A 144,179-nucleotide genomic window follows, 5' to 3' on the forward strand; every position below is an offset into this window, starting at 1 on the left:
AGATACACATGAATTACCAAAGTTGAACCAAGAAGATATTAAAAATTCTAAACAACCCAAAATCAATCAATGAAATTGAAAACGTAGTTAAAAACTTACCAACGAAGAAATGTCCAGGTCGTGATAGCTTCATTGCTAAATTCTAAAAGATATTTAGAGAAAAGTAATGCCACTAATGCTGAAACTCTTTAATGATATTGAAAGGAAACCAATACTCCCAAATTCATTCTTGGATACAATCATTACCTTGATTCCAAAAGCTGAGAAAGACCCAAATGAAAAAGAGAACTACAGGTCAATCTCCCTAATGAACATAGATGCAAAAATCCTCAATAAAATACTTGCAAACAGAATGCAGAAGATCATCAAGAAGAATATACAGCCTGATAGATAAATCAATAAATGTAATACACTATATTATCAGAGTCAAGGACAAAACCATATGATTATCTGAATAGATGCAGAAAAAGCATTCAACAAAATCCAACACCCATTCATGATGAAAACCCTACAGAAAATTGGAATAGTCTTTATTTTAACCTGATAAAAACCATCTACAAAAAACTAACAGCCAACATTTTACTAAATAGTCAAAAACTGAAATCTTTTGCACTAAAATTGCAATGAAGGATGGTTCTTAATGATCCTCATTTCTGACAGTTCTTCCATTTGTATTACACTCCTCCTCGAGATGGCTGGAAACTTGAGACTTTCTCTAAATGAATAGAATATGACATATGTGACTGGATATCACTTTCATGTTTATGTTACAAAAGACTGTAACTTCTTTCTGGCCTCTTTCTAGTTTTCCCTGGACGTCATTCTTTAATAAAGCCATGCTGAAAGCTGTATGTGGCAAGGAGCTGGTCGAAGCTCCTGGGCAGCAGCAGGAACAGAACAGAGACCTTCAATCCTGCAGTCCACAAGTGACTGCATCCTGCCAGTGACTCTGTGAGAAAGTTCAGAAGAGATCTTTCTCTGCTTGAGCTTTCAGATGCCAACATGGTCACAGCCAACACCTTGACTGCAATGATGAGGAGAATCTAAATCCAAGATCCATATAAATCTCACCCAGATTTCTGACTCCCAGAAGCTGTGAGACGATAAATGTGTATTATTTTAATCCTAATTTTAGGGACAACATGCTGTGTAAACCAATGGATAACTAATGTATTATATATTTTATTCATACCCTGAATTCTAAAAAGGTTGCTCTTTTTCTATCACTTCATTTTCAAATACAATACAAATTTGTAAGGTTTTTTTTTTGGACTCCAAATCCTTTAATATATTACATTTTCCTTCATGCTTCTTCTGGAAACGTCCCTATTCATTTTCTTTAAATTTTTAACCTCCCTTTTCTTTAGGTATAATATAGTTATTCCTTTTTATCTTTTTCTAAATTCAGGAAGCAACCTCAGGTTGGCCTTAGATAATTTTTTCCTGAAATAAAAGATTTTACATTGAAGTATAATTTTACATTTGATTATAGGTGTGCAAATGAATCATATCAATAGTGTAGACCTCACAAAAAATACTTAAGCACCCAGAAAGCAAATTGATCCCATATATTGTTGTGTCATGTGTGTGAATGCATATGTGTAGTTTACATTTATTTTTGATTGATTTGTTTACTTATTTATTTATTTATTTTCTCCTGAAAAAAGGGAAGGTTAGAAAGGTGAGTTTGCAGTGAAAGAAGGGAGTCTGCATCATTTATAATGAGGAAGAGATAAATAGATTTTCATATTTTAAAAAATGAAAAGAAAAAAATATTTTAAAAATTCTTGCATTGCCCCTTATTTTCTAAAGAGTTGTATTGTACCTGTATATAATAACTGTTTTTAAAATTATGTAGAAAATAGTCATCCTTTTCTAAAATATCTCTATAGTGCAGTGATGGCGAAACTTACCAAATGTCAAACTGCAACCCTAAACCCACTTATTTATTGCAAAGTGTCAACATGCAATTAAACCTGAATATTTAGGTTTTAGTTTAGAAAAAGTAACTCACACATTAACATCTTTTGTCTTAGAAGAAAAATACATAACATGAGTTCCATAGGTTTCCCACCACTGCTATAATGTAATGCAACTCTGTGCTTTTTTCTTTGCTAAATAAAGCAATCTGCACTACTACTGGGCACTTTCAGTTTCAAACATGTAGTCTTTTTATGAGGTTGAAATTTCTTCAGACAATGTGAAGAATGTTCTATACTAGAAATGTTGTCTCTCTTTGGGAAGTATCATTTCTGATTGTGTTCTTTAAAGTTGGGACAAGTTTGATTGTACATCTTCACAACACTTATAATCTTCACTATACTTACAACTTAGTGTCTAAAAAAGCACAGAGTGCATGTTTAGGGGCTAAGTTTTGTTTCCTCCCGTGCTCAAAAATTTCAATGTTTCTTTCAAGAGGAGTTTTGGCTATAAATTCTACAAAATCCCATGTGCTTGATACATACATTTAATATTCCTTACCTGTACTTCCCAATATTAGAATGAGGGATTTTAATGTGTAATTTGCAACATTGTAAATAGTATAGTACGTTTATTTTTCTGAAAGCCATTGCTTTTGAAATTTCCAGTACAAAATGTAAAAGAACCTCAAATCTAAATCTATGCATATGTGCATACAAAATCAGAATAAGAATTGAGGAATGTAGTTATCTCTTTTTTTTCCCTCTAGTACATGGAGCCTATCATTGGCTTCGTAATCAACCAGAATCTGGTTATTAATTTGAAAATATAAATAATATCATTTAGAATAATAAGATGCACATGAAAATCTGATTTCGAGAGGAAAATATCCATGTTTAATCGATGACACTTAATTGTGGAGGGCACAGTGCTTGACAAACAAGTATATGTGGTAATAGACTTACATCATTGTTGTCCAACCTCAATAAATAACTTTAGCACTCAATTGATACCTAATTAACAAATAATTAGAGCCTCAAAGAATATAAATTTACATTTTGCTGCATTAGTTAACTCAGTGCTTTTAGTTTAATGCTTTGCTCTTAGCCGCGTTCTACATGGGAATTTTACTACAATTATTCCTGTTGCCAAGTGAAATGTCAGGAAGTTAAGAGTTATTGGAGCATTCTAATTGAAATTTGAAAACTAATTAGAATGTGTGTTCCTATTTAGGAGCTACTGGACTAAAACATCTGAAGCAAAAATAAATCATTATATTTGTACTGTATCTGTCATATATTCTTGAAATTAAATCCAAATGTGAGACTTTTGATTTACAGCATAACCAAAAATATATACTAAAGCACTTTAACTTCTTCAAAAAGTTGTGAAGATATTTTTGAAACTAAATAGAAATAAAATCTGCTTTTCCTGGGATAAACTAACAAGTGAAATAGCAAGTAGTAGAATTTTAACAACATTATATGGAAAACATGGCAACACTGGCCAATATCAGCAGTTTCATTCACAGGAATTGCATGGGATTAAACTTTTGCAAAGAAAAACTTGGCAGGCTAAGTTGTCAAACTCTTTCCAGAATTCAACTGACAAAGAAAACACACACACACACACACGCACACACACACAAAGTCAAAAGAATTCTGATATCCCCAATCCTCAAATATCAAATATACATAGTCAAAAAGTACTATTTGAGGATCTGTAACTATTTCAATACATGTTAAAAACATACTTCAAAATGACAGCAATGCTTATATTTTACACCATAGTTATCCCCCTGAGTTGGTCAGGTTATAGAGGCTCAACATTAGAGTAACACAGAAAAAGAATTCCTATAGACATGACAGATTATCGTGCCCCTTCTATACAGAATGCTCAAGACACTTGGGAAAGAATTGAGCCTCTGCCCTTAAGCCCTAGCCACTCTCATCTACTGGAAAATCCGTAGGTTGTCTGATCATTTTCTCTGCCCAAGTTGTACAAAAAATTCATTCAACTTGGTAAGGAAATATGTATTGCCTGTCTTCTCTAATATGGAGATTATTCAGTGTTTCACACCCACAGAAATCCTTGACCTTCTGGAGGCTACATTCTAGTGAGGGTTAGAAAGGAGGTATTGAAAAAGTAAAATTTAGGGCCGGGGATTTAGCTCAGTGGTTTAGCTCCTGCTTCGCAAGCGCAAGGACCTGAGTTTGATCCCTGGTACCAAAAAAATAAAAAATAAATAAAATTCAGTTCACATCAATCCTCAGCTTTCCAACCTGGTATGGCAAGAATTTAGTCACATATCTACTAAGTAAATGCTGGACATAACAGCTATACTGGGGCTATCTAGGTAGGAAGATGGATAATAAAATAAAAGTGAACATAATCTGATAAAAGAAGTCCCTTCCTTTCTCTGGAAATGGTATCATCCCGGAGATCTTGCCTGACACATGTGAAGGGAAAAATTGAGACCTGGGGACCCAGCCATATGGAGTAGTTTGCACTTCTAGGACAACATGTTTGCTTCCTGTGAGCAAAAGAGTGCTTGGATGATGACTAGACCTCAGTACAGAAGCTAGAAGGGTAACAGGATGCCCTGAAAGTGAGGAAGATACAGGGGCTTAGGAAAGTATGATGCCTGGAAAGTGCATAATCTCCACCCAGAAAATGGAAAGCCCAAGGTCTCAGGAGTGGGAGGACATTGAGGAACCCACACTCCACCCTGTCCAGTACAACTTGTAGAGAGGAGAAAGAAGGGAAGGCAGATAGAAAAAGATAGAAATTAACTATATATCCATCCTTGAGCACTGGCCACTGGGCTCAAAACTCTGTGTGAGTGTGTGTGTGTGTGTGTGTGTGTGTGTGTGTGTATGCACGTGTGTGTGTGCAGATTTCAAAATTAAACTCAAAGTATTGACCTGTTGGAGGCACTGGATATTTTAATTACTGACCAAAAGGCCTTGATTTTTAAAAATTGAAATGTGTTTTGTCCCTTATCCTGGCTATATTCCTACTCCCAGCACATGAAGGATTTTCTGACTTTATTCCCAATACAAAGTAGCAGTCAGATTATTTTAGTACACAAATTTCTCTAGGAGAGTAACACAACATAAAGCCAAATGATGTCCCATTGGCCTAAAATGGATACTATGCCTTCCCAAAAACCCATTATCTACACCAGTAGCATCTGGTTACTGACAGCTGTGTGTGACGTGGTTAGGAACTAAACTGCTGACACATTAACTTAGTGTATTTTCATGACTGATACTGAACGCTTGAACAAAATTGATCATGTATTAGACTATAGTGATCTTAAAGATGATCACTGAACCATGCTACAAAATTAAGTTTCTATCACTGAGTTTGTGTATAGGTGCAGCCAAAGGCTTGTTTGTAAAGCTCAAAATAGGCCCCGGTGCATTGTCAAATGATAGGTCTGGTCTGCAAACATTTTAATAAGTATCTTGACTTTAGATTAATAAGGTAAGTACACAAATTAAAGGGACAGTGTGAAACCAAAACAAATAATATGAACTTTTAAAAGCTGTCTTCTTGCCCGTGAGACATGTGTGTGAGCAACCTGTTAGCTCTTACATAGAACCCCGTAAGGAGAATGAGGGAATATCACTTGGTGAGAACTGCCAAGAAAGTTCTCTCACAGATTCCTGCATCCTCTGGCACAGCACTGCATGACTTTGAGCTGACCTTGAAATTTATGGTCTGGCACAAATAGTTGTTAAACTGGGAACAGCTTGTGCAATGTCTTGATAGCAAACGGTACCCAGCAATGTGTTAGCAGTGGGAGGGAATAAAAATATCCAGTTTCTGGACGGGAGAATGGATTGTGATTTTTAAGAAGTCATCACAGAGTTGAATGCCAGTTCTCAGGAAAAAGGACAATGTTTGCCATATTTTAAGTCTACTTAATTTGGAGACTAGAATAGGCTGTTGGACTAAGTAGTGAACAGCTGGTAGGCACGAGAGTAGTACACTAACCTTCACCAGGTATCTTCTATAGATTTATGAGTTGATCGCTTTTTACTTAGCTCTGTGGAACAAAGGGAAGTAAACTTATGCTTATCTTTTATCTGAATGAGACACCACACCCTCTTAATGGCAGCATATCTGAGCTTCAGAGCAGTTTACACCCTCATTACACAAAGATTCATAAAATTTAAATTGGACCCAAGGTAACACAAGTTAATATTTATCTCCTGAGTCCCTTAAAAATGTCTAGGTTATTTTATAGTTTAGTGTTTGGTTAATATAGATTTTTCCATAGTATCTTATAATGTATATGAAAATTTCGGTGTATTACTTGTCTTTGCATTAATGTAATAAATATTTGAGGGCATTTACTTATAAGGAGAAAAGCTTTATTTATCGTGCAGCTCTAGAGGTTTCAGTCCAAGACTGAGCAGTCCAGTTACTTTGAGCCTCTGGTGAGGGCTCTGGGTAGGAATTATGAAGAGCACCTATCAAAGCAATCTGCTCATATTACAAGCCAGGAAGAAGAGAGAGAGGGCCAGTAGGGCTGCACATCTGTTTTGAGGGTAAATCTCCAAGGACCTTAGGACCTTTCACTAGGCCCCAACTTTCTCAAGTTAAACCACCTTTCCTATCACCACTCTAGGGGCAAAGTCTTTAACATATGGACCTTTGGGGGGACACTCACCCAAACTATAGCATTTGGTAAGTAAACGATCAATGTTCCAAACAGTAAAGGAGCTCTAATGTTGTGTGCACGACATGAGCAGTACTGGCCTAGTAAAAAGAAAATGTGAGTGGATTATTAACCACACATGGGAAGGATCTACCAGCAGAAATTGTCTCACCCACAATCCTTGAATAGGGATTGCACTGGGTCATTGTTGACAGGAGTATAAGGGACTTATTGCCTGCAGTCTATATTCAACTCAAGGGCAAGTCACCCATGTTTAATGGCGCAGTCTGGAACAAATATTAAGTGGGATCAATTGGGTTCCCTCTTGTTGACATTCTAGCTGGAACTGAAGAATGAACTGCATAAGTGAAAGTTGAGAGAACTATAGACTAACAGACAGTCATGTTGGTACAGAAAGTAGTAAAGCCCATTTAATGGCAGAAGTATAGGGTAGAGATCCATTAATTCAGGCTATACAAGTTTGTAGAGCCACTTTAGATCTGGAAATCAATTACTTTGACCTTCAACTTCCTTTTTTGTCAGCCCTTTTCCCTGCAGATATTTCTGAAAGATCTTGGAGGAATTTCTGGCAGAGAACATCAAAAAAAAAAAAGAGGCTAGAAGGGTGAGGGGAAATATTTTGAGTTTTGCCATTTTCATTTTTTATGGAACTTTAGTTCTCCATAAAGGAAGCTTGAACTTTAAGCATTTTCAGAACCTCTGTGGATTTATTCAGTTTTCCTAGAATCAAACTACCTATCACAAGACAGATTAGGTAACTCATCTCCCTAGATTCAGCACCTCCTGGATGTTTCCCATGACTATTTATTTTTAAGAAAGCTCTCATTTCTAATGTGAAGCACCAGTCATGTCTAGCTATAGTCTAGCTATAGCTATAGCTGGCCATTATATTTGTTTCACATATATACTGAACTAATTTTTTTCTTCAAATCTTTTGGTTTGTTTTGCTATGTTTTCTTCTGTCAGCTAGATTTAAACAATTCTGTTGCTATAACCTGGTCTCTACTTTCCAGATAATTTTGGTGCAAACATATTGAAGCATAGAAAACAATGGAAGTTTAAATATAATTATAAAATTTTACTATGGGCACAGGATGAAGCAAGTGTACTCATGTGTTTGTTCAGTCTTTGTTGCTTTGCTCATCAAAGAAGTTTTGCATATTTGTTAGAAAGGGTTGTAAATAAAGTCAGTGGAATCTGGTATTAGTATGATGAAGTAAAAGCAGATCAAGTATAATCACTAACTTTTTCTTGGAAAGGAAAATTAGTAGTCCCAGTCCATGTTTTCCAAAGAAAGTGCACTCCTTCACACTTTCCCACAAAGATGAGATATGGAAGAGAATGTTCCGATATCCTTTCCATCCCACTTGCTTCTTATTTTTGGACACCAAGGGAGTCTGGTTGGTTAGCACTTGGCAGTTTTCTAGACAATTTTGTAGTGGGCAGGCCATTACTTTGAAAGGAAATGAATATGTGTGACTCCTTAGTTGAACACAACCATTCTTAGTGGAATAAATTTGGTGTGAGACAAAATGAAGTAATTAATGCTTTCTAAAGTGAAGTTTAGGGAGGACTGAACTCCTACCTGCTAAAGGTCAAACCACAGAATGTTTCCATAGAGTTGGATAAACAACTGAAGTCAGTATCTGCTGGTCTCCAACTCCTCTCTCCAGCAAGTATGCTAATTAACCAACCAAAATGGGTTTGCACTTTAGAATTTTTAGTTAGCCAGTGAATAGCCTTTAAAAACAACTTTTTGTGGCAATCCACCCATGAAAAGGCTCTCCTTCTCTTGCCTTACAGAGCTGCTCTGTCTCAGGTTACCCAAATAGCCATTCTTTGTTGCTCAAATAAATGCTATTTCCTTTGACCTCCATGTCCATTTGTTGTTGTTGTTGATGATGTAACAAGCTTTGGTTTGGGTGCACATATGGTATGACAAGTGTCTGAAACTGGCTCAGGAGCAGAGTAGTAGCCAGTTTCAAAGCAGCACAGACTAGGTAATATTCTCAATGTATTCTAAATGTGTTATAAAAATGAAGTCAGTCTTCACAACCAATCAGTGAGATAGATACTATTGTTATCTGTACATTGTAAATAAAGAAACTGAGTCAGGGCAACTGTTCCAAGGCTTCAGAGTTAAAGGACTGCAAATTGGATTTAAACCCCAGCAGTTTGGAGTGATGCAAAGAGTGTGAGGACCTTGGTGAACTCTTTCCCCAAGAGAGATAGAAATTAAAATTTTCAAGATGGATTACGTAAAGGTGCAAATTTCCAATGATAACATTATATTGTACACCTTAAATATACCAATAAAATTAATTTAAAAATAATTAGTAAATACGATGATTCAGAGTCTGTAGAAATTGATCCTTGGATCTTAAGACAATTCAGGAGAAACTTATTCATCAAAACTAATGAACTTCTGTGAAACCAGAGAGAAATGAACCACTGATTTCAGGTGTATTTGTACCTCACCTCCAGTGTCATGGAATGCTCTAAAGATGTTCGAAGCAATGTGTAAATGTCCCCCAAATTCCAGCTCCTGTTTTGCTTGGAAGGTCCAAGCAGGACAACTGGGAAAGGATGCAATTCCTACTTCTCCCATAGATGTGTGTGGATTTTCATCTGTGAACATTCACAGATCCTACTTCCCCAAGCTCTGTGCTGTGCAGTCTGTTCTAGGCTGTGTCATTCTTTTCCATTCCTGCATAACAGTATAGAGGTTCTGCCCATACATAAGATGACTGAGCAAGCCTGAAAAAACAGCAGCACCTAGCCCTGCTAAGTTTGACTATTAAAGTAGATCTGCTGGTAATTCTGGCATTCAGATAAAGTCTACTTCAATCCTGCTTGGATTGAACTGGCTTCTTTATAGCAGGCCCAGTGCCATTCAGTCTACAAGTATTCCATTGAAATTACTTTTTGTGGGCTAACTTGTGTGGTAAAATCATGAAGGAAAATCACATTTATTGACTTCTTATCCTCAATTTATACATTTTAATGTCAAATCACCATTAAAGCTTTCAAACTGAGACAAATGAAATAAATGTACATAACTTACACAAGTAGGCAAGAGCTTCATGAAATGAAACAAGGACAGGAAATACTTATTAGGCATATGGTTTCCACTTTTCTTCAAAATGAAGGCAGTATTTGAACTAGAAATGTGATTTTGCCGAATGGTAGAGAACAAACAGATCTCTATGGTTTTATTAAAGTTTTATTTAGTCAATAACATAATCATTTTGGTATTGAGAAAGAATTACATTCTTGTTATTTGATGCATATTTTATCTAATGGCTATAAGGTATGGTAGCCAGGTCCAGAAATTTTCTTCAGCTACTTCTAAATGTAGATAAACTGGCAGTCATAAAGTTTTTCATTATGTCACAATTAATAAAGTCTTTTACACAATAATGAAAACTTCATATCACTAAAATATTTATCAAATGTTCTTTGAAATTCTTATTGTAGATGTTAAGAAACCAAACTCATTTAGAACTTAGAGCTTAGTTTACTGAAGGATAAAGTATTAAATTCTGAAGTCACTTTTTGCTTAAAGGGCCTTTATAATTACATGTGACCATAAGTATAATGCAGCATAGATGAGTTAGGATTGTCCTGAATATCATAAGAGAGGACATATGGCCTTCAGGTTATTTGGGCATTATAGAAACAATTTTCATACATGTTGATTAGCAAAATCTGATAAAGAGATATATAAGCAGAGAGTAAAGGTCTGTAGAGAAGTCAGAGAGATGTGGAGTGGGCAATTGAAACTAGGAGACATCCAAATAATTTTCAACTTAAAACATTTACAAAAGTAATTCAGATAGTGGAAAATAGTTTGGCAGCTTTTAAGAAAGTTAGACACAGCTACTTTATATGACTCAGCAATTTTTTTCTGAGGTGTATACTCAGGAGAATTGAGCTAAACAGTTTAATTAAAATACTAGTACAAAGGAGAGGGGTTTCTGGGCAGAGGCCTGAGTACAAAACATCAGGAGTCTATCTTCTTCCTGGACAGCAATGGCTCTGGCAGAATGTGTCTGATGTGACTATTTTTGGAACTCCAGCATCTGTTAAAGGCTTGCAAAGACCAGGGAAAACACTGGATGATATCTTACATTTAATCTCAGTCATTTCCAGCACTTAGCACAATTGAAATCACCATGGTATACAGCTTTGCACATGATTCTGTGTAACCTGCACCCATTTTTTTTGTAGCCAAAGGGCAAGAATTACCCTGTTCTTCAAATATGAGATATTGATAATTGGATTGTTGCTGATTCTGATTAAAGACATACAGAAAAAGAGGCAAAGAGTCATTTTTGTTACTTCTTTCACCATTGGTGCAAGAACATCCTATCCCGGCTGAATAGACAGACTTCCAGGTGATTTAGAGGGCCAGTACCCAGCCACCTTTTATTTTTCTCTTTTCCTCTTTTTTTTAGTACCAGGGATCGAAATCGGGCCCTTGGGCTTGCACAGCAGGAGGCAAAACCACTGAGCTAAATTCCTGGCCCCACAAATGCAATATTTTTAAAAAGTGATTATTAATCAGAATTTGTATTACTGTAACTTTAACACCACAATTTATTTTCCACAAATTTCAAGAAATTATTGCATTTTAGAGGGTTAGTTTATGAGCTGGGGATTTAGCTCAGTGGTTTGGCCTCCTGCTGTGCAAGCACAAGGACCAGAGTTGGATCCCCCATACCTAAAAAAAAGGGGGATAGTTTAAGTTTTTGAGCATGAAATCTATAAAGATGTATTTTGTGATATAATCAATCAAAAGAAGTAGGGGTGGAACTGTTAAAGACAGTGAAGTTTTTATGTTATTGAAGTTAAGCTGGCATGAATTAAAGTTCGAGTAGTACAAATACAGAATTTTAAATGCAATCTCATGATAATAACCAAGAAAAGAGCTATAGAATGCATACAAAATGAAATAGAGAAGAATTTAAACATTTTACTAAAAAAATCAACTCAACACAAAAGAAGACAGAAATATAGGAAGAAAAGAGACAGAAGCAATAAAGCATGTGGAAAATAAATAGCAAAATAACAAAAGTCCCTCTTAGCAGTGCATATTTTATATATCCAAAATATAGGTTGTCTTCTCGAGACTCACTTTAGATTAATTAATCCAAATGATTTAAAGTGAAAGGATGGAAGAATATACTCCATGACAATAGTAAGCAAAAGAGAGGTGAGTACAGTAATATCTGACAAAAATAGACTTCAAATCACCAAAATTAATAGGAATGAAAGAATGACTGTAATAAACAGTTCAAAATGGAAGAAACACAAACCACCAAAATGAATGAATCAAAGGCTGATTGAATTGAAGTTGTACAGTAAGAGTTAGAAAATTCTATGTCTCACTGTCAATAATAGATAATATTCAGATAAAAGATGAATAAGTAAGTAGAAAATTCAGAACAATAAACCAATTAGACCTAGCAGACATGTACAGTACACCTTACCCAAACAGCACACATACTCGTCTCTAGTGCTCATGGGACATACACTAGGCTAAAAATTGAGTTTCAATACACACGTAACATACAAAGTACATTCTCTAGCCACAATGGGATGTAAAGGTTAAATAGAAAATGAATAAATATAATACCTTGAATTAGAAAACATATTAGAAAAAAACTAGGAGAATGATTTTATAATCTCAGGCAAAAGAAATCTCTTTAATAACAAAACACAAATGTAAGATCATAAATAAAATGCTGATATGTTTGACCATACATTACAAGTTTGTACAGCAATATCTGCCATAAAAACCCTTAAAAACAAAGTGAGAGTTGAAAAATATTTTCTACTTATAAAATATACAAAGAATATATAAGAATCATTTAGGAAAACATACACTATTAGGGCAATATTATTAAAGGGCAAAATATCAATAAGAGTAAATTTTCTAATGAAAATTAGAAGCATAAATTGTTCAGTATGGAGGAATATTCTCTTCTACACTATTGAGGAAAACAACAAAAATTACAAATTATTATGCTCCATTTTAGCAAGAAATGAAGTTTCAGCAAAAACCTCTAATTTGCTATCCATTATATAATTCCCATTAATGAAATAAATAATGTACGTTCTGTCTCAGCTGATATGTAACTTCCATAGAGGTGTCCAATACTCAGTAATGCACTCCACCTTCACTTCATATTATTTCTCATAATAAATTACAGGTTTAGTGCAAGGACCTGAGTTCAATCCCCAGTACCAAAAAAAAAAAAAAATTACAGGTTTATTCATGTAATTACTTGTTCAGGATCTCTCGCTTGCCTAAATAATAAAATCCAAGAAGTCAGAATCTCTGCTTTGTTCTCCAGTGACTAACACCAAACGCAGTACTTGGCTAGCACATAGCAAAAATAAACACCAACTGAATGAATAAGTAATGGGTAAATGATTGCATGAATATGGACAGACACATGTGAATAACAACACGTGACGCTTACATCTCACCAGACTCATGTGTTTTTTTCTCAGATTCTCCATTATGTCATTCAAATTTGTTGTCTTCATAGATTTTCTTAACTAAGTAGGTGAATAAAAGACCAATAATTTATTTTGTTTAGAATATTTTTCCTAACTTCATTATGATCCAATCATTTAAAATAATACTAACATACAATGTCATTTATTAAACAAGGACTATTTTTGGTGTTATTTTGAAATTTCTAAAACCAGTTACTGGTTAGAAGGTATTTTCTCAATTTCACAGATAAGGTTACCTCTCCACAATCATATCAATACAAATGTGGTTTGTGTCCAGATTGCCCAATATCTCTTCCATCTGTTACAAGGCTTTCCAATATACACATAAATTTGGATCCTATCATGAGACAGAAGAACCAACCCTGAATGCCTAATTTTATTTTTATTTATATAACACATGTTGTTAGTATTTGTAATTTGCCCATCACTGCTGACCGAGCAGGTGGTGATGCTACATTTTCTTAGAGGCTATAAAGGAGTCTACATACTTAATGTACATTGATTCTGGCCATGTCTCAAACTTTACAGTTGCATGTCTATAGCCATAACAACAGGTGGTGGTGAATCAATATGCATGACTGTAGCATGTATATCAGGCCTACTCATCCCCATCTCTTGTTTAAGTGCCTGCTGAGGCAGCCAATTTCTGTACAGCTACTGATCTGCTTTTCACAGACATTATTGTTTAGATCCCCCAGTTTTCCCTCTCTGCGGTTTCTCTCACACTCTCTTATGACAAATTTATGGGATTCTTTTGCATACTTAAGCTTAATCAGAAAAATGGGTTTAGTGTTGACTATTTATTTTTCCTTTGGCTTTGATCTTTTATTTGGAAATAGATATAATTTTCTTATTTGCACAGTTCTTGGATTTCACTTTTTACTTAATTTTTACTGTATTTTATTTTATTATTGGTACAGGGAATTCAACCCAGAGATTCTTGCATGCTAGGTAAGCACTAGATTATTAGTTCTATATATAGGGTCCCTAAAGATATTTCTATGGAGAATAATCAAGTTCAAGATCCTAACCACTAGAATAAACTAAGCCACCTGAATGCCAGCACAAGGGAGTCCCTAGGTGATGAGAAAGCATCAAATGTCTTTCAGAAATAGAGTAACTTGTTAGCAGCCACATGTAATTTTATCAACCTGCAGGTGATATTGAAGGTGTATTAATTTCATGATATTGCCTGGTTCTAGTATCACCTAATTTGAAGTTAGGACTGGGTCTCCTATTTTTCTTTCATTTTCTGATGTTATTGTACATAATATAAAATCTAATGTCAATATCCAGTTTAGCTAAGTGTCCCATTTTGCTTATATGTGTGTATACTTCTTCTCTTTTGTCAGCTATATTCACATTTTTAAAAATTAAATTTACCATGCAGAGATTCTCTTCATATAATATTTAATTGGTTACCTTGTAAAGAGTGCCCAGCAATCAACACTAGAAAATAAAATTACACTTTCATGATCATAATTATTTATCAATGTATAATGGTTACTTTCCACATTTAGTTTGCTACCTAAAATTCAGAGGGCAAATCATATTAGGTACTTCAATAAGCAAACACTATTCCACCATAATTTTAAAACAGATTCTTTCATTTTCTGAGACTTAGGAGCTAGGATGTTAAGCCTGGTATGCTAAATATTGTATTCTGCACTCCATTTAGACTTTGATTTGGATTTAAAATTCAAAATCACTTCCATCGTTTCTATCTTTGTGAGTGTGTGCCTGTGGGGATATTAGAATAGAGAAAGAGCTACTTGGAAAGATGGAATGATTGAATTTGATGCCTAAGGCCAGAAACCTCATTTTGCTTATGTTAATATGTAGAACTTTCTGTACTCAAACCCATGGCTAGTAAATGCTTTTTTCTTGATTTTGTAAAATTCAGCATTGTCCATTCTGGTTGAAAACCTTATTTCTTTTGTTGCAAATCCTGCTAGCAGCCAATCCCAATCTAGATTCTATTAACATAGCTCAATTATAAAACAATCACACATGATTATAGAAAATCAAAACCTATACATGGTTTTTTTCATTCCTTTTTTTTCCAGTGTGAGGAATTGAAACCAGAGCCTTGCACACATGTGTTGCTTTTGTAAAAAAATATTACTTCATTTATGATTGAAGATTTACGCTTTTGTAATAGTAGGTAAATGAATAATTAGCACAGAGATAGAATGTGGATGAAATCATAGGACCTAAAAGGTATTTTCAAAGAAGAATTTTAACAAATACCTGGGAGAATATAATTGGTTGCAAAGAAGTACAAATATCCTCAGTGTTCCACCAGGCAGAGTTTTATTGTCTTTAAATTAGTTACTTTATCCATTTTCAAGAAATATTTATTCTACACCAACTTCTTGGCATTCTAAAATGAGAAGTAAAGTGTCTCAGATCTAGAAGAGCTTACAGCATAATGCAAGATAGGAAAAGAATGAAGTATACAAATCTGCATTCATAATTTGAAGTAGTGAACGCATTACTGAATACACTTACAAAATACTATGAACATATAAAGGACAGAAAGAATTCCTGGATCAATTATAATTGTTTTCCAAAGGTCGAGTACATTATTTGAGTTACTTCTTAGACTAACAGAGGAGTCTACTGGCATAGAATTAGGATCAGGGCATCACAGACAGGAGAACAGTATCTGTTAGGCTAACGTGCCTAACAGAATATTTCATGCTTTAGTGATAGAAAACAGGGGAAGACAGAGACCCAAGCAGAGGGTTGGAATGGTGAAAGGGAAGGAGTGACTAGAGACACATGAAACACATGTATATTATGTTGAATTTTGTATATTGTGGAAAGTATTGGGGCTTACAAACATAAACGATGGAACAATGTGGAAAAACAACTTTTGTTTGAGTGTAACATTGGGGGAATTACTTAGCTAAGATGAATCTGTACTAAAATTCTGAGAGTGGAAATGCAGTGATGTAGGCAGCATGTGGGTGTCCTGACTGAAGAGAATGGAGGTGCCAGATGTGTGCCTGGAGTCCTGCTGATGGTGATGTAATGATGCCATCAGTTAGGACATGGAATGAGAGAGAAGACAAACTTGGGGACAAATGAGTTTAGTTTGAAAATATTGTATTTGTTCCTTGTAAAATCCATTAATAGACATGAAATTATGTAAACAGATAAGTTTAATAATATATTCTTGGGTCTGTAACAAGATATGACATAATATGTACAATAATATTCCCATTAAAATGGGGAAAAGGATAGTGTTATAGAGGGGTAAATCTCCAGATCTCACTCCAATCAAGTTAACATAAATTTGATATAGACTCTGACAGGTTAAGACATAGAACAACCAACAATGAAATAACTTAACAAGATTAAAAGAATTACAATGTTTCACTAGACAATATTCACTGAAAGCAAAATCTATAGTGAATGAGGAGAAGAAAATAGAAATGTGATATATAGAATAAAAAGTAAAATAAAAGATGTAAATTCAACAATATTTTGATAACATTAACTATGAATAGATTAAACAATCCAATCCAAAGGCAGAGATAGATCAGATAAAAAACAAGACCTAACTATATGTTCTGTATTGAACTACTTTAGACTTAAAAATACAATAATATTGAAAGCAAAATTATAGCAAAAGATATACCATGTGAATTATAATCATAAGATAGCTGGAATAGCTACACTAATGTCAGATGGGATAGCCCTTACAGTAAAAATGGTACTAGAAATAAAGAGAGGCATTTTATACTGATAGTCATTCTACTAATTGGAAAAGACAACAGTTTGAACCATGAATTGTCTTAATAAATTTAATAGGATTGAAATAGTAAAAATAACAGTTTTTAGCCCCAAAAGAATTAACCTAGAAATAAAAAACATAAACATATCTGTGAAATATCCACTACTTTGTCATTAAGCAACAGGCTAATAAATAACCCAAGTTTTGAAAGCAACATATTTTGAAACTTGACGCACACAGGCATAAACACGCACATGGCTGGAGGTATAACTACAGCACATGTTTAGCATGCATGCATGAGGCCCTGGGTTTGAGATCCTCAGTTCTAGAGAAGACAAAACACACACACACACACACACACACACACACACACACACACACATACAGAGTCAGAGAGAGAGAGATATCAAAGGGGCACAGCAGAGCCCTTGATGGCCAAAGTTAAAATAATTTGAGTAATAAAATTTAAAAAGTATTATCAGAGCATATCTCAAAATGTGAAATAAATAACATGATTTCATACTGATATAAAATATGATTGAATTAATTAATAAATGAGGGAGAAGAGACTAATCTCTGATAACTAAGAATTATAAATAAATTGTACAGGTTCTCCACCCTAAATATGGGGAGTGCAACAAATTCATTCCAAAGAGTACAGTCCAGAAAGCATGTCAAGAAGTAACCTTAGAGATTACCACACCCACTGTTGGGCAATGAGTCATCAGCAGTCCTGTCACATTGGCAGTGTGTCCATTTGATATGACATGAAGGAAATGGCATTCTACTTTGTTATCTTCCTCCCCAAAACCTGTAGCCCTAATTGGAAAAATAAAAGCAGACAAATTTGAGCAGCAGGTCTTCCTATAATATGCCTGACCAGTGCTCTTCGAATTGTGAATATTAAAAAACAAGGTGGTTCTGAGACATTATCACAGCTTAAAGCACCCTATGAAACCATGACAACTAAATACAAACACAGTATCCCTACAGGGATCCTGAAATGAAAAGGTAAACTAGATAAAAATTAAGGAAATTTTATGAAAATAGGGTCTTTAGTTAACAATGTATAAGTATTGGTATATTAATTATGTTGAAAATACCATACAAATGTAAAATGGTAAAATAATGGGGAAAATAGTGGAGTTGGGTAATGAAGAGGTGTACAAGCACTCTCTGCACTGTCTGTTCCCTTTTTTATAGATCTAAAACTTCTAGAATGTAAGTCTAGAATTAAAGATTATAAATCAATCTGCCTCATAAATGTGGAAAAAAGAATCTCTAATAAATTCTATACACCAAACTCAGTAATATCTAAAAAATGATAGCACATCAAAGCCCAGCAGAATTTACCCAAAGAATTCCTGGTTGGTTTTATACTGACACATGTAATTCATTACATGAAAAACAAGAAACATCATATGGTCAACTTACTATATATCGAAAAATAATTTTTCCAAATTCTACGCCCATTCATAATAAAAATTCTTAATCTGGTTATAGAAAGAAAAATTTTGAAATTTTCAATGATGAGGGACATTTATGAAAAAGCTTCAGCTTACACAATACTTCTTTACTTTCAAGATCAGAAATAAGACAAGGATGTCCACTTTCACTGCAACATTTTAGTAAATGTCTTAGCCTTTATCCTAGTGCTGGAGAAAAATAAAAAGGCATGGAGATTTCAAAGGAAATAAAGTTTAACTTTATTTGCAAACAACATCATCTGTAGATATTTTTCAATAATCTTGTACAGAAAAACTAGAACTAGTAAATCTATATGATAAGAAATCAGGACAAGAGATTAATGTATTAATGTAACTTATATTTTTATATGATAATAAACATTTGGAAATTAAAATTAAAAGTGACTCTTCAAAATAACATCAACATGTGAAATATTTACAAGAAAATGAATATATTTGAAAGAAATTATACATGACTATATACATATTAAAATTGAATAAAACCTTAGATTATGAGTAACTTTTTCATGACTGTTCCACAAGATGAGTAAACATTTCTAGTAAATTTTAACTTAATAAATGAGCGATGTCTTGTAGTATGAAGTAGTAAGTGACGCTGAACATCAACTGCTCACAACTGAGCCAGTGGTTCCTCTCCCCACCCTCTCTCTCTTACTGCAGGACTGTGGGAGAAGGTCTCCCAACATCTAGAGGTTATGGAGGAGATCTCATCTGCAAAGGAGGAGGAGAAAAAGGTGGAGGAATCCTTCACTTCAAATGAAGTGGATAAAATGTGGGAAATTCCGGTTTTGTAGAAAAACTCCACCAAGTAAGGCTGTAACACTACTAGCGATGAATCTGTTTACAACAGATTGACATTTCTGTTTAACAAAGCAATGTCACATTTCTGCAAAATCCTCAAAAGGAAGCAAAAGCAAGTGTCATAGGATAGTTTCCTTGTTAAAGTTGCATAAAAAGTAAAAAAGCTTCCTTTGAGCCAGTAGTTAGGACTGACTGATTCCTTAGGGATAATGAAAGTCATCCTACACAGTAGCCCTCCTTCCTCATCTCTCTCATGCCAGCCACAAAAGTTTTCAAAACTCAGTGCAGGTTAATTTATTTTTGTTTATATTTTGCATTTTCCTTATTAATTTGTATTATGTTACAGTATTGTAATCATGTTTATATGAATATTTTGGGATTGTGGAATGAATCATTTGACTTTCTGTTATTTCCTATGGGGAAATTTCCTTTGGTATACAAGTGCTTTGGATGACAAGCATGTTCCGGAACAAATTATGCTCACAAACTAAGGTTTTATTGTATGTTAAAAAAATTCCTACAATGAAAATTACAAACTACTGCTAAGAGTTAGTAAAGCTGACATGAATAAATGGAAATATATGCCAGGAAGTGATAGACTAAATATTGTTAAGTTGTCAAAATACAGTGATATATTGTATATTGGTTTTATCTATCTATTCAAGGCAATATCAGTGAAAACTCCAATGGTTTTTATAAAAAGTTGACAAGGTGATTCCAAAATTAATGAGAATAAAATTTCACATATAATAGCTAACATAACTTAAAAAAAATTCATAATCTTCAAACTACTTGATTTCTTTTTCTTTTTCTTTTGGTACTGGGGATCGAACTCAGGACCTTGCACTTGCAAGACAGGTGGCAGAATCACTGAGTGAAATCCCCAGCCCAAAACCACTTGATTTTGATACTTATGATAAAACTACAGTAATTAACCACATTGCCATGTTAGACAAGTAGACTAATGGAATAGAATAAAAAGTTAATAAATTTGTATGTGGAAATATGTGCAAAACTGATTTTTGACAATGGTGCCATGGTAACTATATATGGGGGAATAAACTCAACAAATGTGTAAAATAATTAAACATCCACCTGCAAAGGAGGAAAGTAAGCTCAGCTGTTTCTTCACATACAAAAGGGAACTCATAATGTAGCATAGATCTAAATGTCACAGCTGAAACTGAAAGTGTAAATAAGGAACAAAGTATAATAGATACTGTGAAATAGGAAGAAAGTTTTCAAAATTATACTGAGTGTGAGATACTTTGTTAATAATTAAAATGTCTTATGCCAGAAAATGGGTATATTATTACTAGGAAATGAGTTGAGATGTAGATTAGCAAATAAAAATATATTCTTTTAAGATCATGAAACACACTATTTACCATTGCTTTTCTCTAATTATTTTTGTTATAAAAATTATTTTTCATGGAATAGATTTTACATATTCTTTATTAATATCTACTTGTACTACATTAAAATAAAAATTTAAAAATTTCAAAAGTAAACATAGAAGATTTATTTTATTATTTCTTTGGTTAAGCAAAGATTACTTAAATAGGGTGCAGTAAGAAAAAGTATTAAATCATGCAATAAATGAAAATCATAAAATAAAACAAATAATTTTATCAAATTTTATCATAATGGAAGACTTTTTAACTTGAAAAGATACCATTAAAAGATCCCATTATGAAAACGAAGATAAACCATGCTCAGGAAGAAAATCATTTCAAACATATTTCTGATAAAAGATTCATTTTTATAAATATATGTAAAATACTAAAAACTCAATAAAAAGAAGACAATTTGCATAACAGCAATATAAATAGGAAAAATAGTTTGAACTTCTACTTTTGTGGAAAGATATACAAATGCCAAAGAAGCCCATGAAAAGATGTCCAAAATTATTAACCATTGTGGGAATCCAATTAAAAATCATGAGATAATCTCTGTGTGCCTAGTAGAATGGCAAAAAAATGTTTTCTTAAACCAAAACAGTAGTCAACATATAAATAAACAACAACCTTCCCCAGCATGACAATAAATGTTGGCCATTGTTATTAAATATGAGACTTTCATTACATCATTGGTGAAAATGCAAAATTGGCATAGCCACTATGACAAGCATTTTTACCGTTTCTCACAAGGTTAAGTATGTTTCTATTGTAGCAATTCTGCTCAAAGATATTTACTCAGAAAAAATGAAAATATGTATCTAAAGACTTGTAAACACAGTAGCTTTATTCAGAATAGCCAAAAAATAAGAAAAAACTTAGTTGTCCACAAAATGACTATAAAAAAGAACCACAACCATAGATGGGAATATTATGCTTATATAAAAAGGAAAAACTTACATGCTCAAAAACATGAATGGATATCTAAAACATTATGCTATATTAAAAAACCATAAATATGAGTGTACCTAATATTTGGTTTTATTCTGGAGCATTATGGAAAGGAAGACTATAAAGATAATAAGGTCAATAGTTGCTAAGGGTTGGCAAAGTGACCAACTGCAAAGGGGATAAGGAGAGTTCTTATAGTGATTACAACCTGCTATATCTTGATTATGGTGGTAAGCAAACAATGGTATACATTTGTGAAAATACATTGAAGACTACAGTAAAAGTAAACCTTATTGTATGTAGATTTTATCTCAATAAATGATTGAAAATTAATTTAGACTAAATTTTTATGAAATTCTTTTATGCCCAAATCATAGCAATACTTATACACAACCATTTCCGAGAGTTTTTGACTCTGTACACATTTGCTGTGGTCCTCCTCAGTAAAAGATTATGGAAAATTTTTAATTAAAGGTCACTACTGACATGAGCCATTTATTGTTTTTAAATTAGAACATCAAATAGGTATTTTTTACTTCACTTTCTACGTATTTATCCAAATAATTGAATGAGCAGATTACTTCATATTTTCAAACAATTGAAACTTGTTAGCAGATATGTAAGTAGAGCACTGGGATTTACGGTAAAGAATCTAAGCTTCACAGGATTTTGAACTAAGAGGAAACTTCATCATCCTCATCTGGAGTTTTCACTTTGTAAGTATTTTAGTCATTATCTTGTCACTAAAATACGATATCTGACACTCAAAATGAAAAGGTAGAAAAGTTTACTTGGGCTCACGGTGTTTAGAGATTTCAGTTCATAGTTGTTTGGCTTCACGGCAGAAAAGGAAGAGTGGAAAGGTCTGGAGGAGGAAGCTTCTCACATCACGATGCTCAGGAAGCAGAGACCAGAGAGAGGAGCCAGGTAAGAGATACACCCTTCTATGTCTGGCACCTGTAGACCCACATCCTCTGGCCAGGCCCTGCCTATGGACAGCACGTTTATCCATGAACTCATTAATGGATTAGTCCACTGATGCATGAGGTGCTTCTATGATCCAATTAATTCCACAGTCCCACCTCTGCCCACATGAGCCTTTTGGGGGACATTGTACAGTTAAACCATACAGTAGGAACATAAAACCTGGATGTTAAGAATTGTGCTCATTCATATTACTAATTAAATGTTTCAAGGACCCAGTTCTGAGTATTTCTTTTTGACAACTTTTCATTGTATTTTTTCATCAAACAGGACAACTTTTGTCAAAAACTACATTATACAGTCTCCTGCCCCTACCTATTCATTCGTTCATTCGTTCATTCATTCATTCATTTATAATTGATATAAAATCATATAGCGTAAAATTAACCATTCTGAAGGAAGTTAACTTTTAAATATTTTTGTTTTGAAATAACCTCTACCAAAAGTGAATTTGTTGTGGGTCTGCAATCATTCATTGTGATATGTCAACTGGTATACAACGTGACTTATGAAGAGATTCACTGCTCTTTTAAAGATCTTGAGTTTTCTAATTTTTAATAGTCAATGTGTGGGGAACAAGTGTGGGAAGGGATTTTAAGGCTAGGGGATAATGGTACGAGAAATAGAAATCTGGGTCATGCTTCTTGGTATAAGCCTATTTAGTAGAGATTTGGATTTAATGTAATGGCTAATGGGGTGGAGTTAAAAAAGGGTTTAATAGTTTATTTGGTTGGTTGGCTAAAATATAGATCAAAAGATGGCTTACTTGTAATGAGCTAAAGATACCTGATATTTCTTGGTTTACTATTGATGAGGGCATTCAAAAGCTTATATGAATGGGAATGCTGGAATGATTTGTTATAGAACCTAACCCTCCATACTGTGAAGGTCCAGAAAATACACCCTTCCCCCAGACCTTAAGAAACAGATTTGTGAGAGGAGCACTAGTATTCTTGATGAGACCTGTATTGTTCTCTCTATGCCAGACCTTTTGACGGGGACCTCAGAAGCTGAAATGTGATAGGTATAAGAGGAGCCTGTAGTGGCAGGTTCCAAGTGGCAGCACTCAACCACCATAGGCAAGGTGGGCGTAGTTACCATAATGGACAGCAGAAGTAGAGCAATAATTGGAATGGTCTGCCACATGTAGACCTGTGGCATTGGCTAATTAGTCATAGTGTTCTCAGAGGTGAAATAGATAGGAAGCTTCCTAAATTTTTACTGGATTTATATAAGCAGAACATTTTAGGGCCAATGCACAAAAATCTACCTCAAATCATAGAAACAGAGATTCAGGATTCCTCAACCAATTTTCAAACTTAAGCCAGTTTACAGACTCAGAACATCTTAAATGAAGTGATTGATTTCCCTTGAAGAAGCTCACTACCCAAAATATCACACTGTCAGTCTTTCTCTCATCATTTTGCAAAGGGACTTATAGTCTTTTGACAGCATAATTTAATGTTGGGAGAAAGGAAATGATCAGAAATTTTGAGGACTTCTGGACATTGATTCTGAACTAAGACTGATTCTAGGAGATTCAAGACATAACAGAGGCCCTCTGGTAAAAATAGGTGCATTTGAAAATCGGGTGAGCAATGGAATTTTAGCCAAAGTTCAACTCACAGTGGGTCCAGTGGATTACTGAATCCATTTTGTGGTCATTTCTTCAGTTATAGAGATCGCAGATATTAGTGTCACCATGAAGGTCTTGAAAGATGCCGAGTTGGTTTTTCCCAAGACATCCCAACTTAACCTTCTCATTTGGCCTATGCAGAAGATGGATGGAACTTATAGAATACCAGTGGATTGCCTTAAGCCTAATTAAGCATAATCCAATTGCAGCTGCTGTATCAGATGTGATTTCCCTGCATGAGTAGATTAGCATATGTCCTGGTACCTAATATTCAGCTATTGATTTGGCAAATGTTTTTCTTCATACCTATCCATAAGGCTCACCAAAAGCAATTCACGTTCAGTTGGCAAGATCAGCAATACACTTTACTTCTCGATCTCACATGTATATCAGTGTTCCAGACCTGTGTTACACTTTGGTTCACGGGGATCTTGATCAGTCCTTTTCTCCCAGAAGGTATTACACTGGTCCATTACATTGATTATATTATGCAGATTGGACCAAGTGTGCAAGAGGTAAAAACCACTCTAGACTTTTTGATAAAGCATTTGGATGTCAGAGGATTAGGGCTCCTTTTGCCAAAATGAAATTTCTAGGAGTGGAATGGTGCAGGGCCTGCCATTGCTTTTGGACATTGGTCTACAATACCTTCAGCCTTTAACACAGTCACACCAATGACTCTACAGTGAGCTTCTAGGCCTTTAACCTTTGACTGCTACTGGATCCACTTTCTCTATAGCATGCAAATGGTCATTTTAGAATCTGCCGATTTGCAGATGGCCCTTGTGATTCTTCTGCCTCTAAAAGTAATCTCCTTGTTCATTATATGTGTATTTTATATTGATTCCATTCCTCTAGAGAACCTTACCTAATACAGGGTCTTTTCTTGGTACAGTTGTGAAGTGGATGAAGGTTGCTCTGACCTTCCAGAGATACTTATATATTCGCTTCTGTGGTTGTCCTCTTCTTTTGAGACTTAAGGGACACAGAGTTTTGTTGCCCAAAGTAAGGCTGTCTTCCAATTGTTCCTTTTGGATAATCCTTCACCACCAATACTTCATCCTTACCATTTGGGATGCTCTAACTTCCTTTCTGAAAACATTTCTCTAATACCTTAACTTAATCATGTGAATTAACTTCTAGAATAACCCATATATACTAATGTAAAGTTACAAAACAAACTAAAGCAAATAGTTTCTGATTCCTTTTTTCCTTAGTTCCCCACTTCTCTATAAATCTATAAGTACATTTTAGTATTAGTGAGAGATTAAAATTCTGTAGGTCTTGGCCTACTCCAAAATGATGTTTGTTTTTTTTTTGGTACTGTGGATCGAACTTTGGTCCTTGAGCTTGCACAGCAGGCAGCGAAACCACTGAGCTAAATCCCCAGCCCTGAAAATGATGTTTTATAATATGTGTTCAGGAAGAAGTGGTTATATGTAGGCTAAACACTTTTCATCCCATCATTCCCTGGATTTGGAAATAAGAGTTAAAGTTCACTGTGGGGACCTTTCTTTACATTCTTCTAAATGAGATGTTCTTGTTTTCTTTCCCAGAAATTGAAGTAATGAAGTTTTAGTGTGAAGATATGGGCAAATGCCTAACACTTGACTATGCCTGCCAACTGAACTGGATCTGGGGAGATGAGTGTGTGACCTGTTCAAATGTTGGAAGCAGAGAACTAAAGTAATCTGGACCTCACTTTAGGAAAGTTGGAAAATTCACCATAAGGGGGAAAATGTGTACATCTTTCTAATCTTTACTTCCACGTCATTCTCATTTGTTCTAACTCACATTGAGCTATCAAATTTTGTGGCAAGCTATAAACTTGTTGAGTCATTAGCCTGCCTGGTTAATGGAGGAAAACTAAATTCCTGTTCCTGCATAATGACACTTATTCACTGTAGACATTTGCATCACTGGGAAACGATAAAACCTCATCCTTCATAATGAAGTTCTGGGCTGACAAAGAGGAAAATATAGTGTTGTGGGACAACTATGAATATAAAACAAGCTTAATAAAGAAATAGTGACAAATTATATTATGCAAAATGTAATGCAATAAAAAACGTTGCTAACTCATTGGAAATGTCATAAATAATCTAAATAGTTTTTGACTGTCAAGGCCTTGAAAAATATACTCCTTTAAAAATGAAGTGCAGAAGAAATGTTAATTTAATTGCTGTCATATTTTGACAAGCTTGGAAATTCCTGTATTTGGCTTATTCGCTAAATTTAGATATTTGTTCATGATGAAATAAAGAGAGGAGCACAATTAACCAGTTCTGCCATGTGACTGTTGATCTAGCAGGGAAACTGTCAGCATTCTAAGCTATAGGTTTGTGGTTTTGGTTTTAATTCAATATTTGCATGACGTTATAATCTATTAGATAAATACATCTTTACTAAGTAGGCAAAGTTTCATATTTTGTATGTGAACATTGAGGAAAAATGATTATAAAATTTATAATGTTACTAATTTTAAAGAGTTTCTTTAGTCAGGTCTTCCCACTCAATTTGACTCTAGCCTAGAATTGAAAGATTTAATGTTAGAAGGTAATTATGCACTGTGATCGTGAAATGCAGTGAATGTTTCCTTTTTACAAAATATTTTCTTACAGTAAAAGATATATTGTCATTATTCTCCCTCAAAATAGTCCCTTTTCCTCCAGTCACATTTATCCCGTCATTGTTGACACTTCCTGAAGTGATTCTCAAAGTCTTCATCATGAGTATCTTTAATAGTCTTGATGTCATGAGTGGATTAAAAATTTTACCTTTGATGGTCTTTTTGACTTTGGGAAGAGTCAGAGGTTTCATGGCACCAGATCTGATGAATAAGATGGATTAGGGAATATCATAATATTTTTATTTGACAGAAATGACTGTAAACATTTTGAGTTGATTTGGGATATCATGGTAGCCACAAAAAGATGCTCATGAAAGAGAACTTCCAGTACTGCTTCAGAAAGTGGCACAAAAGATGGGATAAGCATGTTCCAAGTAAGGGGGAGTATTGTAATGGAGATTAATGGAAGTGTATCCTTTAATGGAGTAAGTAGTGTTTATTCTTAATTTAAGCATTCACTGTATTTTTGATAACATTTCGTATTTCACTTCTCATTGAGTATTTCAACAGCATTGTCTCCTTTTTTCACTATTTGATATCTTAGAAGTTTATTTATTATGATTTTACCTAGAATATCTTAGGCATGCAACTATTCTCCATAGGTATCTATTTTTTCCTATTTTTATTTCTTCTGTGTTCTGGAGATTCTTATCCAGTGCCTAAATGAATAGCTCAGGAGAACAGAGATGATGTGAAAATCTATGATACTTTGAAAAGCATTTCATTTTGCTACTAGATTATCAAGAAGGAAAATAGGTAACCCGGATTCCTGCTCAGATCTGTTGATGAAGGGATCCCCTACTTTTACCAAAGCAAGAATGGCCATCAAATCTGTCATTTCAAGCTAACCATGATACAAACTGTGGAGCAAAGAAGAAAGGACTCATCGTCTTGCATGTCATACTATGTCTTTCTCACCTACAGAATTTCAATTTTAGTATGTTTTGTAATTAAACACTTAACTTACCTAGGACCTGTCCCTTTCCAGGGAATGGTTGAGAGTTCAGATCAAATGCTGTGGGTATTTATGGCCAAGGTTCCAGTGCTCATCCTTGAGAGATTTTTTTCCTTCTGAGTTTCCTCAACGTTACTTTACTTGCACATGCCACCAAGCTATTGGAGTTGACACGTAAGATGCAACAAGTTATCATTTGGCTCTAGAGGGGAGATTGTAACCATAAGTGATATATAAATGTTTATTTTCCTGTGAAATCCTGGGTTAACATTGATATGTATACAGTCAATAGCATCAGGCAACCCATAATGATGTTTTTGTTAAATGGTGAACTATGTATACAGTGGTGATTCAGTGAGATTGTATTACCTAGTGACATCATATCCATCTTAGTTCTGATGTCTGCACAAATCGCTTCTCGGCATTTTGGCTAAGATCGAATGTGATCTCTGCACAAAAATCACCTAATAACACATTTTTCAACACTCTCTCCATTATTAAGTGACACAGGAATATTTGTATAAATACATATGACTAAATCTATATGATCTAATTAAAATATATTATGTATGATCTAATGTGTATGCACATATATCTTATTTTGATTTTTTTTGAAAGTTGATATATATTCCACAAAGAATAATTAAATTTTCTTATTGTACTTCCTACATTTATTTTAGTTTTTCTAAAACATTTCTAGAATTATTTTTCACATTTCCATGCAATATTTCTGGACCATTGTGGAGGACAGCTCCTTCTTTATGCCATTATACTCATAAGATTCAAAAAGGGTACTGGTTCAACTTATTATCAAATATAATTGATACATTGTTTTTTTGACCCTATGGTTATTATTCAGCTATGTATCCAATGTGAAGAATTAATTTTAAAACTTCTGTTTTGTAAGAGATACTATTAAAAGAATGAATAGACAAGCCACGGACTGGGAGAAAATATTTACAAAACACATTTCAGAAAAGCGTTTGTATATCCAAAGTATGCAAAGTATTTTTCAAGCTCAACAATAAGAAAACATATCCTATTTTAAAGGGGCAACAGAGCTGAATAAACAACTCATCAAAGAGGAATATTTGGACATAACAAATAAACATATGAAAAATGCTAAATATAATTTTTTATTAGGGAACTGCAAATTAAAAGAATGAGGTATCAAGGCACATATATTATAAAAGACAAAATCAAAAAAACCAACAAACCAAATTCTGGCAAGAATGTGGAACAACAGGAACTCTTATTCTCTGGGTATATGAATGCAAATGGTACAGCCACTTTGGAAGGGAGTTTGGCAGTATCTTGTGAAGCTAAACATAGTCTAAGGATACTATTCAGCAATTGCATCCCTAGGTATTTACCCAAATGTGTTGAAAATTTATGTCTACACAAAGACCCACGCACGAATATTTATAGGAGCTTTATTCATAGTTGCCAAAATGTGGACGCTATCATGATGTCCTTCAATAGGAGATCACAGACACAAATGATGGTACAACTATAAAAGGGATATTTCTCAGTCCTAAAAAGAAATGAGTTATCAAATCACCAAAGACATGGACAAACCTTTAAAAACATATTACTAAGAGCAAAAAAAAATCTGAAAATGCTACCTGCCATCTGATTTTAACAAAGTAATATAATAGAAAAGGCAAAATGATAAGAGATAGTGAAAGGATGAATGGTTGTCAGGGTTTGGGGAAAAGAAAGGGTGAAATAACAGGTGCAGTTTAGGGAATATTTTTAGGGCAGTTAAATTGTTCTATAAAACACTGTAATGGTGACTACATGACATGACACATTTGTTAAAACCAACAGAATTGTGAAAACAAAGACCATACCTGAATGTAAACCATGGACTTCAGTTAATAAAAGTGTACAATGTTGGCTTATCAGTTGTAGCAATGTACTATATTAAAGCAAGATGTTAATATTCTTAGAAATTGTTTGCAGGTATATGGAAAGTCTGTATTTCTGCTCAGTTTTCCTGTAAACATAAAATTGCTCTAAAATAAACCTATTAACAACAACAAAAATAATCCAAAATAATTCTTACATTAATTTTTTGGTTGATTTTGCTATACTGGGAATTGAACCCAGTGCCTTTACACTGATCTAGCAGGATCCTCAATCCTTGATTCTTTTATTTTTATTTACAACTTGCATTTGACTTTTTTTTAAGTTAAAAATTTGTATGTACAAACCATGTATTTTTTTGTGTTCCTAAATACTGTTTTTCTATCAGATATTCTAGGCTCTAACAACTGTAATTACTTGTAGTTTCACATATGTAGTACACAACTGTGACAGTCTAACTTAGATATAAGTAATATTTGTAAAGAATACACAGTCAGAACATACCCACCAACTGTAATTGACTTCACCCTTTAGCTTCTTAGCAGACTGAGAGCTGTCCTCACTGATTAATGTGAAGGAATGTGCAATCACGAGTGATCATGAGAAATCACCCAGTATGGCCAAATGCCCTGGGTAGCTGCCATCCCAATGAAAGTTAAGATGATGGTAGTTCTTACTGCTGCTTCTGGTATATTAAGATTGACTCGGTAGGAGAGTGTGAAAGTCATAATTCCATGCATTATGGAATCAGTAGTATAACCATTGCTTGATGGATAACAATAGTTAATATTGGGGTACTTACTACAAATTAGGTACTGATGGGCTTGGAATATATAAGCCACTTAATCTTCACAACAATATTTTGTGGAAGTTGCTTTTATTATGTCCATTTCAGCCATGGCAAAACTAAGTTAAATAAGTTTGCCCAATATTTCAGTACAGGGAAGAATATCAGTTTTGAGCTTGGTCACATGGACTCTACCATATGTGCTCTTCTCCATTTCTCTTCTAAATAATAACGAGTTTGGAACCAAATGGTAAAACTGACCTTAGATATACACAGTCTGAGTTTGTCCTTTCACTTTGTATATTGAATGTTCAGATACTTGGTTTAGTGTCTCTGTGCACAAGCCCAGTGTGAGTAATACTTTACTGTATTCCTGAAAGAAAGATCACAGAATATTGCTGAGAAAAGCCAGCAAGATTGCCAGGTAACTAGACAAATATGGCAGAAATTATAATTATAAAAACAAAAAAAGAACTACATATTTATTGGTTGGAGCTATCATTTTTGGTTAATATTTTAAAAAATGTTTCACAATGAATTTTAGCTTTTGAAGTTCATTCTTTGTAAACTGCTATATATTCTACAGTTTTTCTAGATTGCTGGTTATATATCAAACAAACATATCTGGCAGATACCTTTTCATAAGACTGAAGAGATTGCTATTCTTTTTCATGATAAATTGAAAGAAACTGAAAAACAATTGGGAACAAGTGCTGCAACTTGTTTATTGTCTGAAGTTCCCAGAATTCTAAATGTAATTTTTTCACCACTCTTCCAGCACAGAAAACGTGCATTGAAAATTGAGGGAGGTGGCCATTATAAAAAAAAGATTAAAGACCTTATGAAATCAAGGAACAGCACAGTCTATGCAATTAGATTCACTTCCTTGTCTTAAAATGTGTAATGGGCTAAAGTAATACATATCAACTCCTCAAAATTTACTTGAATTAAGGTATACAAATTTTGAACGGCAAGAAAAAATGCAGAGCTATAAAGATATGTTATTTTATAGAAGTGACCATTATCATAAATTTTAAAATATATAATGTACTATTAAAAATAAATTTGGAACAAAGGAATATAGGAATTTCTCTCTTATTTTGAGGATGAAAGGATGAGAATATTTTAAATGTTAACGTGTGTAGGATGCTGAGTCAGACATGAAATTCAAAGCAAGTTTATAGGTGAGAATAGACAACCTAATACATAGTTTCATTCATCTATCTACAGAGATACATATATAGCAATTGGATATATTTAATTCCATGTAATAAGGGCTATTTCTCCATCTACAAAACATCCATTCTCTCCTTGACTGCATTTTATTAAATTAATCGTCCTTAGTGTTATTAGTATAAGATACAATCTTAATATAGTTAATATAATGTACACACATAATGAGTAATATAGAAAGTTACCTAGGGCAAGACAGAAAAGTTGCTCTGAGCATTATCACAACATATAAAAAAGAAAGCGCTTATTATTTAACCACTATATTGAAGTTTGGAATAAGCAGGAAATATTTTTTCACTCTATATTCAGAAACAACTAACATTCTAAAAATATATGGAATTTGACCAACATGACTTATTAGTGGTAAAACTGAATCCACTGTGAGTAGTAAGTTTAGATAGACTTTGAATGGTATAATCCCAAGAACAAATTGGAAAAGGAAAACAAGAAGATAGAAGCCGCGTAAAATAAGTTAAATGATTCCAAAAGCGTAATAGTGCTTGCATTGACAGAACTATACACATACACTGAACCACACTTTTTAGAAGCTTGCCATCACTTATAAAATTATATGGAATTATATATATCCATTTGTTTACATATATATTCTCTGTTGATACATGAGTGAAACTAAAGAAGTAGGTGTAAACGTGAAAGTATGAATCATAATTGGAAAAAGGTTAAACATAATTAGCAGTCTAGCTATGCTAAATTTATACTATATTGATTCACTATCCAGATTCTGATTTCTTCAAAATGTTTTCCCACTGAGTAGTGTGATCCGTTTTACTCCTGCATAACTAGAAACTGGAAAACCTGAGACTTGGCCCAATTTACATGGGCACTGATTGAAATTTTCTTGGTCTATTGAATTATAGTCAAAATTCAGGGCCGGCAGCTGCCCCTTTTCTCTCTCCCTGGGGGCATATGACTTGTGTGAAAGGTTTTTTAGCCATTACTGAGCCTAACCCAATTTATCAGGTCTAAGTCAAGGTTTTAGTTCAAGAGATGTCAGGACCTCCTGACTTTCTCAACCTGAATTTTTGGCATTTTCCCACCACATAATAAATTATTAGAATCTGGCGCCAATGCCATTTGAATGCTGACAGCACCTTTGCACAAAGTACATGGACAGCAAAGCTTCTGCAAGTGGAATGAGAATTCTAGGATGCCAGGAGAAAGTGGAGCTGACCCTGGTGCAGTGGATCAGCTTCCAGTTTCATTACCTGCAGCTTTAAACTACTTCTCAAATCCTCCTTCAGGGAGGACTAAATAGAGTCAGATTTGTGCCCTACCAAGCAATGGGGTTCATTTAACTATTAATTTAAATACATTGGCTCGAATCTCAGGCAGTACAAGTATCATCCGAATGGGCTGAAGTGGTAAAAAGAAGCAAATTGTTTTGTGAGACAAACACTGACAAACTATCTCTCTTTTGCTTCCTTTGTTTGTTTTTACTAAACAAAGTTATTAAATCACATGATGCTCTGGACTGTGTATTGTTTAAAACACTAAGGGACTGACTACATATTTTTACCCATTTTGACATGAATGCCAGGTTTTCTGCACAGTTCTCAGGGAGCCTATAAAGGATGAAAATCCCTCCTGTAAGACATGGTGTCTATAAAATGATTCTTGAAACAACTCTCCGACTGCTGACAATATTCACAGTCTATCCCATGTTTAAAAAAAACAGAAAAGAGAAATATTAGAGATTTTTGCTGTGGCTTTAGAGCCTCTGGTGTTTTGGAATACCTAAGTTGACTGTCACCTCTACTTTTTTTTCTCTTCCAAAATGTATTCTCACTGGGTTCTGTTGTGACATGTGCAATATCACCTTAATCTCTACATCACCACTTCTAGCATGAAAACTTTGCTCTTCAAAGAGAAATAACTACATTGTTATTGGAAACAAAATTACATTAGTTCAGAAAACTGAGCCTCATGAGCCTGCTCTGGTTTATCAACTTTAGAGAAAAATCAGATATTGGTCATTCTGATTTGTAATAAGATTGTTTTTTTAGAGAAAGGAGATTTCAATACATGCCAGTGGAAAATGTGCTTATTGTTAATATTCTGTTGTAGTACAGAATAAATTCTACTAGGAAAAAGATAAAACATCATAGCTTCATGTATTTTAATGAAATATTATAAATAATCTAAATATTCTAATGTGTTTAAATGCAGCTATCTTCATATAAAAAGCAAATTGGAAGGCATATATTAAGTAAACGAGCATCAAAATAGCACCAGGAGGATGGTGTTGAATTTCTCTTTGTGTTCTCATGCTTCTATACCATATACAATATGTAACAGATTCTTATTGAGTCTTTATTTATTTACAGTACTAGGAATTGAACCTAGGGCTTCATGCATGGTAGGCTAGTGATCTACTACTGAGCTACACCTTCAAATGCCTGATTAAATCTTTATTTAGTGATTGGAAACATTGTACTCTTCACCATCACATCTTTGCACATGTTTATTCATCTCTAGGGAACTCTTACCTGGCCTTTCAGAGTTTCCATCTGACAGACTTCTGTATAACCCTTAGAGGAGTTCATCCCCAAATTCTTCCCTAAGTCCATTTCATATTGCAATTCTCTCCAAATTGTAATGTATTAGCATTCTATGAGGTTCTAGAGAACACGGAATGCTACAATGCTTTTTGAGTGCCTGGTCCTGTGGCATATGAAACAATGAGAGAACTTAGTATCACTTGTGTCATTCTAGGATCACTAGGAATCAGTAAATATTCTATATTTGACCACTAACCACAGATTACGCTGACAAATCATTTGATAATGTAGCTATTTGTGTTGACATATAACACAATAGGAACTGGTAAATTTTTTCTAGGATTCATAAAAACAGGAACTGTCTAACTCCTATGACTTGTTTTTCTCAGATTAAAAAAAAGAAAACTGCTCATGGCTTCACATATGGTAACTAATGGTTTTCTGAGTAAGTGGATAGACTAAATTCCAAAGCTAGTTGTCAAGAAAGGTAAGTTTTCTACAGAAGTCTGGGATGGGTTGTGTTTCTGTCAGTACTGGTGCTTCAACCCTGGGCATTATGCTTAGCTACATCTTCACCCCTTTTAATTTTTTTTTTTAACAGGGTCTCAGTAAGTCAATTAGTTGCTGAGGCTGGATTGCCATATGTGATCCTCCTGCCTCAGCCACACAGAAAACTGGGATTATAGGCATAGTTGGCTCTTATTCCCATATAAAACAATTTTCTCTGAAACTTCTAATCCTTTTGAATTTGTCACAATAAATTATTTTGATGTGATAAAAAGAAACTGAAATAGTCTCCATATTCCAATAGTGCCACATGAAATAACTTATTAATGTATCGCATTCACACTTCATAATATATTCATGTTTGTAAGTAGGATGTTTAATCATATTAATGCTTTTCTAAACAATTTGGGTTTGTAGTGAAACTGTAATGAGAACTACAATCACAAACAATGATATCATGCAGCACTATTAATATAATGATTTTGATTATTATGTTATCTATTATTCATTAAGCCCTGGATGTTTTGATGAAGGTTAATGTATGATATTACAAAGAAATAGAAGAAATTGAAGGAAGAAAAATAGTAAGTCTTTGTCAAACTCAGCAGTGATGATAGAGAAAAAACCCCAGAATCATCCTCTTTGATACTCCACACTGTACTGTCTAGTCCAGTTAATTTCCCTCTCAAGGCCAGATTCCGGTTTTGTAGAATCTTAACTTTTTTAAATTTGGGGATCATCTGTAGTACTTCTGATCTAAAATGTCCTTGAAAAGCCCATGAATTAAAGAGTTGGTCCCCATGGGCCCCATGTAGTACTACAGAGAGGCTGTGAAATAAGAAAGAGATAAGGTGTAGTGGGAAGAAGTTAGGTCACTGGGGCACATGCTCGAAGGGTTACAGGTACACCAGCAGTTTTCTCTCTCGCCCTCTCTTTGCTTCCAGGCCACCATATAGTGTGGTTTCTTCTGCCATATTCCTGCCATTACATACTGCTTCACCACAACCCTAAAGCAAGGATCAACCTACCAGGGACTGAAACCTCCAAAAACTATGAACCAAAATAAACCTTTCAACTTTTAAACTTGACCATCTTATGTCTTTTGTTACAGTCATAGAAATCTGACTAACACAGGAACCTTATTAAAGAATGAGAACACTAACAGTTAGGGCTTCCATAACAAAGTACCACAGAATTGGTGGCTTATTATTTCTTCACAATCCTGGAGGCTGCAAGTCCAAGACATAAATGGCACCAGTGTTACTTTCTGGTGAGTCATCTCTTTCCAGCTTGAATGCACCAGTTTTTCTCCATGTCCTCACTTGTTCTTTCAGAAACAAAGAGAGAACTCTCGTGTCTCATCCTCTTATGAGGACATGAGTCCTAGCAGATCAGAACATTGTGTTTATGACTTCATTTCACCATAATCCTTTCTCTAAAAGGATTCTTCTATCTCAAAAAACTACATTGGTGGTTACAACTGGAACATATGAGATGTGTTATGCCCCTCCAATTGAATCCACAGTAACTACAAATTCATGAACACAAAAGTAGGTACAAAAGTGACTATTTCAAATTAGACAATAAATCACAATGAATTTCTGGTGACTGAATAGCTTTCTTCCGAGATCTCTTGAGGCAGATTTGTTTTGTAGAAATTCTGCCTGAGTGCAACCTGTCTTCTCATCTGGAAACTCCATCCACACAGAAGTCAGAAGGGCTTGGGCACATGGGAGCAGCCCATCTCCAACCATGAGTATCCTGTTAAATCCCTTTCCTTTGTTAGAGACAAACTCAAGAGAAAAGAAATAAAACTTAAGGAAAGAGTTTCAGAGAAAGCAGGATTTGAGGATTTATCTGTCACTTGGTATGATCATGCTCCACAGAACATTGGGATCAATGATAGACCACTCAGTGGAGGTGCCATAAAATTGTAACAGAGCTGAACCAGGTCTATTGCCTAAGGTTGCAGCTATCATAACTTGTAGCACAGCGTATTGGTGATGCAAGTGTCAAAAAACCTACTGGGATATACTATGTAAAAGTGCAGCACATACAATTATGTACAATACATAATATTTGATAATGATAATAAACAACTGTGATACTGGCTTATTTATTATGCTATACTTTTTGTCATAATTTTAGAGTGTATTCTTTGTACTTATAAAAGTTTACTGTCAGAGAGTAAATTGTGTTATGGTGGCAGCAAACTGTGTCTTTTGTTTGTATCACTGCTCTTGCACTTGACTTAATCCCATGTTGTTGTCTTCATCACTGTTTTATAGAGAATAGTTTTGTGGTAGGCTCTGTGATGTAGATTTGTGGGAGTATATTCTATGGTATTTGCACAATGATGGAAACTCTGAACAACCAGTTTCTCAGACTGAGTCCCTGTCTTTAAGTTCGCTGGGACTGTAATAATTTCTTTCTAATTTATCGTTTACATTATGATTCTGACTCCCAGTACAGTCTAAAAAAGGGCCAACAACTGTTACTTTCATGTTCTCACTAATAAAGAGATTTGTGGTTAAGTAAGTTGGTAAAGGATTAGGGTTTTATTTTTATTCAGTTTTATATGTGACCAAATATTCACAATCAGTGCCAGAACTCTCCAAAGCTGCTGGAATCTTTTTTCCATGATGCCAGACCCTTCTTATTAGAAGTATGTAAAACTGGGACACTCTTGAAGGAATTGGCCTGCAGGCAGATTGTTATTAGAGCCACAAAAGTGAATGACTTCACCATGATGGATAGTTCACATACCTCTATTGTTCCTACAATTATTCTATGTCCTTTGTATATTTATTACCAAATCATGTCTGAAGGAACTAGTAAACTATTTCACTTACAATTTGTGATAAATTTATTTTATGTTTTAAGTAAGTTGACCAGTTATTTGACTGAAATGATCATTGGTTTTGCTGTTCAGACTTAGCATTTGTTTTTATTCAGTACAAGTTCTTTTTAGTGTAAGATATAGAAATCCAATTCCAGTCGGTTTAGGCAAAATGAAGAGTACGTTGGCTTCTGGAATTAGAGGCTGAATTGAAGCACACCCAGGCATTTCTCCTACCATCTAGGAAAAAGGAGCAGGCAGACATTCATGCATAAATTTTACAAAGACCTAAGAGAATTTCTGTGCCTCTTATTTCTAATGGTATCTGAACATACCTTTAAAAAATTATTGAAAAATCATTCAGATAACAGATCTTATGACCTCACCTGAGAGACAGAGGAAAGATAGACATGATTTGTTCTACATTTAAAAAAACAAACCAATTTCTAAGAAATGTAACCTAATTTAAGTTATGCACCTACTTGTGCATAAATTTATTATGATATTAATAGCTAGGATACCAAGTTGTCCCATCCTTCATAGTATGTCAAGTCTTCATGAAACAAATGTATTTGGGTTTGTTGCTGGTGTGTGTGTGTGTGGCAGTATTGTGGAGAGAGGATAATAAATCATGAAAATAATAGTGAGGATGTTATTCACTATAGACTATCGCTCAATTGTGTGCCATAGTTTTTATTGATATTATCATATTTCACCTTTCCTTTTCAGTGGAACTTATTTTTTCCAGTATATTTTTCCCTCTGTAACTGTGGGTTCTGCCAGAGTGGACCCAATGCAACCAAAAATCCAAGGAAAAAAAGCTGCATCTATATGTGAATATTTTTCCCTGTATTGTTCCTAAAACAATACAATGGAGCTAGTTTTACACAAAATTTGTATCGTATTGGCTACTGTAAGTCATCTAGGAGTATGTAGGTTATATACAGTACTATGTCACTCTATATGAGGAACTTGAGCATACACAGGTTTGGGTCCTGGAAGCCATCCGACTTAGATACTGAGAAACAACCATATTTTTAAAATATTACTTCAGATAAATATATTTTAGATTCAAAATATATTTTCAAACAAGCTTAATTAAGATCCCAGTAAAATATATTTTTAAAGATATAAAAGTTTTATCTGGATGGTACAGAGTAATTAATATTACATTCAACATTCATTAAAATGATATTGCAACTTCCAAGCAATCTTAACCCTGTCTATAAACTCTTCACCCTTAGCTGTATTGTTTTCATGTTATTCTTTGTATCAGTTTTCTGATTCACTCGATAAATAAAAGGAAACGTAATTGGATGTTGGAGTTTGAATGTTGAATGTCCCTCAAAGCCCACGTGTTAAAGACTTGGCCCCCAGGTTGTTGCTACTGGGACCTTTAAGAGGTGGAGCCTGGTGGGAGTTTTTAGGTCATTGGAAGTATGACTCTAAAGGATTGTGGGACCCCACCCCATTTTGCTCTTTCTCTTTTGATTCTTGGCCTTAAGGGGAGTGGTTTTGCCTCACTGGATCCTCTCACCAGGGCGGATTGTTTCACCACAGGCTCAAAGCAATCAAATAAATTAATCATGGACTGGAACTTCCAAACTGTAAACCAAACTTTTCTCTTTGTGACTTAAGTATCTCAACTATTTAGTGATAGCAATGGAAAGCTGAGTATCACAGGTATATAAATGTCCTTTCTTCCCCTACTAAAAAGAAAAGTTTCTATATGATTTTATTATTATTACATATTTTGAGTCTTGGAGGGTCTCCGAAGGTAATTTATTAAAAGATATTATGCAATTTGAAATACATTCAATTTTAGTGTAATATTAGACACAACATTTACTAAGGGTACAGATATCTAATTAAATTAAGACAAATCAGCAACACCTTTATCTGGTAGATTACACACATTTCTCATGAAATTTACTGAGACTTTTATTCTTAACGTATGTTTGATTCAACTATGTATAATTAATTATGCCAGTTTGAAATTATTTTTAATTTATAGTATATATTCCAGAACCTCATACAAAGACTATAGGTCACTTGACAACTGGAAGAGCCTATCTTCCTGAAGAAAATTCATATGGCCTTTCATGGATGAAAATTCATCCAAAACTGACCTGCTTACTGTTTTCTTTCCCTCCCTCCCTCCTTTCCTTCCTTCCTCCCTTCCTTCCTTCTTTCCTTCCTTTCTTCTTCCTTCGTTTACTTCCTTTTTTCTTTGTTTCATTTTGAAAAAATTTGTGTATATTAATATTAAATAATTATGAGAGTTACTTTGGAAATTTGGCATATGCATTTAACATATCAGTTTCAATCACATTATCCTCCTCTCCCTTCCATTGTACTTTCCCTGCTTGTCCTCCTGCTGATCCTTTCCCTATTTCCAAAAGTCTACCTCCTGATTTTCCATTTAATTCCTTTATTATTTATTAATGCATATATGTTTTTGGGTTTCTTATGTAAGAGAAATAGTATAATTTAACTTTCTGAGTCTGGCTAATTTCACTTAACATGATGATTTCTAGTTTCATCCATTTTCCTACGAAAGACATTAGTTCATTCCTCTTTATGGCTGGATAATATTTCATTGTGTATATATATCACATATTCCTTATCTATTCATCTTTTGATGGGAATCTAGGCTGTTTTTATAGATTAGCTATTGTGAATTGCATTGCTCTGAGCATAAGTATGCATGTATTACTATAATAGTCAGTATTTAATTATTTCTTTTTCTTGATTTTTTTTAAAATTTTATTTTATTGATACATTTTAGGTATACAATATAATGACATTCATCATTGGAAATTTGCACGTTTACATAAGCTCTCTTGGTTCTTATGTTTCCCCCTCCCTCTGGCCCCCCTTCAACCACTTCATCCCTCCCTATTTACAAAGACTCCATTTTCTCATATTAATTACAGTCCCTTCTTTCCTTTCCCCTACCCCTCCCACTTGCCCTTCCCCAAGTATTTAATTATTTCTGCAATATGCCCAAGAGTAGAATATACCAAAAGTCAAGTTCGTTCATTTGTTCTTTCTCTTTCTTTATTTTTCTTTCTTTCTTTCTTTCTTTCTTTCTTTCTTTCTTTCTTTCTTTCTTTCTTTCTTTCTTTCTTTCTCTCTCTCTCTCTTTCTTTTCTTTCTTTCTTTTCTTTCTTTTCCATACCAGGAAAACAAACTCGGGACCTTGTGCTTTCCAGTCAGCCAAGGTGCCACTGAGATACATCCCTGGCATCATTTCTTTTTTCCTCTTCTTTCTTCTTTCCCATTCTCTTTCTAGAATACTTTAAAAAATCATTGTGGCTGAATTGAGGCACAGATTATGGGAAAGTGGAATTTGACATTAGTTATACCAAGAGAATTGAAGCTGTTTTTTTGAGACAGTGTCTTACTATGTAGTTGAGACTGGCCTTGAACTCACAATGTAGCCCAGGCTGGCCTCAAACACACAGAGAATGCTGAGATTACAGATGTGCACTGCCATACACACCTCTAATTGAATCTCTTAACAATAAAATTTTAAGCCTGTATCAATTTGTTAGAGTTTTTCTGACTTATATAGCAAAGTAAAAATCCTTGGTCTAGCAATTTAGAAAGTAAGAGCATATGTGTGTGTGTGTGTGTGTGTGTGTGTGTGTGTGAGCTAATTATTTGAAAGATAGAGAAAACGCCTTGAGGTTTATTCTTGACTTTTTGTTAATTTTATGTTAATTTAATATTATTGACCTATATTTCAATTTGTTTAATAGTGAAATTCATTCAAATCTATGAATTTTCCTCTCAATAGAGTTCCCTAATTTTGACCCATCATCCTTATTATAAATACTTTTTGTGGTAATGATAATTTTGATTATTCACTAAAAAATTAAGACTCTTACATGTTCATATTCTGCTTTTCTTTCTGGAAATTGGATTTATTTTCCATATGGTTAGATATGTCTTTTGCTTAAACTTAGATATTAATTTTAATTTTAGTATGTTGTTCTCAGAAAAGTTGAGTAACATTAATTTTACATTTATCAAGATGGCATCTGTAGCATAATACTGTGGTTTCAAAATATGGTTTCAATTTTCTTTCAAATCTAGGAGTGTAGGAGTGAAGCTTGAAACCACCTGGAGAGGCTTTAAAATATTATTGAATTGGCTTATAATTCACCTACTAATTAAAATTATAAGTCAATGAAAGGCCTAAATGGCTTGCTAGAAGAACCTTCATCTGGTATATGGAACCAAAATTCTCTATGCCAACGGTCAGAAGCAAGATCTCAGTGTGTGTTGAGATTGTGATGGCTCTGATAGCAAGGTGACACTACAGCTGAGAGTTTATGACTCTGTGCAGCTATTTCCAAATCAAATGTTAGCTAAAGATAACACAGATGACTTGTTAACTATGACCTCTCTTTCACAAGAAGCATCCTTCCTCCCGTTTTCCAAATCTGGCTCATTAGTGCCTTAGTCCTACTGTTCCTTAAATCTGCCTTTATGGCCTCTTGCCATGTTGTGTAATCAATAAATACTGACAAGGCCAGAGTTAGTGGTCTTACCCAGGAAGAGCTAAGATCAGGTGGTTTTAGTGTAGAAGAGCTAAGATCAAATCCAGACTCCCCAGTAATAAACTCCCCTTTATTCTTTACTATTTATTCTTTGTTTTGTTATGGAGATCAGGCATCCCTGATTAGGAAAACTAAAATTTACCCTTCACAACATAGATTCAGTTTTCTGAAGTATCACTTATGTTCATGTCTTCTAGGGTGAATACCAGTTTTCTTAGTTTCCATTCAATCCTTCATGTCTTACACCTCCCTTCTCAGTCTGACACTAGTATTTCAAAAGTCTATATTTTTGTATCTAGGAAGGATTAGGGATCAAATTTTTTTTTTTTTTGGTACCAGGGATCGAACTCGGGTCTTTGTGCTTGCGCAGCAGGCGGCGAAACCACTAAGCTAAATCCCCAGCCCCAGGGATCAATATTTTAACATTTCTTTCTGGATTATGTAGCCAATCATTTTCAAAAATATGACTTTTATAAGTATTTATAGGTATTCTATAAGTATTCTGCTTCCTGTCTTTTGTTTGCAGAATTTATTTATAAATATCACATTGTCTTTCCTTAAACAAGGAAAACATAGGAAAGCATTAAAATTTGTAATTGTATTGATGCACTATATGTTCACTTATTTGGTACCAGGTCTACAACTAGATGTCAGATTGACATACACAATTCCTGGCTCAATTCCTACTTTGGGGTAGGATTTTACCTGGAGCTCCTTAGCTCTAATGCATTAACATTTATTTCTAATCTCAGTTCATTTGGAAGAGCTAACATTATTATACTCCATGTAATAGTACTAAGACTCTTATTTTCTAGTGATACAACTGTGGGGATTATTTCTCATAGAGCATATTGATCATGATCTGGTCATCTCCTTCCTTTCTGTTCAATTATTTTTATACAATTGGCAATGTCTTCATAGATACAGAAATATGAGGGGTTAAGATGCAGAAGAGACAAAAAGTGAGAGAAGTATTTGTTTTCCATTCTATACTTGAAAACAAAAAGGACTTGCTACTCATTTTTTCTAAGTGATAAAATCATAAACTCCATAATTAGGGAAATAAAGGTATGTAAATGAGAAAAAGGTATGGCAATATATAAATAATTATCTCTTTCCCCTCTGGTATCTGATATATGATATAAATGATAACCAAAGGTTTTTCTTTATCAATTTACTTCCATGTATATTGCAATTAATGTCAGCTCTTCCTAGCTTCTGGAATTATGTTGGAACATTCTAATATTCTGGTTTAAAGTCTTATTTATTCTTGGGAATTTTAATAAGGAGTTATGAAAAGTTCTAATAGGACTGAAGAAGGTGCATTCTACTCATCAGATGCTGTTTCAAGCTTTAAATCCATTTGACTGGAAGAAAAAATAATAAACAAAGAAAAATAAAATTAAATGTTCAAATTCAGGTTCCTTCTATTAACTACTCTAATAACTATGACAGCAACCGACCAGTTGATACCTTGGTTTCCTTACTGAGAAATAGCAAAGATAAGTTCATAATCCCTAAATTATGCTATGTCTAAAAGAAAGGATTTTAATTAAGAGAAATAGATTCTGTATTATAGAGTCACATTTCCTACACAAGAGCAAAACTAATAATAAAGCAAAGATGTAGATCCTATTGCCTAATGAGACCAGCCTACCAGCCAGGTAGGAGAGTTCACAGCTTCTTAGCCCAATGAATCAGCAGAGAAATGGGCATGCTATCAATCATTTGAAGTAATTTTTAGATCTCTAGAGCACTTTGTTTATGGAGATCAATTAGTCTATCTATCTATCATCTACCTATCATCTATCTGTCTATTCAGCTCATATTTTTAAAATTTTGTACTTTTAAAAGAAGAAACTTTAAAAAAAAAGAAGACACTTTTAATTTACTTACTTGTCTGTCTTTATGACATATATACTGGGCACAGTATGTTTCTATCAAAATCCTAGAATCTTTTATGTAAGTAGTCATCCATGCTGATGGTATCCAATATGCAACAGTCTCGGCAGTGTCTTTGTTTATCTTGGGAAGTTAAAGAACTAGGCATTAATGTAATGTAGATAAAATAGTTTTCTTGTCACCTTGATGGAAAAACACTAACAATGTGGTTTTCATAATTATTACATTTGAAGTTTCATACAATTTATATTTATAGGAGGCCATATTAAGGATATGCATTTTTGCAAATAAATCTCTACTTATCAAATATAATTTGAATGTTTAAACACATTTAGTTTTATATCTATTTTCCATCTTATATACAATTACTATATTTTGCTCTGGCTCAGATCTAGGCTGAGAGTAAGCTTTTATCAAATAGCGTTTGAAGTCTTGTGAAAGTCCACACCATTAGCTTCTTCTGTTATGACATTTAGACAGCAAGTATCATTTCAAATCTGAAGTGTTTTTCTTGTAAATGGCAACCTTCTAACAAATTGAGGTGTTTTTCATTAAGTATATTTTCCCTCAGGAAAGTTAGTTGCTCTCTACGTTCTTCCGATTTCAATCAAGTGCAAACTCTCTGTGTCCTAAAAATCATAGAATATATCCATTTTGAGACAACTAAAGTGATGTAGATGAACGTATTTTCTAGACTTATTTTTGGTAATAATTATGGAAATTTTGAAAGGAAAAAGGATCCAAGTCACTAAATTACTGACCTTGTGTTTAGCTAGAAATTACAGACAAAGTTTATAAGGTAGAAAGTCTGTATCAGCCTGGTTTAGGAGGTTTCAGATCAAAATTTAAATTTTTAGAGACAACTGTATCTGTTTACTCCAGTGTTCCAACAGTCTTCATGGGAAGAAGCAATCTCACAACATCGGCCTAGCCCAACGTGCACAGTTTATTACAAAGTTCTTTGTATTAACAGGGTCTCCAACATACTTGGCCAGCAGCAGTTTCCTCTACCTAAATAGAGCCTAAGAAGAAAAAATTCTTGGGTTTTTCTGAAAATGAGACTTATATACAGTTAACAAACCATACTATCTCTAAAATGTACCGATTTCCCACCCCATGTCTAAAAGTCATTAGCAGTCAGGTCTATAAGAAATTGAGAACATAAACAAGTAACAAGTTTCAAAATTATTGTGTAAAATAGATCTGAGTTACTGAAACTATTGAATTCACAGAGCTGGAAGCACTCTTTCAAATATTCAGACTGAATTTTCTTTAAAATTCAAAGTTCTTGTTTGAACACTGGAGGAAAAGTACCTGGCTCTTTGGAACTGTAAATGGTAGGTGTAATCTCTAGTGACCATGATTTCATTAGTTATTTTTTCTAATCACTTTATCCAATTCTATGACCCAATACTTCTTTTTATCATATTCTTTGGTTCTTTGGTGTAGTACTTTATGATAATGCGAAGCTCACCGAAAAGGCTCATTATTGAGCACTGATTGTACCAAATATTGAGCCCTTCTGACCATATGCAATCCTCATGATACTGAAGCAAGAGCATTAATATTTTCCTATTGTCAAATGAGACAATAGAGTTTCTATGCTACATCATTGTGTAAATATTTTGTTAATAAAAATAACTAATTGATACAATAAAAAGTAACTACCATTTTATAAATAATGAAGTCAAACTTCTTAAAGAGAAAAGTTTGACCTCATTATGTAAGGCCAACATGTCTGATCTATAAAATACTAGACTTTAAGAACAAAGTGCAATTCATGTTTTTAGGCACAACTTAAAATCAGCCTCTCATGTAATCAAAGCCTGTTTAGTCTCTCTTTCTGTAATACTTTTTAACTGGTGAACATACTTAGCAAAATATTTTTGTACCTAGGTTTCATCTGTTATTGTGTATCTTTAAGGTAAACCTTGGCTTAGTCATTTCCCTAAAGCTCTGAGTATAATGGCTAGGTTGTTGAAATGACTTAATAGTTATCTTTGAATTCCAAATGAGTTTGTAGTTTTGATGACAGCCAAAAACAAAGAAATACAGCATACGTAAAGCATACTTACCTCTCACTCTTAATTCAGCTTCTTTGTTAACATTGAAGGTGAAACATCAAAATGAATGACAAGTGACCTGGGAAACCTCATATTACAATTCTAAATCTACTGGCCTCCATAAAATACACTATTTTGGATCCAAATTTTGTGTCTTATCCTTTTAGCTAGTAAGTAATCAAGATTATTAATGTAGTACAAATGATAAATTAACATCCATTGCTTTAAGTATTTTAAGTAGTGTTTATTAGTAGTAGTTTATATTAAGTAGTGAAATATATTAGTTTGAAAAAATATTTGTCATATGAATGTATATGGGAAAAAAAGAGTAAAGGTCTCAGTGACAGGTCTGGTCAAATGAGATTTTCGTATAACCTTTTGGTGATTAGAAAATTGGAGTATAAATGATGAAAGATCTTTTTCTGCATTTTAATACACTTGTCCACAAATATTTTTTGAGATCTGATCATGTACCAGGAACCATAAGAGGGAAAACTAGCACATAGGAAATAATCATCTTTGCAAATGAAAGAGGCCTGGTGGTGTGTATCTCTAATCCTGGCACTCTGGGTGGCTGAAGCAGGAGGATTGTAAAGATAACTCCAGTCTGGGAAATTTAGACACTTCACTAAACCCTGTTTCAAAATAAAAAATTTTTTAAAAAGAAGGCTGTAGATATAGTTCAGTGTTGAGGTCCTGAGTTCAATTCCTTGTACAAAATAAACAAAACAACTTCCTACATGAACCATTTGTCAAGTTAAGCTTGGTACTTCTTTCTTTTCCTTTTGGAGTAATTGATACTTCAGTAATTTCTCTCTCTCTCTCTCTCTCTCTCTCTCTCTCTCTCTCTCTCTCTCTCTTCCTTTTCTTTCCTTTCTCTTTCTATTTCTTCTTTTTTCTTTTTCTTTCCCTCCCTCCCTCCCTTCCTTCCTCCCTCCTTCCCTCCCTTCCTTCCTTCCTTCCTTCCTTTCTTTCTTTCTCTTTTTCCTTTTTCTTTCTTTCTCTCTTTCTGTCTTTCTTTCTTTCTCTCCTTTCTCTCATAGAAAATTTATTCCAAAATTTTAATATGTTCCAAACACTACCATTTCACACACACACACACACACACACACACGCACAGAGTCTCCATTTTCATTCTTATATTCTGTTCAGCTATTCTTTTGCTTACCCCTCATTGTCTTTCAGAAAAACATTTATGTTTACTATCATCGATTCCTCATCTCCAATTTAATATGCATCCCATTCTAAACTTCCACTCCTACGATTCCAACAAAATGAATTTTATCAAAGCCAATGGAGTTCTTCATCAATCCACACTTCATGGACATAACAAATGACCATTGTACCTGAGTTCTTAGCAGAATTTCATCCTGCTGACTATTCATTCCCTCTTTCTGGAAAAAACTCTTTCTTTGGTTTCTTTTCTTTCTAATCTTCATATGGCTTCTTCTATGTAAACTGTTGCAAGCTCATTTACTTTTATCTCATATTTAAATATCAAGTATTTTAAAGCTCAATCTTCTAACTTCCCCTTTCTCACAATATGTTCTGAAGATCTTGAGAATCTAATCGGAAGTCATTTAGAACTTCCATCTCTATATAATTGTTTTGGGCATACATGAAACTGCACATATTTAGTGTAAATTCTGTTTTAACTTGCACAAACATCTGTAAAATCTTCAACAAAATCAGGAGTAAATATGTCCAACATCACAAAAAATTTCCTATGGCACATTTCAGTCTCTTGCATCTCTTCCTATGCCCCCCAACCAACAACTGATAAGATTTGTGTCACTATATAAGTTCATACATTTACATTTAAGAGTTTTATATAAAAAGACATACAGTGAATATTATTTTTTGTCTCTTACTTATTTTTGAAATTCTATGTTACACAACATTGTTTTGCATTACTGAATAGCATTCTGTTGTATAGATATCCAAAAAGTGGCAGATGCAATTTCTGATGATGGACTTTGGATTTTTGACTGTAAAAATTTAGCTCCTATGAGCATTTATACCTATTTTATACAGACAACAGCTTTATGTTCTTCTGTGTTAACTGGCTGTGGGTCGAGTATTTGGATCACTTGGTAAGAATACTTTGTGTGTGTGTGTGTGTGTGTATGTGTGTGTGTGTTTATAATGTCTTTTCTTTTTTGTTTTTAAATTTTATTGGTACATATTAGGTCTCCAATACAAAGACATTCATCATTGGAGATTTGCATCTTTACATAATCTCTCTAGGTTCTTAGTTTTTCCCCATTCCCCTGCCCTCCTTTCAAAGCCTCCATCCTCCCCCCCCCCTTTTTTTTGCTTAAATTCATTTATGTGTACATTTTAGGTATAAAATACGTTTACACTGACCATTGGGTACTTGTACCTGTACATGATGTATCTTGGTTCTTACTTTTTCCCCATTTCCTGTCCTCCCTTCACCCCCTCCACCCTTCTCTATTTACAAAGACTTTGTTTCCATTTTGTCCTTTTCTCATAATTTTTCCTTTCCCTTTTTTCCTTTCCCCTTCCCCTCCCACTTCCCATATACATTTAGAACCCTTCTTCCTATTTCAAATTATCAATTATTCATTTTAATCATGTTGATCCTTATTTACACTTTCAGTTTCTCACAACAGAGAAACTATTAGGTATTTATGTGTGCCCTACTTATTTCACTTAAGAGTATGGCCTCAATATGTATCCATTTAGCTATAAATGTCTTTAGTTGAAAATCCAACAATATATTTCACAGAACTAGAGAAAACAATCCAAAAATTCATTTGGAACCAGAAGATACCTAGAATAGCAAAAGCAATTCTAGGCAACAGAGACATGGCTGGGGGTATCACAATCCCAAACTTGAAACTATACTACAAAGCTGCTGTGAAAAAAACAGCATGGTACAACAGACCTAATGATCAGTGGAATAGATTAGAAGATGCAGAAACAACTCCAGACATATCAGCAACCTCATCTTGACAAAGGAGCCTTCCCACCCTATTTACAAAGGCTTTGTTTCCATTTTTTCATTTTCTCATATTAATTCCATTCCCTTCTTTCCTTTCCCCTAGCCCTCCCACTTCCCCTTTGTAAATTTTCTTCCTATTAACATTATCTATTTTACCTATTAACATTATCTATTTAGTCCTTATTTACATTTTCAGTTTTGCACACTAGAGAAACTATTTGGTATTCATACATGTGTGTCCTATTTATTTCACTTAAGAGTATCATCTCAATATGCATCCATTTAGCTATAAATGTCTCTAATTTCTCACTTTTATGGCTGAGTAGTACTCCATTTTATAAAAAAAAAACCCACATTTTCTTTTCTTTCATTTATATATTTATTGGTACATTTTAGGTATAAAATACATTTACATTTATCTTTGGGTGTTTGTATCTATACATGGTGTATCTTAGTTCTTTTTTCTCCCATTACCTGTGCACCCTTCTCCCCCTCCACCCTTCCATATTTACACAGACTTTGTTTCCATTTTTTTCTTTTCTCATAATTTTTCCTTTCCCTTCTTCCCTTTCCTCTTCCCCTCCCACCACCCCCAAACCCTTGGACCTTTTCCTATTTCAAATAATCAATTATTCATTTTAATCATTTTCATCCTTATTTACACTTTTAGTTTCTTACATTAGAGAAACTATTTGGTATTTACACATGTGTGTCCTATTTATTTCACTTAAGAGTATGGCCTCAATATGCATCTATTTAGCTATAAATGTCTCTAGTTTCTCATTCTTAATGGTTGAGTAGTACGCCATTTTATAAAAAAAACACATCTTTATCCATTTTCCAGTTGATGAGCACTTGGGCTGTTTCCAAGCTTTAGTTATTAAAAACTGTGCTGCTATAAACATAGGTGCACATATATTGCTGTGGTATGATTCTTTTAATTCTTTGGGAAAGATTCCCAGTAGGGGAATAGTTGGGTCAAGTGGGACCTGTAGTCCTAGTTCTTTGAGGTATCTCCATACAGATTTCCACAGTGGTTGCACCAGTCTACATTCCCACCAACAATGGAGAAGGTTTCCTGTCTCTCCACAACCCCACCAGCATTTGTTATTAGTTGATTTCTTAATAGCTACCACTCTTTCTGGAGCGAGGTGGAATCTCAGTGTTGTTTTCATCTGCATCTCTTGAATGACCAGTGATGCTGAACATTTTTTCATATGTGTATTTACTTTTTTTACTTCTTTGTCTGAGAAATGTCTGTTCATTTCAGATGCCCATTTTTGAACTGGGTCTTTGATTTGGGGGGGTCTGATTTTTTTTCAGTTCTTTATATATTCTCAATAGTCTACCTTTGTCGGAGGTACAGCTGCTAAAAATTTCTTCCCACATTGTAGGTTGTCTCTTAGCTATGTTGGGAGTTTCTCTTGCAGTGCAAAAGCTTTTTAATATGATGATACCCCAGTTGTTGATTCTTTGTGCTGGCACCCGTGCTACTGAAGATTTGTTCATAAAGTTTTTCCTATGCCAATGTCATCAAGAGTTCTATCTAACTTATCTTCCAGCAAGTTTAGTGTTTCTGTCTTAATATTTAGATCTTTAACCCATTTCAATCTTAGTTTAGTTCACAGTGATAGGTATGGGTCTAGTTTTAATCTTTGTCAGGTTGAAATCCAGTTTTTTCAACACCATTTATTAAATAGGAGATCTTTTCTCCAATGAGGGTGGTTGACTCCTTTGTCAAAGATGAGGTGGCTGAATATGACTGGAATTGATGCTGCATCTTCTAATCTATTCCACAGATCTTCAGGTCTGTTTCTTTGCCAGTACCATGCTGTTTTTATCACAGTAGCTTTGTAGTATAGCTTCAAGTTGGGGATTGTGATACCCCCAACCATGTCTCTGTTGCGTAGAATTGCTATTGCTATTCTAGGTTTCTTCTGCTTCCAAATGAATTTTTGGATTGTTTTCTCTAGTTCTGTGAAGTATATTGTAGGAATTTCAATCAGCATTGCATTAAATCTATATAGTAGTTCTGGAAGTATGGCCATTTTCACCGTATTGGTTCTTCCTACCCAGGAACAAGGGATATCTTCCATTGTCTTATATCCTCTTCGATCTCCTTCTTCAGAATGCTGTAGTTTTGAGTGTAGAGGTCTTTTGCTTCCTTTGTTAGGTTGATCCCTAGATATTTCATTTTTTTAGATGCTATTGTAAAAGGAATTATTTCCTGAATTTCTCTCTCAATGGATCTGCTATTTGCATATAAGAAGGCTATTGTTTTTGAGTGTTGACCTTGTATCCAGATACTCAGCTGAATCTGTCAATTAGGTCTAGAAGACTTTTGACTGAGTTTTTTGGATCTTCTATGTAAAGTATCATATCATCAGCAAATAATGACAGTTTCACTTCTTCCTTTCCTATCTTTATTCCTTTTCTTTCTCTTTTCTAGTTGCTATGGCTAATATTCCCAGAACAATATTCAACAGGAGTGGTGATAGTGGGCATCCTTGTCTTGTTTCTGATTTTAGAGTGAAAGTTTTCAGTTTTTGACCATTTAGTATGATGTTGGCTGTTGGTTTTTCATAGATAGCCTTAATCAGGTTGAGGTAAAGACCTTCTATGCCAATTTTCTGTAGTGTTTTTATCATGAATATTGTTTGGATTTTGTCAAATGCTTTTTCTGCATCTATTGAGATGATCATGTGTTTTTTGTCCTTGACTCTGTTAATATAGTGTATTACATTTATTGATTTATGGATGTTGACCCATCCTTGCATCCTTGGGATAAATCCAACTTGGTCAGGATGTATGATATTCTTGATGACACTCTTTATTCTGCTTATCAGTATCTTGTTGAGGATTTTTGCACCAATGTTCATTAGGGAGACTGATCTGTAGTTCTGTTTTTGGATTGGGAATTTCTCTGGTTTTGGGATCAAAGTAACACTTGCTTCCAGTAATGAACTTGGAAGCCTTGCTTCCCTTTCAATTTCATTGATGGGTTTAAAGTGTAATAGCCTTAGTTCTTCTTTAAATGTCTTGTAGAATTCAGCAGTGAAGCCATCCAGACCTGGGCTTTTCTTTGTTGGTAAGATTTTTATTATATTTTCAATTTCACTCATTGTTATTGGGGTGTTTAGAATTTCTATATCTTCTTCATTTAATTTTGGCAATTTGTATGTATCTAGGAATCTGTCCATTTCTTCCATGTTTCCCATTTAATTAGAGTACAGGTTCTCGAAGTAGGTATTGATGATCCTCTGGATTTTTGGTGGATCTATTGTGACTTCACCTTTTTCATTCTTAATTGCATGGATTTGAGCCCTTTCTTTCCTTTTTTTGATAAGGTTGGCTAAAGATTTATGAATTTTATTTATTTTTTCAAAAAACCAACTCTTTGTTTCATTGATTTTTTTTGTATCGTTCTCTTAGTCTCCATTGCATTGATTTCTGCTTCGATCTTTATATTTTCCTTTCTTGTATGAGCTTTGGGTTTGTTATGCTCTTTGTTTTCTAGGAGCTTGACATTCTGCATTAGGTTATTTAATTGAGTTTTCTCTGTTGTCCTAATATGGGCATTCACTGCTATGCATTTCCCATGTAGGACTGCTTTCATTGTGTCCCACACATTCCTGTATGTTGTACTGGCATTGTCATTTACTTGTAGAAACTGTCTAATTTCTTCTTTAATTTCCTCTGTCACCCATTGGTTGTTCAGGAGGGTGTTGTTCAATTTCCATGTGTTTGTGGGAGTTTTGAGGTTTCTCATGTTATTGATCTCCAATTTTATTGCTCTATGGTCTGATAATATACAGGGGATAACTTCGATTCTTTTACATTTACTTAGATATGTCCTATGAGATAGCATGTGATCTATTTTGGAGAATGATCCCTGTGCAGCTGAAAAGAATGTATATTCTGATTTTGTGAGGTGGAACACTCTGTAAACATCTATTAGGTCCATTTGTTCAATAGCTTGGTTCAGTTCTAGAATTTCATTGTTAATTTTTTTTCTAGTTGATCTGTCTATTTGTAATAGAGGGGTGTTGAGGTCCTCCACTACAATTGTATTAGTGTTTATTTGGTTTTTCATGTCCATTAATATTTGTTTTGTATAGTTGGGGGCATTTGTATTTGGTGCATATATATTTAGGACTGTCACCTCTTCCTCTTGGATTGTTCCCTTCACAAGTATGTAGGGACTATCTTTGTCTCTCTTAATTGGTTTTGGTTTGAAATCTACTTTGTCTGCAAATAAGATTACTACACCTGCTTTTTTCTGGGTTCCTGTCACATGGAGAACTGTTTGCCATCCTTTTATGTTCAGTCTATGGATTTCCTTTTGAGTTAGGTGTGTTTCTTGTACACCACATATTGCTGGGGTTTGCTTCTTAATCCGTTCTTTCAGTCTATTTCTTCTGATTGGTGAATTGAGGCCATTAACATTGATAGTTTTAATTGAGAGATATTGACTCATCCTTGTAATGATGCTTTACTGCTATTGGCTCTTTTATTTCTCATTTTCCCCTCCTTTGCTTCAGTGTCTTACCTTGTGTGGTGCCTTCTCTCTGTTAGGCCTCATGGAGTTGTGACCTTCAATGTCATTTTCTAGGATATTGCTTAGAATTGTTTGGAGTGCTGGTTTGGTGTTCACAAAATTTCTCAGGTGTTCTTTCTCATGAAAGTATCTAATTTCCCCATCGACTTTGAAAGATAATATTGGCAGATACAACAGTCTAGGTTGGAAGTTATTTTCTTTTAGGGCTTGAAATATTTTACTCCATGCTCTCCTTGATTTGAAGGTTTGTGCTGAGAAATCTGCCATGATTCTGATGGGCTTTCCTTTGTAGGTGATTTGTTTCTTTTCTCTAACTGCCTGTAGGATTTTGTTCTTTTGTTGGGTCCCTGGGCTCTTGATTATTATATATCTCAGTGTAGATTTTTTTTTTTGGTCATGGCTGATTGGAGTTCTATATGCCTCACTTATCTGTATGTCCAATTCTCCTCCTCTGTCTGGGAAGTTTTCTACTATTACTTCTGTGAACAGTTTTTTTTATGTCAATTGTATTTTCTCCTGTTTTTTCATGGACTCCTATGAGTCTTATGTTATTCTTCTTTGCATCATCTAGCAGCTGTTGGATTGATTTCTCATGGTCCCTTACTATCTTTAAGAAATGTCTGTTTTCATGGTCCTTAAGTGCAATCCTGTCTTCTATATCTGATATTCTGTCTTCAGATTCTCTTAGTCTTCTCCACATGCTTTCAATGGAGTTTCTAATCTCCTGAATATCTATTTGAATTTGTTTCATGGATTCCATTTCTTTCTTATGTTGGGCAAACATGGTTTCCATTTCTTTCTTATGCTGGGCATTCCTGGCTTCCAGCATGTTTCTGATCTCATCTATTTTCTTATCTGTTTCTGCTCTAGAGCCTTAGTCATGTCTTTCACTCTGCTCACCATGTCTGTATTTATCTAGGAGATTATTTCTGTTTTGAATTTTTCTAGAGCCTCATGCATCTGCTTTGTTACTTCCTGTGCTATCAGTTCAGGGTGTCCAAGTGGTTGCTTATCAGTTTTCCACCTCATTTCCCCCAGAATTTCCTTTTTGTGGCATGGAAGCCTGTGTTTGTGCCTTGCTTAAGTATCTTCTCATTTTTGTTTTTGGTACTGTCCTTGGTTTAATTCATGGGTTGATATTTCAAAATTGCTCAATGTAGATATCTTTGTTGCTTGTGTTTAAAACCCTTGTGGAATGATTGCTTTTCAAAGGTATCTTCCAGATATAGCTTATGTTTGGGTTTTGAGACTCTAATGATTCTGAGGCTATTTTATTTTCCTTATACCAGGAAGGAAAACTAATTAGATCAATCACAACATGTTAGCCCAAATAACATAGTCAGCAATACCATAGCATCAAGCATAGCTCAGAAAATGACAATTTGTGGTAGTTATTAATCTATCACTTTTACCTATGTGATTTAAATTGAAACAGAGGCCCAACCCAACATAAGTTTATAATGAATAAACTCTTCAATATAGCATCTTTCCCCTTCGGGGTGGGGAGATAAAAGGAGTTGGGGAGGGAGGGACAGGTAGAAAGGTCAGGTAAGATTAGCGGTGAGGCCAGAAGACCCAGAAAGATCACACAAACTCTAAGAAGTTGTTAAAGGCAAGAGGAAAAGGTAGAATCAAAGAACAAAGATGTGAATAGAATCACCTAACAGCAACAGGGATGCTAGATACCGAATTTACTTTCCTTTAAACCTAATGATAATCAAGAGAAGGAAAAAGAGAAGAAAAGAACAGTAAGGGAGAAATCTGAATTCAGTGCAGAAAGGAACAAATAGGGAGATGAGGAGCAATGTGCAACAGTGAATGAGTGAGAGAGAGAGAGAGAGAAAGAAAAGATAAAAGAAAGAAAAGAAAGAAAAGTAAAAATTTGAAGAGTAGAGAAAAGTAAAAATTAAGAATTAAAAATAAGAGGAAAAATTTTTTTTTCTTTTTTGCAAATAGTGAAAAATAAAAATTATGGGCCTCCTTTAGGGTATGTCTCTGCTGTCACAGTAGGCAACGTAGGAATCTGTGTGCATATACGAGTCAATGGGACTCAGCAAGCCAGCAGCAGACCAAGATCAGTGGTCTGATGTGCCTTTATTGTAGAGATTCTCTTTACTTTTCCACTGGGCTTCAGTTTTCATCAAGGAGCCTGAGAATCCCTCTTTCTGTTACTAACTTCTGCTCTATCTTGTGGTGCTCAGGACAAGGGTCTTTATAATCCCTTATGCCTCTGTAGTGTGGACCAGGTAGTAGAAAAGCTAGAAGGCCAGAGGTGCACCAGGGAGGATGGGGGTGATGGGATGGACTGGGCCTTGGAGGAACCTGCTCAGCTAAGTGAACCTCACTGTGGCATGGGCCAGGCCTGGGACAGCCTCACAGCTTCAAGCTGCTTGTCTCACCTGGCTGATCATGGCTTTTAACTGTAAACTATGAAGCTGCATCATCCAATACAATAGCCACCAGCCACATATAGCTCTTTAAATAAAAATTTAAATTAAGAACAAAATAGCTGGGCCAGGGATTGGGCTGGGGATTTAGCTCAGTGGTTCTGCCACCTGCTGTGAAAGCACAAGGTCCTGAGTTTGATCCCCAGCAAAGGAAAGAGACAGATGAGACATCAAGAGCAGTAGTCCTCCTTCTGTAGTCCCCTCGGGTTCAGGTGATCCTACCCCACATTTTCTTTATCCAGTCTCCAGTTGATGGGCAATTGGGTTGTTTCCAAGTTTTAGCTATTACAGATTGTGCTGCTATGAATATGTGTGTGCATATATCACTGTAGGATGATTCTTTTAATTCTTTGGGGGAAGATAACCAGCAGAGGAAAAGCTGGGTCAAATGGGACTTCCAGTCCTAGTTCTTTGAGGAATCTCCACACTGGTTTCCACAGTGGTTGCACCAGTCTACACTCTCACCAGCAGTGGAACAGTGTCTTTCTTTTGCCAAAGCTCTGCCAGGATTTGTAATTGGTTGATTTCTTGATAGCAGCCATTCTTTCTGGGGTGAGGTGGAATCTCTGTGTTGTTTTCATTTGCATCTCTCAAATGTACAGTGATTTTGAACATTTTTTCTTATGTTTATTTTCTGTTTCTACTTCTTTGTCTGAGAAATATCTGTTCATTTCAGATGTCCATTTTTAGATTGGATCTTTAATTTGGGAGGTCTGAGGTTTTTAAGTCCTTTATAAATTCTAGATAGTAGATATTTGTCTGAGGAACAACAGATAAAAAATTTTTCCCACATGTGGGTTGTCTCTTCACACTATTGCTGGTTTGTCTTGCTGTGCAGAAACTTTTTAATATGAAGAGATCCCACTTCTTGATTGTTTGTGCTAGTTCACAGGCAACTGAGGTTTTCTTCATAAAGACTTTTCCTAGACCAATATCTTCAAGAGTTCTGCCTAAGCACTGTTCCAGCTAGTTTAGCATTTCTGCTTTAATATTTAGATCTTTAATCCATTTCAATTTTAGTTTAGTGCTTGATGAGAGATATAGGCCTAGTTTTAATCTTTGGCAAGTTGAAACCCATTTTTTCCAGCACCATTTATTAAAGAGGCTATCTTTCCTCCAGTGAAGGTGTTTGGCTCTTTTATCGAAGATGAGGGGGCTGAGTGTGTCTGGAGTTGTTTCTGCATCTTCTACTCTGTTCCACTGGTTCTCAGGTCTGTTTTTTTGTTTTGTTTTTTTTTTGGTTTTTTTTTGAGAGTATCATGCTGTTTTTATCACAGTAGCTTTGTAGTATAGTTTCAAGTTGGGGGTTGTGATACCCCCTGCCATACATATCTCTGTTGCCTAGAATTGCTTTTGCTATTCTAGGTCTCTTCTTGTTCCAAATAAATTTTTGGATTGCTTTCTGAAGGTCTATGAAGTTTGCTGCTGGGATTACATTTGGGATTGCATTGAATCTATGTAGAAGTTTTGGAAGTATGGCCATTTTCACTATGTTGATTCTTCCTACCCAGGAGCAAGGGATGTCTTTCCATTTTCTGATATCCTTTTCAATTTCTCTTTTCAGAGTGCTATAGTTTTGAGAGAAGCAGTCTTTGATATCTTTTGTTAGGTTGATTCCTAGGTTTAGGAATTCCTAAATTTTCAGTTTATTGAATGCTATTGTGAAAGGAATTGTTTGCCATATTTCTGTCTCAGTACATATATTGTTCATGTAGAGGAAAGCTATTGATTTTTGTGTGTTGACCTTCTATCCAGATACTCTACTGTATTTGGTTATTAAGTCTAGAAGACTTTTGGTGGAGTTCTTAGGGTCTTCTATATAGAGTATCATGTTATCTGCAAATAATGACAATTTGACCTCTTAATTTCGTATCTTTATTCCTTTTATTTCTTTCTCTTGCCTAATTGCCATGGCTAATGTTTCCAAAACTATATTAACCAAGATTGGTGAGAGTGGACATCCTTGTCTTGTTCCTGATTTTAGTGTGAAGGATTTCAGTTTTTGACCATTTAGTATGATATTGGCTGTTGGTTTTTCATTGATTGCTTTTATTAGATTGAGGTAGAGACCATCTATTCCAATTTTTTGTAGGGTTTTTATAGTAAATGTGTGTTGGATTTTGTCAAAAGCTTTTTCTGCATTGATGGAGATAATCATATGGCTTTTGTTCTTGGCTCTCTTGATATAGTGTGTTACATTGATTGATTTGCATATGTTAAACCATCCCTGCATCCCTGGGATGAATCCCATTTGGTTAGGGTGTATGATTGTCTTGATGATCTGTGTTCTATTTGCCAGTATCTTATTAAGGATTTTTGCATCTGTGTTCATTAGTGAGATTGGCCTATAGTTCTCTTTTTCAGTTGGGTCTTTCTCTGCTTTGGGGATCAAGGTGATGCTTGCTTCTAGGAATGAATTTGGGAGTATTGGTTCCCTTTCAATTTCATTGAAGAGTTTAAACAGTAGTGGCAGCAGTTCCTCTCTAAATGTCCTGTAGAATTCAGCAGTGAATCCATCAGGGTCTGGGCTTCTCTTAGTTGATAAGGTTTTAATTACATTTTCAATTTCATTGGTTGATATTGGGATGTTTAGAATTTTTAGGTCTTCTTCATTCAATTTTGGTAATTCATATGTATCTAGGAATCTGTCCATTTCTTCTATGTTTTCCATCTTATTAGCATATAGGTTCTTGGAGTAGGTATTGATGATCCTCTGGATTTCTGCTAGGTCTGTTGTAATTTCACCCTTTTCATTCCTAATTGCATGGATTTGGGCCTTTTCTTTCCTTTTTCTGATAAGGTTGGCTATGGGTTTGTGAATTTTGTTGATTCTTTCAAAGAACCAACTCTTGGCTTCATTGATTTTTTTGTATCATTCTTTTAAACTCCATTGCATTGATTTCTCCTCTGATCTTTATAATTTCCTCACTTGTATGAGCTTTGGGGTTGTCCTGCTCTTCTTTTCCTAGAAACTTTATGTTCAGCATCAGGTTGTTTAATTGGGCTTGCTCTGTTTTCTTAATATGAGTATTCACAGCTATGAACTTCCCTCATAAGACTGCTTTCATTGTGTCCCATGGATTCTGATATGTTTTACTGGCATTGTCATTTAATTGTAGGAACTGTCTGATTACTTCTTTAATTTCCCCAGTGACCCATTGATTATTCAGAAGTGTGTTGTTCAATTTCCATATGTTTATGTAATTTTTGCGGTTTCTTTTGCTATTAATCTCCAATTTCATCACACTATTGGCTGATAATATACAAGAGATAACTTCAATTCCTTTGCACTTCCTTAAACACATTGTATGAGTGAGTCTGTGGTCTACTTTGGAGAACTACCCATATGCAACTGAAAAGAATGTGTATTCTGGTTTTATGCAGTGGGACACACTGTAAATATCTGTTAAGTTCATTTTTTCAAGAGTTCGATTTAGCTCTAGTATTTCATTACTTATTTTTTGTCTAGATGACCTATCTGTTTGTGACAGTGGAATATTGAGGTCCCGCTCTAGTATTATGTTAGTGCATATATGACTTTTCTTGTCTGTTAGTATTTGTTTTATATAGTTGCATGCACTAATGTTTGGTGAGTAGATATTTATGATTGTCATCTCTTCCTGTTGGATTGTTCCCTTTATAAGGATATAGTGTCCTTCTTCTTCTCTCTTAATCAGTGTTGGTTTGAAATCCACTTGATGTACAAAGAGGATAGCTATGCCTGCTTGTTTTCGGGTTCCTGTCGCATGGAGTATTGTTTTTCACTTAACTTTCAATCTATGAATTTCTTTTTGAATTAAGTGTGCTTCTTTTATGCAGCATTTTGTTCAATTTTACTTCTTGACCCATTCTTCCAGTCTATTTCTTTTGATTGGTGAATTGAGACCATTAGTATTGATGGTTATAACTGAAACTTTTTGACTTATCATTGTCATAACTTTTTCTTTTTGTTGGATTCTCCCCCTTTACATTTAATTTCTTGACACGCCCAATGTATTCATTCTGCTGTACTTACTGGATTGTGATCCTCATTGTCTGTTCCTAGGATATTATTCTAAAATATTTTGGAGTGCTGGTTTGGTATTCATGAAGTTTCTAATGTGCTCTTTGTCATGAAAGTATCTTATTTCTCCATCAATTTCAAAAGATAATTTTGCAGGGTACATCAATCTGGGTTGGAGGCTGTTTTCCTTTAGGGCTTGGAATACATCACTCCAAGCTCTTCTTGTCTTGAGGATTTGCATTGAGAAGTCTCCTGTGATTCTGATGGGCTTTCCTTTGTATGTGATTTGTTTCTTTTCTCTGCTTGTAGAAGTTTGTTCTTCTATTGAGTTTCTGGACTCTTAACTATTATATGCCTATGTGTAGGTTTTTTTTGATCAAAGCTATTTTGAGTCCTATATGCCTCACTTATTTGTATGTGAAGTTCTTTCCCCCTGCTTGGGAAGTTTTCTGCCATTACTTCATGAACAGTTTTTTTTTTTATGTCATCTGCACTCTTTCCTGTTTCTTTGTTGACCCCAATCAGTCTTAAGTTATTTTTTGCATCATCTAGCAGCTGCTGGATTGATTTCTTGTGGTCCCTTACAATTTTGAAGCAATTTTTCTTTTCTTGGTCACTAATTGCAATCTTATCTTCTATATCTGAAATTCAGTCCTCACATTCACTCATTCTGCTGCATAGACTTTCAATGAATTTTTTCATCTCCTGGAAATCTGTTTGCATTTGTTTTATGGATTCCATTTGTTTCCTATGTTGGGATTCCATCATGTTCCTCAGCTCCTCTATTTTTTTTTTTTTTTTGCTTTTTGTTTTTTTGTTTTGGTACCAGGCATTGAAATCAGGACCTTGCACTTAGGAGGCAGGCAGTGGAGCCACTGAGCTAAATCCCTGGGACAGCTCCTTTTTTAAAATCTGTGTCCTCTCTAGATTTATTAATCATGTCTTGCACTATGGGCACAATCTCTGCTGTTATCTGACAAATTATTTCTGATTCCATTTTTTCCAGGTCCCCTTTTGTTGCCAGTTCTGTTAGTCCAGGTGGTTGAGTATCAGAGTGTTCCATCTCTTTTCCCTTTAGGGTTCCTGTACATGACCTGAAAGTCTGATTTTGAGACTTGTTTAAGTGTCTTCTCATTTCAATGTGTGTGTGGGGTGCTTTTGGGACCCACACAGCTCACCTCCTCTGTGCTGGGTGTGGTGGAACAGTGGCCCAGACCCCCTGGCCTGGGAGTGGTGGAACGGCAGCCTGGAAGCTCCCTCCTCTGGGCTGGGAGTGGTGGAATGGTGGCCCAGAAGCCTTTTCCTCTGGGTTGTTTTTTAACATTTCTTTAAAGACTCTACACAGTAGGTCTCCTTTGTCTGAGGCACAGCAGGTGAAAAGTTTTGTCCCACATTGTGGGTTGTCTCTTCACACTGTTGTTGGCTTCCCTTGCTGTGCAGAAGCTTTTTAGTAAGAGATCCCACTTGTTGATTATGCTAGTTTGTGATCATCTTTTCTATGCTCATTTTCTATCTCTTAATTTTTTTGGTGAAATTTTAGTTTGAACTTTTAAAGTATTTGGAAAAATTAGATTGTGTGGTTTCTTCAAAAAATTTTTTAAAAATATCCTAGATACAAGAAAGCCAGTTTTCCATGAATGGCAGCAGGTGCTTTTGTCAATCTCATCCTCTTTTTGAAGAAAGTCTCCAGTGATGTGAGATTGTAGACATGTTACTAGGGTTAACCTGTGGGTTTACTAAAACTGTGACTCAGCCAAGTGCTCAGATTAGACAAGAGCTGGGAATGGAAATGACAAATAAAAAATGGGCATTTGGCCTGTAGTTGTCTTTTTCGCTTGGGTCTTTCTCTGCTTTTGGAATCAAAGTAATACTTGCTTCCAGGAATGAATTTGGAAGTATTGCCTCCCTTTCAATTTCACTGAAGAGATGAAAGAGTAGTGGCAATAGTTCCTCTTTAAATGTCATGTAAAATTCAGCAGTGAAACTATCACTGGACTTTTCTTTGTTGGTAAATTTTTAATTACATTTTTAAGTTCACTGATTATAATTGGAGTGTTTAGAATTTCTATATCTTATTCATTCAACTTTTCTAATTCGTATGTATCTAGGAATCCATCCATTTCTTCTGTGTTTTCCATTTTATTAGAGTACAGGTTCTTGAAGTAGGTATTGATGATCCTCTGGATTTCTGCTGGCTCTGTTGTGACTTCACCTTTTTTGTTCCAAATTTCATGGATTTGAGCCTTTTCTTTCCTTTTTTGATAATATTGTCTGAGTGTTTATTGATTTTATTTATTCTTTCAAAAAACCAAATCTTTGATTCATTGTTTTTTTTGTATTGTTCTCTTAGTCTCCATTGCATTGATTTCTGCTCTGATCTTTATAATTTCCTCCCTTGTATGAGCTCTAGGTTTGTCTTCCTCTTCTTTTTCTAAGAGATTGAGGTTCAGCATTAGGTTATTTTAGCTCACTCTGTTCTCCTGGTATGGGCATTCAGTGCTATGAATTTCCCTCATAGAACTGCTTTCATTGCATCCCCTAGATTCTTTTATGTTTTACTGGCATTATTATTTAATTGTAGAAACTGTCTAATTTCTTCTTTAATTTCCTCTGTGACCCATTGGTTGTTCAGGAGAGCGTTATTCAATTTCCATGTGTTTGTGGAGTTCTTGCAGTTTCTTATGCTATTGACCTTCAATTTAATTGCTTACACAATTAAAATATACAGGGGATAACTGATAGTGTACAGGGGATAACTTCAATTTCTTTATATTTACTTAAACATGTTCTATGAGCTAGCATGTGGTCTATTTTGGAAAATGACCTGAGTGCAGCCAAAAAAAATGTATATTCTAAATTTTGTGGTGTGGAGCACTCAGTAGACAACTATTTAATCCATTTGTTCAAAAGTTTTGTTCATTCCTAGTATTTCATTGTTGATTTTTTGTCTAGACGATCTGTCTATTTGTGACCATGGGGTATTGAGGTCCCCCGTTACAACTATATTAGTGTTTATTTGGTTTTTCATAATCATCTCCCTATTAACATAGATGCAAAAACCCTCAATAAGATACAGGCAAAGAGAATATAGAGGGTCTTCTGTCGGGAGCAATTCTACATAATTTTGGGGAAAAAACATTTGATTAGATCTACTCCTGCCTACAGGCTAGCTATGTCATTTCGAGACATAACTCCATTTTGGCCTTCAGTCACAGCTAAGACTTCAATGGTCTGGTGATGCTGTGATGCTCTAGGTCAAGATTACATCAGCTGAAGACATCCTGGGAGGAATAAAATCTTCATCTGCATAGTTCTTCATTGTTCTAGGATTTCCGCCACACCCTGATTCATCTGTTACATTTGTTGCTTCCTATGTACTGAATAAAGGTGTGGCAGGTTAGAGGGATTTCGTCTTTGCCCCCCAGAGCAGCATTGATCAGGCCCAAAGCTCAGTTTCTTCTCTAAGTCTCATTTTTTCTACCTTTCCTGTATAATAAATTGATTTGCCTTGTGTTGTCATGGCTCACAGGAGATTAGGACTTACTGTAGAGGTTCTAGGAACACCCCCTTTCCCTGTTCCCTAGAGTCATCAAGGAGATCATAGGGCTGGAGGTTTAGCTCAGTGGTGCCAGCACTTGCCAGAAAAGCACTAGATTGTGAGTTCAATCCTTGGTTCCACAAAAAAAAAGATGATACACTCTGACCAAGTTGGATTTATCCCAGGGAGGCAAGGATGTTTCAACATACATAAATCAATAAAGGTAATACACTATATTAACAGAGCCAAGAACTAAAACCATATGGTCATCTTAATAGATGCAGAAAAAGAGTTTGACAAAATCCAACATCCATTCATGATTAAAAACCCTACAGAAAATTGGAATAGATGGTCTTTATCTCAACCCAATAAAGGCTATCTATGAAAAACCAACACCCAACATCATATTAGTGCTGACCTTGCATGGCCACCAGAAGCCAGTAGCTAAAAAGGGCTGGAGATACACTGTCCCCCTCCTCTGTGACCGGAGGTGTGGGCAGGCAAGTGGCCCTGGCCAGTGGCAGGACAGGGACACTCCCCACCCAACCCATGACACAAATAGTCAAATGACCCTAGCCAGCAGTGGGACAAAGGCACACGTTCCCCATGGCCAGCATGTGAGAGTAATCGGCAATGTGGAACAGAGGAAGTCATTCAAGGTTGAGGAGGGGTCAACTATTCACCCACCTGGGAGCAGCCTTGGGCTGGATGCATCTCTAGATGTCACAGCAGCTGGAGAGCAGTGTGGAGATGGTCATGGTGGGGAGACATGGGTGAGCCACCCAAAGGATATCTGGAGATTTACTGGCTGATGAATGGCCACAGCCCTCACATCAGAGGCCAAAAAACAGCCCCATAGCCAGCACTAATCTTACTGCAGACTTGGAGGGGTTACACAGCACATTTTTGGGCTCTGTCTCAGACACTAACAAGGAACTGTGGACACCAAAGAAATTTTCTTTTTCTTTGTTTGCTTGATTCATTTTCCTTTTTCTGTCTGGTTGTTTTATTTATTTATTTTTGGTTGTTTACATTTTTACCTTTGGTTTTTGTTTTTGTTTCTGATCTATTCATCTTCTTCCTCTCTTTCTTCAACTATCTATCTTAACTTTATGATATTTACATGTGCGTGAACAATGTCTCCTGTCTTTCTGGTTCACTGCAATATTCATTTGCTTTCTCCTTCATTCTTTCTCTTCTGTTCTCTTCTCCAGTTTCTTAAAGCTCAGGTGTTCATTCTTTTCCATCCAGCCTGGCTTCCACTTATTTCTCTTTATTTATCTCTCTGTTTTGTCTCTTATCCCTCTTAAACCAACTCCTCCCCCCCCTACACACACAAGGTAAAACCACCCTACTAAGGGAAAACTCATTGCATACAGGTTTTTGGCTTATGTTGGATTTTGTTATATAATGGTATAGCTTGCTCATATGGTTAAAGACACCAAACTAATGGATCCCACAGTTTTTCTCTTGTTAGGCTGTGTCTGATGCTATTGTCATTGCTATTTATATTACTTTAGACAGGATGTTATACCTTTTGTAATCAATCTCCCTTGTATGCCAACACTGATTGTTTGGGGTCATAACCATCACCATATTCCAGTACCTAAGGACTGGATACTGAGCTAAATAGATAGCAACCTCTCATCCTTAATAAATTGGGAAGGTAGGATCTCAGGATAGACACTAAGACCAAGATCCACCTACACTTAAAACACATCTCTGAGTAATAGACATTCCTAGAGAAGCCTCGATACTAGTGATAAAGCTACATACCATAAGAAATCTACAAGCAATAACTCAGAAAAAATATAGAAAATGACAAGATGTAGAAGCAAAATGCAACCCCAGACTTCTAGCCCAGCCAGTGTAAGTCCAACAGACAGTGAGATAGAAGAAATTTGGAGCCACCCTCTTGAATTTTCTAAAATGATAATAGCAGAAGTTAAAAAAATGGAAGGATGAAACTATAGAGAAAATAGTATTTCAAGTAAAAAAGAAATGACAATCAAAATGAAAGACATGCTCAATAAATCTAGAGTAGACAAGGATTAAAAAAAAATAAAGGAGCTTAGAAAATGATGGAAACCATGACTGCCTAACATAGGAAAGAAATAGAATCCATGAAACAGGGTTCAAACAGATATCCAGGAGATTAAAAACTCCATTGAAAGTATGCACAATAGCTTGAACCAAGAGGAGGATAGAATATAAGATCTAGAAGACAAGACTTCAGTTACTGACCATGAAAAGAAAGATTTCTTTAAAAATAGGAAAGTACCATGAAAAATCAATCCAACAATTGAAAAAGGATGCAAAAAAGAAAAAAATCAGATTGATAGAAATCAATGAGAAAGCCAGAGACAGCACAAACACCATAAAAACCTGTTCACAAAATTAATGACAGAAAACTTTTCAAACATGAGAAAGAATTAGACATACAAATAAGAACTACAAATAGTAATGACCAAAATAAACCTACACTAAGGGATATAATAATCAAGATCTCAAAAATTCAGCACAAGAACAGAATATTAAAAGTTGTTAGGTTAAAGAAACGAATCACCTATAAAGAAAAGCCCATCAAAATCACAGCAGACTTCTCAACACAAACCCTTAATCCAAGGTGGGTTTGCAGTGAAGTATTCCAAGCCCTAAAAGAAAATCTCCAAACCATATTGATATACTCCCACAAAATCAGTCATTCAAAATCAACGGAGAAATAAGATACTTCCTTGACAAAGCACGACTAAAGAAATTCACAACTAACAAACCAGACAAACTGTTTTGGAGCGCACTTTAGAAATAGATAGGGAGGGGCCGGGGATTTGGCTCACTGGTTTCGCCCCCTGCTGCGCAAGCGCAAAGACCCAAGTTCGATCCCTGGTACCAAAAAAAGAAAAAATAAATAAATAGATAGTGAAAAGTGCAATTCCAAGAACACCAACAGATAGAAATCACGAGGCAGGGGAAGCAATTAAAGAGAGGAAAAACAGGGAACTAGCAGCAGGAAAATAATATGACAAGGATAAGCCAATACATATCAGTTATAACAGTCAAGGTAAATGGTTAATTCACCAATCAAAAGAAACAGACTGGAAGAATGGAACAAGACCCAACAATCTGCTGCATACACATATTACTCAAAAAGAAATTCATAAACTGAAAGTCAAATGATGGAAAACAATATTCCATGTAACAGGAACCCTGAAAAAAATAGGGGTAGCTATCCTATTTGCTGACAACGTGAACTTCAAGCCAAGACTGATCAAAAGAGACAAAGGAGATCCCTACATACTTGTCAAGGGAAAACTTCAAGAAGAAGAAATAACAATTATAAATAAATATGCACCAAATATATCAGTGCACCCAACTCTATAAAGTAAATATTAACAGAGATGAAAATTTAATAAACTAACACAATTGTAAAAAGGGACCTTAATACCCCCACTGTCACAAATAGATCAACTAAAATATCAACAAAGAAATAGCAGAACTGAAACATACTTGTGGACAATTGAAGAAATTTTTAACAACTTTCATTGATTTTTATTTTTTACATTGTAGTCAAAAGTATAATTTACATGACTTAAATTCTCTCATATTTACTGATACTTATGTTATGGTCCAGTTTATATGTTCTGTATGCATATACTTGAACAATTTGTTTAATCTGCTACTTTAACCAATTCAACAATCTCCACTGTTTAATTGGAGTATTTAGTCCATTTACATTTAATATAACTATTAACACAAATAATTTAATCATCTTGTCCTTGCTTTTCTGTTTTCCTCATATCTTTTTATTCCCTCTTCTTTTTTCCCCATTTGCTTTAGATAAATTGAGTACCTTTATGATTCCATTTAATTCCCTTTGTTGGCTTACTACCTTTTAAAATTTGTGTAATTGCTTTAAGTTTTAGATATACAACCTTAACTCAATTCTTTCTATTTTGAAGTGTTACCATACCAGTTTACATACAGAACATTACTGCAGTATACTTACAATTCTCTTCTAGTCTTTTATGGTATTTTATTCATTCTACATATAAATACTTTTCAAACCCCACAATACATTTTCTTTTTGTTTAAAGAGTCCATTATCATTTAGAAAAATAAATAATAATGTTCAGAAGGGCCATATCATTTGTACAGGGCTAATGATTCTGTAATACTGAATCAAGATTGTTGTGTGGAATGATTGTTTTATAATTCCCACTCTGTTCCTCTTTGATGGAAATTGTTAAAGGAGGTATTGTAACACTAAAAAAGTCATTTTAGAAGGAATGTAGTAGCCAGGAAGTTAGACAAATTAACTGATAATCGTGAATATTCTTAATTATATTTACTACACAATGATACTTATTGACATATTAACTCAAATGAAAAACTACTTAGTTGCTGAGATTCTTTCTCTTTAGTGTTTCTCCTTTAATTTGTTTTTAATCAACTCATAAAATTGATAAGATGACAACAGTGAGAGAGTAACTTTTATAAGGAGACTGAATACTAAAAGTATTCCATTATTTTGTATAAAAATAGAATCTTTCATCGTTGTGTTTCTATTTAGCAAAGAAGTTTGAGTGAAAGCTTTTTATCATTGGGAACATATTTTACCTATTTTATTTACTTACCCTTATGTAATAAGTATAACATCACAATTTTTTACATTTCATTTTACCTCCTGGGTAAAGGACCATTTATACTTAGTTGATGTGCTACATGGAAAGAAAATATCAGAAATAAATATGTTTTCTTTGTCTTTTTTCTTTTTTTAAGTAAATTAATGATACTAATGGGTCCTGTGATCAAGAAACTCTGAAATAAAAGCTTTGATATTCATCAGAGACCATCATCCTTCAGTAGCTGCTGTCTGTTGGTCCTGCATCCCACTCTGGCTATGACAGAACAGAGCTGCTCTCCCACTGTGTCCAGAATCACTGACACAGTGCTTTACACTAAGAAGGTATTCAATAATCGTTGGTTCAACACATCTGAAGTATTTCTTGGGATGGATAAATACTGTATAGTAAATGGGTAGATTTTTCAAGGTCTGGGTAAAGAAATGTTGTGGTTTAGTATTGTACAGGAATTCCAGACAGAGTACTTTGATTTTCTATTGCTGATTGTGGTCCTGACATCCCTAGAAGTCATAGGGGCATCTTTGGAACTGTGGTGGTTTAGATAAATGGCCACATGATTTTTAATACTCTTTCTATAGACAGGGTGTATCCACTTCTTTTCTCCTTAAATGTTGGCACACTTGTGACTTATTAGGACAAAAAGTTTCAGTGGAAGTGAGGCTGAATGATTTTTGAAACTGGAACAGAAAAATTTTGAGACTGAGTCAGAAAGAATGACATATTTTCCCAATTGTTCTCTGGAGCACCCACTCTTGGAGCCCTGGAAGTGCAGACCAAATGGTCAAAGCTGCATTGCCATCCCAGTAGAGGTCTTAGCTGAAATCAGCATGAAACACAGTTCAGAAAATTTCCAAAGCCAGCTATCAAGTTATCCTTAACCACTGTGGCTTCCAAGTTGGATCTTTTACAAAACAGAAAAAACCATCTCCCATTCACCCTGTTCGAATTCCTGACCTACAATATCTAGGAGCAAGATAAAATAGCTGTTTTAAGCCAAGAACATTTGGAGTAATTTGTTATGCCTCAATAGTAACTGGAACAGTTCTTTATTAATCCTTTTTTTGAGTTTGGAGCCTAGTCTAATATTCTCAAACAAAAGCTGGTACTATTCCATTCAAAGGATTATTTGGATAATAACCACCCGTCTAGATGGCTCTCAAATATTAACACATTAGGGTTTTCCAAGTAGGAAATTTCCAAAATAAATGAGTTCATCAACATCAGAACATACCAACATGAGTCATTCTTTCAGTATTAGAAAATGAGAAAATTACAACTATTTTGATACATCAATTTTTACCTAATAATTTATGGTTTAATAGTTTCAATGGTATATTTTAACATCTCCTGAAGATTGCTTTGATGGTGATATATGAATCTAAGTCTAACAAGCACCAATGTGTTTATGTTCTCAAATGAATAAGGACTGATGATATTTGATGACCATCAAGTTCAATCACCCAATGAACAACTCCAACAGTAAGACTCATAGTCCTAGCAAAACCTGCAGATCATTTTAGGTTTCATCTTTACATGCCAGATTGTTCCATTGAGTGATGCCTTCATTACCTATGGATAGCAAGTTTTCTGGGTGTATCAAGTACATCTTGAAAAAAAATTATTGGTTAGAGTTCTTTGGAGGAACAGAATCAATAGAATATATACATATTAGCTCAGCTTACAGGGACAGAGAAAGAATAGTTCACAATGGTTATGCATCCCGAGGACCCAAAGGATCCAGTAGCTGCTTGCTCCCAGAAGCAAGAAGCCTGAGAACAAGAGGCAGCAAGTAGTCACTAGTAAGTCCATGTCAAAAGGCTGAAGAAGCTGGAGTCTGATGGTCCCAGGTACTGGCAGTAGGAAAAGACACCCCCCAAGCAGAATAGTGTTTTTTGCACAGGCTAACTTCATCTTTCTTGCCTTTTTCATTACAACTGGTCTGAAAGCCCTTCCCACTGGCCTACATGCCAGCTATGTCTGTAAACACAGACACATTCAGAAATGTGTTTTACTAATCTGTGATACATCACTTAATTTGAGTTAAATTGACCATCAAGATTAACCATCACAGCATTTATTTTAGTTTTTGTGCTTAATGTTAGTTCCATTTTAATTTCAATATGCAGCAGATGTTGAGGGTTGTCCAAAAGTCATTCATGTTCAGAATTTCACGCAGTAAAGATTTTTTTAATGTTGAAAGTATTAACTTAAGTCACTATAATAAAATACCTGAGAAAATCAACTTATAAATTGAATAAAGTTTATTTCACACTGTGGGTCTGGAGGTTCTAGTCCATGATGATCAATTCACTCCATTGCTTTGCATCTATGGCAAGGCAAGACATCCTCATGCTAGTGTATGGAGGAGAAAAATCAGTTACATTATAAATCAGGGATCAAAAGCAGAAGAAAGAGAGGATGCCATCTACAATTCTCTTCAAGATCAAGCTTGCAGGGTCCTAAAGACTTCTTGCCATGTTTTAGCTCTTAAAATTTCCACCATTTCCCAATAATCCCATGCCAGAGATCAAGCCTTTCCAGCATAGGCCTTTGGGGTTACAGTAAAAGTTAAAGCTACTACAGAAGTCTAGCTATTATTTTAAGTCCTGATATGTATTACTCAGAGGAAAAGTATATGAAGATATACATAGTATTATGAATGGACCCAGATCCAGCAGTTATTGGGATTTGTCCATTCCTCTAAATAATACAGAACTATAGTTGAAAACCATAGTTTAATCTGGATATGGTTATAAAGTCTAGAGATATCAAACACTGCTTTAAAAATTGTCTCTTTCCCTTATTAGTAGCCCAAGATTATACTGCAAGAAGGTAAAAAAAATGTGGGATTTGCACCTAGTTTTCAGATTTGTAAAATGAACCTTGTTTTCCTTCTACAGGTTGTATTCTTTTAAATAAGACTCTAAATTTGTTTTAATAAAATTTATCCAAATACTTTCTCTATATAAAAAGATAAAAGTAATCATGGAAGAATCATAACATAAATGTAGGTGAAAATTTAGTAAATTCAGAGTACTTTGAAATATCTCATGATTAGTTTTATCGTTCAAATCAAATAGATACACATGGAAGATCAATTAAAAATCAGGATACATTAAATTTTGAGCGTAGTTTCTGGAGAATGATTCAAAGGTCAGAAGAATGTTTTCTTAAACTTGAAGGCCTATAAACTATAGGAGGATAAAATAGAACCCCAAATCCTAGAAAACTTTTATAAGTCATTTTGGATTTAGAAGACAAATCAAATGCACTTAATAAAGTGCTAGGTATGATAAATAGATATATTTGATTCCTGTGCTGAAAAGTGAATGCTTTCCCAAAGCCAAGAAGTATCACTGTAACGTTTTTGAAAGCTAAAGTAAAACTCTGGACACAATGAAAATTATCTTTATTTGGGAATATTAGCCAGATCAAAGCAATAAATGTCTATCTATAATCTGGAAAAAATCTTTGGTTATGTCCTGTACTGTAACTGTTACTGAATTAATAAATTTAAAAAGCATTCCATTTGAGTCTTCATAAACTGCATGTGACATTCAAAAGATACTGTCATTTCTTTTAGTTTAGAAAAATAATTTACCATTTTAACTTCTTTGAGGTCACATCAGTTTGAATTAATCTGACTTCCTTCTTTATATTTTACTTTTATGTCATGCAAGTTATAAAGAGGATTTACTGTCTTTTATTATTAAAACTCCGGCTCTGATTCTGGCCATTGTATTTCCTAATTATGCTGGGAGAAAGCCTTCTTATCAACGTAGTTTACTGATGAATAATGTTCTTTGTGCTGCTTCTGTGTTAGACAAGTTAGATTGCTTCTGACATCAAGCAGTAGTAAATTAGCTTCAAATCCAGCTGTGTTCTAGAAGTCTGAAAGATTTATTTTGTCAACATTCTTGCATTCAGATGAAAATAATTTCTTTTAAGTTTGATTTGCTTTTTACCTGAGGTGTATGGAGGTTTTATAATTCCAAATCTTCTTATATTTTTCTTTAATTAAAGGAGGCAAACTACACGATAGTTTTTACTTGGTTTTCTGTTTTACTTTATTTAAAATTAAAATAATTAATTTTGTTGTTTTATGATAAATTATATTTGTTTAGGAAGTCTGAAGATTATGGTAGTTAAGAATTTTGCAAAAGTAAGTTCTAGAGCATAATGTGAAAACAATTTAAGTGAAAAGCATCAGATTTCAAGTAGATTATAAAATTCCTACTATAGTCAGGAAATACAAATGTAGAAAGAAAAATAACCATTTTCTTATGGGCCTTATAGAGGAAGATAATTTTGATGAAGTATGATTCATGCCAATATGCAACTCATTAAGAGGTTTTCATGGAATGATTGGTAATTTTTGAAAGAACACGTAAGGAACAAAATCTTCTGCTGTGGAATATGGAAGCATTAAGCTTTATTTTATTTTATTTTTAGTGTTAGGCTTTATTTTAAATTGAGCTTCTCCAAAAGGCTGATTTTCATGAGCAGAAAATAGAATAATACTTGTCAGAGGCTAGGAAAGGAGTGAGATTTGTTAATGGGTATAAAAGAACAGTAGGATATGAGGAATGATTTTCAATATTTTGTAACAGAAGTGGGTAGCTATGATTGACAATTGAATATTTCAAAATAGCTAGAAGAAAAGATTTTAGATGTTCCTAACACGGGAAAATACTAAATATCTGATAGATATCCAATTATCCTGATCTGATTATTAAATATTGCATATTTGAAATGTCACTATATTCCATGTGTATAATTACTATATATCAATTAAAAATAAAAATGTAAATGTATTTAAAAATTTAATTTCTTTAAATTCTAACTGCTAACTGAAAAAAATGACATAATATTTTTACTTGAAAGTACACTAATTATGGAATGGGTTTATTGAGTTTAGACTATCATTTAGAAGAATAATTGAATAATTCTCTCAGTTTTACTGGATTAATCTTTGTAATCAGTTGAAAACTTACCAGTGTTCAATAAGTTCTGATGTTAAATTTGTTTCTATAGACTTAATTAAGAGAATCCTGATAATCATTGGTAATATATCAAGAAGGATTTCAGCTCATATTAGGGAGAAAACTACCAACTTTAGCTCATTTTAAAAGAAGAAAATTATGTTGACTTTGTTTCTAAGCACATCTCTTCTGTTTCATGCATTAATGTTCGCCACACAAGAGCTGTACTTGAATTTCTCAGAACTTCTTTTTGGTTGCATACTCAGTACATGGTTACTTAGTGCAGCTCATCTGGTTCCAGGTAAAACAAAATTATCTATGCATTTCTGTAAAGAGCACCTTAAAAGGCAAAGTATCTGCCTTGAACTTGACTACTTTATAATAGGAGATGTGTTCCTTCTATTTAAAAAAAATGTCATTATGCCAAATTTTACAGTTTATTTTCATTAGTGCCACAGCTAACAATCGGTCTCCATGGATTCCCACCCATGTTTTTGTGTGTGTTCTGTCAGTATGAGCTTTCGTTCCTGGCACAGAATTAGGAGTTCATTGGTGTGCAATGCAAGCAAGCATCAGATAGGACTGAGGAAAAGACTCAGTTGAAAGAGAAGGAATATAGCTTAAAATGTGGTCCAGAATAAGAATGGTAGACCAAGTGGAGGCCAGAGTACAAGAAGGCCTATTGCTGGACACAGAGTCAAAATAACAGTAAGCACATACAGTTCAAAGAAGTATCAGTCCAGAAGACCATGCTGGGATACAGCCTCTAAAATGGAGTGTGTATTGAAATGGTGTATGGCCAGTGGACCAAGATGTTTGAGGAATCCATCTGATGGATGGGAAGTTAGAGAGAATGATAACTACTATGGCTTTGATCCCAAATGTCCCCCAAAGTCCATTTGCTAAAGCCTAGGTTCCAAGACTCTGATGTTATTGGGATATTGGTTAACTGCTGTCCACAGAATGGTTCATCCTACCCACTTGATAATTAGCTCTTTTTCTGATGTGGTTACCTTTGGTGAGCATTTACAGGGGACACAAATATCTTTACATTCTTTGCTCATATGGAGAGGCCTGTCAACATACCTCTACCCCAAATGTGTCTGTCAGCAGTTTTCCAGTCACGTTTGTTGCAAGTCCCTGACAATCTGGCCAGATCACTGGTTATAGACCATGAATCAGTGTATAGATGTGCAGGAGGGGCAGGAAGAATATGAGACTCATAAACCAGACCAGGGAGGAAGCAGTATGGGCAAGATGTGGAATCCATCCAGTCTCTAGAAGTTCCAGCCAGGGAACAGGATTCCTGTTTAACCTCTTAAAGGAGGGTAAAATTTTTTTCAAAATCCAAATTCCATATTATTTACTTCTTTAAACCACATACTATGTTTATAGTTGGACCTTCTTCCTAGAAAAGATATTGTTTCATTTTTAAGAAATGTTTGAAGAAATATTGATTATTATTGTTGCTTTCCATAAAAGATTTGTCCTACTTTCTGTCAGTAGGCTCTGTTAGCTTGCATAGTTCCATGGCACCATCTTGGATGTTATCTACTTTTATTCTTTACATTTTCAAGGTTGGATAAATCACCTTCCAAAAATCACAAAAAATGGCAGTTTTTGGTATTTTTAGTTAAAAAGAGTTGGTAGTTTTTAAACAGATTAATTTTCTATTATTATTTAAACTGAAACTAGAATTACTTTAATGGAATGTTAATTCTTATCACAGTTCATAAAGATCTAAGGGAAAAGATATCAGGTAAGTAGCCAAGCATGAAACAGAGTTTGATATAAATATCGAAGATGAATTCATCATAAATCAGTAGGTTCCAAACACAAAATATCTTTGTTCCTGAAGTGTACATAAACTGATGTATTCTAATGTTGCACATGTATTAGAATAGAATAGTAGCAAACTAAGTTTTGAAAATCTTCCCACTGTTTCATTCCAATTATTGAGATCCAAATGTTATCTTTTTGTTTAAAATAATATCAACAAAGAATAACATCCTAAGTATAGATTCAGTTTTATGATGATCTTATGAAGGGAGATTTTATTTATATATATAATATTGTATATGATATTATTTATACACATGTCCACACACACATATATACATGCATATATATATATACCGTAACAGGGAGTTACATATAACATGTAGTATGTTCTGGGAGCTGATGAATATAAAAGTCTACATTTAGTCTATACACTGATAAGATCACCTTTATCACAAACTTAAGAAATCAATTTTGCCACTTCTGATTAAAAAAATGGAAAGTAACATGAAATTGCTTAGGTCGCAATTAAGAGTTTTATTTTCATTAGAGCTTTGCAAATAGTTCCAAGAGGCAATTTACAGATTAATAAAGCATAATTTCGTTATATGTGGACAAACTCCAGTTACAAAAATTAAAAGCCATTATGTAAAACCATGAATATTAAACTGAAATCAAGAAGTAATTTGCTGTCAAAGAAAAATTAAGTTCTATTTGAAAAAAGAGTGAGCTTGCCACAGTCTATCAATATACTAGCAAGCAAATCCCAAACAGAACAAGTGGCTTGTTTAAAATTGCCAGAATGTGAAACTTTTTACTGTCGTGCTTCCAATAAACTATGTCATCTGAGTAAGGTACCCTGCTATTCATTATTTAAACATGTGGTTCTCTCTTTGGGTTTGTGTTTTCAGTAACATTCTGTTAAAATTGGAAAAAAATAAAATCGCTTAACTTCAAGGGATGTTTATAAAATGTCCACCACAAGTAACTGGTATAATTATCTTATTTATTAGCTATCTAAAGCTGAAAAATTTAATGATTTGACACTTTCCCCAAATTACTAATGATGCTGGTTGTGAAATGGGGTTTCATCCTGACAAAGCTATAGAAAGTAAAAAATGCATTTAACATACCTAATCCACAGGGTGTCACAGCGTAGCAGCATAGTACACTATGCTGTGTCAGTTGCTTCCCTCTTGTGATCGTACACTGGGAGCTGAAGCTTGCTACCATTGCCCAGCCTTGTAAGACAGTATCATGAAGTATGTCACTAGCCCTGAAAAAGGTCAAAGTTTCATATCTCAAGTAATGATCCTTCTGAATACTATCACTCTGATACAACATAAAGTGGAAAAACCATTAAATTGAGCCAGCGTAAACTGAGGCCATCTGTAGTATAAATCAAATATGTTGTTTTCCAAAAGTGTAAATTAACTGTGGCCTAAGTTTATATCAGAGGAGAATCTGAAAACTCAGGAACTAAGTTTATTTTAGTTTTGTTTTTAATGAACAGGAAGGCAGAGGTAGAATTGAGGGTAGGGGAAATGTGAAGGCTCTGAGTACATATTCATTTTTACTTTTGGTGTATCCTGTGGAAAAATGTTCATTGAGTATACTCTTTAATAAGTTTTGGGAAGTAGGGAGGTCAACTAGATACAGTCATATGCAGCCTCAGAATGAGTATTAATTTTTTATGGCTCACACTTTCTTCCATTACTGATTAACTAAAATGACTGAATGGGAAAGAAAACCCACATTCCTCTTATTGGTTCCTCTTCCCTAAAAAGTCAGCCTTAATGATATGACTCTCTTAATATGTAATTAACCAAAATAAGGATAGAAAAATATATATATATTTATAGATTTTATAATATGTTTTCTTAAAGAAAATTAATGTAATTTAATATGGTAACCTCTATGTTTGACTTTAAATATGGCATTATACTTGTCCAAGAAAGTTATTATTCCATTAAGAATCTTCCTAGATAGATTATTTGTGCCTTAAAATTGAGTGCTTAAGATAACCACAACTTATGCAGAAGATTCTAGAATCAATTCAACTTTATATTTTATTAATTGTTATTTCTACCATAACATTGGCAATACTTGCAGCTATATTTTCTGGATGAAATGTAATCAAGTTTATGTAAACCTTTACTAAGTTCTTTAGTGTCATACAATAATCTTTTTATATGAATCTACTTTGCCACAGAGAAAAGACAGAAAATGATTTTTTAACCTTCTAACACTGAAGTGGCCTGGTGATAAAGTAAGTAGCACAAAACTATTGATATAATATGAAGCTCTTCTATTTAAATGTCCAAAATATTCTCATTACATTTCCTTTAGGAAGGAGAACATTCACAATGCTCATAGGTTTAACATGTTTTGAATTATGGAAAAAATAGACATGTAACTTCTTTTTGCTCATTTATTATGTCAGAAATTTCATTCTTTTACCATCCAATATCAAAATTTTACTGAAGAATATATTATAGCTGCATTTACCTCAGATTGCTTCGTTGACATTTTAAAAGAATAGTACAAAAGACTCAGAAACCTGAAAATTTTCATCAAAAGTGAAATATAGACTTTTTGTACTTGTTAGCTATTTCTCTTATAAAGAAAATATCTCATATATCAGTCATTTTTCTGCCACTATGACAAAATACTGTGGATAAACAACTTAAAAGGAAGAAAAATTTATTTTGTGTCATGCTTTCAGAGGCAGCATTCCATGGTTGTTTGGCCCTGTTGCCTTTGAGCCTGAGGTGAGGCAGCACATTATGGCCGAGTGTCTAGTGGAATAGAGCTGCTCACCTTGTGGTAGATAGGAAGCCAAAGAGAATGTTAGAGAAGGGGCGAAGATTCCCATTTCTCTTTCAAGGGCATGCTCGCAGTAACACAGCCTTTCTCCACTAGGGCCCAAGATTTAAAGCTTTCACCATTTCTCAACAGCACCATCACTTGGGGGCCAACTCTTCAACACAGGAGCTCTTGGGGAACATGTGATATCCAAAAAATGACACCAGGCCAGTATAAAGAGTTTTGGTCTTCCTATCTTATATCTAAATCTCTCCTGAAGTTAAAAAAACAAATGTAATCATGGAGTTTACTTATTCAGTACTGAGAAGTTAACATATTTTCTAATCACTATTATTTTCTCTGCTTTTTAATATGATACATTTTTCACCACAGAAAATAAAAAGTAAAAAGCAATTAAACAGAAAAATTGTAAAACATTAAAAAGATTTTAACTTAGAAATTTCATAAAGGAAAAGATCACTTGAAACTTATTTTCTTTGAAACTACTTATTGAAAGATCTTATCATATTTCCAAGAAAACTCAATGCAATGGCTGTGCTAGGCAGCCTTCAAAATGACATTAATGATCTCTATCTTCCGGTGTTCACGTCTTTATTTTGGTACTGGAGCTAGACCGTCCCTTCCAATGAATAGAAAGAATACAGCTTCCGTATTGTTTTGTCATCTGCCTCTTTGAATGTCTCTGTCTTTTCATACTCTTATCTCCAAGTGTTGAAAAACAGACTTCTATTTTCTGCTTAGTCCTTAAGGGTTATGTCTTCAAGGAACTGATGTCTTTCGTCATTAGACTGTAAAGAAGTGATATATGTCAATATTCATGCAAGTGAGCTAGAACCTAGGTATTCTGAGTCTACCAGTCATCTTATTAATAGGAAAATGAAATGAAATCTATAAATTTGATATCAAAGAAGGGCATCAAGGAACTTTTTTCAATAGCATTTTCTAGAAATCACCTAGCAAATTCACTTTGATCACAGCAATCAGCAAAACACTATCTTGATTTAATCATTATACAGTTTATACATGTATTAAAACAGCACAATGTACTCAATGAATATGTACAATTACTATGCATCAGTTAAACATTTAAGCCAATTTGTGAAGAATTTTGGCTTACACAAGTAGGTTTGGATTTAATTTTCAATTTTCAAAACTAAGAGACAAAATACAAATGAAATCAAGTGGATAAGGCCTAAAAAATGCAAAGATGATTTTCTAGCCAAATTAGAAAAATATGATGATTCATGGGATATTGAGTATAGTGCATAGGAGGATCTTACCTCAGTATTGAAAAAATGATCTCAAGACTGAGACTTTTCTGGTGTCACCTGACAATTCTTAATTGAAGATTCAATAGCATCAAAGGCTTTCCATATAACTTAGCACTATTCCCCCATAGAGAATACTTATAAAATTATAAAGTATCTTGCATTGTTTAAAGTAAAATTCACAAGTATTATCATTCAATCAAAGATAACCAAGTCTATGTAATCTACAATGTAATCTACAATGAAGAGAGAAGTTGGTTAACTGAAACCAGTTCAGAATAGATATTGATGTTAGAATTGCCAGGAGAGGACATTAAAATGGTTAACACTATTTCATGGTTTAAACAGCTAAGAAGAAACATGAAAGATATTGAAAGAGCTACAAATTAAACCTCCAAACAATAAAAACTATAATTCATGAAAAACAAATATGCTGGATAGAATTAAGAGCATATTAGATATTATAGGATGAAAAATTAATTTGAAAACATAAAATAGGATATTCCAAAATGAAGCACAATGAAGTAAAATAAATCAGAGATCTGTAAAATATCTTCAAGCATCCTAACGTATGTATAATTTGGATTTTACAGAGGAAGGTAAAGACATTTTAAAGAATAATATCCAAAATTTTCCATACTTCATGAAAAATATAAAGCCACTGATCAAAGATTAATAAACCTTCAAGCACAGGAAAAATGAAGAAAATTAACACCAAGATACTAGCAAAGCATGGTTGAAAGAAACAGTAAAGAGGAAATATTACAACTATACAGAGAAAGGCACATTCAATATGGAATAACAAAAGAATGATAGTATATTTCTTATTAAAATATTGGAAGTGAGAAGACATTGGAGAAATAACTTTAAAGTAGCTAATTATGAACCTAGAATTTTATAACAGTAAAAATATCTTTCTGAAATGAAGGTGAAATACTGTGTGTTTTACAGACTTACAAAGTTAACAAGAACTCTTAATTGGAAAACCTGAACTACAGGAAATGTAGAAGAGAGTCTTATGAAGAAAAAGAATATGATTCCAGATGGAAATACTAAACTACAGAGAGGAATAAAAATATCAAGCATGGTAACAATACAAAATTATGTTCTTATTTGAAACTCTTTAAAAGAATTTGACTATTTAAGTAGAAATAAAAATAATGTATGGGTGTTTTAACACATATAAAAGTAAAATATATAACAATTACAATATAAAGTTCAGGAGGGGACTATTATAAATGTCTAATAGTATAAGTAAAATGAAAACATTACTTAAACATTATTAAAAAGTTGGAGATGTTTATAATGAATCTTAAAGCAACCATTAAAATAATAAAACAATTATTTTTTTCTAATAAGCCAATAAAAAAATAAAACACTCTGTGTTAGTTAATCTTTGTGTCAACTAGGATATAGTACTCAGACTAAACATTAGTCTACTTTCTATAAAGTGTTGTTAGATTGACATTTAAATAAGTAGACTGAGTAAAATTGATTGCCCTCTATGTTAGCTGGCCTCATCTAATCAGTGGAGGCCTTTGTAGAAAAAAACAAAAACAAAAACCAGACCTCCTCAAGGAAGAGAGGATTCTACTAGCAGGATTCCTTCAGATTTGAACTGGGAGAAGAACTCTATTTTTGGGTCACAAGAGTGTCTGTACCCTATAGATTTTGGATTTATTTGGCAATTCTCTCTCTCTCTCTCTCTCTCTCTCTCTCTCTCTCTCTCTCTCTCTCTCTCTCTCCCCCTCCCTCCCCCCTCCCCTTTGTGGATACATACATATACACAAACACATCTTATTAGCTTTATTTCTTTGGAGGACCTCAATAAAGGATCAAAAAAACATATTCCCTTACTTCAAAAAATACCATTAAAGAGTGAAATAAAGAAAATATTCAAATGGGAAATAAAAAGTGGACAGTAAAAATAGAAAAAAGACCTTATCAATAATCTAAATAAAAATGAGCTAAATACACTCATTAAAGACAGAATTTCCAAACTAGGTTCTAAAAAGTAAGATCTGATGCTATTCTCCAAGAAACACACTTTAATAATGAAGATACAAACAAATTAGAAGTAAAGCACATAAAAACATAGATGCAAAGATCTTCAATAATATTTTTGAAATCAGAATTCAATAACTCATTGAAAAGATCATACATCATGACTAAATCAGTTTTATCCCAGTGATGAAAGGATGATTCAACATATGCAAATCAATGAATGTAGTAAAGCAGGTAAATAGAATAAAGGATAAAAAATCACAGGATCATCTCAATAGATGCTGAAAAAGCTTTCAACAAAACCCCTTTATGATAAAAACGCTAACTAAATAGGTATGGAAAGATCTTATTTCTAACTGATAAAAGCCAAATACGATAAACCCATAACTAACAACATACTAAATGGGAAAAACCTGAAAGAATTTCCTCTAAAATTTGGAATGAAACCAGTGTGTCCTCTCTCACCTCTGCTACTCAATATGACACTCAAAATTTTAGACAGAGCAATCAGGCAAAAGAAAGAAATAAACAGTATACAAATAGGAAAGGAAGAAGTCACACTATCCTTATTTGCAGATGGTATGAATCTTCCACAAGGGACCACAAAAACTCCATCAAATGACTTTTAATCTAATAAACAAATTCAGGAAGGGGGCAGAATAAAAATCAATCCAAAAATTCAGTAATATTTTTGTACACCAATAATGAGCTCACTGAGAAAGAAATCAGTAAAACAATTCCATTCACAATAGGTTCAAAAAATTAAATACCTAGGAGTCAGCCTAACCATGGAGGTAAAAGGCTGCTATAATAAACATTACAGAACTCTGAAGAAAGAAATTGAAGGAGGTGTTAAAAAGTGGAATTACATGTCTTGTTCTTGGATAAGAAGAAATAATATTGTGAAAAAGGCAATATTACCAAAAATGATCTATACATTTAATGTAATCCATGTTAAAATCAACAATATTCTTCAGAGAACTAGAATAAATAATCCTGCAATTTAGATGGAATCAGCAAAGACCTAAGCAAAGTGTCCTAAGCAAGAAGAGCAAGGTTGGAGGCATCACAATATCAGATTTCAAGTTATACTACAAAGCTATGGTTTAGGCACAAAAATAAACCTATCGGCCAATGGAACAGAATAGAAGACACAAAAACATCTGATCTGATATTTGATAAAGAGGTCAAAATATAATTTGGAGAACAGACAGCCTTTTCAACAAATGGTGCTGGGAAAACTGGATTTCCACTTGCAGAAAATTGAAACTAAAGTTCTATCTCACCCTGTACTAATATGAAATCAAAATGGATTGAAGACTTTAATATAAAAACAGAAACTTTAAAACTGCCAGAAAGACTTCCTCAATAGAACTCCACAGTACAGGAAATAATATCAAGAATCAACAAATTGGATTACATCAAATTAAAAACCACAGCACAGAAAAGAAAACGGCAACCAGAGTGAAAAGCCAACTTACAGAACAGGAGAAAATTTTTATTATCTACTGTTCAGTTAGAGGGCTAATATCTAGAATATATAAAGAACTAAAAAAATTAATCCTCCAAAAACAAATGACCCAATCAAAATTTGGCTAATAAATAAAATAGACACTTCTTAAAAGAATTACAAATGGAAAACAAGTGTATGAAAAAATGTTTAATATCTATAGCCATTAGGAACTTAAAATCAAAACAATTTGGATTTCATATGACTCCAGTAAGAATGTCTGTCCTTAAGAACAACAGCAATAAAACAGTGAATGCTAGTGAAGATATGCGGAAAAGGGTATCCTTCCATGTCATTAGTGAGAGTGTAGATTAGTGCAACTATTACAGATATCAGTATGGATAATTCTCAGAAAAACTAAAAATAGATATGCCACTGACCCAGTTATACCTTGCCTGGGTATTCTCCTAAAAGAATGAAAGACATTATGATATTTATTCATGCATATTCTCCCTTAAAGTGGGGCAATTCACAGTAGTTAAGTCCTAGAAACAGCTTAGATGCCCATCAACAGATGAATGTATAAAGAAAAAGTGGTATATATAAACACTGACATATAATTTAGCTATAAAGAAGAATGAAATTATGTTATTTGCCAGAAAATAGAAATCAAGACCATCAGGCTAAGCAAAATAAGCCAGATGCAGAAACTTAAATACCATATATTTTCTCTTTTTTGAGAAACCTGAAATATAAATAAATAAGAAGATAAAGGAGAGGTGATAGGAAACTTGAAGGTAGATTCTTGGAGATGGGGAAGGGAATGGGGGGGGAGAAAAAGGATATAAAAATGATCAAGACATGTTGTATGCATGTATCAGTTCCCCCAAATGAACACCACTATTATAATAAATTTATAGTTAAAAAAGAAAAAATCTAACAAAGAATGTTACAAGGGATAAAGAGGTTCATATTTTAAAGAAAAAAGATGTTTTTTATGCGCCCAATAACAGATAAGAATGCATGAAGCAAATGCTGATATAAGGTAAGAAGAAACAGAGGAAGCCAAAATCATAGCAGAAATGTTTTTGACATTTCCCAAATACTAGACAGAAACAAAATGGTTCTACATAATAGATGCATCAAACTAGAAAATCAAAGGTACATTAAAATATTTTAACAAAATAAGAATAAAAACAAATTTAAATCAATGCTTTTGGAAAAATTTAGCACACTAAAACTAAATGCCTATTAGGAAAGAAAAGCATGGCAAATCATTTAAGTTTCTACCTTAACAAAGTGGGAAAATAAAGGAAATTAACCCTAATAAGTAGAATAAACAAGTAATAATTTGTCAATGGAACAGAAAACCAAAACATCAAAGAAAATCAATGACCTCAGAAGCTGATTAGTTGGGAATAACTTTAAAATGAAAACCTTCTAGCAAGATCAATCAAGAAAAAAAAGGAAACAAATTATACATATCAGAAAAAAGAAAGCACTATAGATTTTAGAAATAGTGTAAAGATACCATAGAAATAATATGAAATGCAAACCCAGCAAATTCAATAGCTTATTTGAAATGAACAAATTCCTAGAGAGACATAAACCTACTTAAAAGCTATTCAAGAAGGAATACATAAACTGAAGAGACTACCAAAGCCCTAGAAAAAGATTTAATGGAAGATATATAACTCCTTTATAATGAAAACAGCAAAACTGAGTGATGTGTTGGATTGCAGTGTTGTCCTTGGGCTCAGTGTGAGTGGCCCAAGTTGAGCTGGAAAAAAAAAAAAAGACCAACTATAAAGAAATTTACCTACAAGAGAAGCCCAAACCAACACAACATTACTTTCTGTAACATATTTCATGAAAAGTTTAAGTAAAGGTATAAATCCTTGTACCTAGAAAGCTTACAATAATATAGTTAATAGTTTTGAGTCCCTACTCCATGCCAAGTACAATGCAAGTGTTTTGTTGTGAGCCTGGGATTCAGTTATTCCTATTATTCTGGAAATTATATAAAAGGGTATTCAGATGGTTAAGGTGATTCTTCCTAAACAAAAAAGAACCTGGATTTTTGACTCAAGTCATAAGAATGATGATGATCTTGACAAGAAAAATCAGCTTAGTTACGTTACTTTACTTAATCCTCACAATGCCTCATGATGTAGTTACTATGTTTCACTTTATTTTACACATGAGAAAAAAGAAACACAATGTTTAAGAATTTTCCCCAAATTCACCGATTTTTATCTCTTCTCAGACTAGGAAAACTTGAGGGAAGATGGTCTACTTGGACTAGGCTTTTCTAGTGGATTTGGAGATAAAGTACTTTTATCACAAGATAATGAATTGTTTACAGCATATATCTTTTTATACATATGTTATGGTAATTATTTTTAAACAAATTTTTAGATAAAAATAAATGTGACCCATCTAAACCTGTGAGTTATTTACACACTACTAGACTGAAGACTTATTTGAATTATTTGAAGAAGAAATATTATGACATAGGCAGAAGGGTAACCTAGTTGCTCATGGTTGTATTTTTTCATATGAACAGAAAAGAAAAATTTGTATTGATAATGTGCTATGTGGTAGATATTGTGTGTATATCAAGTCCAGAAGCAAGCTTTAAGACTGTTAGCTTAACTTCACCAATAAAGAAATTGAAATTCAAAGTAATGAATTTTCTTTTTTTTTTTGCAGATCACACAAGGTAGTAGATACAGATTGGATTTGAATTTGGCTTTGTTCGACAGTTAGTTTTTAGATTTCTACCATATTGCACTACTTTACAAAAGATTTTGTTCCATAAAGTAAGTTTCCTTTCTAAAGGAATAGTTCATTCTTGCTCATTCATAAAAAAGGATGGACTGCTTTTAAAGCAAAGACATAAACATACTATAGTTACTCAAGACTTTGCAGTTCTTAGTCAATAATGAATCAAAGCATTACACAAATAATTTGAGCACTGGGCCACTTTCCCAGAAAACTCGGATAGATTTGTGTAAACTAAATGAGCCAAAATTGTACAGATCAAATAAGAAGTGCAAGTATAATACATTGGATGCTTTAAAATATTTTCTTAATAGTTGATGTTATTTAAATTATTTATGCTTAATAAATTCTTAAATAAATGAAACATATAACATGAATATAAAGAGCATTTATTAATTTCTGGGGAAATATTGTAACATAGGAATAAAATGAGGAGATCACAATTTCTTGGGGTGTTTATCCTTAATTTTGCCATCCTTGGACGCAGCCAAGTGTTAAAGTTGGAAAAAGCTTTGGTCACCAGGAAGCAGGAAAGTGGAAAAACAGAAATCTGGAGGAACATTCCAAGCATTCAGGGTCTTGCCAATCTGCTAACAGAGATGGAAACATCACTGTGATCATTTGGCAGAAATCCAAGTGCTATTAAGTGTGGATTGAGATAAAAAGTGAGATGTCTTCAGGGTTCATTGTCTTGGAGACAAAAATCCTCCTCAAAAATCTATTTGCTGGCACATTAGTTGCTGCATTCCATACGTCCTACAAACCTTTACCTAAGCAGGAAACTCAGTCTGGCTAGTCTCCATTCATCATAAAATTAGCCATGCTTATTATCCATCTTTTTAGTTAAGATAGTAGAAACATATCTATTTAATGACAAATAAGTAGGTTCTTATGAAACCATTATTGCATTTGCAATAGCAGTAACTGAAATCATAGTCTTAGGGTGAAAAAAAATAAAGCAAGAAGACTTCTTTCTTCTCTATTTTTGGTGTATATATCAAAGCATTTTATTTTCTCCAATAGTTAAAAATGCAAGATAGATTAAGGAAAAAATTATACTGTAATATGTTCAATCACAAAGATATCTTGGAAGATATTAAAAATGAATTACTAAATTGAGAAAAGCAAATGTTAATTACAGTAAATAATTTTAGTCTTGACGTGTAAGCACACAAACTAGTGTTTGGATAATTTAAGAAGGTATCTAAACATTCTAAAATATTCTAATATATTTAGAAAATGTATGTATTTGTACACTTGTGCTCAATGTTAAAGATAGTTTTACAATGATATTCTAAGTTCAGCATATATAATCACTATTGCTATATGTAATGGTAGCTGGTAGCTGGAGTGGTTTTCCTCTGAGCATTCTTCAAAGAAACTTTAATATATGCATCATTACTTTTTTTTTACATTTTATTTTAGAAATCTTCACCGAGTGTTACGTTTTCTTGGTGACTTCCAACACTTTATTTTCTAAAGTGATTCTATAACTTTAGAAAGGACACAATCCAATCTCTTATAAAATGGCCTTTGTTATAAAAAATGTCCTCATTTCCTTCTGTAGAAAAGACACACTAAAAATAAACCTAGCTTTTTTGTTGCTTTCCTATCCTCTTTACCAAGTATTTTCTCTCTCTTGTGATTGGAAATCATATAGAAAGATTTCTTTTACAGCTTGAAAATTGTTTTTATTATATATAGCACTATTGTTAGAGATTACTTATTTTCCATTTTAATAATTAAACATTTGACCCTTACTGCTTAGTCAAAAGATTAAAAAATAATTGATTAAACTAAAGAGTATTTTAGATTTTTAGCAATAAATTATACTGTGGCAAATACTGTATTTGATGGTTCACCCACAGCCACTACAACTGCCTTTCTCTCTTCCTTTTATCTATGATAGAGGTTGAGTAATTAAATCCTAAAATCTCAGTCTCCTTTTGAGGCACCAGAGATACAAAATGAACAAAAAAACAGTGTAGGTGAGAGATGAGTTTGTGAAATGGCCACTAAAGACAGAGTGGTAAACATGACAGAGGTCTGTGCCCAAGGGGATGGCAGAGAACAGACAAATATTTGTATACCATTCATTTCAAGACCATAGCCTCTGGAGGTAATGTTGACATGTACCTTGCATCAATCAGCTTTCTGTTGCTGGAACAAATATCTGATATACACAATTTAAAGGAGAAAACTTGACTTTGGCTCACAGTAGCAGAGGTAGCATTCTTTGGGTGTAAGGCAGAAATATCATGGTGGAAGGGTGTGGTAGGGGAAAGCTGCTTATCTCATGGCAACCAGGAAACACAGAGAGAGAAGGAAAGAATCACAAATAAAGAGTCTAGGGACCAGACACAGTCTTCATCATCATGCTTCAGTGATCCGCCCAGACACACCCAACAGTGTTCTTTACTAATCTTTTAGGCACCTCTTAAACCAACCACCTTGACAATCAAAATTAACCACCCCACACAATAAGTTAGTGGCCTGTGCCAGGACCCAAGGATGTCATTACAGTCTGGAATTTGCTCTGAGAGGAAAGTAGGTATCTAATTCTAAAATGATATCAGAATTATTTTTATAGATGTAAAATATTTTATTTGTAAATGGTGATCTTCTAAATCTGTGTCCACAAATTCCAAAACCCATAACATTTTGTATACTTTAAAAAATTCATTTCTGTCAACATTCGATACTATCATACAGAACACAAAACAACAAAAACCCTGTAAGACAAATACTGGTAGGGACATCAGAATTATTAAGAAACAAAAGGGCCAGGGATTTGGCTTAGTGTTTCTACCGCTTGCCTTGCAAGCGCAAAAACTCGAGTTCGATCCCTGGTACCAAAAAAAAAAAAAAAAAAGAAAGAAAAACAAGCTCAACATTTCTCCTCCATTTTTATTTTGTCTAAATTTACTGTCAACAGAACTTAGTGTCACCTTGAGTTTCCTTTTTCTTTCCTTGCAGACTGGCTGTCACCAGGTCCTCTTGGTTCTTCACTAGTGCTGTATTGCATTTTTCTCTTCTCATTTCTTTCTTTTTACCATTGAAGCTGCATTAGCCAAGGATTTTATTACTCATTTCACTATTGTTAAAAACAAATTCTTGTTGCTCTCTTGGATTCTAGTCTTTCCTTCCACACCAACTGTGATCATTAATTCTGATATGTCAACTTGACTTGAATAAGAATAGCCTAGAAGATTAGTAAGTTCCAAGAGTCTGTGGATGATCAACGTATAGACCAGCAAACTGAGGGGGAAATACCCACCCCAGATGTAAGTGGCACTGAGCAATCATCTTGTAACTTGGACACAATAAAAAGGGAGAAAGAAAGAAGTGTTTCCATTTAACAGAGGTGTTCCAGTCTGTCGTTGCCTTAGGATATTGCTCTCCAGCTTCTTTAGCCTTTTAGCACAGACTCCAGCCTTCCAACATAGACTTATACCTGTCGTAACAGTAGGCTTCCAGGCCTTCAACCTTTGACTGTGACTGGACCCTGTGGCTTTCCATCATGGAGACAGTCGATTTGGATTCTTCCACCTCTGATTCCACAGATGACCATTAGGACGCCTCCTCTTCTGTTCTTGTAAGCCTACCTAATAAATCCCTCATATAATTACACATATATTTTATAGCAATTCTCTTCCTCTAGTGATCCCTAACTATGTAATAACATAAAATATACCAAATCTATCCTATTTTTATGAATACTTTTTCCAGTATTGTCACAAACCTTAAAATATTAACCCTTAAAATATCCTGTGTTACACTGGATCATTATTCCAAATTCATCAGTCCTTCATTGTTGGCTGTGGAAATCTGCAGTGGGGTGGATTATTTTAGCAACACAATTTGGCAAAAGAGGGTTTACTGGTGAGTTTAAGTCAAGACCTCCAGTGGAATCACATTTCCCCTTGTGGTCCTGTGCTCTCGAGATCCATTATGAGAATAACATGTTTCTATAACCACTACAACTTTAGGCTGACTCTCAAAATGATGACAGGTGGAACACATCTGAATCTAGGCTAGAAACCTGCAGTCCAACCTGCTGAGCCAAGCAAACTCAAGGTTCACAGGAACAACATACCATCACAGTCATGAACATTAACATCAATGTTCACTTTTGCAAGACACTAAGATTTAGAGGTTGCTTGTTACAGAAAAATGGATTCATACACTGCATGCTTAACAATGTTTCAATTCTTGGGCTTGTCCTTGAAGTCACTGTCTCTCCTCATATCCTTTCCTAGTTTCAATCTTGCTACTGCACAAACAGTAAGCAATTGAGCCACTCTATCTCAGCAATAGGCATTCACAGTCCTGCTTGTGGAAAAGTTTCTATAGGAAACCATATGTCCTTCAAAGCTGAACTTAAAAATCTCCTTCACAAAGTCTGTTCATTGACTGGAAATTGATGGTTTGAGTTTCAGGCTATGTCATTCATCCCTTATTTGTTCAAATTTTGCTGCGTTTCTACTACACACTTTTACTGCTATAGAACTTTTATGGTCAAAGGTACAAGTACAGGATGGAAGAGGTTCAGGGATGTGGTGAGCAACTTGCCTTGACTAGTCCCATTCCTTATACATATGGGGGCTTCTAGCAAGTCAGCTCTTCTTTATGAACCTCCATTCTTTAGCTTTAATTAGGGATAAAAGTTTCACCTTAAAGAAGACTTATATGTTTCCACTGCCTCCTTCACAAGCGCAAGGTCCAAGTTTGATCCCCGGTACCAAAAAAGAAGACTTATAAAGAATAAATATGATTGTTTATATTAAGCACTAAGCGTAAGCCCATCATGTATGTGGAATACTAGGAGCTAGATGATAAAATAAAGAAGAGTGTTTATAGCTTTAAAACCTTCATCATTAACTACTAAGTGAATATTTTTTACCCCACTGCTCTAATTAATTTATGGCATGTAATAGGTTAGATATTAAAATGCTTTTGATGACAATGGCAGTAATCAAGTCCTTATCTTCATCCAATCTATCCACAGTCAAAACATTGTATTATATATTATCTTAATAAAGATCCATTGTTCAGAGCAAAGACATTAATCCAATTATTCAATAATATTCATAAGGCTTTTTTAGGGTAGAGAATACATAATGAACCATAATATCAGACTCCTCACCCTCATGAATTTTACATTTAGTGAAGAAGGAACACAGTAAACTTAGAAGTATATGATGTGATGTCATGTTGTAATGATTGGGATTAAGAAAAATTTAAAATAGTAGAGTGGAGGTTGCAGAATGACAAAACAAGTGCTTGTTTTAGATTAGGCAGATAAAGAAGGACAGTGAGAGCATAAGTATTATAGGAAGGGGCACTGAAGTGAGTGAGGGCTGGGATGATAAAGTCTGGGAGAAGAGACTCCAGACAGAAAACAGAGGAAGTGAGAGCCCCAAGAAAATAGAAAGAGCAGTGTGGCCCGAGTAGTGATAGAAGGAATGGGAGGAGATGAGATCAGAGAAGAGAAAGTGGTGAGATAATGGGCTTTGTGGACTCTCCTATGGGTTTTCTATTTTATTCTGCATTCAGTTTTCTTAAGGTTTTTTAAAGTTTTATTTTGAATTCAATGGGATGCTGTTGCAGGGTTTGGAGAGGGAGAATGTTTTCATCTTATTTCTATTTAGGAGGATCAATCTGGCTGTTGTGCAGAGTGTTAGTGGCAGGTAGGGTCAATAGTAAAAAGCGAAGTTAGGAGGTTGTTGTAGGAGCCAAACTGAGAGATGATGGTGGCTTAGACTGTGCTGGTAATTGTAGAAATGTAAAGCATTTATAAATGGGTGGATGAGGGTAATGGAAAGAGAGAGTGCAGTCATCTAAGGGTTGACCCACTGAAACTGTTTGAATGATAGTACAATTTACTGTGAGAAAATAACAGCAAAAAGGCAATTTTTGGAGGATTAGGATCACACTATTTATTTTTTGATAGCATGAAATGTCTATGAGAAATATAAGTAGAGGTTTGTATCAAATATGAATATGAATATGAAGTTCAAGAAGTCTTGGCTGAAGGCATAATTTTGAAGTCACCAATATATAGAACATGGATGAAGAAAAATAGGCATAACTGAGCATTGAGCACTCCAAACTTTAGAAGTCAGAAATAAGGAGAGAAGCAAGAAAATTAGAAAAAGAAGGAAGCAGCAAAATAAGCAGAAAACAAGGAAAATATGTTATTCTGGAAGAGAAGTGGATAAGGTATTGCAAGAAGAAAATACTAATCATCCATATCAAATGTTGTTAGTAAATTAAGAGAGACATAAGAATTGAACATCGGATTTGGAAAATGTACAATTTTTTTTATAACCTTAACAATGATTCCATTGGTGTGGCAGGAAGGAAAACGAACTGTTGACGAGAGAATGTGAAGACAGCCGAGAACACAGCAAGTCTAGAGAAGTCTTTCAAAGAGTTTTCCTCACAGTGGAAGAAGCCAAAAGAACCTATATTGAATGGGGAGTGTGAGTTTCTTAGTTTTGTTTTTAAGGTTGGAGACATCTGTGCAATTGAAAATGATTCAACAGCAAGGGATATGTGCTGAAGTAAACTAGAATGGACTGCAGATGTAAGTCATGGATGATTAGGTAGCAGTAGATGAGATACATTTATTCATGGAGTAGAGACAAGAAATAATGGCCTGAGCACAGGCCTCAAGCAGAGCAGAAGGATGCTATGCACAGGTGGAGAAGTTTCCTTACATAAGATCAAGACAGATTACTGATGGAGAGCAGATGGAAGGCAGGTGCAGAGACATTGGAAATTTTGGTGTCATTTAGTCCTCTTTTAATTACATGTTTCCTCAGTGAAAACAAAGAAACAGATAATGACTAAGGAAGATGTGGTACCAAGGGTGTGAAGAGAGAGGACATATTAAGAAAGGGGGATTTGACAAGAGGGAGAATGGATAGGTTGGAAAGCACTGAGGACTCACTTGACCCCTCTGGTCAAAAGTGCAAAGAAAAATTGTATATTTTTGTATATTTTTATCTAGCAAAGTTTTGCAGAAGAAAGGTACACCAGAATTGCAGGAAATTTGAAAGTGATTACAGAGTTAGACTGTGGCATTTAAGCTGAAGGAGGAAGTGAGGAATCAGTAAATGGCTTGTGTAAATGTAGATGGAAGTCTTGATAGATTAAAAAAATGTGGGAGTGGGATAGTGAACTGGAAATACAGAATTTGGGAATCTGAGAATGAAATGAATGCTTTAAAACTTTGAGTGTGATAGTGTTAATAGGAAAAATAATGTCTACATTTGTGAGTGGGCAACTCTGGCGGTGAAGAGTCAAATTACCACTAGGCATGATGACATCTAGTAACTGTAGGCTGAAATATCAGGTGTGTTTTCTAGAATTGGAAGTAGACCAGAGAGATAACTCTGCTGTATTGCTTTTCTTTAGGCAACATTATTCCACTGACATTTTATTTCCTCCTCTTCTTCACCCCTTCCTTCTCCTTCTCCTCCTCCTCTTTATCTTTTTTCATCTTCTTCACTCTCCTCTTCCTCTCCTCTGTCCTTTTCTCCTCTTTCTTCTTTCTCTTTCTCCTTTTTTTCAGATTTTTATGATATATTAGGTTTTTGCCCTCTCCAAAATTACAGTTCAAAAAAGTCATTTTTGCATTAATCATTGTAATAATCTAATATTTTGAGATTTAAATGGTTAAGCAAGAGCTTAGTAATCTTTAAAAAGCTAGATGCCAGGGCTGGGCTGTAACTCGGTCATATAGCACTTCTGTAGCATATGCTAGATCCTAAATTTGATTCCCATCACCTCAAAACAAAAGCAAAATACCCGCCGACAGGTTTGAATGGTGGGAAAGATCAGGAATAAAGAACAAGTCTCTGGAACCAGGTGGCCTTTTCAGGACCAGCTCCAGCAGTTACAACTGTGAGACTTCAGGAAATTACTTCATTTTGCTGGGCCCCAGGGTCTGTACAAACAATGATAAAATGGAATATTTTCCATGTAGTTTTCTTTGTTGTTCTAGTGTTACATATTAATATTGTATTATATATAATCTATTAAATGCATACTTACAGTGTGACTAATCTATATGTATGTTAAGGTCTAGAGAAGTACATATCTATAAACTGTTGTGCATATATGTAGAAGGTTATGAGTATGTGTATGTACTGCATGTTTACATATGTATCTATATGTTTTATATATATTTATACATACATGTATATAGAGACAGACATAAATAAATAGATAGATAAACATATGGGTCCTACTTTTTAAATACTGGATGAAATCTAGCATAACCCAGTGTAAGGGAAAAACAAATACTGATCAAAATATCTTTCTTAAGTATTCTACCAATTTTGTCAATTAAAACTCCTTAAGAAAAGAATAAAGAACTTTTTAAGATTACTTTAGTAGGCTGGGTATTTAGCTCACTGGTTCTGGCGCCTGCCTTGCAAGCACAAGGTCCAGAGTTCAATGCCCGGTACCAAAAAAAAAAAAAAAAAAAGATTACTTTAGTAGACATTCATGTCTGTTTTGTGTGTGTGTGTGCGTGTGTGTGTGTGTGTGTGTGTGTGTATTCACTTTGTGGCAAAGTTTTATTTGATTACAAACAATGAAAATAAGACTGACTCAGTTAAATCAGAAGACTGTTACTGGAATCTTGATGGGAAGACAAGCACAGGGTATGAGTAACAGGAATATTTTCATAAAATAGTATGGGCTGGATGATTAAAACCAAACTGTTTAATTTTTATTTATTTATTTACTTTCTTGCAGCTTTGCTTGTACTTAAGCTTTACTTAAAGTTCAAAGTTGGCTAAAATAGCATCTGATTAGGCTTGATTAGGGCACAACTTGTACCTAATTACAAGAGGAGGTGAGAATGAAGAACCTTCCAGAAAGAACTTACTAGCACTTCTGAAGCTTCCCCACTGGAATAGATTTAAAGTCCACCCAGACTAAAAGATACAACAGATAAGTATATGCTTTAGAGAAAATCTAAAGGTATTGTGAGAGAGGGAGAATGTTAGTGCTACAGAAGTAGGCAAAAAATAGTGTGCCAAGAAACATCAGCAGTCTGAGGGAGAAAAGATTACATTTTCAGGACATGACAAGAAGTGTGGGAAGCTCAAGGCACAAATCTTTACTCTCATGTGCCACTGCACGATGTCCTAAAGCCTTTTCCTAAATATGAGTCCTTTTCCTAAATACAAATGAGGTCATTATAATCTTCATATGGCCTGGATATCTTGGTTTCTTATATACCAGAAGTCTTTCCTGTCTGAGATCTCAGGTTGTAGAATTACGTGTTGCTCCTCATTGCTGTAACAGATGATGCACTATTGTATGTGTGTTTTCATTGCACTCCTCTTATAAACTGTGAATTCATCATTGTTGCCTTTCACATGTGTACTAATGCCATTTCATGTTTCCATAGTAACATGGAATTTTTCAGAAATAAGCATTGCTGCTGAGTATTAAAGTTTATCTATGAAACATGATACATGAATACATTTCTACTGCCTCCAATCCTCCCTCTCTCTCAGGTTTGGTGGGTTCTGGTGACAAAACAGTTTTTGAGTTCTCCACATTTATGCCTTTAGGTAAATTGTTAAAAATAAAACACACACCAGGAATACTTAATACCATCGCTGACAAGGTAAGCACTTTTCTGATTCCTATTTTTTAGTGCATTTTAAATATCAAGATCAATTAAATTAACTGTACAGCTATTTAATGGAAAGACTAACTTATAGTTACCTCTGTATTATTTTCAAGGCTTGGAACACTGAAAGTCTGCTCAAAAAGGCAAAATGAAAACTAAATATTTTATTGAAATTATTTTGACATTTTATGATGACACGACGTTAATGTTTTACACACAAATGTTGCTTCCCTCGTCCTTAATTATAAGTTATCTCCAGGATGACACAACCGTATATTATACATTTTTAACCTTAAAGATATAGCAGAGGGCATTTAAAAAGTTTTTATTTCAAAGTAATTTCATGCATACATAAAATTGACTAAGAATTTATTAATAGGACAAAGATTACCCATTTACCTTTTACTCAAATTCAACTTTCATCCAACATGCTGTTAATAATTTACACTATTTGCCTTATTGTGTGTGTGCCTGTGTTCTGTTTCCAAATAATTTGAGAGTAAATTTCATACATCAAAGCCTTTTATCCTTAAAAATTTCGATGTGTATGTCTTGAAAAATAGGGATTTTCTCTTACATAATCATAGCAGCACTACCAATTTGATAAAATAACTTTAAAATGCTCCATTGTTTGTACCTATTGTTTTACCTATTGAACCAATCCTGTGTTGATATATATTTTCTCCTTATAAAATTAGTTTTTATATTTAGATACTATTTCTTTTAGTTTCCTTTAATCTTAAACATTTCTATTATCTTTTTTGATATTAGCATTAAAAAATAACATATTTTTCTTTTAAAATGGAGCATTCTTCATTTTATTTTTTTTAGTGTTTTCTCATGATCATGGCTGGCATAATATATTTGTGACAGTGTGTCCTTCCCAGGTATTTCTGTCTAGAGGCACATGATATCTACCCACCCTCTTCAATGATGCCATTAATGCTCACCCAGTCAATATGTTGTTCAATTTCTGTACTATATTTTTACCATCAGAAATCAATAAACAGATTCTTCATGACCATATAAATATCATGCTCTTCCTGTTAATTTTCTACTAGATGTATCATCCATTTATAATTCTTCCTTTATATGATTTTTACTATGATGTTTGAAAAATCATAAGTTTCCAACTTCAGAATACTTCTGTATTCTTTAACATTTGAGGCTCTGTGCACCCCACTATCATTTACCCATCAATCACTTATTATTGGTATGGCCTAACAGGTTTATTTCTTACATTAGTTTAAAATTCTTTACTGTTCTGATTTTTACTCTGAGGTTCAAATTGCCCTGGACTTGGCCAGTGTGTGCCCCTTCAGCCTGGCCCCCATGTCTTTGTGATATGTCCCATAATATTTTTAAGAACCTTTTACTTGTTGACATCAAAAAGTGTTTCATCCCCCAACCATGGAATCACCCACTGGTCTAGAGCCTCATATCCTTTTAGTAGGGCTAGTATTAGAAATCAAACCTGTATGCTAGATGTGGTCACTTTGGGTATATATAATTTAGCAGTAATGTTTTTGATGACCATCATGCTAATTATGGTAGTATGTATTTAACCACTTGCTTACATATAAATGAGTTTACTTGAAGATGTTCTATACACACTGATTTTCATGCAACATTGAATACTAATTTTCATATGGTTAGTTTTTAAAAATGTGTTGAAAGAACCATGACTTCTACAAATCTATTTTGTCCCAAATCATAAGGTATCTAACCACAAGCTACCTTATTGATAATCTCTTCACAAATGGGCTTTTTGCAGTCAAGCTTTGCTGTCTGCTGCAGAGTTTCTTTCAAAGTGAGCTCTGTGCTTGGTTTGGCTGATGTGGACATTGAAGCCTGAAGTAGAGGAAAATGGGCTAATTTTTTAAAGCTGATCCTTGTTTGAGAACAATGAGTCATTCTGGACCCGAGTTACACAGAGGCATAGAAATATACAGCCTTTCCTTCTCTTTACTGCATTTTAAACTTTAGTCTTAGGCATCTTTTTTCCCCATTTCTTGGCTTAGTCAAAAAGCACTAGGAGGAGTCTAGCTGGAATGAAATCTTGTGGGTAAATGTTCTAAAGAAAGTTCTAGTATAGGTCCAGCTTTCTTTTCTTCTGCTGCTGAGAAAAAAGAGACAAAAGTGGAATGTTTCCTCTATAGCCTGTATGAATAACATCACACATAAGTGACAAATCAATTTGTAGAATTCTATCTTTAAGTTAGAAGTTTCTTTCTTTTCATTTTAAGCTGTTCTTTCTCAACAGCACTACAAAATTATTCAGACCCCACGAAAAGTTCTTAGTTTTATTATTAGTTGCATTAGATTATATTACTATTATTAATAATTTGTTTGCCTAGACTTTGATAGAAGTTATTATTTTTCCTTATGAATTAAAAGAATTGCATTTTCATTTTTCATAAGATTTTCAAGGCAGTGATAACATGTTGAGAGATTGGTGGAAGCTCCTTGTATCATATAATTCTAGAAATAATAAGGTTTATATTTTTAACTATTACTTTTATAACAGCCTTTCTAGGGCTGTATATTCTAGTAATAACCTGATTTATTTTGTTATTTATTGATATCACCAACAGTTCCTTAAGCAAGTTTCTTTCATTTTATTTTTACAGTATCTATATAATTAAGATTAAAACACATTAAAGTCTTTTTATATAGATGTGAATCTATTTCTAGCATCTATCTTCCTACATACTTACCTATAATTATTTTCAGTACTGAATGAACATAATGAAACATCTTTTAAAAATTTTCTAACATTGTAAAATGATAACAGAAAAGAAAAAACTAAGCTTGGCTTAAGCAATTATAGAATCCAAAAATGATTGGAAAACACAGTTTTCTCATATTTACTAATGCTCAGATTTAAATTTTTATACAAATCAAAGTTACCAGCTCCAATAGCTGCCTTAATTAGTCTTTTAATATGCAGGCATTTAAAATTCTATCCAGTGTGCCCCTTCTACATCATTGAGGAGCTACCAATTTAAGGAGCCATCATTTCTAGGAATAATAATTTCTAGAAAATCTCTGAATTACTTAATCAAATTATTATTACTACCACTACTTACTGTTACTGAATCAAAATTGTTCAGCTTATGTTATCTTAGACACCAATATTTTTAACTTATCTGCTTTAAAAAGACAAAGATCTTAAGTTTTCAAACTACTAAGCCTAGGATTAGAATTATTGCATATTCATCTTATTCTGTATCCATGATTTTAGGCAAAGATTCCTCTATTGACCCATATTGACCTTAAAGTCTCTCATGTATTTTAGTTAAATAAAAATTTTCCCATATGATAATTTTCCAGTAGATTTTATGCATTTAATAATATTTAAATTCTCCTCATGGGAATGTCCTCTTTCACCACTTCTGTTCATCATAATATTTGTAAAATTATCAAGAACAATTAGTCAATAAGAAATGAAAGGCAAATGTATAAGAAAGGAAGAAGTAAGATTATTATTTGCAGATAATATGATCCTCTACATAAAAGATACCAAAAAATCCACCAAAAGATTTTTGGAATTAATAGCTAAATTCAGTAATGTAGCAGGATACAAAAGTCAACACACAAAAATCAGTAGCATTCCTGTACACTAATAATGAACCCACAGAGAAAGAAATTAGCAAAAACAATGCCATTCACAATAGCACCAAGAAAAATTACTGAGGAACTAACCTAAGGAAGTGAAAGACCTCTACAATGCAAACCACAGTACTCTGAAAAAGGAAATTGAAGAGGACATCAGAAAATACAGGAAGATATCCCATTTTCCTAAATAGGCAGAACCAATGTGGTCAAAATGTCCATATGTCCAAAATTGACATACACATTTAACAGATTTAGCTCAGTGGTGCTGTGCCTGCCTTGCAAGCACAAGGTCCTGAGTTTGATCCCCAGTACAACAAAAAAAAATCTCAATAGACATCCCAGCATGTTTCTTCATAGAACTTAAAAAGATCAACCCTAAAATGCACATGGAACCAGAAGAGACCCAGAATAGCAAAAGAAATCTTAGGTAAAAAGAACAAAACCGTAGGCATAACAATGCCAGACTTGTCACATTACTGGGATAAAAGCATCATGATACTGGCACAAAAATAAAGAGGATCAAAGGAACAGAATAGAGGATGCAGAAACAACTTCATGTATATTCAAATATTTGATCTTTGATAAAAGGACCAAAAAATATACCATTTTGTAAATACTGTTGTGGGAAAACTGGTTATCCACATCCAGAAGATTGAATCTAGACCCATATCTCTCACCAAGTGCTAAACTAAAATCAAAATGAATCAAAGAACTAAAATTACACAACCTGTGGAAGACAAGATAGGTAAAACTCTTGATGTCACACTGGTATAGACAACGACAATCTGAGCAGAACCCTAGTTACACCGAAAATAGTTCCAAGAATCAACAAATGTGATCATATTAAATTAAAAAGCTTCTGTGCAGCAAAAGAAACAGCCAGCAGAGTGAAAGTGCACCCTAAAGAATAAGAAAAAATTTGGAGGAATGACTTTCAGAAAGAGGACTCATATCTAGAATATATAAAGAACTCAAAAGAATTAGAGTCCCCCAAATAAAAGACTAAATTAAAAAATGGACAAGAAAAATGAATAGACATTTCACAGAAGGAATACAAATGGCTAATAAATATATAAAGAAGTGCTCAACATCTCTGGCCATTAGAGAAATGCAAATTAACACTGAGATTACATCTTACTTTAGAACTAAAGAATTGCTATCGTCAAGAAATCAAGTAATAACAAATGGTGGAGAAGCTGTGGGGTAAAAGAAACCTTTCTGCACTGTTCACAGGAATGTAAACTAGTACAACCATTGTGGAAGTCAATATGGAGATACTTCCAAAAACTAAAAATATAAATTCAATTTGACTCACCTATTCCTCTTCTGTGTATCTTCCCTAAAGAATTAAAGACATCATTTTGAAAAGATACATACATATCCATGTTTATAGCAGCATAATTCATAATGGTTTAATCTTGGAAGTGGTCCCTATGTTCATCAAAAGATAAATGGATAAAGAAAATGTAATATTTAAACACTGCAGTACTTAATACTCTCCCATAAAGGATGGACTTGTGTGATTTATAGAAAGATGAATGGACCTTGAGACCACAATGTTAAGTGAAATAAATCACACACACAAGCTTAAATACTGAATTGCTTCTCTTAGATAAGAAACCTAGAAAAAAAACCACAACAAAATAAAACATAGATAATAGGAAGTAAGGAGATAGATCATCCTCGGAGGAAAGCAGACCAAGAGTTGGAGGGAGAGTGGAGGAAAAGAAGGGGTACAGGATGAGTAAAAGGAGCTGAGCTGTGTTATGAGCATGTACCAACTCCATACTAGGGTTGTAAACATTACGCACTACACACAGATACTAATAAACTGAAATAAATTCTCCTACGGGACCTATTTTATCATTCTAGCTGCTTAAAATGCTTATATCCCTTAATTTGTACATTCAGTGTAATTGCCTTTCTCCTATATTTTACACTGCTAACAAATTCTACATGCTTAAAACATTTTCTCACTTGGTGTCCATGACACACAATCTTGTATTTTCCGTTGAACTGGCTTTGGATTCTTTTCCTTAGTCATCTTGTAGGATCATTCTCTGTCCATTTTGCTGTTACTTCTCAGGATCACTAACCCTTCTATTTGCGATCTACATGTACTCTCTAGATTACTCTATTAATTTCCCTAAAGAGCTGCTTAATCTAGAATTCATAGAGAGGTTTCATAAACATTGTCATGCTCATGTTTATTTGTTTCCATAACATCCATGAGATATTTTTTTCTGATATGGGACTCTCTATGTAGTCCAAGCTAACATTGATCTTACTACATAACTCAGGTTGGCCTTGAACTCATGAACCTCCTGCCTCAGCCTCCCAAGTGCTGAGGTTACAAGAGTGTCACATCACATCAGAGTCTTAAAAGACATTAGAATCTTAAAAGCAACATTCAAAAAGAGATTATCTAGATACTATTGATGTACCAATATGATATATGTGTGTGTGTGACATCATTGTAGTCTCTTTCCTCACCTATAACTCTGAATTCATCTATTTTCCAAAATCCAAACCTGCTATCTTTCCAATGTTCCAGCTCTGCTAGTAACATGAATACTATGTTATAAACCTAAAAATCCAACATGATTCTTTCACCTTTTTAATCTACCTGTGCAATAGAGCCCTGATTTCTATCATCACTACCATGTTAACATTTCTCCTTCCCTGCATTACCACTTGGAGTGCTGCTGATATCTTCCACCATTGTGACAGCTTGGCACAAGGTGGACTTCCTCCCTCCAGTCTGTTCTCCAGGCCAAGAAATCCTGCTAAACACAAACATAATGTTGCACTCTAGCACTAAAATTCCGTATTTGCTTCCAGTATTCAGAGGATAAAGTATGGACAGTACCTTTGAAATTGTACAGCTCTTTATGCTCATTCTCCTTGGGCTTATCAGGTTACACTCCCACTTTCTCAGTCTGGGTTCTAGTTAGAGAACACTTCTAGATCTTCTTAAGGACCATGAACTTGCTTCTAGAAACTTGGCTGGTGCTTTTCTTTCCACCTGCAACATTTGATATTTTTTCTTCCTTATTTATTCCTATGCTTCCCTGATTAGTCAGGACATCAATTTCACTCCATGAAATAATATGTCTGATGACTGTAAACTAGGTAAAAACCCTTGGCCACGAACCCCTGTGTTCTCTGTACTTTCTCTGTTTTAACACTCCTTGTCCAGAAGCTGCATATAGTACATGTTACCACAATCTCCCAGCACATCCCTCACTCCAAATAGGCACATAGTTAGGTCAGGTCATTGTATTTTCTGTGCACAGTTTCAAGACAAACCTCATAGCCACACCTTTCACCAGGTTATTGACACTAAACTCGTCCTATAAGGAAATGTTGGAGCACTCAGACATTTCCTCTGATTTGTTTAAAGCTATTTATCTTCTGCTTTTGTCAATATACAAATGTTCCAATGTAAGAATTGAGCCTCTCTTGTCCACTGTTTCATCCCTGGCTAAAGGGCACAGTGCTCAAGCAATATTATTTGATTGATAAATTTTTGGAGTGTATCTATGACCTCTACAATTTCAAACATGGCTAGGCTAATGATAAGAGTTTATAGAGAGTAAATAGAGACTTCCCTGTAGTTAATATCCATTAACCAACTTCCTAGGGAAATGCAATTCAGCAAGCTACAAATCCTAATTGTAGAGCTTTTCTCCATTGGGACACATTATTAGGCATAGGGTCGGATGACACATGTGTTCTGTTCCTTGTCTATAACTGCTATCCCTCCTAAACATTCAACTTCTTAGTCTTTTTTGGTTAGGTACAAAATTATAGTCATGCAGGAGAGATAAATTTTGGTATTCTCTTTCACAGCATGGTGACTATAGGCAGCAATACAGTATTATATATTTTAAAATAATAGGAAGGAGGATTTTGTATGTTTTTATCACAAAGAAAGGATACATGTTTGATTTGATGGACACGCAAAATACTCTGACTTGATCATTACACATTGTATATGTGTTTTCAAATATCACATTTTACTCCACAAATATGTGTAATTATCATGTCTCAATGAAATATAAATTAAGAAATAAAAAATTAAAACCTCAGAATATAAAATAAAACATCAATCGCATCCTGGAAAGTTCATGTACTATTTAAGGAAATATGTACATAAGAAAATCCTTCTTCAGCACCACAAAGGCTGAACAGAGGTAGGGAGCAAAGCCAACTACAAGAACAAAGAAAGTAACTCAGCTCTGGAGGGAGCTGACCTGCCATGTTCTATTCCTTAAGAACCTAATCTGGTTCTCACTAATTACTAATCTATGTGGCACAATCCCATATCTCCCTTATTAGCCCTAAGCACTAGAACGTTGTCTTAATTCTATAACAATGCACAAGTCTGAAAAACAAAAGAATAAAAAGTTTCTAGAAGGAACCTTGTGAAACTTTTGGAAACCAGGATAACATTTATTTTTCTCTAACATCCCCTTAATGATTACTGATGGTAGCCAAGGGCTCTCAGCTACAAGTTCTCTCAGCATCTTAGAACAATTCATCCAGGCCCAGAAAATTGGATTCATTTTGAGTAGCTGGGTGCTCTTTTACAATCTCTTCACTTATCTTTCAGTTTCAATTCCCCATAGCCAATATATTTTCCACTCTTTCCAGTCTGAAGATCATTCTCTTTGACAAGGAAGACAGAAATAAAATAGGAAATTCCTATTTCCTCTCTTTCTTGTTTGCTAACTTTATACCATCTGCTCATAATCAATAGGATTACTGCTTCATTTTTTTCCCCTTGCTTAGGACACAACTAAAAACATGTTCTTATCCTCAGCTTCTTTTGAACTTTAGTCTTTATGATACAGTCCTCATACTTTGGTTAGACAATGAAGGTTCTCATATTTACAATTCCTTGGTTGTTACTTTTGTCTTGAGCAGATGAAATCTTCTCAAACAAAATAATGTTCATTATGTTCATTTGGAGATACTGAGAAGTCATTTTGTAGTCATATTGTACCCTGAATGTCTAGCTGAGGTGCTGCCTAGGTAGATAATTTCCCTCCAGGTGACATGCTAATAAATAAACCAGAGCTACTCCTCAAACTCTCCCTCTGGTTTGAAGGATGTCCCTCTTTTCAGAAGTCTTTCACCTTTCCATCAATCACACAGTTGGTAAATAAGGAAAAAAGAAGTCATTTGGGTAGACTCTAATCCAATATGACTGCTGTCCTTATGAAAAGAAGAAATAAAACAGACAATATCATAAGCCAAGGATAACTATCTGAGGGGGTGTTGTGAAGGTGGTCATCAGAAAGCCAGAGAGAGAGGCCACAGAAACAGCAAGTATGCCAACACTTTTACCTTGGATGTCTAACCTCTAAGACCTGTGAGAAAATAAATTTTTATTGTTTAAGCCATCTAGTCTGTGGTGTTTTGTTATGGCAGCCCTAGCAGACTGATATACCACCATTTGTATAAAAACAATATACAGGTATGTATGTATATATTTGCATTTTATATATATATATATATATATATATATATATATATATATATATATGAATATCTACTGCAGGATAAATAAACCAGCCACAGCGATTTTTCTGGGGAAAACAACTGTGTTTGTTAGGTCCTATCTCATGATACAGTCACATTCTGAAGCACTGAGGTTAAGACTTCAACATATGAAGTTTTGAGGGGAACACAATTCACCCATTAAAAAGTAGCTCATCAAAAACACTGTTCTCATTGTATTTTTTTGCTTTAAAAATAGAGCCAGGCATAGCGGTGCATATCTATAATACCAGCACTTGAAGGCTGAGGCAGGATGATCACAAGTTTGAGCCCAGCCTGGAGAATTAGTGAGACCCTATATCAAAACAAAACAAAACAAATTTAAAAAGGGTTGGAGGTATAGTTCAGCATGAAGGCCCTGGGTTCAATTCCCAGTACTACAAATCAATCTTTTTCTCATTCCTTCTCCCTACCTCTCTCTCAATGTGTGATCTCTTTAAATACATAAAGTTCCACCACTTCTACTTCTGGAAGTCCTCTTCCATAACTGTGAATGGTTTACAAGGATAAAAAATATACTGTAAATGCTGCTGCCCATGGGATCAAAAGGAAAGATAGGCTCACAAAACATTAAATTAACAATTATTCATTTTAATCACTTTAATCCTTATTTACACTTTCAGTTTCTCACACTAGAGATACTATTCGATATTTACACATGTGTGTGCTATTTATTTCACTTAAGAGTATGGCCTCAATATGCATCCATTTAGCAATAATTGATAATTTGAAATAGAAAAGGTCCAAAGGGGTAGGGGTGGTGGGAGGGGAGGGGGAAAGGAAAGAAAAAATTATGAGAAAAGAAATAAATAGAAATGAAGTCTGTGTAAATAGGAGGGGGTGAAGAACACACATATAATGGGGAAAAAATAAGAACCAAGATACATCATGTACAGGTACAAGCACCCAATGATAAATGTAAATGTATTGTATACCTAAAGTGTACCAATAAAAGAATTTAAGGAAAAAAAAACATTAAAGTGATTCACCTTATTCACCAAGCCTGACAAGTATATTGTCCCCAAAGTCAAAACGACCATCAAAGGTGAACGTTCTGAATCCATTCATGACATTGAGGCAGCCAGACCTAAGGATACTCACGAAGTACGACTTCGAGAACTATTTCAAAAAGTGGCCAAAAGACAGGATAAATGTGCTCAATGCAAGGGGGAGAATTTTGAGGTGGATTAATGGCAATACATCTTTCATTGTAATAAAATTATAAAGAAAATTTAACATTCACTGTATTTTTTAATCACACCACATACATTTTCTGCAAACTGCCTTTTTATTTACCTAACAAACTATAATTTTTGAAGAGATTCTCAATAGTTGATGTAAATGTTTACATGTTGGAGAAATTAACACTTTGTTGTGTAAGTTACAAATGTTTTGTCTCTTTTCTTTTTAATTTATTTTTTCTTCAAGCAGAAATATTAAATTTTAGTATGGTTCAATTAATCAGTATATTATTATTGGCTTCTGGAATTCTATAGCACACTTAGATAGTTTTCAACATAGTGACATTATAAAATAACTGTATTTTTTGTTCCATTTTGTCTTATTTTGTTTGGTTTTATCTTAACACTTTGTGGTTGATTTTTTATCTTTAAGTTTTTATTTGTCTGGAGTTTATTGTGTGTGAGATAGGAGTATAAATTAATTAACTGTTTTCTAAGTAGCCAACATATTGACATGTTTTAATTTATATTTTTTACTTAAATTAAAATGTTTTATCAGATTAAAATTTTTTATGTATTTAGATAAATTTCTATGTTGCTTTTTTTTTTTTTTGTACCACAGATGGAACTCAGGACCTTGTGCTTGCGAGGCAGGTGGCGGCACCACTGAGATAAATCCCCAGCCTAGATAAATTTCTAGATTTTCTATTCTGTTCTATTTTGTTATAAGCATACCCACTTTATATTTATATTGTTGGCTTTATAATGTGGAATAATTTGGAAATATAATCCTACATATTCCCATGCACTATCTTGTTTCTAGAATTAGTATGTATATTTTGCCAACAAATTAATAAGGTCAATATTAGAAGAACTGTCCTCATTATGTTGTTGGGCTTTTGTATTTAAGAAAATACAAGAACTTAGGTGGGGGCAGAGCTTAATGGAGAACATAGCCTTAGTCTTTGGTTCATTCCTCAGCACAACAAAAAGAAAAAAAAAGAATATAGCAAAATTTTTAATTTGTTTAAATCTTCTTTTATGTCTTTCAGCCTTTTAAAGTTTTCTTCTTATGCACAGCTCCCATTTCTTGTTAAGATTATCTTCAGTACTTCAGCTATTTTGTTGCTATAAACAATTTTTTTCTCTCATTATATTTTATAACTGATTGTTATTTGCACCAAGTAAGGAGTATTGGATATATTATAGTTCTTAAATCATTATGATATTTTCTGGAATGTGTGTACATATATATAATATATTCATATGTAGAGAAATTTCATCTTACTTTTATGCTATAGAATTTAGCATAATGATACATCAATGTAGAGATTTTAAAATGATACTCACAATGCCTTTCTACCTAGTTATGTTTTAGAATAAACTGAGATTTCACATTTAAAATAATGGCTTTATCACAAAAATATATTATTTTTGATAGTATATCTACCATTTAAACGCCATGATCATACTGTTGTTATTTTAAAATAAAGCATTTCATTGATTTATTTGTGTTGATGGTTTGTTTCAGAGTAAGACCATAAATAGATATGAAAAAATAAGCATGAAATCTTAAAAATGACTTAGGATAATTGAGTCCTTTAATACCTTTGGCTGAAATATGAAAACTACAACATCAGCACAAGCGATGGTCATTTTCTTGAAAAAATATCACGAAAAATTATTTTATTTTATATTTACATAAAAGCATAAATATTTCTAACAGTGTCCCTAAACTGTTATTTGTTTGAGAATGGTAACCTCATAAAAGGAGAATTTCTTCCCAGAGCTCATTCACAGACTTGGATATTCTCTATGTGTACATGTGTGTACGGTTTCTCAGTCTAGGACTTCTAATGGTGATTACGGTGTATTAGAAGAAAAAATATGTTGAACAAATGAACACTTTCCCCCTAAGGAGACCATAAAATATATGAGACTGACTAATCTTAGTTGAAATTTTGATGGCAAATAACCGAATAACTACGTATCACAGTAATAGCTCTTACTACCTCATTAGTTAGTATCTTTTACCCTATTAATCTTTATATTATTATTTTCTTTTCACTTAAACTCAGTGTGATATAATTCACATTGATTTGTTTACTGGCTTCTTATAATTGTTACTTCTTTCTGAAAAACTTGGTTTTTCACTTATTAGATGAGTGTCAGTTCACTTATAAAATGAACTATTCATTATACCATATCTCTATTGTTTCTGTTTGTTTTCTCATTGCTACCTTCCCTATCCATCAGTTCCCAATGCTTAGAATATTCAAAACTCAAAAATTCATATTTGTTTAAATACTTCAACTTTAATAGAATTAATTAATTAATTAAAATAAATAGTACCTGTGGTGTTTTGTGTTGAGTTCTGGGAAAACAAACAAAAATGGAAAATATAACAATAATCTCTTGAGGTATCTAAATCTTTTCTTCCTCTATTATTTCTACCTTCATAAAAAGTATGACATTTGCACTCTGAATGTTAATGACTATGAGGAAACAAAACCTCCAGAGACTCCTAAAGATAAATGTCTTCACATTTCCTGCTGGTATCATTCACTACAACCATAAAATCAATTAGTATTTCTACCTTAAAACAATAATCTGGTTTCTGACTATAAGAAAGTAACTTGTTTTAGATCAATGACATTACCAGAAATGATTAAACAAAAACCAGAAAAGCACAAACAAGCAAACTGTTGTTTTGTGAGCTTAAGAACAATTTTATCCACTGAAGATTTTAGGAGCCAAGCTTCCAGGACAGCACACCAGCTTTAAAGTTAGCTGCTCATTGTCTGCTTTCCCCCTTAAGTCCCAATCTCTAACCTGCATCAAGGAAAAAGTTGAAAGACAAGTAGATGGCTACAGCTTTAAAATGTCAGCATTTTTCAGCAGTCAGACAAAAGGAAAGAAACTGGGTACTCAATGACCAATAAGTAGGTAAATACCTAGAATTCTAGTTGATTCTACAAAAGGTGACCAGGAGAGTGAAAGCAGAGGGTCTTTGGAGCTCTCACAGGCACTAAGATCTTATTTTCACTATTTATCAAAAGAACAGTAAAATTTCTTTGAAGAAAGATGGTGTCATTTGATCTTCCCACAGTGCTCAGACCAAATGATTGAAAATAAAGTGGATAAATGAGCAAAATAAAGAGGATTGACACATGATCCAGATATTGGAAATGGCAGAAACAGACATAAACGTTACAGCTTTGTAAATGATAGTACTCTTGTAAAGTGCTATACTTTGTCATCTGAATTTTGCCAGAAAACTGAGATTAATTTTGGAAGGATCAAATGCACATTTTAGAAATGAAAAATCCAATAACTGAAATTAAGAATGCAGTAAATGGTTTAAATAGAAGAATAGACATAGGATCCATGACTTCGAAGACACATGAGCAAAAAATGTCCAGAAAAAAATAAAATGAAAAAATGAAAAATATAGAAAAGAAAATCAAAACAGCATAGGATAAAGCAAATGAACATATAACTGGAATTCTAAATAGAGAGGGGAAAAAATGGTGTATCAGCAATAAAGAAACAATGGCTGAGAACGTTCCAAAACTGGAAAAAGATATCAAGCTACAGATTCAAGAAGTTCTATTAAATCCAAGCTGAATGAAGAAAAAATGTGCTCAGATACGTATATAAAAGGCCAAAAACCAAACACAAAGAGCCAAGTACAAAACATCCAGAGTAAAAGTCATTTTAAAAAAAAGTAGTAAAAATAAGATTATCACCTAATATTTCAAACAAAGGATAAAAGCCAGAGAGACATAAAATGTCATCTAAAAATGATGAAGGAAAATAACTTCCAGTCTATAAATCTATATATGTGCAAAATATTGTTCAAAAAACATGAAATAATCACATTTACATGCAAATTAACTGAGAAAAATTTTTGTCACCTGTCAGCTCTTATTTAGACAAAAGAAAATTATCTTATATAAAATCAGGGAAGTGTAAGAAGGAATACAAATTAATGAAATAAATTGAATATGCTGACAAATTTAAATGAGTACTACTTGTATGAAACTAAATGCTAATGCCTTATAGAACACGTGTATGTGGTAGACATTGTTCACATCCTATTTGAGAGGCCCCATGCGGGTGCTAATCGCTCCTCCACACTAACAGCCTTCCTACTTCCAGTGTCCTCATTTCTTCTTTGTCTGAATCCTGTCTCCAGCATCAGTGAGGCACAGTTTGGTTGTACACAAGTCTGCCCAGGGAGTCTGCCTCAGGGAGGTAATATCCTAGGTAATCTTTATGGGCAGCAAATGGAAGTTGGTAGATAAATTCTCTGGTCTCCTGATCATCAGTGGAAACATTTGGTGATGTATTTGGTAGCGATGGCCTGTGTTGGGCTTCTAGTGTTACAGTAGCAAATTACTATAAATTTGGTAGTTTAAGAAAACAGAAATTTATTCTTTCACTGTTCTCTGAGGTAATGTCACCCTACCGATGCCTCCTGAAATGTTCTTCAGAAGAATTCTTCCTTGTATCTCCAGTTCTGGGGCCTCTAGGTGTTCTGGTTTGTGGCTCTGTAATTCCAATCTCCGCCTCCATCTTTGCATGGTCTTCTCTTCAGTGTCCTTTTTCTCCTGTCTCCTAAAGGACATGTCATTGGACTGAAGGTCCACTATAACCCAGTGTGATCTTCTCATTTTAAAATTCTTCAACTAATTATAACCCTAAAGATCTTTTTTCCAAATATGGTCACGTTAACAGGGTCCTAGAGGATGTATGCATCTTTAGGGCATCATTATCCATCATTTGGGCATCATCATTTAATCCACTACAGCCCCAAACCTGTTCCTTGATCAATAAGATACACATTTGGATTTTTTCCTATCTCCACTTGATCACCTTCTATCTGGGATTATTTTCAAAATAAACCCCCAGAACTCTTAATTCTGATTCCAGGATTCATTTTAGGGAAAGACAAAATAAGGCATACAGGTGAAATAAATTGCGTAAAACATAGCACAAAGTTTGAGGAGTTAAATGTGTTAAAATATTCAGATATTTTTCATTGTCTGGAGGGGTATAAAGATAAAATATACATTCATAGTAATTGTTAAGAAGTATAAAATAAGGGCTGAAGGTATAACTCCAGAGGACTCACTTACAATGCATGACTTGGGTTCAATCCCAAGTACTTTACCTACTTGGAAAGTCAAGAATGAATATTCTGATTTCTATAGTAACCACTAAAGTATGAAATAAAATAATTCAAAACCAAGGCTATATATAGAAAAAAGAGAATAAAATATTCTTGATTTTTCCACAATAGGATGAGAAAAATTGATAAGGAAAATAAGAAATCATATTATATCAAATATAAATATAATTAACACTCTAAAATAGATACTGTTATAGTGGTTATAAAGACAAGAATATGCTGCTTACTAGAGACACAACTTAAAAAACTGTACCAGGCTAACACTTAAGACAAGCAAACTAGGATAACTATCTTAAATATTCAAAGTTCATGGTTAGGCTACTGTTGCTAGAGATGAAAAGAGTCACTACATAATGATACCAATCCACCAAGAAGAACAATAATTCTCAACTATTACACAGCTAATACTATAGTGCTAAAATATTTAAACCCCAAAGTGACTGAACCAAAATGAAATATAGAAATCCACATTACAGAAAAATGAACTCATCTCTCCAAATGACTTATCAAATATATTGAAAATATTGGCAATGTTGTAGAAGATCTGACCATGTCTCCCAACTCATAGCCCCTGACACATTGAGAATATTAACTGAGTAATATCGTTTATTGAAGAGCATATGGGAAAATTGTTAAAATTGATCACATGCTGTACCACAAACTTCAAAATTTTAGTAATTACATTAATCTTTTGTAACTTACAAGTAATAAAAGCTATCAAAGCAGAATACATAATATATTTTGAAATAAAAGACTACAATATATGACATATTATATGGGAGGCAACTAAAGCCTCTCTAAAGTCCAAGTGTATAAGTTCAAATGAATATATTGGAATAATGGCTAAAAATCAAGAAGCTAAACATCCATTTCAAGAAGTTAGAAAAAGAAAAAGCAACAACAAAAAGTAGAAGAACTTAAAAATAATACTAGCAGAGACTGATATAGCAAAAACCAAAAGTATAATACAGTACAACAAAACAAAGGCAAAATTGATCTGAAAAAAAATGAAATTTCTGCTTCATACTCTGTAAGACAGTTCTAATTTCTGGATTGAACTAACTGCTAACATTTCAAAAATAAATATGCCACATATATGTACTAAGAAATGATACATTTGTATTTTACCAAGCAAGAACATTAGGATAAAAGTTGATTACCATGCTTAATCATTATACATTTTTTATTTAAAAAGCATTTTATATAGCACATCCAAAATCAGAAAGGTATATTCTGAAAGTAAAGAGTAGCCATTGTAAACATTTTTGCCACATTTCCCATTTCTTTCTGATTTTATGACAGATTAGGAAAATAAACTTTGTCACAAACCGTCAGTATTTTACAAATACATTTGCACTACTGACACTCCTTTCCACTGAAAACTACTGGCTCTGCTGGAGGTGTATCTCAGTGGCAATCAGTTTACCTTCTCTATACAAGGCCCTAAGTTTGATTGTCAGCAACATACACACACACACACACACACACACACACACATACACACACATACAAATTATTAGTTCATTAGACTTTTAATATTTTATATTAGCTCATTAGACTATTAATAATTTGCAATAATGTGATTGTAATATTCTAAGTGAACAGTAGGTACACAACACAGCACTGGTTCTATTTTGCCCAATTTCCACACAATTTTGACTCCTAAAATGAATTCTTATTAATTCCTCTGTCTCGAGTTTTCAAAATTTGGGGGCCAGATTGTTAGTCTCCTACTTACACTTCAGAGAAAGCAATTGCACCATTTTTTGCTTTCAGGTATAAGCCCCTGCTTCATCACAGTTGAATCTAAATCTAAGTGCTTTTCCCTGTACTACCCCTTTTTTCTTCTACCAACATCAAAATTGCAGTGCTTTCCAAAGGTACCAGTTTTATGTATTTCTCCTAAAATTCTTATTTCCTTAGCATTTATGTGCTTATTTATACACAGAATCTAAATGTTTTTTAACATGTGTTTTTACATGAATAGAATAATAGAATCACACTATGATGGTTCAATATGAATTAATCCAACTAGCTCCTTTCTGAGACACTTCTAAGTGAGAATAAACTTGACCACTACATAAGCTATGAGTTGCATGTTTGTCCTGCAAAATTTATGTGATACTTAATCTCTAATTCATGTTTTAGCGATCAGAACTTTGGGAGCGATCCCTCTCAGTGGATTAATTTATTTACAGATTAGTTGGTTCATGGATTATGGAGAGAGTGGGGTGCTTATCATAAGAGTAGGTCAGTTATAAAAGCCAATTCAGCTGTCTCTTATGAGCTTCTAGCCATCTCATGCCCTGCTCCACTTGAAAACTGCAGAGGTTCCCTACCAACAAGAAGGGCTTCACCAATTGCGGCCCCTTGGCCTTGGACTTCCCAGCCTTTGGAACTATGCAAAATAAATTATTTTTATTTATAAGTTACTCAGTATCCAGTGTTCTGTTATGGCAACAGAAAATGGACTAAGACAAATTATTTGTCTGTTTATCCTTTTAAGAAATGACCTTGCAAAGCAGTTATCTTAGCCATTTCTTTTGATATATCTAAATGTTTGTTTTCAATTACCAAAACACAAAATAGGGTAGATTTAAGTGTTCTATTAGAGTCAGAAATCAGAGGATTACCTGGAGATGGAGGAGCATTCCGGAGAGGACATCTTTCTAGGAAGTATAACCTGCCTTTCTAACTGCAGTATTTAAACAAGAGCACTGTCATCCATCTTAATCAGTAGAAAATGTTTTCATGATTACTCTAGTTACTTGTCATTCAACTGCCGGGGTTTAATAAACTTTCCTGAAAAATAAAGTGCTTCATTCTGTGATTTGTGATGTAGTTTAAAGTCCCTGTTGTCTCATGAGTGGTGTTTAAACAGTCCAAATTAAAATGTAAGCACTTGAGAACTAGATTAAATTATGTATCACCAGTTTCTCTTCTTCAAAGTTTCAAACTCATGTTGTCTTTGAAATGGAGTATTAAATTGCCTCTGGTGGCTCTGAGCCTTTATCTTTTATCAATTTATATGAGTATCTAGTAAGTTTTTTTTAAAAAATCACACTTTTCAAATTCACTTTCTGAAGAAGAGGCAGAGCCTTGTTCTGAATTGAAAGCAAGCTTTTTTTCTTTTCTTCTCCTAAATAAAAGCTCTACTTGTGAATGAGAAAGACAAGCAAATTACGTTTATTGGCCATTACTCTGATTTTGCATGGCTACAGGATATTTGTGTAACTTCATCTCATTAAATTATTTAACTATCCATGTGAGATAGGTATTTTCTCAAGTTTTATACATCATAAAACACTGTAATTTCCTTCTGATCTCTCAAAGCCTGTTTGGTCCCAACATATTTTTCAAATATAGTAGGAGGTGGAGGATGAGTTGGACATTTATTATTGGACCTCTCATTGTCCCATTTTAAAAAAAGATATAGTCTTAGCTCCTTGATATTATTATATTCCCCAGCCTTCTCAAGAAGTGGCCATATTTCTGGGTGCTTTACATTGCTTTCCTTAATGAATATGTAAATACTACTTGTACTAATAAATTGACGAGAATCAAGTATTTCAGGGCCCCTGAATGCAGGCATAGCTTACTTTTAGACTCCTAGAATGCTCAGGGTTGGCCTTGGAATGTTGGCCTTGGAAGTGAGCTCAGGCTTCAGTGGGACAGTGAAGGAAGAGGCAGGCCTCCTCTGTCCTCGGTGTTCAGATGTCTGCCAGCTTGCTTATTCTCTCATATCTGCTTCTCAGTTTACTAAGGATTGTTCACATTGAATTAATTAAAATATGTTAATAACCTCACCTATGTACGCTTTCAGACCAAATGATTCCCCAAAACATCAAAATAGATATAACAATATCATGTGAAATAAAAATTTATTTGACAAATATTCAAGCTTTAAAGTCTCATCTCATGACACATTTTCTTTCTTTTCTTTCTTTCTTTCTTTCTTTTTCTTTCTTATTTTCCTTCCTTCCTTCCTTCCTTCCTTCCTTCCTTCCTTCCTTCCTTCCTTCCTTCCTTCCTGTCCCTTTCAGTACTTCTTTTGGTACTGAGGTTGAACCCAGGGCCTTTGTCCAGAACTACATAACCTTGAACCTTTATAATTTTTTTCTTTTTTCTTCTTTTTCTTTCTTCTTTCCTTCCTCTTTCTTTCTTTCTTTCTTTCTTTCTTTCTTTCTTTCTTTCTTTTTCTTTCTTTCTTTTTGCGGTACCAGGGATTGAACTCAGAACCTTGTGCTTGGGAGGCAGGCGTGGTGCCACTGAGCAAATTCCTGGTACTATAATTTTTTCCTTTAATTTGAGACAGGGTCTCCTCAACTTGCTAAATTGCTCAAGCTGAGCTCAAACTTTCAATCCTTCTGCCTCAGCTTCCCAGAATGTTGGGATTACAGGTATGTGCCACCATGCCCAGCATCTTGCAACCACTTCTTTAGTGGTAACTGGTAAGTGTTTGTTATTGTATTGACTTTTTATGTTTTATAAGGCACTTCTTATTTATACTTTTGAACTTTCATGCCTCTGAATACTATTCAATTTCATTTTTGCCAATATAGCAAATAATATTTTTATTCACCTGAAGATTTAAAAAGTAATATATTTGCACTCATTGTAACCTCTTATACCACGATAGGCCACAGGTCACCTATAGTTATTATGCACCTATAATTATGCTGGGGACTCAGTAAATAGCTATAAGAAATTCAAAGAATATTTCATATACATTGACTTAGGCAAGTAGGAAATGTCTTGTATTGGGACTCAGAAAAGGATACTATTTTAGTCATCTTTCCATGGCTCTATTGAAATTCCTGAGTCAATTTAAAAAAAAAAGGTTTATATTGGCTCACAGTGTTGGAGGTTTCAGTCCATTGTCATTTGGTTCCATTGCTTTGGGGCCTGTGGTGAGGCAGTGCAACATCACAGGAGCATGTAGCAGAGGAAAACCTCCCATCAGGCACCACCTCTTAAATACTTCACCACCTTGCAACATGGGCCTTTTAGAAATAGTAGTCAAGATCCAAACTATGGGATATAAGACATAGTGAAGGCTTCAGAAACAAAGCTTCTCTCTGAAATTCTTCTACTTTCCTGGCTCATCCCTCTTTTTCCTTAAGGACAGCCCCAGAAACTTCTATTCCCCCAAGACAGATCATAGAAACAAGAATCCTTTTCTTTAGTCAGCCACAAAAATCAGAAAATATTACTTCAAATTTCTCCCATCTTTCTGTAGAAGGCTTAGTTATCAAAAAGTTCTCTTATTTACCTTGTTGGGTTGTAGATCATAGGCTGCTAATCTCAGAACAAGTCCATCCAATACTTAGCAATTAAGAATGTCAAGAAGAATTAAAATAGATTGTCCTTTCTTGACTTCCTCCTTGGGTCTATTACTATGAGGTCACATCCTTTATGTACAATTACATTTCTACAGTGCTGTCCATGCTTCATTGAGCTGAAGCATAAAGATGGACAGTTTACACTGGGACTTTGTTTCTTCACTCCAAAGGTTCTAGTGTCAGACAAAACACGGTTATATACATTTGTTAGCTTTGTTCTTTTTAATCTGCTTTTTTGTTAGAAGAGTTTCAGTTATGACATTTATGATGGGCAAGAAGGGATTATCCTTTTTTCTGCCTCTATGTACACTTTCGTTAACTTTTTCAACCCTTATATTTACCTCTTTATGTTTGTCCCCAAGGGTTGCGCAGCCCAGCTTATCATGACCATGCTGGGGACAGAGCCTCCCACCAATGGTGTCATCCATCCTTTCTGCAGTGTTTGGCCTTTGAGCATCCTCTGACCTTGGCTCTATGCCTTATATTAGACATGGTGGTACTAAGTCAGTGCTGAGTTCCTTAAATAGCTATGTTTGTGTGCTGTGTAGATAAGGACAGAGTTACCTTGGGAGTTGTATCCCAGGAGAAGGATGCAGTTGAAGATCCACTTGTTCCCAGTCTGTTTACCATGACAGAGCAGTCATGAAGGATGAAGGAAATCATATCTTTGGAGCAGAAATTATTTTGGAGAAGCATGAAATTGTGGGATGAGAGCCAGAGAGCATTTTCTGACTTCCTGACACACACAGATGACTCAAACCTAAGGGTGAGTAGCCTCCTGGGAACACAAGGCTGGAATGGGGATGAAGAGTCTCTGGCCCTGGGTTAAGTAGGGCCTCTTCATTTCTAATGCTGAGTGCGATTTCTAGCTATGTCCCTGTGGTGTCAGTAAATGGAGTGTTTGACCATATTGGGAAGATTGAATTACAGGACTGGGATTTTCTCATAACAGCCATTCAGTGAATAAGTTTTTGATTTAACCACAAATAAATTTGGGAAGACTTAGTAAGAGCTCTCTCTTTTTTTTTTTTCCTTAACAAAATGTCAAGACTTTGCTATTTGGAAAGATTGCTATGTGCTATGTTTTAAGGTCATTCTTACATTTTCTTCATCCTTTCACTTTTTACAAAAAAATTTAAAGAGGAGATTAACTTTTATATTATTCATTTTCCTTGGCCAGTATGGACAAAGCTACTGTGAGACGATGTTTCACAAAAGACTCTGCTAGTATTGCAGAATGTCAAAGGTTTTCCTTTTAAAGAAATAGGTGAATTAAGAACTGGATTTTTGCAAACATTTAAAAAGTACATAGGGTATTTATTTCCGAGAAACTCTGGTGAAAGCATTTATATTCAGCCTCCCTTCTGTCCCTCCTCTCCTCCCTCCCTTCCTCCTTCCCTATCTGTATGTCTCTCCATCCCCCTTCTCAACAGCTCACGCAGCTTCTTTCAGAAGCTGGGACATTCAATTCTTCTGAATTGTTGTTTTTTTGTTACTCATTTGGTTTCTGTATTTTTCCATGTCCAGGGTACTTTGACTTTTTGAAACCTCAAGAAAAAAACACACAATGTTGTCAGTACCAATAAATCTGCATCCAGAGAGAGTCACTTCCTATCAAGGTTTTGAAGTGCTTCATGGTTTTCCGATCTGCTGTCCCTGCTAATCAGCACTGATGTTTCACGTACACACAACATACAATGCCAACTTCTAAACCAGCCCTGTGGTGCCTTCCACTTTAGGAACAAATACCTAGATTATTTATTTCAAACAGTATAAAGTCCTGTTGTATAGCTGAGATCTGTGAAAAGCAGAGTGGTTTGAGCAACATTAGAGGAGGCTGGGCAGGAAGATGGCTGGCTTCTGTGGGAAATGGGAGAGCAGTTTTATTTCGTGCTATAAATTAAGTAGCCTAGTTTGACCCTGCCCAGTAACATGATAACCAATTAATACATTAGTGGTCAGGGATTATGCAGTCTGGTTCTAGAAAGTGGAAAGTAACATTCAATTCCATTTAAATATTCTTCTGGGCTTTATTTTTTCTTCCTGTGCAGCCAAAACCAAGTGTTTATGTAGGAATGAGTATTAGTGAAAGTGACTAGGAACCAAACTTGGTGAATGCTGCAGTGTTCCTTTAACACTTAGAAAAGAAGTGCTGCAAGTAATAATTGCCTGACATAACAGTTATGTGAAGTAATAGAAAGTAGTGATTCTCCCATTTTCTTTAAATTTTATTTCTCCCAGTTCAAAGCTCAAATAGTCCATCCATACTTTGTGGCTTATTCTATGTTTATTCTACTCTTATTCTAAATGTGGCAGATGGCGTATTTTGTACTTACTCCTTAAGACTTTTAAAGAATATTTTTAGCCCAGCTCACATAAATTATTGCTATCTAATAATATATAATTTACCAAATTCCAGCTTTTAGGACACTTTAAAGTCAAAGCAAAAGCTGTAGAGATTCAATAACAAATGTATGTATACAGAAGCAATAATGATGATTTTACTACTTAATAATGATTATTGAACTGGAATTTATCTTTGTTGGTTACACCACAAGTGTGTTAGAATGATCTGAAGTGGAATAAGACTTGCACTTGGGTCAAATAGGAAATTAAATAAAATCACTCGTATTTATATATATATATATGCATATATGTACATATATTCTAAATATTTGGGAAATGAAAGTAAGCCCGATATTCTTGAGACAATGGGTATGGTTAAATATGATTAAGCATGACTTTTTAAATTCTTACAAATGTGGAGCTTGATGAAGACTGGTTTCTATGGAGTCTCACTGATTTAATTTGGGCACACTATAATTTACTGGGCTGGAGTAGAAACAGTAATTCGGTGAGGCCATCGTAAGCTCATTAGAATCACACTGGGAACACTTAATGGTGCACAACCCGCAGCTTTCTGCATCTCTTTCACAGTGATCCCCTCTCGCCGTGCCTGCTGCTTACTACTCCGTGCTGGTGGTAGCACAGTCCTTTTCAAACACACCCCAGAAAATGAGAGGTATTTTTTAAAACAAGATTTAAGTCACCAAGAAACACATAAAGCCAACATTTCAGGGGTGTGTGCATGCTGCGAAAATAAACAACTTCTCATGTATTGTTAATCATGGTAAGATTGGCTAGCTGTTAAGTAGTGTATAGTGCAACGAATCAAAAGCTCAAACATCCTACACAATAGAACAGAAAGAATTACTCTCCCTGAACTGCTATTGTTTCCTGCCTCAGCCTTTCCTGGGCTAATAAAAGGTTTAATTTTAAATTGTGCAAAGGAGATGTAAGCATTATAAAGAAATCCAAGGTTCAGCTGTTTTTCTCACCATCAGGTAAAACACAAAAGAAATTAGACCTTAATACACTACAGGTAAGTGAAGCCTACAGGAACCTGAATGACTGCTCCCTCCCCTAGGCACTTTCTCTTTACTGCTTATTGACATGACCACATGAAACAAGCCTGGGTTCCAACATCTTCGCCTTTCAGATGAGAACATTCTGATAAGGGGTGAGAGCTCTGGTTATGAGGGATATGTTTCTGTGTGCATGATATCAGTTATGCACAGTGGGTGATTTAGTTAAAAGGAGGAGGGACATTTATTCTGATGCTTTACAGGAAGAATAGGGGGAAGGGGAGAGCAAAGGACAGAAAAAGCTTAAAGCTCCCTCCATTCAAATGGGCTCATCTGTTTTCACTTTTACTATCTTCAAAATACTAAGATAAAATTTCAATCCAAAACTTTTTTCTGAAGCTTCAGTTTGCTAAAAAGAAAGTACTGCTGTGTGAATATATGGAGAGGATCAATTCTGACAAAAGCTTCTGAGTTATGGATTTTGCAACATAATGTGACTCAGATTTCTGACAATTGGTAAAAAGAAAAAATAAGTAGTAATGCAAATTTATGAATTAGTTAATATTTCTCAAATGGTATATTTTAAATAACAAAAACATAATGGGAATTTTGTCACATTTGATCAATTTTTTGTTTATTCTTTCATCTATCCACAAATGTATGGCAATTACTTGCTATTTCCTTTTATTAACTGTTATGGTAGCTTAGAATGCCACTAATAACACATCTCTTTTCCTGAAAGAATTAAAATCTATTTTTAAAGTCAGGAACAGTATTGTAAAATTATTTGTTAAAAAAAATTCCATGCCATACCATGTAGCATCAGATTCCACTCCAGGGACTTGGACTTTGTTTCTATTTTGGTGAAGTCACTTATCCACTCCAGGTTCATTCTGACAACCTGGCTGGCTGGTTGTAAGAATGACAGAACATAGATAATGTGCCTAAAGTTCCTTGTTCAAGTCACAGTGGTATTCAACCAATTGTAGCTTCATAATGATGAAGAAATAATTTTCCCTTTACCCTTTATAGTTCTTTGTGGAATGGACCTCCACACAAAAGACAGGCTAATAAGAGAAAAACAAAAGCTTCATGGTATGCATACCTCAATACATATGAGAGATACCCAGAGAAATAAGAGGCTGCTTTGAATGGAGGCTTACATACCAGTGTTCATGGAAACAAAGGAAGGAGATTGTAGGAAATCCCAGACACGGAGTGATGGCAAGTAAATCATTTAAATTGGTGTATTTGTACATTGATAAAGACTGTAATAATTTATAGCCTTCTCTTTCTTATACTGGGAGGGTAACACCCGTACAAATGAAGAATTCTTTTACAGTTGTACATTTTTCTTCAAAAAATATAACTTCAGTTCTTATTTGCAAAGTTTATTTTGGGTCTGTAGTTTCTCAAAATAATCAGGTCAAAGTAATCATTATATCAAAAAAGCATATTTTAGGGTGGAATTTATTTTGGTCTCCTAGAGTCAGTTTTGTGGGGAGCATCTCCTAGTCTCCTATGCTCTGATAATCAAAATACTTAATAGGATATGACATGCATTGTATTATATCTTATATTTGTCTTTCCTCCTCCTGTTAATTTTATTAGTATGTACTTGCAGTGCATGATATTTATATTCATGTTAGGGAATAGATACATGTACTCAACATGTCTTGATTCTGTTAATTACTATACCACCATCAAAATGTGGCTTTCCTATTAAATATCATTTGTCAACAGCCATGGTTTTCAAATATTTCTTAATAAATACTTCTTTAAAAACTCTTATATAAAGTGAGTTAAAACACGCCATTTTAGTATTATAAACTTAATTGAAAAGCTTAAATTTGTAACATATACTCATTAAGAAGCAAGAATACAAGAACAATAAAACTTTTTAATGAATGTAGTGATTTTAATGTTTTCTAAGATAATGTTCAATCAATTGACAGGAATAATAGTGAATTTTTTTTTTTTTTTTTTGGTACCAGTGAGTGAACTTGGGACCTTGTGCTTGCGAGGATGGAACCACTGAACTAAATCCCTGGCCCAATAGTGAATTTTTGTATCAGTCTCAGCACAGAAGTAATTTTAGACTTTTGGTTGTACAGAATAAAGAAAATATTGATTTACAAAGATAAATGTACATGAATAATGACAGGTCTTTTTTACATCCCAGTTTATAATCTCACAATATAATCAATGTAACATATCTGGAAGTATGAAAGGAATACTGGTAAATTTGTTAACTTTTCAACAGTTCAATTTTTTCTGAATTTTGGTAGGTATCACCAACTGAGTCCCTTGGACAATTTCCAATCTTATGCTTAGTAGACAAAAATTGTTATAGTTTACACAGTATCAACATTTATTTTGACTTAAATGCTTATAGGACTCTTTACCCAAATCTTTCTCATAGTTATTACTTTTATATTTTTCATTTGTTAGAAAATTTAATTTCTCCCCCTGCCCTTAACCCCTACTCTTCCCCTCAGACCACTCCAGTTGAAATCGGTGATATGCTTATTGATTTTGAAACACTGGAATGTAGCTGTGCTTCCGGGAGCCAGTAAGTCGGGCAGGTACCTTTAGGGTGTACCACTATTCCTGGGGGGGTGGGTTGTGGCTGACCCTAAAACATCCATTCAAAGTTGTTCTTTTTAAATTTCAGCTAAGAGCCTTTGCAGAAACTCACAGGGCAGGGTCTGGAAGTCACTCCGAGTCATTCTTTTTTAAAAATTATTTTATTGGTACATTTTAGGTAGACAATACGTTTACATTTATCATTGGGTGCTTGTACCTGGACATGATGGATCTTAGTTCTTATTTTTTCCCCCATTACCTGTGCGCCCTTCAATCCCTCCACCCTTCCCTATTTACAGAGATTTAGTTTCATTTTGTTTCTTTTCTCATAATTTTTCCTTTCCCTTTTCTTTCCGCTTTCCCTCCCACCACCCTTACACCTTTGGACCTTTTCCTATTGCAAATTATCAATTATCCATTTTAATCATTTTAATCCTTATTTATACTTTCAGTTTCTCACACTAGAGAAACTATTCAGTATTTACACTTGTCCTATTTATTTCACTTTAGAGTATGGCCTCAATATGCATCCATTTAGCTACAAATGTCTCTAGTTTCTCATTCTTTATGGCTGAGTAGTACTCCATTTTATAAAAAAATCTTCTTTATCCAGTTTCCAGTTGATGGGCACTTGGGCTGTCTCAAAGCTTTAGCTATTACAAACTGTGCCACTATAAACATGGGGTCACATCTATCACTGTGGTATGCTTCTTTTAATTCTTTTGGGAAGATACCCAGCAGGGGAATAGCTGGATCATATGGGACCTCTAGTCCTAGTTCTTTGAGGTATCTCCATACTGACTTCCACAGTGGTTGCACCAGTCTGCACTGCCACCAACAATGGAGAAGGGTTTCTTTCTCCCCACACCCCTGCCAGCATTTGTTAATGGTTGATTTCTTGATAGCAGCTATTCTTTCTGGGGTGAGGGGGAGCCTCAGTGTTGATTTCATCTGCATCTCTTGAATGACCAGTGATGTTGAACATTTTTTCATATATTTATTTGCTGCTTTTACTTTGTCTGAGAAATGTCTGTTCATTTCAGATGCCCATTTTTGAATTGGGTCTTTAAATTTGGGAGGTCTGATTTTTTTCAATTCTTTATATAATCTACATAGTAGACCTTTGTCTGAGGTTTAGATGCTAAAATTTATTTCCCACATGGTAGGTTGTCTCTTAGCTCTGTTGGTGGTTTCTGTTGCAGTGCAGAAGATTTTTAATAAGATGAGATCCCACTTGTTGATTTTTGTGCTAGTTCTCATGCTACTGAAGTTTTGTTCATAAAGTCTTTTCCTATGCCAATGTCTTCAAGAGTTCTACCTAACTTATCTTCCAGCAAGTTTAGTGTTTCTGTCTTAATATTTAGATCTTTAATCCACTTTGATCTTAGTTTAGTGCATGGTGATAGGTATGGGTCTAGTTATAATCATTGGCAGGTTGAAATCCAGTTTTTCCAACACCTTTTTTTTTTTTTTTTTTTGGTACCAGGGATCAAACTCGGGTCCTTGCACTTGCGCAGCAGGCGGCAAAACTGCTGAGCTAAATCCCCAGCCCTCCAACATCATTTCTTAAATGGTCTATCTTTCCTCCAATGTGGGTGGTTGGCTCCTTTGTCAAAGATGAGGTGGCTGAGTATGTCTGAAGTTGTTTCTGGATCTTCTAGTCTATTCCACTGATCACTGGCTCTGTTTCTTTGCTAGTACCATGCTGTTTTTATCACAGTAGCTTGGAGGTATAGTTTCAAGTTGAATATTGTGATACCCCCAGCCATGTCTCTATTCCCTAGAATTGCTTTTGCTATTCTAGGTCTCTTCTGGTTCCAAATGAATTTTTGGATTGTTTTCCCTAGTTCTGTGAAGTATATTGTTGGAATTTCAATCAGCATTGCATTAAATCTATATAGTAATTTTGGAAGTATGGCCATTTTCACTATATTGGTTCTTCCTACCCAGGAACAAAGCCTGTCTTTTCATTTTCTTATATCCTCTTCAATTTCTTTTTTCAGAGTGCTGTAGTTTTCAGTGTAAAGGTCTTTTGGTTCCTTTGTTTCCTAGATATTTCATTTTCTTTTTTGGATGCTATTGTAAAAGGCATTTTTTCCCTAATTTCTCTCTCAGTGAGTCTGCTATTTGTGTATAAGAAGGTTATTGTTTTTTGAGTGTTGACCTTGTATCCAGGTACTCAGCTGAATCTATCAATTAGGTCTAAAAGACTTTTGAGAGAGTTTTTTGCGTCTTCTATGTAAAGTATCTTACCATCAGCAAATAATGACAGTTTCACTTCTTCCTTGCCTGTCTTTACTCCTTTTATTTCTTTCTCTTTTCTAATTTCTATGGCTAATTTTCCAGAACAATATTGAACAGGAGAGGTGCTAGTGGGCATCCTTATCTTGTTCCTGATTTTAGAGAGAAAGTTTTCAGTGTTTGACCATTTAGTATGATGTTGGCTGTTGGTTTTTCAGAGATAGCCTTAATCAGGTTGAGATAATGACCTTCTATTCCAATTTTCTGTAGGGTTTTTATCATGAATGGGTGTTGGATTTTTGTCAAATGCCTTTTCTGCATCTATTGAGATGATCAAATGTTTTTTGTCCTTGGCTCTGTTAATATAGTGTATTACATTTATTGATTTACTAATGTTGAACCATCTTTGGATCCCTGGGATAAATCCAACTTGGTCAGGGTGTATGATCTTCTTGATGACCCTCTGTATTCTGTTTGCCAGTATCTTGTTGAGGATTTTTGCATCTATGTTCATTAGGGAGATTGGCCTGCAGTTCTCTTTTTGGGTTGGGTCTTTCCCTGATTTTGGAATCAAAGTCACACTTGCTTCCAGGAATGAATTTGGAAACCTTGCTTCCCTTTCAATTTCCTTGATGAGTTTAAAGAGTAATGGTATTAGTTCTTCTTTAAATGTCTTGTAGAGTTCAGCAGTGAAGCCATCAGAACCTGGGTTTTTCTTTGTTGATAAAGTTTTTATTACATTTTTAATTTCATTCATTGTAATTGGGATGTTTAGAATTTCTATATCTTCTTCATTTAACTTTGGCAATTCGTATGTATCTAAGAATCTGTCCATTTCTTCTGTATTTTCCATTTTTATTAGAGTACAGATTCTCAAGGTAGGTATTGATGATCCTCTGGATTTCTGCTTGGTGTGTTGTAACTTCACCTTTTTTGTTCTTAATTGCATGAATTTGAGCCTTTTCTTTCCTTTTTTTTGATAAGGTTGGCTAAAGGTTTATCATTTTATTTATTCTTTTGAAAAGCCAACTCTTTGAGTCATTGATTTTTTTTGTATTGTTCTCTTAGTCTCCATTGCATTGATTTCTGCTCTGATCTTTATAATTTCCTCTCTTGTATGAGCTTTGGGTTTATTAGGCTCTTCTTTTTCTAGGTGCTTGAGGTTTTGCATTAGGTTGTTAATTTCAGTTCTCTCTGTTTTCCTAATATGGGCATTCACTGCTATGAATTTCCCTCCTAGAACTGCTTTCATTGCATCTGATAGATTCCTGTATGTTGTACTAGCATTTTCATTTACTTGTAGAAACTCTCTAATTTCTTTAATTTCCTCTGTGACTCACTGGTTTTTCAAGAGGGTGTTATTCAATCCCATGTGTTTGCAGTTTCTTATGTTATTGATCTCCAATTTTATTGCCTTATGGTCTGATAATATACAGGGGGTTATTTCAATTCTTTTACATTTATTTAGACATGTCCTATGAGCTAGTATGTGCTATATTTTGGAGAACGACCCATGTGTAGCTGAAAAGAATGTGTATTCTGATTTTATGGGGTGGAACATTCTGGAAACATCTATTAAGTCCATCTATTCAATAGCTTGGTTCAGTTCTAAAATTTTGTTTTTAATTGTTTGTTTAGATTATCTGTCTATTTGTGATAGTGGGATATTGAAATCCCCCACTACAGTTGTATTATTTGATATTTGCTTATTTGATTTTTCATGTCCATTAATATTTGTTTTGTATAGTTGGGGGTATTCGTATTTGGTGCATATATATTTATGATCATCATCTCTTCCTCTTGGATTGCTCCCTTCACAAGGATGTAGTGACCATCTTTGTTTCTCTTAATTAGTTTTGGTTGGAAATCTACTTTGTCTGCAAATAAGATTGCTACCCCTGCTTTTTTCTGGGTTCCTGTGATGTGGAGAGCTGTTTTCCATCCTTTTACTTTTCAGTCTATGAAATTTGTTTTGAGTTACATGTGTTTCTTGTATCCAGCATATTGTTGGCTTTTGCTTCTTAATCCATTCTGTCAGTCTATTTCTTTTGATCGGTGAATTAAGGCCATTAACATTGAGAGTTATAATTCATAGATATTGACTCATCCTTGTCATGATGTTTTGCTGTTGTTAGCTCTTTTATTTCTTTTTTTTCACCCTTTCCCTTTAGTTTCTTACCTTACCTGGTGGCTTCCCTCTGTTGGGTCTCATGGAGTTGAGACCTTCATCATCTTTTTCTAGGCTATTGCTTAGAATTGTTTGGAGTGCTGGTTTGGTGTTCACAAAATTTCTCAGGTGTTCTTTTTCATGGAAGTATCTAATTTCCCCATCGATTTTGAGCAATAATTTTGTAGGATACAACAGTCTAGGTTGAAAGTTATTTTCTTTTAGTGCTTGAAATACTTCACTCCAGGATCTCCTTGATTGGAGTGTTTGTGTTGAAAATCTGCTGTGATTCTGATGGGCTTTCCTTTGTAGGTGATTTGTCTCTTTTCTCCAACTGCCTGTAGGATTTTGTTCTAATGTTGGGTTTCTAGGATCTTGACTATTATGTCTAGGTGTAGAATTTTTTTGATCATGGCTAGTTGGAGTTCTATATGCCTCACTTATATATATGTCCAATTCTCTATTTCTGTCTGGGATGTTTTCTACTATTACTTTTGTGAACAGTTTTTTTTATGTCAATTGTACTTTCTCCTGTTGTTTTGGTGGACTCCTATCAGTCTTATGTTATTCTTCTTTGCATCATCTAGTAGCTCCTGGATTGATTTCTCCTGATCCCTTACTGTTTTGAAGAGATCTCTGTTTTCATGGTCCTTAACTGCAATCCTGTCTTCTATATCTGATATTCAATCTTCAGATTCCCTTAATCTGCCCTGCATGCATTCAATGGAGTTTTTAATCTTCTGAATATCTGTTTGAATATGTTTCATGGATTCCATTTCTTTCTTTTGTTGGGAAATCATGGTTTCCATTTCTTTCTTATGCTGGCCATTCATGGCTTCCAGCATATTTCTGAGCTCTTCTATTTTTTTTAAATCTGTTTCTGTTCTAGAGCCTCTAATCATGTCTTTCACTGTGTTCACTATCTATGTAGTTATCTGGGAGATTATTTCTGTTTTGAATTTTTCTAGAGCTTCATTCATCTCTTTTGTTACTTCCTGTACTATCAGTTCAGGGTGTCCAGGTGGTTGATTATCAGACTTTCACCTCATTTCCCCCAGAATTTGCCTTTTGTGGGGTGGAAGTCTGAGTTTGTGCCTTACTTAAATATCTTCTCATTTTTATTTTTGGTACTCTCCTTGGTTTAATTCTTGGATTTATATTTTAAAGTTGCTTGTTGTAAATATCTTTGTTGATGTAATTAGAACCCTTATGGAATGATTGCTTCTCAGAGGTGTCTTCCAGATATAGCAGGTCTTTAGGCTTTGAATCTCTAATGGTTCTGAGGCTGTCTCATTGTAATTATACCAGAAAGGACAACTGATTAGATCAATCACAACACCTTAGCCCAACTGATACAATCGGCAACACAATAGCATCAAGTGCCTCTTAGAAAATGACAATTTGTGGTAGTTATTAATCTATCACCTTTAACTGGGTGAATTAAATGAAAATCACAGATCAACCCAACATATGTTTATAGTGAATAAACTCTTCAATATAGCAACTTTACCCTTTGGGATGGGGAGTTAGAAGGAGTTGTGGAGGGAGGAATAGGTAAGTAGAAGGATAGGGGAAGGTTAGCCATGAGGCCAGAGGGCACAGACAAGGGAAGGGAAGAGAAGTAAAGAAAGATAAAGAAGAAATATGATTTAGGTGCAGAACAGGAACACAAAGGGAGATGAAGAACAATGTGGGAAAGCAAGGGAGTGAGGCAGAAAGGGAGAGAAGGAAAAGAGAAAAGAAAGAAAAACAAGAAAAAAAAATTAAAACAGTAGCAAAGAAGAAAAAAATTAAAAATAAGAGCAAAAAGTAGTGGTAATTTTGAAAATAACAAATAATAGATAAAAACAAAGGGTCTCCTTCAGGGTATGTCTATGTTGTCACAATAGACAATGTGGGCAGCAGTGTGCAGTTGTAAGTCAATGAGTCTCAGGAAGCCAGTCACAGACTTGTGAGATTCAGGCAGATTTCTGGCTGTAAGTCCCATATTGAGCTCCCTGTCCTCCTGCAGGGTTGAACTCTGCAAGGTTGTACTGCAGGTTCCAGCTGCCTTTCCCCTGAAGATAGTCCAGGTTCTGATGGGAAGAGATGATCCCTCCAACTTACCAAGTAAGGTGGTCTGGTGTGCCTTTATTGCAGAGATTCTCTTCACTTTTCCCGTGAGCTTCAGTTTTCATCAGGGAGACTGAGAGGGGCCCTCTCTCTGTTGTTCACTTCTGCAGTTCAGGACAATGGCCTTTATGCTCCCCTGTGCCTTTGTAGTGTGGGTCCAAGTAGCTGTACAGCCAAGAAGTAGGGAGGCCTGGGGGGACGGGGGCCTGTTGTTGCAGGCGCCTGCACCGCCAAGCTGGAGGCTGGTGGGCAAGCCCAGGAGTCCTCACCAGCTCTGCCTCCTGGTTGAAATTGGGTGGAGCGAGCCAGACTGAGCAGAGCACACTCAGCCCAAGCCTGCTCTGTCCACGTTCACGGCCAAGCTGGAGGCTGGTGGGTGAGCCTGGGGTTCCTCTCCACTCAGGCTCCAGGTTGGTCTCTGAGTCATTCTTTTAGATGACCTAGAGTAACCTTTGCTGATTATAATGCTATGTTCTGTGCTCACAAGTGTTTGTGTCTACCATCTTTCCTTTTAGAACAGGTGATTCATAAGCCTGGCATGACCATACTCCGCATTGAGCCTGCCTCTCCATGTGCTTTCCTATATGATTATGTATGCATTTTTAAAATAAAAGCCCCTGATATTTTGTTTGGGAAGAATACCACTTTGCAAATTAACTCCCAAGCTGTCTTTACCTGTTGCCACCCATAAGCCTCTCACCAGCCCTTTTATCTCCAGTAGCTTATGGGATTTGCCTTCACCCAGTAGTGAATTAATTACATTCAGTTGTACTTGTTCTCCGCATGTTTATAAATGTTTCACTGGGCACAAGATTCCAAGGACACTGTCCCTTTCCTCAAACTGTATCTTCATTATCCAGGGTCTGGTGACAGTCTAATTTTTTTCCTTTGTTAGTCTTCTCTTTCACTCTCCAGAAACTTGTAAGATTTTCCCTGTATTTTAGGAGTTCATATTCTGCTGGACTAAGTCTAAGTCACCATCGTTTTGCTGAAATCTGACCTGACACATAGTGAGCCTCATCTACATGCAAGTTTGTCCGTCCCCAGGTCTTTAAGGTTGGACCCTGTGTTCCCAGAACCAGTTTGTCCAGCAGAGTCTGTTGAACACTTCCTTATTACCTGGCATGTCAACATGAACCAGGCTCCTCCTCTAGGTTTGCAGCCCAGTCCTGACCTAGGTGTCATTCCAAGGAGTCCCATTTTCTTTAACAGGAAAATGGTATTCAAAACTGGTACTTAGGCACAACCTGTGCCTGTGATGATAACAGGGTGATTACTTTTAGACACTTGGAGTGAACAGAGTTATGAGTTACCTACTGACCATGTGCACACAATATCTGTAATCATTTCTATGTCCTTTTATCTGCATTTACATTATGCTAAATATGAGTTGATATAGATGTCTCTGATTCTAATGCACAACCACATGACCATTCTAGCATTTCCTGCTCAAATTCCCTCTTCAATAGTCAAAAATATGACTCCATCTCTCCATCATCCATTTTTTATTTGTTCATTCCCAGTATACTTGTAGAAACATTTTATAATTTTTAACGCATATCCCAGAAAGTATTTTTCAATTATCATTATAATTTTTTAACAGAGGGCTATTTAAAATCCCTTTAAAATGAATTTATTGTTTGAATGCTTCAGCATGTACATTAGCTTAAGATAACATAATCTGTTTTAACTAATGAAACGATAGTTTGTTGGTAGAAAATAGTGCCTAGCTTTTATTTCCTTTGAAATATTAAAGTCTTTTACCTACTGGAACACAGCAGTGTTCCTATACAAGACCCCATTGGCCTGCCAATCAGATAGGAGATTAAATAGAAGGCATTTTCAGGCTTGTATTCTTGAAGATCTAAGAAAGATGAGAACTAAGCCTTTCAATTATTTTAAATTGTCAACTATTTATCAGGAAAAGTATGAAGACATCTCTGGATCCTTATTTGATAAAAGGAAATAATATAGTTTTTCTCAAGTCACAGTCTTGCAATATGTAGATGGTATGCTGTTATGTGCCCCTTCAGAAGAGTTTTCCAGCCAAGACATCTGCTCTGCTGAATTTTCTAATAGACAGAGGTTATAATGTTTTTAGATCTAAGGAACAACTTTGCAGCCTTGAGGTAAAATATTTAGGCCTTATTATATCTAAGGGAACCCAAAGACTCGGGTAAGAAAGAATTAAACCAATTCTTTCCTTTCCACAGTCCAAGACTCTTAAATAGCTAAGGATATTTCTAGAAATTACAGGCTTTTGTGGCCTTCAGATTATAGGATATAGTGAGATTTCATGACCCCTCTATTAGCTTATAAGAAACCCAAAAGACAGCCGTATTTTAACCTAGGAACCTGGTTCCCAGAGCACATTCCAGAAGCTCAAACGAGCACTTATAATTGCCTATCTACAGGACACTGTTTCAGTTTCTATGTTAATAAAAGGTGAGACATAGCTTTGGGAGTGTTTCTACAACATCAGGCTCAACAGCCTGTAGGGTATTTAAGTCATAAATTAGATATTATAGATTCAGAGTGATTCATTAAAAAGATAAGCCCTAAACAATATAGTTAGAATTCTTCCATTCTCTTTCAAGAGCAAAAAGCAGTCATTTGGGTTCTTTGATTATTGGTTTGATTTTCTGCAATCAAAGAAATTGATGTTGTTTGTCAATTCAGTTGGTGTCAATCATAACATTTGTCTCTGGAGTCATGTTTTGCTAAGTATTACAGATCCACTCTGGAAAAGCTCCTGATCTTAATTGCCCTTCAACACCTGAGATGGTTGAGATTTACTTCTTGTGCCATACTTAACACACTCTTCTGTCCCTTCTCCACTGCCCTGCCCCTGAGAAATAACGCAGTCTAATTCAAGGCATTTCCCTCCTCTGTGGCTGCTGGATTTCAAGACAAAGCTTCCAGAATGGTGAGTTCCCCCTCCCTGAAATCCCTCTAGAGTAAAGTTGACCTTCACTTATCTCTGGGCCATATAAAAAATTGATCTGGGTATAATCCTGGAACTCAAAAAATAAATGTAAAAGTTTTAGTTCAGATTTATCTGTCTTTCAGCCCTCAGGCAAAATTAGAGAATGGTAAGAGCAGCTAATCTGGCTCTGCCCACTTCCTTGCACCTCTAGTCTCCCGTCACTGGCACTGGATGAGATAAAGTCTAAGGGACACCTTAGATTGGGCACAGAACAGGAGGCATAGACAGGAATGCCTTCTTTTCCTTTGTTTCTTTTCAAAATGAAAAAAAACTGTCCTAGGTAGACATCTGCAGCACAGCAGGTTGGATCCTTCTCAGGCCTTCTTCCCTCAGTGCTTGGAATTCATACTTAGCTCCAAAGAGAGTCACCTAGTCTCTTCTACATACAAACCTGGCCTGAGTGGACCCCCACTGGAGATAGTTAAAATTACCTTCAATGGTCTGTCCCTTTAAGAGGGAACAATTGCATATGGCTATCAAACAACTATGGTTATCAAAGCAACAATGAGAAGCCTCTGTAGCTGGGCATTCCAGTCAGATAAACTGTCAACTTAGGCCCATCTTAAAACTGTTTTTGCTTTCACAGATGTAGAAGATTTTTATTCCTTTTGATTCTTATTACAAGAGTCTGTTAATTGATCTACAAAGTTCTGACTAGTCCTTTTTATAGTTATAAATCTAAAAATTATAAAAGTTATTATAATTCAACTTGGCCAAATACATCTGAGTGGACTCTGGTTTATAAACAAGCTGTCTTGTGTGTGTGTGTGTGTGTGTGTGTGTGTGTGTGTGTGTGTGTCTGTTCAATTTGTTACAACAGGTACAGCTGCTGTGTTTGAGCTTTTTTCTTTTTGCATTTTGGATTTTTTTTAAGATGTTTGCCTGTATCCTCTTTGTGGGAGGCTCTTACTAGTTCCTCCCAGTGGAAACCCTTGTTGGCTATATTCATAGCAATCCTGCTGACCTTATAATTTAGCCCATGTATTCTTAACTATTTCTTTGGCTCTGTCTCTTCCAGACTCAAAGCTATACAGCTACCAAGATGACAGTGTCCAGTGCCCATCGAAGGCCTTTAGACAGACCCTCTGTTGAATAGATCTAACTGCTGATCACAACCACTACCCTAGTCAGCCAGAAGTAGCCAGACCTGTCTTCACCCTTTGCCCCCTCACAGCAGTTAGGGGTCCTTCTTCAGAGGGGGAAATATTGCAGATAGGTAAGTTAATTAGATATCTTGTAGGCAGTTAGACAGGGCCAGCCCACAAGGAGCCAACATGGAGGAGAGTGAAGACACATTCACTGAAGGCCAGTATTACAAAAGGAGAGAAATTAGCACACATATGTAGGATAAATAACAGTGATTGATATTCTAAACAGGTATCAATCACCTGGATGGGGGGTCAAGGTCTTAACCCAGCCTCTCCAGGAAATATCCCTGACTCCACCCTTACTGAAACTTCTTCTATACTTGCTGCAAGACTTGCTCCTCCATTTGATCCCCATTTAATCGATATTACCTGGGTGACTATAATTGTAATCTTATTGGTTGGTCATGGTTTTGTCCGACCTCATGCCCACCTTGTAAAATTCCATTAGGTCTTATAGTTTTGTACCCACCTCACCACATGGCTCTGCTGTATAAAACATCTTTGAAATGTGGGATGGGTGGGCTACCCATTTTCTGGTCCCCCTTCTGTGTCTCTTAGAAGCTTTTTTTCCTCTCAATAAATACTTCCTACTCTTAAAAAAAGAGAAATATTAATGCCTTTTATGTGAGGAAACCAATAATATTCTGACTTGTTGAAATTCTATACATGATTGTAACAATCATACCTAACTTAAGGTTTGTAATTTAAAGACCATGTTTTAATAAAATGAACTGGTTATGTGACATTAACCAATTATGCTTTGGGAGATATCTTCTAATTTTTATTATAGCTAAAAGTAGAACCACTTGTTCTACTTGTGTAAATTTAGAAAATAATAGGATTTTTTTAAAGAATTCTGTTTTCTCACCATGAAATGGACAATATATTCATTTGATGGCCTTGGAATGACAAGGTGATCTCTTTGTAATTCTTCAGTTCTAGCTAGCATGGTCACTTATAAATTTTGGAATTTAAGAAATATTTTATGTTATTGGATTGTAATTATATATCCAAAATATTATCTGTTTACTAAAATTTCATTATATATCAATTTATTTTGTTATTACTATATCAACATCATCAGTCTTTAACAAGCAAGATATGAGGAATTCCAAGACAAGTCACACGTTATGGTTACTTCTCTAATTGAATGTTTATCAAGCATCCCACAGAATTAATAAGCCTGGGTGAAAACATCACATAAAACAAGAGCAATGAATGTTCCTATATGGACTGAATTAGCAGATTGCAGTTTCTAGGGCCTGATTCATGTAACATTTTGCAATTTAAGTAGCCAAAAGTTTAATAAGCTACTTCCTGATAATGTAGCTTTTATAACATTTATAATACTCTAACTTGAATATCATAAAACTTAAACTTAAATCATGTTTTAATAACAAGCTTTTCAGTCAGAAATGAAAAACTCTATGTTTGAGTATACTGTATATATTAAAAATGATGTTATCACTTAACGAGAACCATAGAAGATCATTTTCAAAACTCATTTCATAATGTTTGGAGGAGTTGAGTTCATTTTGTTGCAATTAAAGATAATCATGAAGGACAAGGAAATAGGACTAGTATTTAATTTTACTGTGAGTGATTTTATGTTAGGGCAGAGCAAACTGATTTTATTTTGTATTGTCACTGTGGCCGACACTTGTTGAATTCCCAGGTGACAGCAAACTTTGATTTGCCTTTTCTCTTTGAAACTAGTTCAATTAATAAGATAACTAAATTTTCTAATTTTAAGCATAAACATATATTTAGTATTAAAGGTATTATTTTACATCACAGAAAATAAAATTTTATAATTTATTAATAAAAACATTTATGCAAAATAAAGTAATGTCCTACCATAGGTTCTAAAAAGAGACAATATATTTCAGAATTTTGATATTGAATAGACACACAAAGGATAGAATGTTTTGAAAAATGACCAATCCAACACTGCAGACTTGCTAATTGATGATTTTCTTTTCATTAGAAATTTCAATAATTGCACAAAGGAGCAGAATCTGTACCTCATAATGTGATAATCTGGTTGTAGTTATTATATTGATGATCCCAGGAAGTTAAAATTTAGTAGATTTATGTTTATGTAACTTTTTGTCAAAAATTTTTTAAAAATCTTAAAAATACAATTCACATGTATTTGAATAAAGTATATGGGAACTTCAAAATCCTCCACAGAACTCCAGGAATTTGTGGTACATATTTTGATTCTGTTTTGTCTTTTTGCAGGGCTGAAGACTGACCCCAAGGCTTTGTGGATGCTAAGAGAGTGCTTGTCCACTGGTGGTGCACCCCCAAAGCCCACATGCTACATATTTTGAAAGCTGTATATAGAACTAAATCCAAACTCTGCACTCACCCACTTTTCAAACTCATTTTTATTCTGAGCCCTGCCAGAGTCAGTCTCATCTGCAGTAAGAGGCCTTTCAGTCATGGCATTTTCTTGGATTCTCCATTTTATTTCCAATTGTATAATGTAGAGGAAAGTGAATATCTTTCCTTCCCATATTATTTTCATAGATAAGGCTCCTGTAACAAGGTAGACTGACGCAACGTAGGACAAAGGGAGTGCAATCTAATGGTAGTAAACCAGCGGGGGACTTACCAAGACTGCTTTGTCCAGAATTGTCTCTGATTCTCAGAGGTAAGGGTACATCTTTCCTTTGATTGAGAATGGGCCGCCACTCATGACAAGGTCTTATAACCTGTTTAAAGGAAAGACCAGAAGACTTTGTAGGATTCTTATCCTGCATCAGGGGAGAAGGAGGGAAAATGAAGGTGGCTTTCCTAATTCTGCTGTTTTCTCAACTGCAAAGATTCCATGTTTTGGGGTGGCATTTCCTGAACCTCATCAGTAGCTTTGTCTTGCTATTCTTATTCTCTCTCTCTCTCTCTCTCTCTCTCTCTCTCTCTCTCTCTCTCTCTCTCTCTCTCTCTCTCTATCTCTCTCATCTTCTTGGAAAATATTTCCTAAATGGTTTTACTCTCAGTTCTCCCTGAGGACTGTCTGCTTCACTGCTTTACTCCCATAATCGCTCTCCTCCTATGCCCAGACAGGATCAAATCTTGGCTTTTTGCATCACCCAGAGAGGGCAGGGATGTGCCTGGCACTTCAGTCCTTCTCCAGCTGCTTTCCAGCAAGGCCTGGGTGACTTGCTCAGTCAGAGCCTAACATAGATAGTGCTGCCTTAGTTGGGCTACATTTTAGTACTGGGTGCATTGGAAATGGTGCATGTTTCCCCCCCTGGTCTTCCTCCTCTTCCTTCTTCTTTCTCCTTCTTCTCCTCTTCCCCATCCTTCTCCTCCTCCTCTTTCTTCTTCCTTCTTTTCCTCTTTCTGCTACTTCTTCTTTTCATTCTTTTGAGACATGTTTTCACGATGTAGTGCAAGCTGACCTTGAACTATGTAACTCAGGCTGGCCTTGAACTCCCATCTTGCTACCTTAGTCTCCAAGTGATAGGGCTACAGGCATGCCCCACCACATCTGGCTTTTCCACTTTTCTCTTTATGGTCCTGCCCCAAATCAGGAAAGTAGGCCTATGGGCCCAGTCATTTATCTACAGGGAATGCTTTGCTCTGAAATGGTCAAAAATCTATAATGAGGGTGTTTCAGGCTGTTGTTGATTACTGAAATATAATTTGCAGAAATTCCTACATCTTTGGGGTGGAACTTGACCAGATTAATAAAATAGCATCTGTAATGTATAAGCTGTGAACCAAAAGTCTTAAGGAAGATAGACTAATAGGATCAAGGCATATCAAAAGCTACCGTTTATCAAGTTGTAGGTCTCTGGCACCAACTGGTTTAGTTTCTGGAAGGCAGAGAGGGTATCTGGTATAATTTGGATTTTAAACATCCTCCAAAAGCCCATATACTAATGGTTTGTTAGCCAGACCATGGTGCTATTGGGAATTGATGGCAACTTTGGGAGGTGGGAGGCAGTTAGGTCATTGAGGGCATGTCTTTGTAAGGTATAGTGGGAACCCTGATCCTCCCTCCCTCTTTTTTTCTTCGTGCCTACCACAAGGTGAGCATCTTTGCCATACTGCAAGCTCCTTGCTAGAATGATCTACTTCACCATGGGCCCAAAGTGGGGGCCCAGCCAACCATGGCCTGAAATCTCTGGAACCATAGGCCAAAATAAAATTTTTCCTCCTTTTATTTGCTTATCTCAGGTATTTTGTCACAGTGACAGAAAGCAAACTAACACAGAATCTTTGAGCCACTGGTGACTATCACAGGAGCAGACAGATAAGGCATCTACTAAGAGTGTGTTTAGTAAATGTATTACTCAAAATGGTTCTTGAGACTAAGATGGTGCACTATAGAAAGGAAAGAGAGGGAGGGGGGAGAGAGAATGAGAGAGAGTAAATAGAGGCAGCACAAGTAGTAATTAATAAATTAATAGCTGGAACCTTGGACCTACATTAACCAGTTTGAATATGAATATTGATCCTCTACTACTTTTACTACTTTGAGAAAGTTATTTCCCATGTCTAAGTTTCTTCTTCAATAACATGGGAACAATTATGTTCTTTACTACATTTTAATGGGATTAAATGATTCAATATTTATAATATCATAAACCTCCTAATAAGAAACATATAAATGTGTATTCAACCAATCACTTAAACAATAAGATAGTTAAGGGAAGATTAAAATAGAACTGATGATTTGAACCTACATGACATTAGAATGTAAGGTTGGATGAATATTATTGAATTGGGAAGAAAGTTTTCATTAATTTTGGAATTTTTAAAATAAATTTTTAAAAATAAATTTAATAAAATTACTATTAAAAATTTTAAAATAAATCCTGGCTTTCCATTCATGAAGTTCACAAAGTTATATTAGGCTCAGAAATATTACCCTTCCAAATATCTGATTAGAGGTTTATTTAAAATTTAAGACATGCCAGGCAGATCAATACAGAGTATTTGTCCATCTGGCTCCCCTCTGTCCTCCTTTTTCTATAATAGGGTTATTATAGAAAAATGTGATCTTTATGCCATATTTTTTACAGAAACTTTTTGACCCAACAATATTGTAAGACTTCAAAAGTGTTAATACAGATATAAAACTATGTGTATACTGTATTTCCAGTACAGCCTATAGATAAATCTAGTATCTATGATTTCAGATAAATAAGGTTAAAAATTTAATGTGATTTGTGTTGTCCTTAAATTGGGGGATATTTGATGTTACTCTTCCTCATTGAATTGTAAAACAGGTTCTGAGAGGGTGAATTACAGGAAGGCACCTATTCCTCCCAGCTGATACTGCTTGCAAAGCTGAGGGCACTGAGAAGTGCTGCCCCTTGCCTCCTCATGAAGGCTATGTATAAGATACACGACACCAACCACACACAGTGGCCCTGCTAAGCCTACATCCAACGAGATGTAGAATTGTTTGCTACTAATACTGCATAGCTTGGAGATAACTTTCAACACAATTTGGACCTGCTATTAGATAACAGATGTCAGTGTTTTATTATGAAAAAATACAGAACTTATAAAGTGAAGATAGGCTAAAATCATTCTTGGGCCATTCTCCATGTATCTAGCATTTCAGTGAGTTCCTAAATTTGAAAACAAATATATAGTAAATCAGAGCTTGAATGTTTATTTCCTATTTAAATTTTTTTTTTAAAACAAACTATTCCTCATCTTAACAACTGTGAAGATCAAGTAAAGTCATACAGGTAAAAGTAACCTCTAAAAGTAAACATAAACTCTAAAGCCCTTTAAAAACTGCTAGATTTTAAAACTTAAGTGTGGAGTGTTAATAATTTATGGTTTATTATTTTGAATCAATGTATAATAGTACTACTAACAATAAGTATAATATATTATACACAACAAGAAAATAAGAAATGATTCAATGCCATCTTTGTTTTTTAAGTGATATTATAATATAAGCCTAATTATTTATTAACTTTCAAGAACCATGGTGCTGTAGATCAGATTGATGGCTCTATTTTTTAAAAATATGATTTCCAGGCTTTTGGGGCACTGTCTCTCCCACCACTCCTGGCCCAGAGGAAAGGACTTTTGGGCCACCCTTCATCCCGCCACTCCTGCCCCAGAGGAAAGGGCTTTTTGGCCATCTCTCCTGCCACTCCCGCTCCAAAGGTAGGGGCTTCTGAGCTGCCATGCCACTGCTCCTGGTCCAGAGGAAGGGGTTTCTGGGCCACCATCCAGCCCACCACTCCCAGCCCAGAGGAAGGGGCTTCTGGGACACCATCCCTCCCACCACTCCTGGCCTTTGTCCCACCTCTCCCAGCTCAGAGGAGGTGAGCTGTGTAGATGCCAACAGAACCCCCCCCGCCCAGGTCAAAATGAGAAGACACATAAATAAGTCTTAAAACCAGACTTCCAGGTCACCTACAGCAACCCCAAAGGGAAATGAGATGGAACACTCTGATACTCAACCACCTAGATGCACTGAATGGGCAAAAAAAAGGGGATCTGGAAAGAAATGAAATCAGAAATAATTTCTCAGATAACAGGAGAGATTGTGCTCCTAGTCCAAGACATGATTAATAAATCTAGAGAGGAGCTGAGGAACATGATGGAATCCCAACACAGGAAACAAATGGAATCCATAAAACACATGCAAATAGATTTCCAGGAGATGAAAAACTCCATTGAAAGTCTACAAAGCAGAATGAGCCAATGTGAGGACAGAATTCAGATACAGAAGATAAGATTACAATTAATGACCAGGAAAAGAAAACTTGTTTCAAAATTATAAGGGAACACGAGAAATCAATCCAGCAGCTGCTAGAAGATGCAAAGAAGAACAACATAAGACTGATTGGAGTCAAAGAAGAAACAGGAGAGAGTGCAGGTGACATAAAAAAACTCTTTGCAGAAGTAATGGCAGAAAACTTCCCAAGCAGGGGAAAAGAAGTTGACAAAGAGATAAGTGAGGTATATAGGACTCCAAATAGCCTTGATCAAAAAAAACATACACATAGGCATATATTTGTTAAGATTCCAGAAACTCAACAGAAGAACAAAGTTCTGCAAGCAGTTAGAGAAAAGAAACAAATCACATACAAAAGAAAGCCCATCAGAATCACAGCAGACTTCTCAACACAAACCATCAAGGCAAGAAGATCTTGGAGTGACATATTCCAAGCCCTAAAAGAAAAGAGTCTCCAACCCAGATTGATGTACCCTGCAAAACTATCTTTCAAAATTGATATAGAAATAAGATACTTTCATGACAAAGAGCACCTTAGGAAATTCATGGATACCAAACCAGCACACCAAAAAGTTTTACACAATATCCTAGGAACAGACATTGAAGATCACAACCCCAGGAAGGAAAGCAGAATGAACCCATCTGGGACAACAAGTGATTAAATGTAAAGGGGGAGAACCCAACAAAAAAGAAAAAGTCATGGCAATGATAAGTCAATATGTTTCAGTTATAACCATCAACATTAATGGTCTCAATTCACCAATCAAAAGAAATAGACTGGCAGAATGGGTCAAGAAGCAAAAGCCAACAATATGCTGCATACAAGAAACACACTTAATTCAAAAAGAACCTCATAGACTGAAAGTTAAAGGGTGGAAAAAAATACTCCATGTGATGGGAACCCTGAAAAAAGCAGGAGTAGCTATTCTCTTTGAGATCAAGTAGATTTCAAACCAACACTGATTAAGAGAGACAAAGAAGGACACTACATCCTTGTAAAGGAAACAATCCAACAGGAAGAGATGACAACCATAAATATGTATGCACCAAACACTAGTGCACCCAACTATATAAAACAAATGCTAACAGACATGAAAAGTCATATATGCACTAATACAATTGTAGTGGGGGACATCAACATCCCACTGTCACAAATAGATAGATCAACTAGACAAAAAATAAGTAATGAAATAGTAGAACACAATTGAACTCTTGAACAAATGAACTTAACAGATGTTTACAGTGTTCCACCCCACAAAATCAGAATACACATTCTTCTCAGCTGCTCATGGGTCATTCTCCAAAATAGACCACATATTCTCTCATAGAACATGTTTAAGTAAGTGGAAAGGAATTGAAGATATCCCCTGTATTTGATCAGACCATACCGCGATGAAATTGGATATCCATAGCAAAAGAAACTGGAATAATTTCATAAACACATGGAAATTGAACAACACAATTCTGAATAACCAATGGGTCACAAAGGAAATTAAAGAAGAAATCAGACAGTTCCTTCAATTAAATGACAATGACAATACATCATATCAGAATCTACGGGACACAATGAAAGCAGTCTTACAAGGAAAATTCATAGCAGTGAATATGCATATTAGGAAAACAGAACGAGCCCAATTAAACAACCTGATGCTGAAACTCAAGCTTCTAGAAAAAGAAGAGTGGGACAAACCCAAAGCTCATACATGGGAGGAAATTATAAAGATCAGAGGAGAAATCAATGCAATTGAGACTAAGAGAATGATACAAAAAAATCAATGAAGCCAAGAGTTGGTTCTTTGAAAGAATCAACAAAATTGACAAGCCCTTAGCCAACCTTATCAGAAAAAGGAAAGAAAAGGCCCAAATCCATGCAATTAGGAATGAAAAGGGTGAAATCACAACAGACCCAGCAGAAATCCAGAGGATCATCAATACCTACTTCCAGAACCTATATGCCAATAAGATGGACAACACAGAAGAAATGGACAGATTCCTAGACACATATGAATTACCAAAGTTGAACAAAGAAGACCTAAAAATTCTAAACATCCCAATATCAACCAATGAAATTAAAAACATAATTAAAAACTTATCAACTAAGAAAAGCCCGGGCCCTGATGGCTTCTCAGCTGAATTCTACAAGACATTTAGAGAGGAACTACTGCCATTACTGTTTAAACTCTTCAGTGAAATTGAGAGGGAAGTAATACTCCCAAATTCATTCCTGGAAGCAAGCATCACCTTGATCCCCAAAGCAGAGAAAGACCCAACTGAAAAGGAGAGCTATAGGCCAATCTCACTAATGAACATATATGCAATAATCCTTAATAAGATAATGGCAAATAGAATGCAGAAGATCATCAAGAAGATCATACCTCCTGATCAAGTGGGATTCATTCCGGGAATGCAGGGATGGTTCAACAAATACAAATCAATCAGTGTAATACACTATATCAATAGAGCCAAGGACAAAAACCATATGATTATCTCCATAGACGAGGAAAAAGCATTTGACAAAATCCAAATTGCATTTATGATAAAAACCCTACAAAATAAATTGGAATAGATGGACTCTACCTCAAACTGATAAAAGCCATCTATGAAAAACCAACAGCCAATATCATGCTAAAAGGCCAAAAACTGCAATCCTTCACACTAAAATCAGGAACAAGACAAGGATGTCCACTATCATCACTCTTGTTCAATATAGTTCTGGAAAAATCAGCCACAGTAATTAAACAAGAGAAACAAATAAAAGGAATAAAGATAGGAAATGAAGAAGTCAAATTGTCATTATTTGCAGATGACATGATACTGTATATAGAAGACCCCAAGAACTCCACCAAAAGTCTTGTAGACTTAATAACCAAATTCAGGCAAGTAGCTGGTTACAAGGTCAACACACAAAAATCAATAGCTTTCCTCCACACCAATGACAGACTCACTGAGAGAGAAATAGGGCAAATAATTCCTTTCACAATAGCATCCAAAAACCGGAAATACCTAGGAATCAACCTAACGAAAGAAATCAAAGACCTCTTCTCTGAAAACTATGGCACTCTGAAAAGAGAGATTGAAGATGATATCAGAAAATGGTCCCCTTCTCCTGGGTAGGAAGGATTAACATAGTGAAAATGGCCATATATCCAAAACTGCTATACAGATTCAATGCACTTCCAATTGAGATCCCAGCAGCATACTTCATGGACCTTGAGAAAACAATCCAAAAATTCATTTGGAACAAGAAGAAACCCAGTATAGCAAAAGCAATTTTAGGCAACAGAGACATGGCAGGGGGTATCACAATCCCCAACTTGAAACTATACTACAAAGCTACTGTGATAAAAACAACATGGTACTGGCAAAGAAACAGACCTGAGGTCCAGTGGAACAGATTAGAAGATGCAGAAACAACGCCAGACACACTCAGCCATTTCATCTTCGATAAAGGAGCCAAACACCCTCACCGGAGGAAAGATAGCCTCTTTAATAAATGGTGCTGGAAAAATTGGGTTTCAACTTGCCAAAGATTAAAACTAGACCTATATCTCTCACCATGCACTAAACTAAAATAGAAATGGATTAAAGACCTAAATATTAAAATAGAAATGCTGAATCAGTTGGAACAGAGGTTAGGTAGAACCCTTGAAGACATCGGTGTAGGAAAAGACTTTATGAACAAAACCTTAATTGCCTGTGAACTAGCACAAACAATCAACAAGTGGGATCTCTTCTTATTAAAAAGCTTCTGCACCATGAGAGAAACCACCAGCAGTGTGAACAGACAACCCAAAATGTGGGAAAAAATCTTCACCTGCTCTTCCTCAGACAAAGGTCTACCATCTCGAATCTATAAAGAACTTAAAAGGATCAGACCTCCCAAATTTAAAGACCCAATCCAAAAATGGGCATCTGAAATGAACAGACATTTCTCAGACAAAGAAGTAGAAATAGCAAATAAATACATGAAAAAATGTTCAACATCACTGGACATTAGAGAGATGCAAATGAAAACAATACTGAGATTCCACTTCACTCCAGAAAGAATGGCTGCTATCATGAAATCAACCAATAACAAATGCTGGCAGGGCTGTGGGGAAAAGGAACCCTGCTCCACTGCTGGTGGGAGTGTAGACTGGTGCAACCACTGTGGAAATCAGTATGGAGATACCACAAAGAACTAGGACTGGAAGTCCCATTTGACTCCACTATTCCACTGCTGGGGATTTTCCCCAAAGAATTAAAAGAATCAAACCACAGTGATATATGTGTGCCCATGTTCATAGCAGCACAGTTTGTGATAGCTAAAACTTGGAAACAGCCCAAACGCCCATCAACTGGAGACTGGATAAATTAAATGTGTTTTTTAAATAAAATGAAGTACTACTCAGCCATCAAAAATGAGAAATTAGAGCCATTTATAGCTAAATGGATGCACATTGAGGCAATACTCTTAAGTGAAATAAATAGGACATACATGTATAAATACTGAATAGTTTCTCTGGTGTGAGAAACTGAAAGTGTAAATAAGGACCAAAATATATAATAGGTAATGTGAAATAGGAAGAAAAGGGGCAAAGGGGAAGGAAGTGGGAGGGGTAGGGGAAAGCAAAGAAGGGAATAGAATTAATATGAGAAAATGGAAAAATAGGAACAAAATCTTTGTAAATAAGGAGGAATGGAGAGGTTGAAGGGAGAGCTGGGCAAGGGTGAAAAATAAGAACCAAGAGAGACTATGTAAGGGTGCAAATTTCCAATGATGAATGTCATTATATTGTATACCTAAAATATACCAATGATTAGAATGAATAATCAATAATGTAAAATAGGAAGAAAATGTCCAAAGGGGTAGGGGTAGTGGGAGGGGCAGGGGAAAGGAAAGAAGGGAAAGGAAAAATGATGAGAAATGGAAAAAATGGAAATAAAGTCTTTGTAAATAGGGAAGGGGGGGGTGAAGGGAGGGTAGGAATGGGGAAAAAATAAGAACCAAGATGCATCATGTAGAGGTACAAGTTCCCAATGAGAAATGTAAATG

This window comes from Heterocephalus glaber, unplaced genomic scaffold, assembly GCF_053883595.1.
Source record: "Heterocephalus glaber isolate CG9 unplaced genomic scaffold, H.glaber_assembly_v1.0 deba00001553, whole genome shotgun sequence".
Taxonomy (NCBI): domain Eukaryota; kingdom Metazoa; phylum Chordata; class Mammalia; order Rodentia; family Bathyergidae; genus Heterocephalus; species Heterocephalus glaber.